We start from the raw sequence: 107,517 nt of genomic DNA on the forward strand, positions 1-107,517 counted from the left end.
TTCCCATGGGTTTAATACTTGAATTTTGGTCATGTGTTCCAACAAAAAAAAGGTAGTTGGAGGGGCTACATCTTTTTTAAAAGTTCACCTAAATGTGAAAAAAAGATTTTCTGATAATAATGCCATAATCTTATGTAAATTTTACTTCTGCTATTTTACTGTAATAACTGCAGGGTGAAACAATTCAAAGAACTCCAGAAAACTTTTCATTTTGGGCTTTGGCTATTTTGAGATCTGCCTTATCTTTTGAAGTGAAAATAACATCACTTCAGAATAGCTGTAAGTGGCATCTTTTCCTTTGGGTTTTATAGCCTTATCTATTCCTTGTAGATTCAGAACTACCAGGATTTTGCTTTGAAACTTAAAATTAGAAAGGTGTATTTTTTGATCCTTTCTAGTGCCCCTTTTTTGAGTCCTCCGTCAACGTTAACTCCCAACATAGGGGCAGCCACAATAGGAGATAACCGTGAAATATCAGAAACAACTCTTGTTACTTCTCTAGTATTTATTTTGAGTGCTAAAGTTTAAAAATTCACCTTAACTTTGTTTCCTCCAGCATCTATCAAGTAGATTCAAATCACTAATTTGTTTCTTCTGATTTGTCAGAACAATCAGAGCTCTGTTAACAGCCCCTAATGAGAAAGTTAAAGGAACCTTATGGATTTTTTTTAATATAGTATTTTTAAAAAACCCTTTTTGTACTGTGAATAATTGCATTATCTTAGATTTTGTATGCTGGAGATTTAGTTAGATTCTAATCCAAAACTTTCCTATGCTAGAAATGATTTCCTGTGGTTGTTAAACAACATAAAAACTTTTCTAATTCAGTAAAAATTAGAAAACTTGGGGGCTTATAATAAAACTTTCTATGAAATCCCATTCATTTGAATTTCACTTGATGGGGACTTGTGGCAACGGAGGTGACACAGCTTAGGCCTCATTGAAGAAAAGTTTTGATAAACCTTTGAAAAATCTGAGGAAGATTGGAAAGGGAAAGATTTAATCTAAAAACACTAATGATATTCAAATATGATGACATTACTTTTAAGATATTACCTAATATTGCACTTCTCTAGCATTAGATCATCCTATATATTACCCTAGTTACTGAATGTTTGAAGACGACTCCCCAAAAATCTTATTTCTTTAAAAACTTCTATAATTCAGACCTTCCATCTTTAATCCTTAATAGGATTTTATAAAATCAAAAAAATCCCTCTCTCAAAGTGGGAAGGAGGAGGCTGCAATACACTCCTTAGCAGAAACTCCTTTTGTAAACATTCCTAAAATGTACTCTGTTTTCTTCTTGAAGACTCCCAGTAATTGGGGAACTGTTTCTGAGACATGCTATATATATATATATATATATATATATATTTTTTTTTTAAATAACAGCTTTTAATTTTTTCAAAATACATGGAAAAATAGTTTTCACCATTCACCCTTGCAAAACCTTGCATTCCAAATTTTTCTCCTACCCTCCCTCTGCCCCCCCTCCCCTAGACAGCAAGTAATCCAATATAGGTTAAACTTGTATGGTTCTAAAGTATTTCCACATTTATCATCATACTGTATTTTTTGGAGAGCTCTAAGTGTCAGAACATTTTCTTATGCCAAATATGCATTTCTACCTCTTTATGCCTAGTTTTACCCTCTGGGACTAATCAGAGGAAATCCAATCTCTCTTTGATCAAAGCAGTTCTTAAGGGACAGAAGGCCTGTCTTCTCTGTGCTGTAGTAGAAAGAGTACTAGTTTTCTAGCCAGCGGACCTGGATTCATATCATGGCTCTGCTCCTCCATGGGATGTCACGGACTAGCTACCCATGACCTCAATTTCCTCTTCTCTAAAACATAGATGGTCTTACAGCCCTAACTAAATCTGAGCCTTCTCTTCTTCAGGCTAAGTTCACATGGTTTCCGGTCTCCTGATCTTCCTTGGTAACCTTGCTCTCTTTAGCTTGTCAGTGCCCGTAGTATTTGTAGGGGATCTCACCACTATAAAGTGAAGTAAACCACTGCCCATCTCCCCACTGCTTAACACTGTTCTTGAATACAGTTAATACAGTCTAAAACTGCATTGGGTTATTTGGCTGCCATATTGAGATCCTTGGTCTTCAAAGGCTTTTTTTCAAAGGAATTATGTCTTGCATTTAAGCAAATTATTTTTTTAACCCAAGTTTGGTCATAACATTTATCTTTGTCATTCTTAGTAAACCTCACCTGTTTTCTAGCTTGCCAAGAACTTTGTGAATCCTTATGCACATATAATCTATAGCTATAATCAGGTCATTGATTAAAATCTTAAACTCTGTGCACTTCTCAATCAGTCTGATGTGATGTTTCCTAATTGGCCCTGAATTTCCTTCTCATGGAGAACTATCCACCCCTATAAGGATATGCCAACAGGATGGTGTATAAAAGCTTATATTGTAGCTGCTTGTTCAGTACTTATGGCCAGCAACTTTTATGAGCTTTAAAATTCACCTCAACTTTTAATGTGAAAAGAAAAATAATTCTTAATTCATTGACTTCACTCTGAGATGTAGAGCTTAGAACTTGGAATATAAAGGAGTCCACCTGGGATTATCACTAATAATTTTTTTTAAAGCCCTGCTTATGCTTTTGCAGTCTACAATAATTCATTTATAGGAAGGACATACTGTGTATGGATTTTTTAATTATTTTTTTTTTAAACAATTGGGTCTGTCACATTAAAATGCAAATGGGTACAAATAAAGAGTTTCAAGTCCAAAATGAAAATTATTCTACTTCTAAAAAGAAGTGTGAATGGGCTTCAAAATATTGAAACTTAAGTATTATAAATTAGGAATCTCATCAATTAAATCTGAGGAAACATGTAATAAGTACTGCAAGTATTTGGAACAATTGTATTAATATGTTTTTTTAAAGGAATTCAATAAAGTTTGTAAAGTGTTTCTTTGGGTTCTGGATTCTTTAAAAAGCAATCTCATATTCTTTTTGCACATTAAGAATTAGTATACTACATGTACAAAAAATATTTGTGAAGACCTCTTTAGCACCCTGGATACTTTAGAATCAGCCAGAGTCAGGATCAGCAAAAGTCCTTGATCTTTATTCTTTGTGGAGGGAGAGGAGAGTATAGACACAGGAATCTCCTCTTTTTTCTCCCCACCGAGTCACCTTTCTTTATTCTACTCCACCCTTTAATCCCTCCTCCAAATCTGCCAATAAATGGAGCTTCTACAGAGTAGTGGGCAGGGCCATTCTTTCTCCAAACTTATGCTAATAGAGTATTGTCCAATTGGTAATTAGCCTTAAGTGCTCGGACCTCGGTGCATCAACTCAGGTTGAGCCCATTACAATATTCATAGCAGCTTTCTGAGCAAAAATATTAGAAATTGAGAGAATGTCCATCAATTGGAAAATGGCTCAAAAACTGTGGTGTGTGTTTGTGATAGGATATTATTCTATGGGAAATGATGAGCAGAATTCTCTCAGTGAAAAACAAAACAAAAAAAACTGGAAAGTCCTCCAGGAACTCCAGCAAAATGAAACGAACTATGTACAAAGCAATAGCAGTGTTCTGGGATGGCCAATTGTGAATAACTTTGCTATTCCCAGTGTAATGCCGGAGAAACTGAGGCAAGATAGAGATTAGAGTAGAGAATATTTAATGTATTTAAAAAGGAGAGATTTACTGGGACCAAATGGATCCATGGTTTGGTCCCAGGGCTGAATGAGACTGTTGTCTCCAAGAATCCAGCAAACAAGGTGCGTTGTCAATGGACATATATACATGTGGCTTAAATGCAGGGGGGAGATTGAGGTAGGGGCACAGTCTGGGTGCTGAGAGTGGGATAGGACTCTGATAGGGTGGGGCGAGCCACCAGAGAGGGGGATGACATAATGGGGGGAGGCACCCCGGAGATGGGGACTGGCATCTTGATTAAACAGTATCTGATATCTTGGGAGGGGAAAGGCATTCTGATGTTCTAAAACAAGATCTTTTATCTTTGTCAAATATTCGGATAAAGAGGGAGGGGAGGTTTTGCAGGACAATTATAAACTGAGGCAGAACACTTAGAGAAACTGGGTCAGGACAATAAAAGAACTGTGGCATAACACCAGCAGTACAATGATCCATAATTGCTCTGAAAGACTTTTGATGAAAAATCCTGTCCATACCCAGAGAAGGAACTGGTTGGGTTTGAATACAGTTTGAAGCATTCTTTCTGTCTTTCTTTTAACTTAATTTTTCTTGAGCATTCTTATTTTCATTAGGATGAGAGATGTTTTCTTTCACAGCTTGTCTTTTATGGAAATGTTTTGCATAACTTCACATGTGGTTTCTTAGTTGTGGGAGGAATTAAGAGAGAACCTAGAACTCAAAAATCTTAAAAAACATGTTAAATTTTTTGTTTTGAAAGTAACTGGAGAAAAATATTACGTAAAAAAATTCCCAGAACTATTAAAAAAAAATAACTGGTGTATCCCTGAATTATTTCATCATATTACACTTTAATCAACTGTTTGACCTTCACAAGAACTAGATTTGATTTGATTATCATATGGGAAGACACAAGGCTTGAATTTTTAAAAATAAATTTTATTTTACTTTTCTTCAGTTTGGCATTAATTTTCTTTCCTCCCCCAACCAAAAAAAACCCAAAAAACCCTCTTGTAATACATATGCATAGTCAAACAAAACAAATTCTCACTTTTTCCATGTCTAAAATTTTTTTTATGCTTCACCTCCATCAAGAAATGGACCTCTGAAATTGTAGCTTATCACTCCATTGATCAACTAAACCTTAAATTTTGTTCCAATGTTTTGTCAATTTATTTGTCAAGGATGTGTCTTGTTAACATATTTTTGGATTATGCTTTTTAATCCACTTTATGGGTGAATTTATCCTATTCAGTTATGATCATTAATTGTGTCTTTCCCTATTTCCCTTCCTCCTTGTTATCTTGTAGTTCTCCTTTTCTTTATTTCCCAATCTCTCTTTTACTTTGTCAGCTTTGTTTGCAAGCAATCTGCTTCTGTTTCCCTGCTGCTCTTCAATCAGATTCTTTTAAATCCCTCATTGAGATTCCCCTTTCTTAAGAGTTTGTTTTGCTGAAGACTAATCTCTCCTTTGATCTCCCTTCCTTTTTTTTTTCTGTTTCTCATTCAAGTGAAATGTATTTTCGTACCCAACTATGTATTCTTCTCTCCTTTGACTTATTCAGATGAGAGGTTTCAGACATTCTTTTAATAAATTTTCCTACTCTTCCTTGTTTATAGTCTTCTACTAGCACACTCCAATATGAAAAATGATTTTGCCCACCCAATATATTCCTTTCCTCTTCCATTTCCATTCCTTTTAAGATAGCAAATCACTCCTAACCCTTTAACTTATTAAGACTTCCTCTGGAACTAGCCCAGAAGGGAGATATGTATCATTTCCCCATATGTAAGATATAAACTTTATTATTCTTTAATCCTCCATAATTAGTTACTCGTGACTTTTTTATGTTTATCTTGACTTTGGTTTGTATTTAAAAGTTTCAGTGCAGTTCTGGTGTTTTCATTAGGAATGCTTGAAAGTTCTCTTTCATTAAAGTCCCATTTCCCCTTTGGAAAATTATACTTTATTTTGCTAGGTAAGTTATTTTTGGTTGTATATATTTCAAGACAGTGGTAACTGCTAATATGTATGTGATGCTATGATTCTTCATAACTGAATTCTTTTGGATTGCTTGCAGTATTTTGTCTTAAATCCATAAGCCCTGGGTTTTGGCTGTAATTTTTTTTTTTAAGGCTTCTTTCAGGAGTGACCAATGTATTTTATTAAATAATTTATTTTATTTTTAAAAACAATAAGAAAAAAAGAAAAAGAGAAAAAGAATATAAAACAAAAGAGAACATTGTCATGTAACCAGAAGAACATCAGAGAGGATTCAAAATATATAACAACAAATTACCAGATCAAGAAAGTATATATTAGTAGAAGAAATTATATTCTTTACTTCCTTAAAATTGTTCTTTAGTTCTCTGCTGCACACCTTATTTGCTTTATTATTTTTTTCCTTCTTTCATCATCCCCACTCTCAAACAGATGATAAAAAAAAGATACACACACACACCCCTTTCCTATCCTTGCTTACTTTGCTTTAATTCTGCTCCATAACTTGCTTTACTATTACTTAACTTCCCCCCACCAATGAATCCTTCTCTTGATTTCCCATCTGTTCAACCCTCTTCGGAGGGTGCCATACCCTTCATGGTAGATATGTAGTGTTGCCTATTGAACCCATTCCTGTTGTCAGGAGATTTCCAGAACCAGGAGCCCTCCTCCCCTTGTAATGGCTCTGTGTCTGTGGCTTCCTCGACAGCTTATTTATATAACATGATTACTACTTTTATGTTAACTCTGCTCCAGTCTTTCTTTTGAGCTGCCATTTTGTGGATATCAATCTTAAATCTATGGTATACATTTCCCATGTTAAAAAAAAAAATATATATATATATATATATATATATATATCCAAGTTGAGTTCCTTGAAATTAATCTTTGATATTGGCTCTTATATTTTAAATTTTCTATTAATTTTTATCATATATATTTTATTATTATATATTATATTATATATTTGTTGTAATATAATATTATATTAATAAATTTTCTATTTGGGTTTGGTTGATAGAAAGTCCTGAAAATCTGTAAATTCATTGACTATCCATTTTTTTTCTCATTCAGTATTATAGGTTATTTTGCTAAATATGATATTTTTGACTATAGGCTTAGTTCTTAGTAGATATGACTCCAGGACCAGCAATCTTTTATTGCGTCTGCTGATAAGTCCTGTACAATTCTAATTGTAGCTCCAATGTATTTGAGTTGTTTTTTTCATGTTTTTTACAAAATTTTCTTTTTGACCTGGGGGTTTCAGAATTTGGAAATAATATTCCTATATGTTTCTTGGACAGTTTTCTTGGATTATTTCTTGAATTATTGTGTCAAGGTTCTCTTTTTTTTTTTTGGTAACTTTCAGGCAGTCCAGTTATTTTTATATTTTCTTGATCTATTCTCCCAATCTGTCATTTTTCTTATGTTTCATATTCTGTTCTATTTCTTCATTCTTTAGAATCTGTTTTCTTAGTTCTTGGTCTCTCATAGCTTCACTGGTTTCCCCCCATTGTCCAATTCTAATTTTCAGAGTTATTTTCATCTTTGAGATTCTGTATCTCCTTTTCTAGTTGATTAACTTTTTTCATAATCTTGTTTTTCTTGGATGGTTTTTTTTTTTGTTTGTTTTGTTTTGTTTTTCCTCAGTGTATCTCATTTGATTTGTGAACTTTTTTTTGAGTTATTTTATAAATTTCTTCTGGGCAGGGAGCCATTTCACGTTACTCTTGGGAATAGAAGCTTTTTTTTACTTTAGTGTCCTCTGAAAATAAACCCTGATCTTCCTTATTTCCATGGTAAGTTTCTATGGTGAGTTTGGTTTTTTAAATAACAGGTATTATTATACGGTGCCTCTAGCTTCACTTGAGCTCTTCTCTCTGATGTGATACCCTACACTAAAAGCTCCCCCCTCCTATAAGTACTCACAGCCAGCAGTGTCTCTGCCCCTCTGCCCTTGAATTTACTCTGGCTGGCTCCTTCTTGCTCAGTGCTGAGTCCTAATCAGCAGAGGGTTCCTCCAGCTTCCAGGACTCAGACTGGATTCCGCACATTGTCGGGAGGAGAAAGTCTCCCTGGTTCCTGCTGAAGTTCCCTCCATACCCAGCTCACCTTAGGGTTCCTAGCTTTGTTTCTGTGGAGCTAGCTTGGAGGTATTTGCACTTTGCAAAGGTTAATCCTCAGCATGGAGTCTTTCTATAGATCTTCTCAGGTTGTTCTACCTCAAGGCTTCATGATTTTTCACCATTCTAGATTAACCCTGAGGCACAAATTTGTTTTATTTGTGGGGAAATCTGGAGAGCTTGAAAATTACGAACCTATTCTGCCGTGTTCCCAGAATCCTCTGAGAAGTATATTCTTTCAGTTGCCTAGGCTCTTTTTCTTTTTCTTTTTCTTTCTTTTTTTTTTTTTTTTTTTTTTTTTTTTTTTTTTTTTTTTTTTTTTTTTTTTTTTTTTTTTTTTCTTTTTTTTTTTTTTTTTTTTTTTTTTTTTTTTTTTTTTTTTTTTTTTTTTTTTTGCAGTGGCTTTCACATGCAATGAAATCTTTTCCTAATGATTTTTAAATTTTCCTCAATCTGATTTCCAGATGAGTTGTTTTGGCTACAAGATACCTTATATTTTCTTCTGTTCCTCCCCCTCTCCCCAGTTCTTTGGGTTTTTATATTGTCATTTTTCAAGTCTTTTTTCTTTCTTCCACAGCTTCCATATATTTGCCCATTTCCCCCTATTATTTTCATTTCATTTTTTTATCTGAAATTTGAATTTTTATTTTCCCCAGTTACATATAAAAACAACTTTTTTTGGTAATATATAAACATTCATTTTTAACATATTTCTTTATGAATCATGTTGGAAAAGAAAAATCAGAATAAAAGGAAAAAACCATGAGGGAAAAAAAAACAGAAGAAAAGGGGGAAAAAAGTGAACATAGCATATATTTGTATGTAAATTATTTATTTACATTAAATCTTCAGAGTTCTCTCTGGATGCAGATGGTGTTTCCCATCCCAAGTTTATCAGGAATTGCCTTGGATCTCTGAACTGCTGAGAACTAAGTCTGTCATAGTTCATCATTGCTCAGTCTTGCTGTTTTCCTGTTGCATTGTTTTCCTGGTTCTGCTTGTTTCACTCAGCATCAATTCATGTAAATCTTTTCAGATCTTTCTAAAATCAGCCTGTTCTTCATTGTTTTTTCCCCTGAGATAATTGGGGTTAAGTGACTTGCCCAGGGTCACACAGCTAGGAAGTATTAAGTGTCTGAGATCAGATTTGAACTCAGGTCCTTCTGACTTTAGAGTTGGTGCCCTCGTTATTTTTTTTTCATAGAACAATAATATTCCATTTACTTTCATACACTGAACTAATTCAGCCATTCCCCAATTGATGGCTATCTACCCAGTTTCCAATTCTTTGCCATCACAGAAAAAAATGCTGCTACAAACATTTTTGTACATGGGTCCTTTTCCCTCTTTTATAATTTTTTTGGGTATAATCCCTGTAGAGACACTGCTGCATCAAAGGGTATGCACAGTTTAATAAGCTCTTTGAGCATAGTTACAGATTGCTCTCCAGAATGGTTGGATCATTTCACAACTGCACCGAAAATGTATTAGTGTCCCTATTAACCCTCCAACATTATCTTTTCCTGTCATCTTAGCCAATCTGAGAAGTGTATAGTGGAACCTCAGAGTTGTTTTAATTTGCATTTTTCTAATCAATAGTGATTTAGAGCATTTTTTATGATCATAGATGGCTTTTATTTCTTCATTTGAAGATTGTCTTTTCCTTTCTTTTGACTATTTATCAACAGAGTGACTTTATTCTTATGAATTTAACTCAGTTCTTTATATATTTTTAAAATGAGGCCTTTATCAGAACCACTGGCTGTAAAAAAAAAAAAAAAAAGTTTTTTCTCAGATTTCTACTTTCTTTCCAATTTAGGCTGCTTTGGTTTCATTTGTGCAAAAGCTTTTTAATTTAATGTAACCAAAGTTTTCCATTTTGGATTGCATAATGTTCTCTAGTTCTTCTTTGGCCATAAATTCCTTCCTTCTCCAAAGATCTGATAGGAAAGTAAACTTTGCTTTTCTAATTTGCTTATAGCATTACCCTTTACACCTAAATCATGTACCCATTTGGACCTTATTTTGTTATGGGGTGTGAGATGTAGATTTATGCCAAGTTTCTGACATTATTTTCCAGTTTTCCCAGAAATTTTTGTGAAATAGTGAGTTTTCATCCCAAAAGCCAGAGTTTTGATGTTTATAAAATACTAATTACTATAGTCATTGATTATTATGTCATGTATATGTATCTAACTTATTCCATTGATCCACCACTGTTTCTTAGCCAGTACCATATGGTATTGATGACTGCGGCTTTATAATTGTTTTAGGTCTGGTACTTCAAGGTCACCATCCTTTTTATTTTTTTTCATTAGTCTTGACCTTTTGATTCTTCTGGATGAATTTTGCTATTATGCTAACTCTATAAATTAATTTTTTGACAATTTGTTTGGTGTGGCACAGAACAAATAGAATAAAATTTTTATTGTATTACCTCAGCCTACCCCTGAGCAATTGTTATTTTTCCAGTTGTTTAGAGCTGACTTTATTTGTGTGAAAGGTGTTTTATAATTGTGTCCTTATAGTTCCTAGGTTTGTCTTGTCAGGGAGACATCCAAATATATTATTTTGTCTACAGTTATTTTAAATGGAATTTCTCTATCTCTTACTTCTGAACTTTGTGAGTAACATATAGAGATGCTGATGATTTGTGTGGGTTTTGGATGATTTTGTAGGATTCCCTAAATATATTATCATATCATCTGCAAAGTGATAGTTTTAACTCCTCATTGTCTATTCCAATTCCTTTCAATTCTTTTTTCTTTACTTATTGATAAAGCCAGTATTTTTAGTACAATATCGAATAATAGTGATGATAATGGGCATCCTTATTTCAGTCCTGATCTTAATAGGAATGCATTCTCCCCATTACAAATAATGTTTGCTGATAGATGCTGCTTATCAACTCCTTATTCCTATGAATAAATTCCTAAAAATAAAGGAAAATTCCATTTATTCCCATGTTCTCTAGTGTTTTTAATAGGAATGGTGCTGTATTTTGTCAATAGCTTTTTACACATCTATTATCATATGATTTCTGTTAGTTTTATTGTTAATGGGATTAAGTAATTTATTTTCTTTTCTGAGCAGTTTGTATTTTTGTAAATATTCACCCATTTCGCTTACATTGTCAGATTTCTTGGTATACAGTTGAGCAAAATAGCTCCTGATTATAACTTTGATTTCTTCTTTTATTGATTGCAAGTTCACCTTTTTCATTTTTGATGCTGGTAATTTGGGTTTTCTTTCCTTTTTCTAATCAAATTAACCAAAGGCTTATCTATTTTCCTTGGTTTGTTTGTTTGCTAATAAAATGAACTCTAAATTTTATTAATTAGTTCACTAATTTTCTTTCAATTTTATCTCTCCTTTGATTTTCAGAATTTCTAATTTGGTATTTAATTGGGAGTTTTTAATTTGTTCTTTTATTCACAGTTATGATTACCAACTCTGTATTTCCCTCCATCCTATTTTTCTCCCCTGTATATACTTTTGTTCTCTTTTCACCCTGTCCCTCCTAGGTAGGGTTTTGTTTCTGACCCACCCCACTCTTTATCTGTTCTACCTACTATTACCCCTCCCCAGAAACCCCAGAAACAGAGGGTTTCTGCCCTCCGGTGTATCCAGCCCCTCCTTGTTCTTTCCCCTCTCTCCTGTTTTTTTACAGGATGATAAATTTCTATTCCCAACTGAGGCATTAAGTTATTTTTACTTTGAGCCAAACCTGATGAAATTAAGCTTCAGACAGTACTCATCCCCTTCCCCCATTTCTTTCCCTCTGTTGTAATCAGTTTCTTGTGTCTCTTCATGTGATCTAATAGATATCCCATTTTATCTCCCTTTTCCTCTTCTCCCAGTACACTACTTGTTTCCATTCCTTAATGCCTTTTCCTTTGATATCACATCAGAGTTGGACACCCTCTGTCTTTGTATGCTCTCCCTTCCCCTTTCTAAATTGCCCTAATAAAAGACAGTTCTCAAGAGTTACAAGTATCATTTTTCCATCTAGGGATGTAAACAGTTTAACCTTTAAATTAGTTTTTTTTTTCTTTCCTATTTATCTTTCTATGCTTCGAGTCCTGTATTTGAAGAGCAGATTTTCTGTACAATTCCAATCATTTTTAGAATTGAAATCTCTTACTTCACTAAAAATCCATCTCCTCCCCTAAAAGATGATGCTCACTTACTCTGGGTAGTTGATTCTTGGTTGTAACCCCAGGTTCTTTGTCTTCTGGAGTACAGTGTTCAGGCCCTCTGATCTTTTATTGTAGATGCCGCTAGGTCCTGGTATTTAGTATTTAATCCTCAATATTTAAATAAATTTTTCCCCTGGCAATTTGCAGTATTTTTTCCTTGAGGGATTATTTCCTTGAGAGTTTTGTTGTTGTGACCTTCAGATAGAGCAATAATCTTTAAATTTTTTTTCCTGGTTGACTGTTTTCCCAGTGAGGTATTACATTTTCTTATTCTTTTCATTCTTTTTAGTTTGATTGATTCTTGATATCTCATAGAGGCATTAGCTTCTATTTATCTAATTCTAGTTTTAATGTATGATTTTCTTCAGTTAACTTTTGTATCTTTTTTTTCCCATTTGATTAAGTCTATTTTTCAAGGTATTGTTTTCCTCAGTGGATTTTTTTTTTGGAATTTGGCCAGTTTTTTTTTTTAAGGAATTGTTTTCTTCAGTCAATATTTTTCCTTCCTTTTCCAAGCTGTTGACTTTCTCTTGCATTTTTCTCATTTTCCCGATTTTTCTTCTACCTCTCTTACTTGCCTTTTAAAATCCTTTATGAGCACTTCCAAGAATTCTCTTTGAGCTTGAGACCAATTTTTATCACTCTTGGAGATTTCCCCCCTGTGGGCATTTTGTTTCTTCTGAGCTGGTGTTTTGAGCTTCCCTGTCACCATAGCTGCTTTCCACCGTTAGGGTTTTCTCTTGCTCATTGTTTTTCTTTTCCCCCTTTTTGCAAATTTTAAGGTCAAACTCTGCTCTCCATGTGCCCCAAAGGGCACTGTTCCAAGCTTCCTGTGCAGATCTGAGCCTTGGCCTTGAGCATAGGGTTCCCTTGTGTTGGGTGTCTTGCTCACAGCAGGGGTAGCCCTACCTGCTCTCTGCAGGTCCCAGCCTGGTTTCCCAGGCCATCACTTTACCTTCTGCTCTGGGTATGGAAGCTGCCCTTCTTTCCCCCCTCTCCCCCTTCACCCCCTCTTCCTCTTTCCCCTACCCCCTTTCCCCTCTCCCTTCCCCCCTGCTCTGCTGCTGAGCCAGGAACCAAGATCTCAGCTGCTGGTCCCTCTTACTGCCTTTCCTCGGACCCCATCTCAGCTGGGCTGATCACCCTTTCTCTCCAGTGAATGACCATTCTTGATGTCCTTCCAATCTGTCTTGAGCTGGAGAGTGATTGCATTCTGTGAGCCTGTTCAGAAGCTTAGTTTCATGGGATTTTCAAGAGAAAACTCGAATATTTTCTTGGCTTCCTCTACCAACTTGGCTCCAATTCCAAAATTTAGATTTAACATAAGACCACAATTAAGACATTTAAATTTGAAACTATATCTACTTTCAAAGCTCACCACTAACAATAATTTTTCATAATCCAAGAGCTTTAAAATTTGACCCACACTCAACTTTATCTTTAGGAAGGTCTGATAGCAAGAGATATAAAGAGAAATTCCATTTAAAATACCTGTAGATAATGTTAAATATTTGGGAGTCTACCTGCCAAAGCCAAGTCAGGAACTATATGAACACAATTACAAAACACTTTTTAAACAAAGTCATATCTAAAGAACTGGAAGAATATCAATTGCTCATGGGTAGGCTGAGCTATTATAAAAATAACAGTTCTACCCAAATTAATCTACTTATTCAGTGCCATACCAATCTGCCAAGAAATTACAGAGCTAGAAAAAATAATAACAAAGTTCATCTGGAAGAACAAAAGGTCAAGAATTTCAGTGGAATTATTGATAAAAAATGCAAACGAAGGTAACCTAACTGTACCAGACCTAAAACTGTATTATAAAGCAGCGGTCATCAGAACCATTTGGCACTGGCTAAGAAATAGACTAGTTGGTCAGTGGAATAGGTTAGGTTCACAGGACAAGTCGATGGCTATAGTAGTCTAGTGTTTGACAAATCCAAAGACTCAGTTTCGGGGATAAGAACTCACCATTTGACAAAAACTGCTGGGAAAATTGGAAACTAGTATGGCAGAAACTAGGCATTAACCAACACATAACACCCTATACCAAGATAAAAGTCAAAGTGGGTTCATGATTTACACATAAAGGTGATCTATAAGCAAATTAGAAGAACATAGGATAGCCTATTTCTCAGATCTATGGAAGAAGGAAGGAATTTATAGCCAAAGAAGAACTAGAGATCATTATGGAATGCAAAAGTTAATTTTGATTATATTAATTACAGTTTTTGTACAAGCAAAATCTATGCAGACAAGATTAGAAGGGATGTAGAAAACTGGGAAAAATTCTTTAAATCCAAGGGTTAATAAATGTGTCATTTCTAAAATAGCTAGAAAATTGACACAAATTTATAAGAATATAAGCCATTATCTGATTGATAAATGGTCAAAGGATATGAACATACAATTTTCAAACATGAAATTAAAATTATTTCTGGTCTATGAAAAAATGCTTTAAATCACTAGAGAAATGCAAATTAAGATAACTCTGAGATACCACTAAATATCTCTCAAATTGGCTAAGGAAAAGATAATGATAAATGTTGGAGGGGATGTGGGACAATAATACATTGTTGAAGTTGTGAACAGATCCAACCATTCTGGAGAGCAACTTAAAACTATGCTCAAAAAAAGGTCCATTCCCTTTGATCCAGCAGTGTTACTACTGGGCTTATATCCCAAAGAGATACTAAAGAAGGGAAAGGGACCTGTAGGTACAAAAATGTTTGTGGCAGCCTTGTTTGTAGTGGCCAGAAGCTGGAAAATGAGTGGATGCCCATCAATTGGAGAATGACTGAATAAGTTATGTATATTAATGTTATGGAATATTATTGTTCTGTAAGAAATAACCAGCAGGATGATTTCAGAAAGTCATAGAGAGACAGAACTGATGCTAAGTGAGCAGAACCAGGAGATTATACATGGGAACAAGACTATATAATGATCAATTCTGATGGACGTAGTTCTTTTCAACAATTATGTGATTGATGCCAGTTCCAATGATCTTGTGATGATGAGAACCATCTACACCCAGAGAGAGGACTGTGGGAACTGAATGGTTTACAACATAGCATTTTCACCTTTTTTCGTGTTTGCTTTCATTTGTTTTATTTTTTTTCCCCTTTTTGAGCTGATTTTTCTTGTCCAGCATAATTGTGGAAATATGTATAGAAGAAATGTACATATCTAACATATATTGGATTATTTGCTGTCATGGGGAGTGGATGGTGGAAGGGAGAAAAATTTGAAAAGTTTTTTCAAGCCTGAATGTTGAAAACTATCTTTGATATATTTTGGAAATAAAAAGCTATTTAAAAAAAAAAAAAAAAAAAAAAAAGAAAGGTCTGACTACTCAAATCACTTCTTATAGTGCCCCAGTAACTGCTGAGATCCTGAGATCCCAAAATATTTTGGATAAAATGGCTAAAACTAGAATCTTGGAGGTGGAAAGGATTTTCCAACCCTTGCTGTTGAGCCATCTGCCTGACTCAAGTTGCTCCCCATTCTAATCCAATGTCCTCAGCCACCAAACTGAGTACAGACAGGTCCAAGCCAGTCTCTCACATACCCCCCACTCTTTCCCTCTCTCTTCCTCCTACCTTTTCAATCTTCTTACATCTTACTTCCTGATATATACTCTGATCCAGACTCTCCCTCTCTCAACTCTGGACATTCTCTGGCTATCCTCTGCCTGGAATGCTGTTCTTTCTCATTTCCACTTGCAGGCTTTTATGAATTCCTTTAAGGCCCAATTAATTAAAATACTATTTTCCATAGGAAATCTTTCCCTTTCAATTATTTCCTATTTTCCCAAGATATTGCTTATTTTTAGATATTTACTTGTTTCCCCTGTTAGATTGTGAGCTCGTTAAGAGCAGGGACTGCATCTTTTCGTATCCCCAGTTGTCATCCAGCCTCTATCTATCTGAATTCTTCTAGTAACAAAGAACTAATTAAATTATGATTCCATTTTCCAGTTAAATTCAACAAAATAAGTATGACATTCAGAGGCATAGTTCTAACCATACCAGGGACACAAGGGTGAAAAATACCATAAATTCATTGGGAGTAGGGACCATTCAAGAGCAGAACACATACACAACTATGGTAAAGAGCCAAGGAAAGAGCCAGAAAAAGTACTGAAAGAACATTTGAAAAGTTAAAGGTCATTTTCAAGTAAGGCATTCCAAGAACAATGGCAGCTGATCCATCAGGCCGTAAATGAAAATGTTTTTGATTAATAGTCAAAAAGACTGTGCTAAATTTCTGTGTAGACAGCCCTAACAGTAAAATGAAATGATTACTAGTTCATTTATTAAGTCAGAGAATTTGCTTTAACAAATTTTATTCACACTAAAATTACACAAAAAGCATATCAATTCATTTTAATCAAAATAACTTCATCATGTTACATCTGTTATAAAATAACTGTACAATCCATAGAAAATGCATTTCCATTTTATGAAATTCAGTCATCTTCCTCTTCTTCATCACTGATCACATACTTCTTGTGTTTTTTATTAGCTTTGTCATCATCCTCTGCTTTCCTTTTTCCAGAAGTCTCACCCTCCTAAAAGAACACAAGTAAAATAAATTTAAAGCTCAATTATGGACTGAGTTATTTCTAGTGAATACCCTTTACTGTTTTGGCCTGGACCTAAGATTTCATTAGTTTGAGGAATTCCCCTATGTGAAGCCACCCTCCATCAATGCAGCTTGACAGCTCATCCATGGATTATAACTTTCATAGTTTTCTGGCACATGGAGAGATTAAGTGACTTGATTTTCTGGGAGTAAGGTGAGGTTGCTATTCACTACAGTGGGGGCAGCTTAAAAACTTTTTCCACTTGCAATCCCCCCCCTTTTTTTTTTTATACATGACCAAACCGTTATTTTGCTGTACAAAAAGAATCAGACTCTGAAATATTGTACAATTAGCTTGTGAAGGAAATCCAAAACGCAGGTGGGCATAAATACAGGGATTGGGAATTCAATGTAATGGTTTTTAGTCATCTCCCAGAGTTCTTTCTCTGGGCGTAGCTGGTTCAGTTCATTACTGCTCCACTGGAAATGATTTGGTTGATCTCATTTGCAATCCCTTTTTACCCATCCCAACTTATATAAGTATATAAATCAAAACATTTAATGACAACAAATCATAAAATATATTATTTTAAAACAATTCTTTGGCATACATATAATTTTATCATTTATTAAAGATGCATACTTACATACATAAAACCATACATTGTTTTAATATATATATATATATATATATATATTTTTTTTTTTTTTTTACAAATACATACTCTATGAATTTTAATGACTAAGTATGGCTCCAAAGAATAGATAAAGGTGGAGGTTGTGGAACTCTGCAAGCTTTACACCCTTTCTTTATTAGTTCTGGCAAACAATGTTTTCTCCTTCTTTAAAAAAAATATAAGAGATGGCCAATTTCTGGAAATGTAAGTACCATGAGAACAATATTATATCGATTAAAATTTTTTAAAGAACTTATCAGTCACTAAAAAATGAAAAAGGTTAGTATCAATTTGGAAAATCTTCAAGTATAAAATAAGCAAAAGTATTTTGGGATTTAATTTTGAATTAAAAGGTCCCAAATGCAAATAGAGAACTACCAGATTAAAAATCTGTTGTCTATGCTTAACATTTTTTTAGAATAAAGAGATTTCAAAGCCTTTATAGTATTTAGTTTCAGAATATATATATATAGTTGTTGTTGTTGTTGAGGCATTTGGGGTTAAGTGACTTGCCCAGAGTCACACAGCTAGGAAGTGTTAAGTGTCAGAGACCACATTTGAACTCGGGTCCTTCTGCTTCAGGGCTGGTGCTCTATGCACCACGCCACCTCGCTGCCCCAGTTTTCTGAATATTTTAAAGGATTTCTGAATATACTGATAAATAGTTTCTTTGCATGGGTTTTTCCAATTATAAACTGCAGCATGTTTGAGGAAATGCTATGTGCTATCTTATTAATTGCTACATATATGTAAAAACAAGTTTATTCTTACATATCCATACCCATTATTTTAATATTTTACAAGGAACTCAGAGAATTTCCATTGACTAATGAATATTTTCCAACTACAGGTAGGAACCTATTGTAACACAGAAACAGAAAGGAAAAACTACATGAGGGACAAATCCATGTCAAGTAATGTTTAAATTAGAGTCAAACCTAAAACAGGAGTGTACAGTCCTAGGTACAACTTAGTGCCAATGCGGCTCCAATTCTAAGCTCAATTTTCTAATTCAATAGACTTCCTATCACCCGTGTATAAAAGCATTATGCTAAGCCCTGGAATGACCAATATGAAATCATTCATTCATTTAAATAATGTGAAAAGTCTTAAAAACAAACTGTTCTTGTGCCCATCCCTACAGAAGATGGGGCCCACATTATCTGGCCTGACAACAGGAAGACAACAAGATGTTCCACACCTTGGGTGGGTGGAGGGGAGTTACCTCATCTTGGCAACAATCACTGTTTAAAAGTAAGAATTTTTGTTGTACAGAATTCAACCTTATAAATCTACATAAAGGATTCTACATTATCCTTGAATCCCATGAATCCTCACTCTGTTGTTTGCTCAGCAGAAGCAGGAATTCTTCAAAGAACCTCAGGTATAGCAGCTACAGGGTCTCTGGGGGCACACTTAGGCTTCTGCCAGGGGAATGATCAAGCTAGATGGCATAGCAAATAGAGTAATGGATCTGGATTCAGGAGTTTCCATCATACCTGCAAATATTTATTAGCTGTGTGGTATTAGGCTAGTCACTTAACATCTGCTAAGTTTCTTCATTTGTTAAGTGGGAATAATAGCATCTATTTCCTAAGGTTATTAGGAGTATCGAGCTATTTATAAAGAGCTTTGAAAACCACACACACAGTTGGGACAATAACACATCTTGTATCAGTATTGATACTTGAGTTTTCCTAATTGGATCCTCCTCCTAGTATATAAAATGAAGTGAAAGTTTAAAAATAAGCTGTTCATTCATATAGTCCATCAACAGTTCTAAATACCTAAGGCAAGAACTCACCTGAGTCCCAGTGAGTCGTGCTAAGTTCTTTCCACCTCCCCAATTAAGAATACAAGTGCTTAAGGCATTTTAGGCAAGAAGGAGGTAGGCTGGAATTGTGTCACTAGAATTGTGAGGCAAACTCAGATCAATTGTTAACTTTTTCCACCTTAGACGACTTTCCTTTTCTGAGCATCTCCAGAGGTAAATTTCTTTCAACATTTCCTCATCCCTTTCCTATCTCTTACTCTTGAGATACCACAACCTAAATTACTCTCTCAAAGCTGCAAGCTTATTTAACATATTCCTCACCATAATAACTATCACCCAGATTAAAAGTAACCAGTTGTCAAAATATTTGGAGATTTCCCAGAGCTAAGGCCCAGCAAGCAGGCTGTGTCCTGAGCTTAAGAGTAACAACAATCCTTTACACTCTGGTTGATCTCACTGCCTGGCAAAGTGCATTGCTCTGATCAGCACCAGGTGTTCACTGAGGGATTCATGCTCCCTATTTCCCAGGAACCTGCAAGCCAATGTGCTGCAGCCTAAAGCCATCTATCACCTCTCTTGAAATGCTCACAATCCTTGTTCCCTGTAATTGCCAAATGAACCAAACCAGGTACTGCACTTCTATTTGTGCTGGCTCTGTACTGCGCTGTGAGACATTCAACTTGAAGACCGTTTCCACAGGACCCAGGAATGCTATGCCATGGGAACAGCAACTCAAGACTCAAAAATGATCATGTCATGGTCCAGCTCACTTGTGATTTTTATTTTTATGAACTCTGCCTTTCCCCCAGCAAATAAGCCTACCCTCTTGGGGGGGGGAGAATGGACTTCTGCTTACTTTCCCCATTTTGTGATGAATTAAACTTGTGTTTCTGTCCTGACTCTCCTGTCTCTATCCTGCTGTTTGGCTCCAGTCATTCCTAGATCAGAGGCTGATTCCAGTCCAATTGAGTCAGAAAAAGAATAGAGAACTTCTGTGGACAGAAGTTATGTTTAACTCTGGTGAACCAGGTTTCAGGTATTGCTGAAGAACAGTTTAAGTTTCAACCTGCAGACAAAGTGTGAGTCTATGGGACTGAAGAAAATAGCTCTGCCTCTACTATTACAGAATAGAAAGTAAAGATGAGATATTAGAGTGATACATATCAAGAGAGATCTATAAGTCAGCTATTATATAGACAGCTTGTTCCCCAAGACACTCAGTGTAATCAAATACTTCCATTTTTATGGCTGATTATTTGTACAGTAGATACTGCAAGGAAAGGAAACATCAAGGGAAGATAAAGATGAAAAATCATGAGTCTTGGGGTCCAATCACTAAAAAAAGAAATCTTCCCTAACCTTCCAGATGGTGGCAGTGGAAAGCTACTGAAGAGAATCCTGCCAGGTGGCCTTCTGTTTCTGTACTGGCTTGGATGATGCAGGTTGGGGGAAAGGAGAGGAGTTTGCTGGCACTGAATGTAGCTATGTGACTCATTTCCCACCTGCCGTTGTTTCCTCCTGACCTGGGACAAGTACCATCTTTAAACTGTTAAAACATTTGTTTAAAAATTTTTTTGTTTAATTTTGGATGAAATTTAAATATTTTCCAAAACCCTGTATTCTTTAAATACTCTAATTTAAATTCAAAAGCTTTGAAATGTTAAAATGCAGATATCCCTTACAATACTAAAATTCCCTTAAAACTCTAAATGGCACATGCAACCTTAAATGAAGAGACTTGGCAAGTTATTTTGAAAGAATGCCAGTCTCTGGACTAAGTACAACCTGTTCTGTAAACATCATAGGTAGAAGGGCAGAATCTAGGAGGTATTCAAGTTTACATGGATGTTGTTTGTACAGAAGTTAACCCTGGGAAGCCCAACAATAACCAATCCTGAAACTTCTGTTCTGAGCAAGACTGGGCTCTACTGGTTTATCTCAATTAGGACTGATTCTACACTGCTCACAGCTCCCTAAACCTGACTGCAAGAAGAGCCATATGAAGCTAAACTGCCCAATTACAAACCCTTCTTACCAATGGGGTTCCATTAAGCTTTCTCTTCTGGTGACTCCAAGTTGTTCTCAAAGGGAATTCTTTCAAAAGACCTTTCCCTTTTACCTTATAGAATTTGGGTTATCTCTTCTACATATTATTGGATACTTAAACATGCTAATTAAATTCACTTTAGTAACACTTTATTAAAGCATTAAAGTAACACTGAAAGTAAAGTTGGTGAGATAAACATGAGCTTATTAAAGAAAATATGGCTATAAAATATACATACCTACAAAATATAGACACATGTATGAATAAAAAAAGATTGACTTAATGCTTAAGCTGTTTCCCCTAAATTCTTATTTTGTATTACAAAAAAACTATAGCAAAATGACCAAGGTGATTTCCAATGCCCTACAAATAAGGCAATTTGGCTGTAAACTACCTTTCAGTTTTAATTCACAGTCTTTGCCTGCCATCAACCAAAGAGCATCTCTCTAGATGATGAGTGCCCTGTTTGCCAACTGTTCAGCATACTGTAAATATGCCATTAGGATATTTCCTCATCCTGATGAAAAACAAATCTGTTCCAAGCCAATCCATCAATTTCTGCCAACATGTCACTTCTCAGTTTTTTGGAAACATTAAATTCTACAATTCATAACCTAAAAATAGGCAGACTGTGGAAATTCTACACCACATGGGAAATCTCTCAAAACACATTTAACTAAGGGCTAAGCTTTTTATAATGAACATTTTATAATGAACACAAACCAGGTAAACTAAATAGGCACATTTCATATATGTGAAGTAGAACAGTATCCAAATATGTACTGTAGGAAAAAAAAAAAGATACATTAACCATTGAGTCTTTATAGTTTTAAAAGTATTTTCACATACATTATCTCATTTGATTCTTATGATAATCTCCCGTGGCAGGAATACCAAGTTGCTATTATCCCCACTTTACAGATGAGTATATGATTCAAATGATTAAGTGATTTGTGCCTTGAAAGGAAGACCTTGAACTCCTAGTTCAGTGCTCTTTCCATCCTACTATATCACCTGCTTCTACACTTGTCTTAGCTCAAATGAGATAAGATTGCTATAAAAAAAGGGAGGGGGGGGGGCGGGTTTAGCATAGTGGCCTGATTCATAGTAGGTATAATATACAAATGCTTATTTCCTTTCTTTCCTTTCCTGTATCAACTATTGGCCCGTGTGTATGAAGACATTCAACTAGAATTGTAGCATTATGTGGGTATGGATAAACAAACATTAATACTGACAGAGAAAACATGTTTGGAAATTATTTAAAATTCATGAGAAAATAACCTCAAGACATTCAGAAGGGCCCAAAATATAGCATAAGAAATTTAGAAAATAAAAAAATACCAAGATATGAAATATTTCATTAATAGTCACATTATAATAACATGTTATGCTTTTTTAATGACTGATAGATGCAGTATCTGAAGCTATCCGCTGTGCATATTACATCTCATGGTAGCTTTGGTCTATTAGCCTTAATTTTAAAAAAATTATCACATTTTGAAAGAGGCCTATGGGTAGTAAGAGGGAGAACTGACTAAGTATATAGAACCAATTCTGTGCCAGACAGTGAGAAAAACTTAACAGATACTTTCATTTGAACCTTTAATAACCCTGATAGGTCATTATCCCCTTCTTACAGTTGCCAGCAGAGATCTCTGTGACTTGCCTGGGATCACAGAGGCAGGTTTAAACCCCAGGCCCAGCGCTCCCTCTACTGGGCCACCTCTCTGCCTCGTCACCATAGCATTCTGCCTCTCTTTTCTAACATTCATCCAGAATAAATCCTCAGCTGGCACTGCCTGCAAATGAACAAGGTGACCTCGCGTCTTACCTCATCGCTGGTCAGTTTCTTGGCTTTAAGTAATCGTTGTGCTCTGTCATCATCTGACCCCTCATCACTATCAGAAGAATAGATCCTCGCTCGTTCCTCTGAAAACAAAAATGAAGTCATTTAAAACATAACATTTCTCTTCTAAGGGAAAGCTAGAAATGGTCCTCTGAAGAGTAGCAGGAGGTTTCGGTGAAGCCAAGCTCAGTGAGCCCATGTTGTGATACGACAGCTAAGAGAAGCTCAAGAAGGCTGGGCCGCACCCTGAAGCAGAGCTTTGGGAATAAGAAGGAATTTACTGTTAGGTGCACTGCCTTGGCCAGAACCACATCCGTAATGTGGCAAACCAACTTAGGAAAGTCAATCACAAAACTGGAGAGCATGCAGAGGAGGACAGTGACAGCCATGGGGAACGAGCTTCAGCAGGGGACACAGGTATCTATGGAGAGTATACCCCGAAGAAAAGAATTTTCCAATTGAATAAAGCTTTCCAATTGAAGGAAAAGTTACATTGGAAGGAGTATTAAAATTATCCAGTTTGTGGGTGTAAACTGAATGTCAGAATTGCTCTATGTAAGCAAGGGAAAATAAATGGATATAAACAGTAATTCTGTATAAAGAAAGGGGAACCACAAGTAACAAAGGAGTAAAAAGGAAGTAATACAAAAAGTCATTACTTTTTTTTTTAAAAAGAGTCACTACTTTTTCCTTGTGCAACATGACAAATATGGAAATGCGTAGAAGAATTGCACATGTTTAACCCATATTGGATTGCTTGCTGTTTGGAGGGAAAAGGGGAGAAAAGTTTGGAATACAAGGTTTTGAAAAGGTGACTATTGAAAGAGGTCCTTGTATTTGGAAAAATGAAACACTATTTTAAAAAATTATTACTTTTAAAAATCACTTAGAATCTGATTAATTCAGCTACCTTTACTTCTGAAATGAAGGTGGAATAAAAATTAAAAATTATTCCTTTTCAAAATGAAAAAGTAGAAGGGAACATAGTTTGGCTTCCCCGAGTTAATAAGTAAGCATTCATTAAGCTCCTATGTGCCAGGCACTGTATTTAGCACTGGGGAATGGCAAAAAGCAGTCCTTGTCCTCAAGGATCTCACAGTCTAATGGTGGAGGCAACATACAAACAACTTTGTTCAAGCAAGAGACAGACAGGATCAAGTGAAGGTTACCTAATGAAAGCCTTCTTACATGGTGTGTGATTTTAGTGGCTATTAAGTAATCCAGGTAAAGGTAAAGGAAACCATTCCAGGAATGGACAGCCTGTTAGGATGCCTTTGCTTAAGGCCTAACAAGAATGCTAGAGTCACTGGATCACAAAATAAATTCTAATAATACTAGAGATGTAGAAAGGGCTTTATTACATTACATTACAAAGGGCTTTAAAAGCAGCATCTTATACATGATACTGGAGGTAATGTGGGACCACTAAGAGTTTACTAAATAGGAGTGTGACATAGACCAGTGCTTTAGGAAGATCACTCTGACAGCTGAATGAAAGGTGAACTGGAGGGTTGGAAAGGCTTGAGATGGGAGACCCATCAGAAGATGGAGGCAGCATTAGTCTGGGTATCGCCCTCATCACCAACTCTCATAAGGACAATGTTAGAAGAACAGAGGGGTTTATGTTATGAAAAAATAAACAAGACTTAGCAACTGACTAAATAAGGGAATGAGAGAAAGGAGTTGAGGACAACATCTAAGTTGGAAGCCTAGATCGCTGGGAGGATGATGGTTTTGACAAGGAAGAGTAGAATGTGGAAAGGTTTGGGATGGAAAATGAGTTCACAATACTATATGATGACCAGTTCTGATGGACCTGGCCATCCTCAGCAATGAGATCAACCAAATAATTTCCAATGGAGCAGTAATGAACTGAACCAGCTACGCCCAACGAAAGAACTCTGGGAGATGACTAAAAACCATTACATTGAACTCCCAATCCCTATATTTATGCCCACCTGCATTTTTTATTTCCTTCACAAGCCAATTGTACAATATTTCAGAGTCTGATTCTTTTTATACAGCAAAATAATGTTTTGGTCATGTATACTTATTGTGTATCTAATTTATATTTTAATATATTTAACATCTACTGGTCATCCTGCCATCTTGGGGAGGGGGTGGGGGGTAAGAGGTAAAAAATTGGAACAAGAGGTTTGGCAATTGTTAATGCTGTAAAGTTACCCATGCATATAACCTGTAAATAAAAGGCAATTAAAAAAAAAAAAAAAAAAAAAAAAGGAAAATGAGTTCACAGTTTTGTACATGTCAAGTTTAAAATGTGGATAGGACATTTGGTTCAAGATGTCCATAGGCAATAAAGAATACAACACTGGAGGTCAGGAGAGACATTAGGGCAAACAGATATGAGAATCATCCTCAAACTACAACTGAATCCCTAGCTAGTGAGAATCTCTCCTGCTCCTCACAAAAATACTCTGCATTTACTTAACAGTGGATATGTCACTTTCTCCAAAAGAATGAAAAACTTTTTAAGGGCAGGGACTCTTCATTTAGTATTTGCATTCCCAGGTCTAGCATATTGCCTGGCATCTGGCCAGCTTAATAGATACTTGTTGAGTTAAGTAGTGAGAGAAGGTGCTGCCATTGAAAACAAAAACAAACAAAATAAACCAACTCAATTACATTACAGATTGAAGTCTGACTGTGGTTTGTTCTCTACAGAACTTTTTGGGTCTCAAGATAAACTGTTTATTAATTCTTAATATTAATTAATATTAACAATCTTAATATTAACTAATCCTTAAAAAGATATGGTTAGATACAGCTTAGTGACACAGGATAGTGTACTGGTCCTGGAGTCTGAAAAACTTGAGTTCAAATCCAGCCTCAGATACTTGACACTTAGTAGCTGTGTGACCCCAGGCGAGGGAGGGAGAGGAAGGGAAGAGGGAGAGAAGGAGGAAGAGAGAAGGAAGAGTCTATAATGTGCAAGTTAAAAATGTCAAAATTTAATTTCAATTAAAAAATTAAAATTTAAGTCCATTTAGTTTCATCTAAAAATAAAAACTTATCCAATGATCTTGTGATATTGAGAGCCATCTGCTCCCAGATAGAGCATTGTGGGAACTGAGTGTGGATCACAACATAGCATTTTCAGTTCTTTTGTTGTTGTTTGCTTCAATTTTACTTTCTGTCTCCTTTCTTTTTCCTTTACTCATTCTTTTTGTGCAGCAAAATAATCCAGTATGCCTATACTGGATTTACATATATTTTTATCATGTTTAACATATATTGGATTACTTGCCATCTAGAAGGAGTGGAGGGAAAGGGGAGAAGGTGGAATACAAGGTTTTGCAAGGGTCAATGGTGAAAAATTATCCTTGTATATATTTTGAAAATAGAAAACTTCAAGAAAAAAATAAGAAAACAAAAATTTAAAAATAAAAACAAAAACTTACCTCTTATGCCACCTTTATATCTATTTTTAATAGCTGCCAGGCTAATTGATTCTTCTCCCTCATCCTCTTCATCATAACGATCTGGTTCTAAATAGTTTGCACTAAGTCCTCGCTGATGTTGTTTCTCTCTCATTCTTCGCTGCTGAGACTCTCTACGAATGGAAGCTCTTAACCGTTCCTCCTCTTTCTGTCAAGGAAATCAGACATTATTAGCTGACTCAACACATTACAAATAATTAGCTTCATTTAATCTGAGCTCTTAAAAGTTCTTTTTTGATTACAAAGCCATTTTTCTGTTCATTAAGCTAAATACTAAGATTATTGTTTTTTAGTTATAGAAGGGAAAAGGAAAGAGGTAAGATGAAATATATCTACTGTCAAGACCTGAAAGAACCTACATAGTATTCCATTTTGGAATTCTTTAGCAGGTACAAATTCCATTGGAGTTTTTAATTGTATCCCAAGGTGTGACTATAAATCCTGAACATACACACACAAAAGATCTCCTGTGCTTTCTCCTTGAAGCAGGAAAGGCCATTTTTGGACACTCTGGAGTATCTAATATTTTCATATTTATCTGTCTAGAAACTACAAATTGATCACAAGTCTCAGGAAAATTATATCTACATCTTTTAAGTCATAGACCTTATTAGAGCTAAGGCCCACTGGCAAGAGGAAACATAGGTAGGTATTAAACCACAATATGGAGCCTTAATTTCACTTCATTAATAGTTGCAGTAGTTGAATTCCTGAGAAGTAAGAGACAGTCAACTGTATTGGTTTCTCCTTGGCATTTCCTTACCTTTTTTACCTCAGTGTTAGCCATTTTACATAAATACAACTTCATAACATTAAAGTATTTTCTTTTTTTTTAAATTTAGTATAATTTAGTTGTACTTAAAACTATTTTTTAAAAAGGATTATATTCCAACTTCAAGAGCCAGGAACAGACTAGCCAAGGCCAGTTAAATGATAAAAATCTCCACTCAAACTACTCTGAAAAATAAAGGAAAGAAACTCCTAAAATAATGTACTATTCACTTTTAAGGAGATCCGTACTGGACTTTCCCATCATTCTTGCATGTTCTCTGCCCTCCTTTTAGGAAATACAAAGAACCTGGATTTTATAATTAATTCCAGATAAGGAAAACCATAAATTCATGTGTTGCTTCTAGTGATACTATAAAAATGCCTAGCTTTGCTGAATCTGCTCCTAAGGACAAGAAAGCAAAATTTCAGAAGATAATATGACTTGCTTGGCTGAAACAGATTCAACCAGCAAACTAAGCTGACAATGAGATCGAAGGCAGAATGCCATAGCATCTAGCTGACAGGATCCTCCCTCTTCTTCCTCCTGCAACACCCTTTCCCAAAAAGGGGAAAGAAGTTATATAGGAAACATGGCTCAGAAATGAATGATATGTATTCGTCAACCTGCCATCTGGGGGAGGGAATGGGGGAAAGGAGGGGAAAAATTGGAACAAAAGGTTTGGCAATTGTCAATGCTGTAAAATTACCCATGCATATAACTTGTAAATAAAAAGTTATTTAAAAAAAATGAATGATAAACATACTTACTTGTCAGAGGCAAAGAATAAGAAAAAAGACTGAAAACAAGAATGTCTGTAACACTGTATTCTGTTTATCAGGAAAGATAAGCTAGCAGCACAATACCACCTGACTCTCTTGGAAGTCACTTCCAGACAACCTATGCCCTCCTTTATGAATTCCATAAACTTGAAATTCTGAGAAGTATACCACCATAAATTAACACATTCCAACTACCAACATGTAAGTACAATTTCTACTTGTAGTTTCAATTCTATCTCATCCTATACTAATGTGATTCTCTACCAAGTTTTAAAGTTTTAATTTATTAGTAATCTTTTGATTTATATCATCATTTCCAAATACATGCTATCTTTCTCTCTCTCTACACACACACACACACACTATACCTAATCACAAAGAATAAAAATGTATTTGTAAAAAGCAGTTCAGCAAAACCAATCAACAGCAACAAGGTGACAATATATGACATTCCACACCCAGAATAATTTCACACCTAAAGTCTTCCTTCTGCAAAGAAAAGAGCATTTTCTGAATTCTTCTCCAAAAATACCTATCATTTCAATCCAACTTTACAATATAAATGGTAACACAACTTAAAACAAGCAAGTGAATTACTGCTGAAATATCTAGGCAAAAACCTGAATCAAATTTTTAAAATATACCTTGAGTTCTCTTTTATTACCATGTGCTGTCACTATTACTACCCTTTCGTCTCATTCCATGTTCAGAGATTTCTGCTCATATGAATAGGCAATAATCATAACATCAGCCAACTAAAGAGCAGGTAAATAAAAATATTACTATTAGTGAATAAAATCACAGGAAAAACCTGAGTCAAAAAAATTACCTTAATCATTTCTGTGCGCTGGCATTCTGGATCACGGCCAGCCATGGGTAAGATTCTAATTTTCTGTGTCTTTGAACATCTATCAGCAAGTGACAGGGTCATCTTCCTGTGTGTGGCACTGTCTGTAGAGTGTGGTCTGTCAAGAAATGAGCCAAAAAAAAAAAAAAAAAAAAAAAAAAAAAGTGAAACTGTATTACTGCTTAATAAATACCTTTGAAATAAATAAATAATGAATGCCTTTGAAAACTGATCATATAGTGACTCAGGCCATTTCCAATGATCTTGTGATAGTCAGAGAGGACTGTGGGGACCGATTGTGGATCATAACATAGCATTCTCACTTTTTTATTGTTATTGTTTTCTTTCTAAATTTTTTCCCTTTTTGACCTAATTTTTCTTGTGCAGCATGATAATTATAGAATATATATAAAGAATTGCACATGTACAGTAAGACTTGGAAGTCATCTTCATAGAGGTGAGAATTGAAACCATGATAACAGATAAGACCAGCAAAGGAGAGGACAGAAGTAAACCCAGAAAAGCACTTTCAAAAATAGAAAACACTAATCTAGTGAAATGAGATAAAAGAAAAACCAGTAAAAAATGAGTACATAAAAGATGATATAAAGAAATTAGGGAAGCATAGAATAGTATATTATCAGATCTACGGATGAGAGAAGAATTTATTACTACGGAATGTAAAATGGATAATTTTAATCACATTAAATAAAAGGGGCTTTGCACAAACAAATCCAATGCAGCTAAAATTAAAAGGAAAACAGAAAACTGGGGGAAAGGGGAAGAATTTTACACCAAATTTCCCCAATAAAAGTCTAACTTCTCAAATATATAGAGAACCAAATCAAATTTATCAGAATACAAAAGTTATTCTCCAATTAATAAATGGCCAAAGGCGACAAACAGGCAGTTTTCAGGTGAAGTAATCAAAGCCATTTTTAAAAATATTCATATAAAAAAAATGCTCCAAATCATTATTGATTAGAGAAATATGAATTAAAACAGCTTTGGGGGAGAAAGAACTCTGGGTGATGACTAAAAACCATTACATTGAATTCCCAATCCCTATATTTATGCCCACCTGCATTTTTGACTTCCTTCACAAGCTAATTGTACAATATTTCAGAGTCTGATTCTTTTTGTACAGCAAAATAACGGTTTGGTCATGTATACTTATTGTGTATCTAATTTATATTTTAATATATTTAACATCTACTGGTCATCCTGCCATCTGGGGGAGGAGGTGGGGGGTAAGAGGTGAAAAACTGGAACAAGAGGTTTGGCAATTGTTAATGTTGTAAAGTTACCCATACATATAACCTGTAAATAAAAGGCTATTAAATTAAAAAAACAAACAAACAAACAAACAAACAAAAAAAAAAAACAGCTGAGGAAGAACTACCTTATACCTATCGGATTGGCTAATTGAAAGAAAAAGAAAATGACAAATGTTAGAAGCAATATGGGAAAACCGAGTTACTAATATACTGTTAGTAGAGTTATGAACTGACTGAAATATTCTGGAGAATAATTTAGATCTGTGACCAAAGGTTTATAAAACCATGCTTACCCTCTGACCCATTATTTGGTCTGTATCTCAAAGAGATGAAAAACAAAAAGAGAAACGACCCATTTATACAAAAATATTTGTGGTGACAAAGATTTGGAAATAGAGGGAATGCCCATCATTTGGGGAATGGTTGAACAAGTTGTGGTATTTGATTATGATGGAACATTACTGCACTATAAGAAATGATGAACAAAATGCTCTCAGAAAAACCTTGATTTACACGAACTGATGCAAAGTGAAATAAGCAGAACCAGGAGAATATTATATACAAAAAGAACAATAATGATCAAATATAAATGACTTAACTGTTCTTAGCAATACAAAGATCCAAGACAGTTCTAAAGAACTTTTCATGAAAAATGCTATCCATCTCTAGAGAGAGAAAATTGATGGAGTATGAATGTAGATTGAAGCATATTTTTTTTAATTCTATTTTTATTGGTGTGTGTGTGTGTGTGTGTGTGTGTGTGTGTGTGTTTTCTTTCACATCATAATATGGAATTATGTTTTGCATTACTGCACTTGTATTACCAATATCAAACTGCCTTCTGGAGGGCAGATAATAAGAAAGGAGAGAGAGAGAGAGAATTTGGAACTTAAAATTTTAAATCTAGTATTTAAAATTGTTTGTACATGTAATTACGAAAAACAAAATATTTTAACAAAAAAAAAGCTTTACATGTAATTAGAAAAAATGGACCAAAAAAGGAAAAAAATGAGCATACAAGAGCCGTATCAAATGATATAGCTGAAATGTTCAATAGTGTCATCAAAAGTTATAGAAATGTCAAAGAAGATGAGGATTGAGACAGGATCCTTGCATTTGACAAATAGGTCATAGGGACCTTGAACAGAATTCGTTCAGTAATGAGATTTAAAGCCGGAAAAGAAGCAATTTAAGACAAAGAGAATAAGATAGCATAAAACAGAGATATCAAATTTAAATTGGAAAATGTTTAACAAAAATACAAAAAAAAACAAAACAAAACAAAAAAAAACACACAACTCAGAAAATGTTGATTTGACATTTTCTAAGTCAATATGGGCCAGCAGGGATCCATTTCTATTTGAATTTGACACCACAGACATAGATTACTTCTAGAAGTTTAGAAATAAAGGAGAAGAAAGATATAAAACAATACTTTGAATGGATGAAAGAAGAAATAGTTCAAAGTATTAAAAAAATCTGAGAGTATGTTTATAAGTGGATAGAAAGATCAAAAGGTTAAGCTCCCATAGAAGAAAGAATAGAAAACGGGAAAGCTGTACTATGTCACATCTATCAGGTTTGACATTCTATCATCTATCATACTATTTTATGATCTAGGCAAACTTGTTTGCCAATATACACAAGTATGGTCTTCATATCATATGTGAGTAATATGATGGATAGGAAATATTATCCCAAGTATTACATTCTCCTTTTATGTGCATCAAACAAGAATTTACATGCCTTAAAGTGCTATATAATAAATGTTAATTATTAATGCCACAATAAACTCTCTTTCTCAATATATTTTACCATTTCACAATCCTGTCAGGCAACTGATATCACAACTAATATAAATGAACATTAAGAATAAGGGATAAATCTTTTGACCTAACAATACCACCTGGCATGTGTCTTAAAGAGAGATGGGGGGGGAGAAGGTTTACTGACCTAAAAAAAATAACAAAAAATTTCATCTGGAAGAACAAAAGGTCAAGAATTTCAAGGAAACTAAGCAAAAAAAATTCAAATGAAGGTAGCCTAGTTGTACCAGCTCTAAAACTATATTATAAAGCAGCGGTCATCAAAACTATTTGGTACTGGCTAAGAAATAGACTAGTTGATCAGTAGAATAGGTTAGGTTCACAGGACAAAATAGTCAATAACTATAGCAATCTAGTGTTTGACAAACCCAAAGACCCCAGCTTTTGGGATAAGAATTCACTATTTGACAAAAACTGCTGGGAAAATTGGAAACTAGTATGGTAGAAACTAGGTATTGACCCACACTTAACATCGTATACCAAGATAAAGTCAAAATGGATTCATGATCTAGACATAAAAAATAAGATTAGAAGAACATGGGATAGTTTACCTCTTAGACCTGTGAAGAAAGAAGAAATTTGTGACCAAAGAACAACTAGAGATCATTATTGATCACAAAATAGATAATTTTGATTATATTAAGTTAAAAAGTTTTTGTACAAAAAAAACTAATGCAGACAAGAGTAGAAGGGAAGCAATAAACTAGGAAAACAGTTTTATATGCAAAGGTTCTGATAAAGGCCTCATTTCTAAAATATATAGAGAAGTAACTCAAATTTATAAGAAATCAAACCATTCTCCCATTGATAAATGGTCAAAGGATGAATATGAACAGACAATTTTCAGATGAAGAAATTGAAACTATTTCTAGTCATATGAAAAGGTACTCCAAATCATTATTGATCAGAGAAATGCAAATTAAGACAACTCTGAGATACCTTTACACACTTGTCAGATTGGCTAGGATGACAGGAAAAATAATGCTGAATGTTGGAGGGGATGTGAGAAAAATGGGACACTAATACATTGTTGGTGGAATTGTGAACGAATCCAACCATTCTGGAGAGCAGTTGGGAACTAGGCTCATAAAGTTATCAAACTGTGCACACCCTTTGATCCAGCAGTGCTACTACTGGGCTTATATCCCAAAAAAAGATCTTAAAGGAGGGAAAAAGACCAAAATGTGCCCTTTTTGTAGTAGCAAAAAACTAGAAATTGAATGGATGCCCATCAATTGGAGAATGGCTGAATAAATTATGATATATGAATGTTATAGAATATTATTGTTCTGTAAGAATGATCAGCAGGATGATTTCAGAGAGGCCTGGAGAGACTAACATGAATTGATGCCAAGTGAAATGAGCAGAACCAGGAGATCCATTATACACAGCAACAACAAAATTATACGATGATCACTTCTGATTAACATGGCTCTCTTTAACAATGAGATGATTCAAACCCATTTCAATTGTTCAGTAATGATGAGAGTCATCTAAACCCAGAGAGAGGACTATGGGAAATGAGTGTGGGCCACAACAGAGCAGTTCCACTCTTTCTGTTATTGTCTGCTTGCATTTTTGTTTTCTTTCTCAGGTTTTTTCTTTCTTTCTAGATCTGATTTTTCTTGTGCAGCAAGATAACTGTATAAATATGTATACATATATTAGATTTAACATATATTTTTAACATATTTAACATGTATTGGTGGGGTGGGGTGAAGGAGGGGAAAAGTTGGAATAGAAGGTTTTGCAAGAGTCAATGCTGAAAAATTACCCATGAATATGTTTTGTAAACAAAACGCTGTAATAATAAAAAAATTTTTTAAAAAAGGAAAAGGACCTATAAGTAAAAAAAAAAAAAAAAAAAAAAAAACATTTATAGCAGTTCTTTTCTGAGAGCAAAGAATTGGAAATTGAGGAGATGCCCATCAACTGGGGAAATGGCTAAATAAACTATGGTATATGATGATGATATAATGCTATTGTGCTTTCAGAAATGATGAGCAGCTATTGGGTCTGTATCTCAAATAGATCACAAAAAAAAGGGAAAACAACCCACACGTGCAAAAATGTTTGCAGTACCACTTTTTGTAGTGACAAGGAACTGGAAACTGAGTGTATGCCCATCAGTTGGACCATGACTGAATAAGGTATGGTATACGAAAACAATGGAGTATTATTTTTCTATAAGAAACTATTAGCAAGATTTTCGAAAAGCCTGGAAAGACTTACAGTGAAATGATGCTGAGTGAAGTGAGCAGAACCAAAAGAACATTATATTCAGCAATAACAAGATAATATGAAGATCAACTGTGATGGACTTGGCTCTTTTTAATGAATGAAGTGGTTCAGGCCAATTCCAATAAGGCTTGTGATGAGGAGAGACAACTATATCTAGAGAGAAAACTATGGGGGACCAAGTGTGGATCATAAGAAAATATTTTCACTTTTTGTTTTTGCTTGCTTGTTTTTTTCCTTCCCCCCCCCCCCCTTTGATCTGATTTTTTTGTGTGTAGAACGATAAATATGGAAATATGTTTAGAAGAATTTCACATATTTAACCTACAATGGATTACTTACTGTCCAGGGCCAGGGGAAGTAGGAAGGAAGGGAGAAAAATATGGAACACAAGATTTTGCAAGGTTGAATATTGAAAACTATATTTGCAGCAAGTAATTGAAAAATAAAAAGCTATTATTTTTTAAAAAATGAACAGAATGCTCTCAGAAAAACCTGGAAAGACTTTCATGAACTCAAGTAAAATGAAATGTCCTGTGTACAAATAAACAGATGTAAGATGAATGAATGACTTTGCTATTCTCAGAAATACAATGATCCAGGACAACTTTGAAGAACTTATTATGAAAAATGCTATCCATGTCTAGAAAAAGAACTGATTGTGTCTGAATTCAGATTGAAGCATACTTTTTAAAACTTTATTTTTGGGTTGTTTTTTTTTTGGGGGGGGGGGAATATTCTTTCTTTCACAACATGACTTTTATGGAAATATTTTGCATAATTTCACATGTACTTTCCCAATAAGGGAGGTGGAAGTGGGAAGAGGAAGGGAGGGAATTTGAAACTCAGGTGTTTTAAAAACAAATATTAAAATTTTTTTACACATTAACTGGGGGAAAATAAAATAATGAATAAGAATTAGGGATGGATTTAAAACTTCAATTGAATTTGGCATCACTGGCTTAGAGCACTGAGAGATTAAGGATCCCATCCAATCATGTATCAGAAGTAGGCCTTGAACCAGGACCTTCTCAATTTGGTGGATGACACTCTCTATCCAGAAAGAGACTACACTGTTTCTCAAATGAACAGGATGATCTTTAGGATTCAATATTCAATAATTTCTTATTTGCAGGAGCAGGGAACAAGAACCTATCATTCTTTATTGAACCCCCCAAAGAAATATCATGGCTAATGAAAACTACTACCACATTCAAAAAACTTTAGGTATAAAAATCTTTCTTCTACAATCTGCAATACTGCTGTACATGTTTGTCTTTTTTTTTTTCTTTCTCCCATGTTCTTTCTCCCAACAATATTCCTTCTATCCTAATGCTTAAGACATGGTAGAGAATAAACATTTATACAGTGATCACTACTAGCCACAATCTGACCTAAGTGTTTTTGTAAATGTGTCATTTGATTCTCATTACAAGCCCATGAGGATGGTAGAGGAATTATATCTGTCAGGTAACAGGCTCAAAAAATGTTGTCTGGTTATCATTCAAATATACGTATAGATAAAAATCTCATTATAATAAAGGCCAAAATTTTTCTAAATTATTTTGCTATAATAGAATATTGTTAAAGATCAATGCACCACAAGGGTCACTAGATGGTACAGTGTATAGAACACCAGCCCTGAGTTTAAATCTATTCCCAGATATGTACTAGCTGTGTGACCCAGGGCAAGTCACTTAACCAATTACCTCCCTGCACTCCTACCCCCCAAAATCAATGCACTGCTAGAAGTCACATTCCTAGACCAGAAAATTAAATAGGCAATTCTCTGCATCTAAAGAACAAAAAGATGATTTTTTTGAAGCCAAAGTTGAAGAAGCATACTTTTATTATACTACATATCCTCTCTTCCCTCTTTTCTTTTCTCTCATTAAGGATTTCTACATATGGTTTGAATTGAAGCATGAAGCATATTTTGTTCAGGTGAGAAAAATGCAGCAGGGTGATTGGAGATAAAGGAAAAAAATTGTAACAAGTTCAGCTTTAGCATAGCTCTCTCTTCACTGATTAAAATGTAAATAAAAATCAAATTATTTCAGTAAATATCAAAAGCTACATGGACAGAAACCAAAGAAAGCATTTAAGAACAGAATTATTGATTACATAACAATGTAACTGGGACAGCAGTATGCTTACCATGGGCCATCTGCCACAATAAGGACTATGCTTCAGAAAGGATGCTTATTTATTCAGTGGTACATTTTGTAAAAGCTCACTGAATACACTGCTACAGATAGACATATGCTAATTTGAATGGCTCATTTTTTGGTGGTACCATACACACACACATATGCCTGCTAGCTAAGCAAGTGTCATTTTACAGGCATTCTTGGGTATTATATACAAGTATATGTCATATATACAAGTATATGTCAAGGAAGAAGGCAGGGAGTGGATTCTATTGCTGCAAAGCTCTAGCAGCCTTTGAGAAAGCTTTCTCCCTTGCTGCTCTTCTGTCCCCAAGAAAGCAATGGCTGGCCCCATCAGGCGTCTGCAGCAGGGAGCAAGGGCTGCCACGCTGTCAGGGACACTCACAGCCGACGCATGGACACTGCTACCTTGGGAAATGCTCCAACACTATCAACTTCATTCTAAACATGACACAGACACAAACGTTTCCCATGGATGGATATACGACTTCAGAGTACAGACAGCTACACACTCCTGGGGAAAGGGACCCTTCCATGCATGACGAGGCCAAGGGGGCGAAACTGGCAGCAGGCACCCGATTTGAGGCCAGGTGGGGACTGGGGATGGAGAAGCAAGGGCAATGGGAGGGACCGAGGCCGGGGCCAGCCATTTGGTGTGTGTGTGTGTGGGGGGGGGGGGGCAGGCTCTGAGGGGCTGCAGACAGATAAAGACAAAACCAGAGGCGTGCAGAGGCTAAGAGGATGGACAGAAGGCAGATACACCAGAGCTGGACATGCAGGAGAGTGACAGGACAGCGTGAGGTCTCTTCAGTCTGCCGAAGATCTAGTCAAGCCCCAATGCTCTCTTTACTGGAACATTTTTTTTTTTTGGTTGAGGGAGATCAAGGACCATAAAGCAGGGAGAAAGGAGCAGGGTCAGGTAGCTCAGGACAGCAAAGAAAAGTTAACTTTTTGGGGGAAAGTGTTTTTTCCCCAGAATTCTTTCTATAAATTCGAAATTGCATAATGAAAATTTACATAAAGCAAAAACTATATGTATGTATGTATAAACAATGTCTAAGTCTGTATCAGTTTGGTACAGTTACTGGTTCCCATTTGGAGAAACAGAACTGAAAACAGTAGATCATAAAAAGCTAATTGTATTCCAAAAATATTTCAGGTTTACGAAATTGTATTGAAAGAAAACATTTGGCTGATTCACAAATCATCATGAACTCTTGTTTTAGTCAGTCAATGGATACAATTTACACACAATGCACATATTTTTGGAAAATGTACTACTTCTATCTGATCAGGAACAGACAAATGACAAGAAATATGTAGAAAAAGATCTGCAATCCAAAGAGAGGATATATGTGCATGGCAACGCTAATTCCCTGAATATGTATTCATGAACCAAGTCTACTCGAGAATATACAACATGATCTTGTGCCCTGTGGTCCAAATTCTTTGGGTTTCATGAGCAGAAACCACAAATAGGTGGTCTTAAAATGCACAGTAATTGAAGAGAAGAAGCCAAGTATACTGGGGCAGGAAAAGATATACATATTCAAAAGTATGATTTAATATTCTTGTTTCTATGACCAAATACCAGCCAGCTACTATTCCCATTATGTTAAAAACCAAATGTTTTACCAAATGTCCCTTCTGCTCCTAAGCACTGCTGGAAATGAAACCATGCAGCGTCTACTATATATTCAGACTTTCTAAAATAACTGGTTCCTAGATAATCAATAATAAATCTAGATAATCATTTTATTCATCTATAGTTGACTATGTATTCACTGACTGGCTATTCAAAACTTTTCTCGAGAACATATCAAAAAAGCAATGTCCCTTTCTCAGAATATGGTGTTGCTTTCTATTTTAAGGATCCAGGCCATCTATAGTGAGTTTCCTCACTTTTCATCTTCTACATCTCAATATTTCCCCATCCTCACTTACTTTATGAGTTTTTGTTCTGATTTTAGAGGCTTACCCCCTATTAAATGTTCTTGAACTTATTCTTTCCATTACTTCAGAAGAAAGCTCAAAAAGGTTTTTTCCTCCCTTATCTTCAATTTATCATTAGATCTGGTTCCTGGATGAGATTTTTCTTTATTCTATAAAAACAGTTCTAACAATCCCAGTTGTTGTCCTATATCCCAATTATTGTCCTATAATCTCTTGCAAGAGTAATCTATACTACCTACTTCACCATTGAATTATCAGCTTCTTCTAATATGGTTTCAAATCACACTCAATTGAAACTGCTCTGTCTGAACCAGGAGATCATTATATACCTCAACAACGATACTGTATGAGGATGTATTCTGATGGAAGTGGATTTCTTTGACAAAGAGAAGATCTAACTCAGTTTCAATTGATCAAGGATGGATAGAAGCAGCAACACCCAAAGAAAGAACACAGGGAAATGAATGTAAACTGCTTGCATTTTTGTTTTTCCTCCCAGGTTATTTCTACCTTCTAAATCCAATTCTCCCTGAGTAACAAGAGAACTGGTCAGTTCTGCACACATATATTGTATCTAAGATATACTATAACCTCTTTAACATGTATAGGACTGCTTGCCATCTAGGGGAGGGGGTGGAGAGAGGGAGGGGAAAAATCGGAACAGAAGTGAGGGCAAGGGATAATGTTGTAAATAATTACCCTGGCATGGGTTCTGGCAATAAAAAGTTATTAATAAATAAATAAATAAAAGTTGCACTAAAAAAAAAAAAAAGAAGAAGAAACTGCTCTGTCCAAGATAATTGATAACATTTTTAAAAATGTATTTTTATTTAAGTATTTTTCAATTACATTAAAAAAATTTAGTAATCATTTTTTTGAAATTTTGAGTTCCAAATTCTCCCTTTTCCTCCTGCTCCTTCTTCCTTCCTTGAGAAGGTAAACAATTTGATATACTTATATTTTAATTGCCAAAGCCAAAGATCTTTTCTTATTCCTTATATTCCTTAGCATCTTGGTAATTTTTGAACACTCTTAATTATCCCTTTGATATCCTTTTTCTTTTGATTTCTGTGCCACTTAGCTCCCTTCATTCTCCTTTTTTAATGGCAGTTTCTTCTTAAGAAACTTTCACTAGGTTACTTTCCTCTTCTTGCCACGTGGTTTATGTTCTATAATCTTGTCTTCAGGCCCCTCCACATTCTCTCCCTAGATTCTCTCCTACATTTATCCTATGTACCCTCAAATTTTCTTAAAACATTTACCTGGAGCTCTCCTTTGCCCTCATGATATTTTACATCATCTTGCTTTATACTTATACAACAGACATATTCCCAAATTAAAATGTTGATTCTTTGAGTGCAAAGCCATTTATGTCCAAGCATCTAAACAGTGTTTTATACTGAATAGGCACATATTAAAGCTTTCTTGATTTGAGTTGTTGAAGTAAAAAGAGAAAAGCCACTACTTATCCTCCATATTTCTCTAGGAACAATGCTAGGTATTGAGAAAACCCTCAAGAAGATTATATTCTATCAAGAGAGACAACATGTACATATATGCAAATTGCATAAAAGATAAATAACCTCGGAATGATCACAGTCTTTTTTACAAAGTGACACTTGAATTGAGTTCTGAAGGAAGCTAACAAATCTAAAAACTAGAAGTAAGAAAGATGTGTACTCTAGGCATGAAGAATAAATTGTGCAAAAGCACAGAGATGGAAATGTGTATTGGGTAGGAGGAATAATAAGAGGTTGGCTAGATTTGAAAGTACCTCAAAAGTAGGCTGGGACAAATTCTGAAGTCTTTTATTTCAGAGAATCTATTTTTGATCCTATTAAGCAGGAGAGTGACAAGGTCAGACCCATGCTTTAAGAACATCACTGTTGCAGCTTTATGAAAAACAGATTGGAATGAGCAATTAAAAGTAGGGAAGAATCCAGACCACAGGAGATTATTTTGAAGGAAAAAGACAAAGAAAACTTTTGAGTTACAAACCCAGCTGACTGCAAGAATGGTGGTACACAGAGCAAAATATGGGAAAGGGGCGAGAATGGTTTTGGAGACATTTTGTTTGAGATGACTACAGGACAACATCCAATAATATGGTGATTGGTGATATACTAGAACTCGGGTGGAGACACTACAGCTGAATATCTAGATCTGTGAGTCATTTTCAGAGAGATGATAATTCAAGTTATGAGAGTCAATACAGTCAACAAGGGAGAGAAAATACAGAAAGAAAAAAGCTCAGGATAGAGCCTTGTGGCACACCCAAAGTAAAGAAGCTAAATGTCTATGACGATCTGGCAAAGGGAAAAAAAAGAAGTAGTCAAATAGATAGGGGGAGAATCAAGAAAAGAGAATCATGAAATCTCAGAAAGGAAACACCCAACAGAAGAGGATGATCAATAGTGTCAAATGTTGCAGAAAGGTAAGGAGGATATAAAGATTAAGAAATGGCACTAGATCACTGATATGTAAAAAAACCTAGATGCTTTGGACTGACTGCCAACTCAACTTCAGGGGTATAAGTATACAAAATAAGAGAAGTAATATTCTATTATGTTCCATACTTTCTATAACGTAACTAGAGGATTCTGTTCTTAGCTGAGGGGGAGGTATAGAAAATGTCAAACTGAAGACAACTGAAGAAAATGATGATGTTTAGTTTGAAAAAAGAGAAGATGTAAAGAGGAATACAACACTGACTTAAAAAACCTGTGGGATTATATCAAGGAGTATGTATTATTACAGAATGCCCCAAGGGTAGAGCCAAGATGGTAGCTAAGAGACAGCAATCCAGCTGAACTCAACATTCCCCTCCAAACAAGTTTAAAAGTAATTCCTCAAATCAAATTTTGGAAAGGCAAAGTCAACAGGGTAAGACACTGTTTTCAGGCCTGAGAAAAATGAGGAGTTCTGCAGAAGAAAAATCTTCTAGAGCACTAATTGGTGATTACAGCTGAATATCTAGATTTGTGAGTCATCTTCATAGAGATAATAATTCAAGCTATGAGAGCTAATAAGGTCAACAAGGGAGAGAAAACACAGAAAGAGAAAAAAGCTCATAACAGAGCCTTGTGGCACACCCAAAGTAAAAAAGCTAAATATATGATGGTCAATTAGTGGAATTAGTGAATTCCTGCATAAACTGTGGCATACAATTGTGATGGAACATTATTGTACTATAAGAAATTATGAGTAGCATGCTTTTTCAGAAACCTGGGAAGTGAACTGATGCCAAGTAAAATGAGCAGGAACAGAATACTGTACATTGTAATAGTAATATTATATGATGATCAGTTATAAATCACTTAGCTATTCTCAGCAACACATGATTCATCTAAGACAATTTGCAAGGACTTAATGATGAAAAATGCCATCCATCTACAGAAAAAGAACTAATGGAATCTGAATACAAATTGAAACATTTCTTAAATGTTTTATTATTCTTGGTTTTTTTTGGTCTGTGTTCTTTCACCACATAGCTAATATGAAAATGTTTTTGCATGACTGCACAAGTACAATCTATATCAAATTGTTTACCTTCTCAAGAAGTGAGGAGAAAAGGCAAGAAGGGAAAGAATATGAAACTCAAATTTTTTTTTTAAAAAATAATGTTAATGTATTGGTCATCCTGCCATTTAGGGGAGGGGGTGGAGGGAAGGAGGGGAAAAATTGGAACAAAAAGTTGGCAACTGTCAGTGCTGTAAAATTACCCATGCATATAACTTGTAAATAAAAAGCTATTAAAAATTTTTTTAAAAAAAGAATGTTAAAAAAATTATATATAATTGAGGAAAAAAAATGGATGAACAATGGATGAAAGGGAGGCAAAGTTTGGTTAAATATAATCAAATCAATCAATATGTCTAAGTGCCTGCTATATTCTAGATACCATGCTAGGTACTGGAGATTATAATAAGTAAAATTATCTCTTTGTTTAAATGGGGAATATGGGAAGTGAGGAAGCATACATACATAAGTATATACAGACAAAACATATAAGTATATATAGACAAAAAAAATATAGACATACTACATAGGCCTAAGTATATACACACATGAATACATAAATATATACAGAATAAATCTGAAGAGAACTTAGTATAACATAATTAAATAAAAGTTAGTTGGAAAGGAAAAACAGTAGCAGTTGGAGGACTACTATATAGAAAACAGTCCTTGAACTGCCTTTTGAAGGAAAAGAAGAGTTCTAAAAAGCAGAGATATGGAGGGAGTACATTCTTGGTCTGGGGGATGGCCAGTACAAAGTACACAGTAAAAGAGTCAGGATGGTGTGTTCACACATTGTGGAAGGGAGAGTAAAATCCAATAAGATTGGAAAGATATTTTAGGGCCAAGTTTTGAAGGGATTTAAAACTAATCAGAGGCATTGATATTTGTTGCTGGAGGCAATATGGAGCCATTGTAATTAACTGAATAGAAGGGGTCACATAGTCACATGGAAGCAAAATCACTTTGGCAGCCATACACAATGGTTGGGATGGGAAGAACTTTGAGGCAGGAGACCAATTAGGAATGTACAGAGATAATCAAGGCAAAATGTTACTGAGCTAAGGTGGTATCTATGTGAACAGGGAGGAATGAGGTAACAGAGATAGATGTTAGAGAGACAGAAATTGACTTGGGATAGGGAGAGTGAGGGGGAATGAAAAGTGAAGGAAACTCCCAACGTTACACAGGTTAGTCTATTAGTAATCTGGATATTCAATGAGTCAGGCAACATTCTTCCTTCCCAGAGGAAGATGGCTTCATCAAAAATAGGGAAGCCTGGAAGAAAAGCGTGTTGAGGGGGAGAGGTTAATGAGCTCAGTTTGAATTTTAGATATCTCTGGGACATTCAAGTCTGAAATGTTCAACAGACAATTAATGATGAAGTACTGAAACGCAGAAGAGAGAACAGGACTAGACATAAGCATCTGTGAATCATCTACATAAAAAGAGAGTTAATCTCCTGGGAGCTGAAAAGTTACCAAGAATATAGAAATAAAAAGAGCCTGGGAAAACACTGGGAAACACACACAGTTGCGGGGAGTAATTTGGATAATAAGCTAGAGAGAGAGAGACTGGTCAAGCAGGTAGGAGAAAATAGTGTTATGACATCTCAGAAGGGAAAGAGCAACTAGGAAAAAGTGATCAACAATGTCATATGCAGCAGCTATATTGGTCAAGAAGTAAGACTGAAAAAAGATCACCTAATCTGACACCTCAGAGATCACTGGTAATTAATTAATATTTACCTGAAGGTTAGTTTGGTCTTGAAAACAGCTTGTCCCTGAAGACCCGTGCCTTGTCTTATAAACAGATGATTATGATCCCCTTGTAATGGTGCTTTGTAGACATCAAAAACTTCATTGCCTAGATGAAGTGACATACTTTAAGAAGAAAAAGAAAAGATAGCACCTTAGTAATGTGAATATTTAATGGCTTAAAGCTTTCTTCCCTGCCTCATTGTTCATTTAAAACATAAAAGTAACTGATGCTAGAGAAAATTAAACTTTCTTCACTTTACAGGTAGGAAATTACTAAGTACATGGAGCACTCAATATTCTGTCAGGTGATGTACTTGCTTGGTTTTACTGAACTGCTTTCTGGAGATATATTCAAAAGTGAATATGATGTAAAAGACAACAGGCAGTCATAAGAATCTTTTAAAGAAATAATGCTACCACGAGATCAACCAAATCATTTCTAATGGAGCAGTAATGAACTGAACTAGCTATACCCAGAAAAAGAACTCTGGGAGATGACTAAAAACCATTACATTGAATTCCCAATCCCTATATTTATGCACACCTGCATTTTTGATTTCCTTCACAAGCTAATTGTACAATAATTCAGAGTCTGATTCTTTTTGTACAGCAAAATAATGTTTTGGTCATGTATACTTATTGTGTATCTAAGTTATATTTTAATATATTTAACATCTACTGGTCATCCTGCCATTTAGGGGAGGGGGTGGGGGGGTAAGAGGTGAAAAATTGGAACAAGAGGTTTGGCAATTGTTAATGCTGTAAAGTTACCCATGTATATATCCTGTAAATAAAAGGCTATTAAATAAAAAAAAAAGAAATAATGCTACCACTATCAACAACTAAGTCAAAAGAGAACAAAAACAGAAATGGAAATAAGATGGTATAAAAAATAGACAGTAAAATGTACAAAGCTTTTAAAATAAAATCTATACTTTCAATTACAATTGATCTGAAATTTTTCTAAGACTGTTAATAAATCAATACCAATAGTTTCCAAAAATAAAAAGCTTCAATTAGTGTTATATCACAGTAGGTGATTAACTTTCTTCATTCTCTATTCTTATCTGCTGTAGCCAATAAGAAAAATGACATTTTATTGCCATCTTTATTAGAAATGTATCATAAATTTATCCTCCTCTCCATTTATTTTTACAATGTCCTGTGAAAAACTGCAACCCAAGTGATGAGCAATTTCTTGGTTACATTTAGTTAGAGACCCCATTCAAAGGTTCTAATCCATTTACTATTTCAGTTCTCTCAATCCCATCCTGCATATTTCAAACTTTTTCTTTCATTTTATAATTACAATACTAACCTTCCATCTGACCACTTGACAATTCGAGCATTACTTTCACGAATATCATTTCCTTCTTCATCCCTCCTCATTCGCCATCGTATAGTATTCTCAACCTGTTAATATATATATATGTATATATAAAATTATTAGAAAGTAAAATTGTTTAAAATTATTTTATTTCTTTGCCTTGTCCCACCACCTACCAAAGAAAAGCATAATCACAAAGCAAGATTGGAAGACTATGTGGTCAAATGTGAAGACCATATAGGTCTTTGTTTCAGGAGACACACTTCTGCCACATACTAATTATAGCTAAGTAATCTGAGTAAGGCATTTAGTTCCTCTTTGCCTTACATGCCCCCCCCAAAAGATAATACTAAGCAAGATTTTTACTGCAGAGATTTACTGTGAAGGAAAGCTTTCTGTAAACCTTAAATAAATATATAAATGTGTTACTTAATAGATATATAAATCATACTAACAGAAAATAGCAAATTCTCATTGAATTTGTTAACTAGCAGGTAGCAAATAACTTCTCCATCTGCAGTCTGGCAGAGGAGGCAAACCCAGTTTCTCTAATGCTGTGATCAATTTAAAAATGATCACTAATAAACAATAACCTAAAAGTTTCCAATATCCAGTATAAAGATTGCTATGTGTGAAACAGGTGTGCCTACCACCATGCAGATATAACACAGCAGCCTCTCTGGAACTCTTATATTTAACTTGTTTTAACAATTCACATCCTACCAGCTTTTCTCATAGATACTCTCCTCCCTTCTTTTCTCCTCCCCTCAAAAATCACTGCAGCCAGACAATCAAAAACATTTTTTTCAAAATACTGGTCATTAATCTTGTCTTGCTTCCCCATACAAAAAACTTGGAATATATACATAAGATAGTTCAAATAAAAAAAAAATTGATATATTACTTAGTGCCCACTATGTGCAAAACACTCTACTCTGGAATTACAAAATGAATTAGTTGCTGCCTTACACATTCAAAAAATATGCAACTCAATCACTAGTAGCAAAATGTGCTGAATTCTTTCTTCATTAAGGGTACCAGATCTGCATGTGCTTTCACTTGAAGACAAAGATTTCCCCTTTTAAATATGTATGCATACATGCCACCAAGTATAAAATTACTGCGGAAGCTGTTCCTATTAAATGTTCAATTCAAGACATGTACACATTGTTCCTTATTCATTCACCAGGAAACTATTACCACAGATAGTATCTGAGTTCTTATGTAAACTTAAATTTGACTGATCTATTTTTTAATATCACAGAAAAAAATAGCAAAGTATCTTCTTTTTCATGACATAATGATATTCTAAAGTTCTAAAAATTCTGAGTTACACAAAGATGCTCAAGATTAAAGAAGGTACTAAGGTTTGGGATGAAAAAAATGGAGGGAAAATTTCTTCAAATTTAAAAATAAATGTTTCTAAGGTTCTATGTCAAAAAAGCTAAAACCAAAGAACTAAGAAATATGAAAAGTAGAAAAAGGAAATAGTAAAAGTGATGAGACAAGGCAAACTTACTATAAACCTATTAGAGCAGATTGAAGACAATTTAAAAAAAGGGGGAGTGGCTATGAAAAATGTGAAGAATTGGTGAAAAAAGGAGAGAAGAATAAAGAGAATCAACACATGAACAAAATCATTAATATTATATAAATCAGAAAATTAACATTCTAGCCAGATATAAAAACATTCAGGGCTAACAGGAACATATATATTCTCAAGGAAAAAACAAAACACTAGGTGTCAAAAGTTAAGAAAGAATTTAAACAACGTCAGCTCATAATTGTTAAGTCTTGGGTAAAAATCACTTATTCCTTTTCGATTTCCATTTTTTTTTAATCTGAAAAATAAGTTACTATATGATCTTATAAATCATAATAATAACAATAATAATAATTCACAGAGAACTCATTATTATGTTATCCTTGAGCTTTGAGGCCCTTTCTAACAAAATCCTTATAATTTTTGAGTATTAAATCCACTTAAAAAAGATTCAGTGCATCAGCTAAGCTTTATTGACTTTTAATCACATGGCTTCACCCAGCCTTTCTGAGTTTAATACACGTTTCCCTTTCACATACTCTACAATACAGTCAAACTGGACTACAAATTATTCCCTGGAACACAACTATGTATTTTTGCAATCTGTCCCCAAAGCAAACTAAATGGAATTGCCAATTTACCCTTCAAATAGTTGCCAAAATGATTTTCCTAAAATATGTCAGTCTTCTGCTCAATAAACTCCAGCAGTTTCCTATTATTACCTCTGAGGTAAAATACTAATTCCTTTATTTGGTTTTTAAAGTGTTCCCAGCCTGGCCCCCTCTTTCCAGCCTTAATATACGTGAATTCCCTTTCCATACACTATAATCATTATTCAAACTAGTCTTCTTGCTGTTTCACACATATAGTGCTTTCTGAGCCTCCCATGTCAGAATGTCCAGTCTCCACAGTTCTACCTTAGACACTCCCTCACTTCCTTCAAGACTCAGGTCAAGTGTGAAACTTTTCCTAATCCTCCCCAAGGAGGAGTCAGTGTTTTCCCTTCCTAAACTACCTTGCAGTTATTTTCTATTTGTACAATGTGTCTACATATTTAGGTCCATGTTGTCTTCCTTGATAGAATGGAATGTCTTGATAGCAGGGATTACTTCTCTTATGTCATTCTCTACCTCTCACAACCTTTCTCTAACTTCCAGGCTCAGCTCAGCAGCTACCTCTCCTCTGTGAAGAGCCCTGATCTCACTTGTTAATGCTTCCTCACTGTAGAGGGCCGGAACTCTGGAGTTCCGGCTTGAAAGAAGAGTACTTACAATAAGATGTTAACTCAGTGGAATTGATGGGATAATGCTTTTCTACTTCACATATATCTAGTTTGATATAATGATATAATCACTCTAGTTGGCACATACTCAGTATGCTGTAATGATGTAATTGTAATAGGGTGTTTAAGGGCTGAGAGAACTGGGGACAGTCAGTCAGTCAGTCAGTCAGAGTGAACACACTGTGAAGGAAAATAATAAAGACTTTAGACTCTATTCCTGACCATACTCATGGTGACTATTCTGCTGAGACCAAGGCTCATGCGGATGATCTCCAGAAAGCTAGCCCAGATATTACACCTCACTTCTTATTTTTATTTACTTATATTTATTCATTATTTATTATATTTATATCATATATATATTTACATATATATTTGCTCTATTGTTACATTATAATCCCAAGACCCTGCACATAGTAGAAAAAGGAACCTTAAAGACAATTTAGTATAACTCCTTTATTTTACAATTAAGGAAACTGAGGTCCAAGAGAGATGAAATAATTTATTTAACATCTCAACTAGTAAATAACAAAGCTAGGATTCAAACTCAGGTCCTCTTGACTATATTCAGTCCTCTTTCCACTGATTGCACTTCAGACTTTAAACTGAAAGTCAAGTGTAAAACTGTTATAGGTTCATATTCCAAATCAGCTGAAGGTAATTTCCAAAAATGCTGAGTGAGTGTATATATAGGAAACATTAAAGATTCAGTGGTACAGTTTCAAATATCTGAGGTCTAAACTGCTAACCTATCATTAGCTTACATGTCTCCTGCTACTTAATGCCATACCAGCAACACTTAAAGATTACACAACCTATACAGGATGTCTCAAGTCTTAGTACGGTTTTAAGCTCTATAGTTTAAACTTAATCTTAAGCTTATGGAGCTCTATACTTAAAAAGACTAGGGGATACCCTATATGATATATAAACATGGTAACTACCAAAGTACTGTGTACTGAAAGCAAATATATCTTTTTAGCATAACTATGTATTATCCAAAGAATCAAATTCAATCTAGTTGCAAACACTGAGTATCTATAATGTGTAAAAGTGTACTAGATGCTGTACGACAACCCAAAATTTACCTATTTTAGGTAGAGAGCTAGCATACATTTCCTTGGAATAGGTACTGAAGGGAAAGGTCTATCAATTAATCTACAAGAGAAGTAAAGAAATTATTACAGCAAAAAAATGATACTTTTCTATCAAAAGAAACATTTTGAAAAAGACAAACAATTATTGATTCTATTCTTATTTGACTATTCGTAGAAGATGAAACAGAAGCTCAATTTAAAAAGAAAACCTCCACTTATTCATGTCCTATTTAATGAAAGGGATTAAAAAACTATAAAAGGGGATTATATGGTGATACCTTAAGTTTTAACCTGGTTCTGCCTTCTTCATCAAGCATCTCTTCATCTTCAAATTCATCCTCATAATACTGAGGATCAAAAGGCCTGCAAATGCACAAAAATACAATTCAATTCAATTTTAGTCATTTGGTATGTGATCAGTATTACAGAAGAATTCTTTAGTAAAATGATAGGCTTTCTATACTTTTTCATCTCTTCAGATTCTGGTATACAATAATCTAAATCTTCCTCTTGTTTGTTCTTAATATTAATGGACTATCCAAGTTATCCAACCACAGGATCTTATTAAACTAAGTACACTTTTTCTGCTTACACATTTCTGTGTATGCCAGTTCTTATATATGGATTGCTAAAATTTGGACATGTCCACCAAACTTCTTTCCATCTAACTTTTGAGTTATTTACAAGTTTAATTCTTCTGGAATTAAGTTATTCTAAATTTGTAACTAAACAGCATCATCAAAGGTAGAGGAGTATTAAAGAAATTATTACTCATGTAGCTTTTGTGGTAAAATGAAGTCTGAGATCACTGAAAGCACTATGTAATTTTTAAAAAGTAATCCAGCTCCTCCTCCTCCAATCCTGGTTCCTTATTCAAGATACACATATGGAAGAACTAATCAGTCTACATTCTAGCTACAAGTCAAAAGTCTGAGTAAGATGCAATTTTCCTTTATTTTGTTCTGATAAAATGGAATATTAGTATAATACATCTTTTTCTTAGTTCTATGGATTGCATTGAGGAGACTGACATATTATAGAATAAAGTCATGAACAGCTGGAACATTTGGTATTTTCAAACTAAAAGAAACTTTTCAAGACAAAAACAGGGATACCTTGATACTCCCATGAACTAGAGCCTCCAATATAAAAAGCTGAGAAATACTTTAGTTTTAGAACTATAATTTAATCACCATTTAACCATATTAAAAGATAAAATTAAATGAATTCTGAGCTACTGCTAAAGAAGTCTTCTCAACAGTCACTTCTTATTTATCTGACAAAAGAAATGGACAACTCAAAACAACTTTTATGTAATCATCACTGATAAGATACTTCCCCCAACTATATAGCCCCACTCTTGTTTCTCTTAGCTCTTAGCTAAAAGAGAAAGGAAACTTCAATGGAACATGGCAAAGGATATATACTAGTCCATCAGTCAGCATTCCTGACAATAAGAAGAGATTACAAAACTCATTTGGGGATTTGAGGGAAACTACCTGGAATAGCTCAAATAACATGTGAAAAATCATACTTGCAACAAAAGAAATTGCAAATATACAAACTAGTAAATAGTAAATGTAACTCTACTTCATTCTTATCTAATAAATGATATAGTTTCATAATAAAATTTTCTAAATAAAGTTTTAGAAGAACGTCATATTCTAATTATAACAATATGGTAAGGTCTTTTTATGTATTTAATTATATATAATACATAAACATACGGCTCCTACTCTAAAAGGTTTGTTCTGAAAGTAAAACTTTAAAAGGGAACTCACACATATACTCTTATCTCACTTCCTACCTTGTTTTGAATGAGATCACTTTCATTCAAGTTTAAATGGAAAAATGAACTCATTTGCTCTTCCTTTTACAATTTCATCATTCAGTCTAAACTATTTCAGGATGATTCCTGAAATAATTTTCCTTTGAGTTACATTCTTTACTAAGAGGAAAGATTGAAATTAAAACTGAAAACCCAATTTAAAGTACTACTCCTTGTCAAAAAGATAACCTTGCCACAGTTTCTCTGAAAAACTTTGAAAAAGATTTCCTTTTTGTCTTTGTCCCATCCTGCTACTCACCCCTTTCCCAATCCCCTTCTGCCCAGCTGATTGGTTCAGATGGTTACAACAGGGTTAAAGTAGGCTGGTCAAAAGGGGAAGCATGAAGAGGTTGTGAATAAATTGCTAAAAACAACTGGGGAAAAATTCTAAAAAAGAACTCAGTAATTAAATCATATCATATATCTTCAAATACAAAGGATAATGAGCTTTTAAAAGTCAGTAAACAAACATTTAACGAGGAGCTACTATGTGCCAGGCACTGTGGGGCTAATGAGGCGACAACATGCAAACACAAGCAAGCTCTGTAAAGGACAAACTAGAAATTATCAACAGAGGGAAGACATCAGAATTAAGAGGGACTGAAAAAGGCTTCTTGTAGAAGGTAGGACTTGAAAGAAGTGAGGAAAACCAGGAAGTAGAAGTGGGAAAGGAGCATGGGGGGAAAACAGCAAAAAATGTGGTCAGAAGATGGAGTACTTCAAATAAACAACAAGATAAGAGTCACTGGATAAATGACTGTGGTAAAAATGCTCTAAATCATTATTGATCAGAGAAATGCAAATTAAGACAACTATGAGATATCAATACACACCTTTCAGATTGGCTAAGATGACAGGAAAAGACATCAACAAATGTTGTAGGGGATGTGGAAAAACTGGGACACTGATACATTGTTGGTAAAATTGTGAATGGATCCAACCATTAGGAAAAGCAATTCGGAACTATGCTCAAAGAGTTATCAAACCGTGTATACCCTTTGATCCAGCAGTGATATTACTGCGATTATATCCCAAAGAGATATTAAAGAAAGGAAAGAGACCCACATGTACAAAAGTGTTTGTTACAGCCCTTTTTGTAGTGGCTAGAAATTGGAAACTGAGGGGATGTCCGTTAGTTGGAGAATGGCTGAATAAGTTGTGGTATATGAATGCTATGGAATATTGTTGTTCTGTAAGAAACGACCAACAGGATGATTTCAAAGAGTCCTAGAGAGACTTACATGAACTGATGCTGAGTGAAATGAGCAGAACCAGGAGATCATTGTACATGGCAACAACAAGACTATACAATGATCAATTCTGATGGACGTGACTCTCTTCAACAATGAGATGATTGATGTCAGTTCCAATGATCTTGTGATGGAAAGAGTCATCTGTACCCAGAGAGAAGACTGTAGGGACTGAGGTTGGATCACCATAGTATTTTTACTTTTTTGTTGGTGGTATTCGTTGCTTGCATTTTGTTTTCTTTTTTGATCTGATATTTCTTGTGCAGCATTATAATTGTGGAAATATGTATAGAAGAATTGCATACATTTGACATATATTGGATTACTTGCTAAGGAAGGATGGGGGGAAGGTAAGAAGAAAAAAATTTGGAACACAATGTTTTGCATGAGGGAATGTGAAAATTATCTATGCAGGTGTTTTGAGAATAAAAAGATATATATAAAAGAAGAATTGTACATGTTTAACTCATATTGGATTACCTGCTATCTAAGTGAGAGAGGAGGTGGGGAGGGAGGGAGAAAAATTTGGAATGCAAAGATTTTGTATGGGTGAATATTGAAAACTATCTTTACATGAATTTTGAAAAAGAAAAAGCTATTATCATAAAAACAAATAAAATACTGAATCACACACAAAAAAATTATGTCGTAGAATGTAAGACAGGAAACATGGGAAGTTTGAGGAGAGGAATGAGGGGAAAAGAGGCAAGTTAGAAAAAGCTCTGAATTTATTGAGTTTATTGAGTAGAATGGATGCATGGGGGGAAGGCAGCAAAAAATATCAGAAGATGGAGTACTTTATTTAAACAAACAACAAGATAAGAGTCACTGGATAAATGATTGTGGTAAAAATGCTCTAAATCATTACTGATCAGAGAAATGCAAATTAAGACAACTGTGAGGAATCAATACACACCTTTCAGATTGGCTAAGAAGACAGGAAAAGACATGGATGAATGTTGTAGGGGATGTGGAAAAACTGGGACACTATGCTTTAGGAAGACCAATCTGAAAACTAGGTGGAGGGTAGAATGGAGTGAGGGAAGACTTGCGGCAGGCTATAGTAATGGTTCAGGTATGAGGTAACAAGAATATGCCCCATAGTTGTAGCAATATTAGAGTAGAGAAGGGTATATATGAGAGAGATATTACAAAGTCAGAATTGACAGGATATGGGGGGTCAGAGTTAGGAAATGAAGATGACATCTAGAATATGAGCCTAGGTTACTGGAATTCCTAAAATCTCTTACAAATAGTCAAGACTTCAAAATTATAAATTACTTTTACAAATGTAGTAAAGCAATTTAATCACTGGCTTCTATATAATAGAAATTCCCCTGCAAAATATAAAATGAGAATAAAAAAACCCCCAGCATTTCAAAAGTACAGCTCCATTATTAGAAAATCTATAAGTGGGGACATTACCTGGGTTCCACACTGAGAAAGTTGGGCAATTTGACAAAATACAAGTCATTTCCTAAATCAGTGTTTACTTTGGGTATTTCCACTTCTATTCTGGTCTCCGGAATTGGTTCTTCTTCCTGCTGCTCCTGAGGCAACCCATTTTCATCCTAGTAAATAAATTACAGAACTGAAGAACTAAAAGGGATATGAAAGATCATCTAGTCCAACATTACTTTTCTTAAGTATACATTAGGAAAACATAAAAATACCCTTTAGGGATGATGCAATACAAAGTATCCACAGATAGTACTAATTTTTTGATGCCTCATTTGTCAGACACTTAAAAACATTAGATTTTTTTAAAATTTTACTTATGAAATACTCAAACTTGAAAAAACAAAAAATAATTAGTTTAACAAACCTTAATTAAAATTACATACAAACTGAGAGTCCACATTTGAACTAAAGAAATGATAGCAAACATTCAGGTGAGGACTTTTAAATTCTCAATAAATTTGATAACCATTATCTCATTTGATCTTCAAAATAATCATGGAAGGTAAGCATGGTATTATCCACATTTTACTGAGAGGAAACCAAGTCTCAGAGAAGTGATGTGACTTATCAAAACCACAAGGTTTGCAAACAAGTATATGAGGTCAGTCTGACTCCAAGTTCTTCAGAGCTACAAAGCAGCCTATTAAATTTACCATATCTACATACAGCAATACAGCGCTAACAAATAGCTCTAAAATGCTAGAAGAGCTTCATTCTGGAAATGTGATACTCTTTCTCCTCTCTGAATGTTTCTTTTCATGTAAACAAAATGTCCTTGTTTTTAACATACATCTCACTTGCATTCTTATTTTTTTTTTAAAGATATCAAGTTAATACTACTGAAATGAAGGATACCTTAAATACAAGAATGAAAAGTGTCTATAAGCAAAATATAGCATGAGGATAAATTTCACAATGCCCCAATTCAATTTGTTAAAATCAAACAACCAACCAACCAAAAAACCAACCAGAGAATATTCTTGATCAAACTACCAGTGAAATAAAAGAATTGTTCACTAGGCTTTTGTGTATATAGATAACCAGCAAGTTTTTCCTATACAAAGGAAGTTAATAATAATGATAATAACAACAATAATCATAATAGCTGGCATTTACATTTATACAGTATTGTAAGATTTGCAAAATGTTTTATAAAAGATCTTATTTGATCCTGAAAACAAAAGTGGGAAATAAATGTTAGTATCTCCCCACTTCACATGAGGAAAATGAGGCAGGCAGAAATTAAATGACTTGCCCATTGCTATACAGCTACTAAGTGCTTGAGGTGAAAGTTAAACTCAGATTTTCCTGAATCCAGATCCAGGATGCTTTCTTTTCACTGTGCAATCTAGCTGCATCATTCCCCTGACAGAAGCCTAAGTGTGTCCAGAGATCCAGGGGATCAAATTCCAATCTCTCCTCTAGCCAGTTTTCTACTGTTACTGTGAGTATGTGAGGAATCTTTGTTTCTACCAGAATAGAAATGGTGAGAGAAGACAAACAAAAGAATCAGGATTCACAACAAACTTAGGAAGTCATGGTAGAATTCCTAACATGGAATCCTTTTTTAAGAGTTCTATATTCTTTATAGAGTTAAATTCCAAATTTCAAAAACTATTTCCCACTTTTAAACAATAATTAATGAGAAACACAAGTTTCTCCCTACTTGAGGTAGGAAGCATCCTAATCTCTAAATCAGGATCCACACATGATTTTACAACTGATGTAATGTGATCTTGTGGTCCTCTGACCTTGGGAGGGCTTCTGTTCTAATGGGTCAGTGGTCCTGGTTCTTCTGGCTTTGGAGTCTGCCTCAGGAAACTGTCTGATTCTGACCACTCCTTAGTCAGATAGCTTCTGGCCTCAGGACACTCCCACAGATCAAACTCCTGAGACAATAGTGAATAAGACCACTCCTCAGTTAATTGCTGACTGATAATCTGGTCAGTATTCAAATTTTGTAATTCAAATTTTGAAGACCACCCTTAATTCATCAGGAAATTACTCCCTACCCCTACCCTGGACTATGGAATTAATAAGGCAATGATAGACCCTCTAGCCCTTGAGCCATAGAAGCAGCATATCTATGGTAGAAGCTGGAAAAAAACAAGTCTCCTTGGTTGTTTCTTTACTGCCCTTAGAATTCAGTCTGCCTAGTAATGGCGTACAATACTTTTAATAAAATTTTGTCCCTCAACTAGGAGATGGGTTCAAGCCTGTAAATTCTTTTGAGACATTTCAAGACACCAGTATGGGACTTCTGGGATTCCCCTCTCCCCAACTTCAACAGTACCATTTGCCACACACTTGGTAGGAAGGCCAGAACCACCTAACATCCGAGAATATTCAACAAATTCCTGAAGGCCAGGCATTGGTTCCATATAATAGTAAGACAGAAAGAGAAGAATCTGGGCCTTAACCATAGACCTTTTCTTTTAAAAACAGTTCCAGTTCAGGATAGGTATTTACTCACAATGGGTTGTCCTGGAGTAGGTGGTTTGTCTTCCCCATCACTCCCTGAAGAAATGTCATCTGCACCTCCAAATAAATCCATGGCTTCACTATTATCTTCAATGAGTGAGAAAAAAAAACCAAAACCATCACTTTCCTGTAACTAAAGTTATATGGAACACAGTTCATATGAACATATATGTGTATGTCATAAAACACCCCCAGATATGCACAAACCACGTGAAGGATCCCCTAAATATTTACAAAAGTTGTCATGGAGTCAACTCACTAATGCTGTTTTGTTCAGTCAAGTCAAATATCCATTAAATACCTACTCTATGCCACGCACTGTGATAATATGTGGGGGTACAAAGAAAAGATATGATGCCCACTTTCAAGGAGTTCACATTCTAATGGGGGAGAGGTAAGAGGCAAACAATTACGTACAACCAAGATTTATCCAATACTCTAGGGCACTGTCCCAATACTAGGGTGTTATCTAGGGACCTGACAAGAGTGAAAAGATAATTATATTTAGCTTCACTAAAGAGAAGAAAGGCCAGGCAGGTGGGAAACAAAAAATGCAAAGTAATAATATAACAACCAATATTGTAGAGGACTTTGAAGTTAACCAAACAATTCACAATAATCCTACAAAGTAGATAGTATTAGTATTAGTTCCACAGTTTACAGATGAAAAACTGAGGCTCAGTGAAGTTATGATTTACCTATACTCACCTATATGACCACATTTATCATCTCATGTAGTCTTTACAACAACTCTTTGAGTTGGATATGGCAGATATCATTCCTATTTTTCAAAAGAAGTAACAAGACTAGTAAGTGGGGGAACCAATACTGTTGACAAAGTCTTGGGATCCTTTGTCCCAAATTCTTTCCATTTATAGTGTGCTATATGCTGCCAGATCCACTCCTAATTAAGGGCTATAAATTCATAGTAGCACTGTATACTAACAGATATGCCTCATACATGCTAACAGATATGCCTCATACTCCTTCAACTGGCAATGTCAAAGAGCAGTTGAACTTTCAGTTAATAAATCAATAAGGATTTAAGGGTCTACTATGTGTCAAGCACTAGCCTAAGCAGCAGGGACACAAAAACACAAGTGAAATAATCCCTTCCCCTAAGAGGCCTATAGTCTAAGGAAGAAGACATTACCATACTTTGCACACATAAAGAATCTACAAAATTAATACAAAGTATTTTTGGGAGAACATCCCGATCCTTAATCTACTTTTTCAAATTATGTCAACTAATATATAATCAAAATTCTTTGGTATTAATTTGACATCCTGAGTAAATTACTTTTTAAAATGATTACCTTTTTGTCGTTCTTCATTATCACTATCCGCTTCTGAATCTGAGGCTATTGCTTTCTTTCGCTTCATCCGTAAAACTTCATCCTCACTATCACTGCCTCTTGCAGATTCTACAGAAAGTACAATTACAAATTCATCATAAAAATAACCTCTCAGTTTTAAGATAAGTAATTTAAAAAACAACTTATATTAGCATTTTAATCAGGATAAGATTCAAAGAAAGCAAAATAATGACTATTCCTATTTAGAAGTAAATTGATAAAAGAGGTTAATTTCATTCTAATCAAACTTTCCCAGAGCTATTATTTATCCAGAGTACTTTTATACTTCAAACAATATATAATTTAATGTATATATTTCAACCAATGAAGATAATAACCTTTTGCAAGCTATAGAGGGGAAAATTTCAGATGAAGAGTTCCCCTAATCATAGCAAGACTAAAAGATGACTTTATCAGCACAAACAAAGCTTTGTTTTTGTTGGCTCTGTCAGATCTTATGCTTTGGTGACAAAACCTTTTGAGAAATCAGCCTCATCTCCACCCCAAAATATCAACCCCAATCTCATAAGAGTAAGACATTAGAAAGATCATTTCATTTATTTTGTCATCTCTGATAGCAAAAGTGTGCTAGCAAATGTTTGCCATAAGTAAGTCAATTTTAGTGCCAGAAAAGATCAGAATTGAAGAATATCTTAAAGGACCATACTGCGTTAGTGTGCTTAGTGTTAGTATTCATAAAGTAAATAAAACCAAAATATTTTGGTTTTATTTACTTTATGAATAAAATCCAAAATAGTAGAATTTTTTTTTTTAATTTCAAAATAAAATTTATACTATATGTGTCAACTGACACATCTGGTCTTTCTAGCTCTAAAATGTTTTATTTGCATAGAATTTGTGATGAAAAAGCTTAGCACAAATAGCTTAATAAAACACGCCTTTTTAGTTACTTTATAATAAACATGAATTGTCTGCTCAACCCGCCCAAGGAAACGAATGAGAAAAATACCTTCAAATAAATCCAAGTATTTATAGCAGCACTTTCATAGTGGCAAAGAAATGGAAACAAAGTACAAAACCATCAATTAGGAAAATGATTAAACAAAATTGTAGCATAGGAATGTGATGGAACTGTTATGGGCTGAGGCTTGAGTTGATGCACTGAGGTCCCAAGTGAGGCTAACTAGTAATTGGGCTATACTCTATTAATATACATGATTGGATAAAGAATGGTCCCTGCCCACTCTCCATGCAAGTCCTGATGTGTTGTATAGGAAATGACGATTTTGGTGGGTGGAGGCAGAGAGAGAGACAGGAAGAGAAGCTGGGAGAGATTGGGCCTGGATTCGAGACTGAAGCTGTTGGTTGTGTGGCTGCTGGTCAAGCTTCTTGACTCAGCGGCACACATTGCTATCGCCGATTCTCTTCCACCTCCGATCTTTCTTCACTGAGAATAAAGACTGGACGATTTTCCCTAACCTGAATTCCTGTCTCAGGTGATTTTAAAATACACGATCTTCACATTTCGCCCAACGTGGGAACCAAGGACTGAAGAAGTCTCCGTGACCAGGAACTTGGGTGAGTATTGTTAATTAGACAAATAAGGAACTTATTTTCTTAAAAACTAAACCAGTAATCTTTTTTTGGCCAAAATGGGACAAATGCTAGCTAAAGACTCTCCATCCTCACCTCTAACCCCACCCAAGAGTGTGCTATAGAAAGCATGATTAAGCTGACAGAAATACATGGGTTACTTATAACTTGGGGAACAGATAGCTAGATTTGTGGGTATATTAAACTGCATCTCCCTTGATCAGAGGAGGAGCAGATCTCTCGAGATAACTGGTCCCGGTTGGACAAGAGATGTCCATACATTTCAGAGAATATGGTCCTCATTCAATTCTATCTAGGCATTTTATTTCTACAATGTATTTCAGTTAGACTAAGAATCCTTGAAGAAAGAAAACCCTTGGTTCTTCCATTCCTCCTCAAATTAGCCATGATATTAAGGAGGAAGACAATGAAGGATTAATGACCATATCCCCACAGGGCATGGAGACTTAATGAGCAAGGGGTGTGGTGACCTTCCCTCAGGAGGCGGCTTCAGCCCCACCCCAGGAGCAAGTGATTGACTCTCCTCCACCAACTTCACCCTCTGGGGTGGGGGGGGGGGGGAGGAGGGCAGTGACAGGACCAATCTTGAGTAGGCTTCAAGAGGGCTTGATGAAGGCCAAAGAAAAGGGTGTGGACATCCGGGAGCTTCAGCCACTTATCTGTCCTGTAATTTCCCAGTCTAATGCCTCAGGTCAACAAAGCTCTAAGATACGCCTTTTAACGTAGAAATCATTAAAGATCTTAAAAGGCTTGCACTAATTATGGGGCTACATCATTTATGTTAAAATGCTGTTACAGAATTTGGCTTTGAAATCTTGACTCCTGATGACTGAAATCTATAGTAAGGGTATGCCTAGAACCTGACAAAATTACATGTGGCTTTCTGAATATAGTGAGTTCTGTAGGATACAAGCCCAACAAAATAGTCAAATGCTGTTCATGCTACATCACCTATGACCTACTATAAGGTATAGGTCCATATGCAGACGCACAGCATAGGTTAATTATCCAGTAGCAGCATATGAGCAAATTGTTACACGCTTATCAAAGCCTGGGCTTCGATTCACAATAAAATGACAAATGTGAGGCCTTCATTAAAATAATGCAAGGGCCAGATGAGCCCTTTGCTGACTTTGTGGGACGCTTTGCAGACTGCTATCACAAGAACTAATGGGGAAAATCCAACAACAAATTTTTAATAAGGCAACTTGCTAAGGAAAATGCTAATGAGGTGTGCAGAAGGATTATACTTAGGACTGCCCAAGGATGCTCTTTAGAGGAGTTCATAAGACGCTGCCACAGTGGGCACAAATGCCTTTTATAGCCAGACTATGATGCAGACTTCCCAAGATCCCAACATGGTAGACAGGGTCCCTTCCGGCAAGGGACTTCTAGAGAGACACGCCAATGCTTCAGTGTGGTAAAGTAGGGCATCTGAAAGCTCAATGTTGGTATAGAGGCAGAGTGAGAAAACAGGGTGGGAGAACAAGACCCAGTATCCCATGTCCAAAATGCAACAGAGGCTTCCATTGGCCTCAGAATGTAGACAGGTTCAGGGAAATCGGGATGAGGGGTCCAGCCCCAGGGCCCCAGGTCAAAAACACTTGGGGCATGATGGCAGCCAATGGTGCACTCCAGAGAGTGCCTAGACGGCCAATACCCCAATATGACCAATCAGCCAGGAAGCCATATGATGGCAGAAAGGGATTACACAATCAATCAGCCAGGAAGCAACCTGATGGAAGAAAGGGATTACAATTAGGGAGAATAGAGTTGTATGCAGCTGAGACAACTGAGATACCCCCTGGAGAGGTGAAATCTGTTCCTCTCCAGCCTATGGATCCCTTGCCTCCAGGCACAGTAGGCTTGACCATTTTGCCTCCTGAGAGTACGTACAAAACTGTGTCCATCCACATACTGATGTGGGAAACTGGGGAATGTGTAGATAATATCCCAGTCCCCAATACAGGCAGACAATGTGTGACTTATCACCCAGGAGAAATAGTAGCATCAGGTTTACTCATACAGAATCCTAATAAGCAGCCTGGTGATAGTCACCCAGATTCTGATTCCAGATCACAAAATCTAGCAATTTACTGGACAGCAGCTGTAACAACTGACTGACCTATGCTCACAATCTATATAAACAGCCTTCCATTGGAAGGATTGGTAGACACTGGTGCAGATCATACAGTCATTAGAGGTGTCAGCTGGCCCAGTCACTGGCCAAAGATTAAAGCAGACACCTACATGTCTGGTGTAGGAGGATCAATAGAGCTGAAGTTAGTACTGCCCCTATGAGATGGACTTTGAAGCTAAACAGGAGTTTTTACTCCTTTTATAGTTGAAAAATCCCATCAATCTGTGGGGAAGAGACGCTTACAGCAATTAGGGTTAAAATGAGTACTTCGTTTTTAAGCAGGGCTGCTGTTGAAGGCCTGCCAACACTTTCACCTGTTCCTATCCAATGGAAAACTGATACACCAGTGTGGATAGAGCAGTGGCCCTTAAGTAAAGATAAAATTCAGGCCTTATTAGATATAGTACAGGAACAGCTTGACAAGGACACTTAAAACCTTCTCTAAGTCCTTGGAATTTCTAGGGTTTGCTGTGAAAAAGAAATCTGGAAAATGGAGGATGTTAACGGATTTAAGAAAAGTGAATGAACAGATGGAAACTATGGGAACCTCTTCAGCCTGGACTTCCATCTCCTACTCAGTTGCCTAGAGAATGGCCTCCTTTGGGTCATAGATATTAAGGATTGTTTCTATTCTATCCCTCTGATAAGGAGGATATGAAAAGATTTGCCTTTCAATGCCCAGCGTTAACTTAGCTGAGCCTTATAAAGATATGAATGGACAGTTTTGCCACAGGGAGTGAAAACAGTCCTACTATGTGTCAAAATGTATGTTGCTGCTGCTCTTGCTCCAGTAAGAAAAAGCATTCCAAAAGTTATGCTATTACATTTACATGGATGACATTTTGGATGCAATTACCTGAGGAACAAATGTTAGAGGCATGTCTACAAAAGACCATAGAAACACTAAGGAATTACAAATTATACATAGTACCAGAAAAAATTCAAAGACATGCTCCTTTTCAATATTTAGGATATGAAGTATACCCTAAGGTGCTTACAGTTCAAAAACTCTCCTTAAGAACAGAAAAGCTAAACACATTGAATGATTTTCAGAAATTGATAGGAGATATCCAATGGATGCGACTCAGTGTTAGGTTTGACTACCTATCAGTTACAAACTCGCTATATGACATTTTAAGGGGAGACAGTGCTTTAAATTCACCACGCCTAGCTTACAAAAGAAGCTCAAGAGGCTTTTGAGAGAAGTTGAACTGGCTTTTATCCAATGTGGTTGAAAGAGTCATTCAAAAACCCTTGAGATATCAGTTTTTGCCACACAAGAGGCACCCATAGCAGTCCATCAAGGACACAGTGTGATAGAGTGGGTGAACCTCCCGGCACAACCGGAACAAAGCCTTACACCCTACCCAGTGCTTGTGGCTAGAATTTTATTAAAGGCCACTCTAAGCGAGCAGTACAATTATCTGGGACAAGACCTGACAAGATATACACCTTTTATACCAATACACAAATTAATGTGTGTTGTGAGACCATCCCAGAATGGCAAATTTATTAGCCATGGCTCCAAATGTTTTACATGGGTCTCCATTAAAGATAACTAGACTATTACATAATTGGTGATGGACTCTTGAAGAAAAAGTTTCTAAAGTTCCTCTTAAAGTACCAACTATCTTCACGGATGCATCCAAACATAATATTTGTGCTGTGTACTCTCATGATCTAACTATAAAGAGAGTAGCAATCATTCTAGCTCTTACTTATTATCCAGGAGACATAAATATAATATCTGATTCGGCCTATTCAGTAGGTGTGGTACAAAGAATTGCCACAGCCCAAATAAAATTTGCAGCCTCTAATATATATCAGCTCTTTAAGAAACTTCAAGAGCAAGTGAGAAAGCATCCAGGTAAGATCTATATATTACATGTCCATTCTCATAGTGGACTTCCAGGTCCCTATATTTGATGGCAACTCAAAGGCAGATAGCCTTCTAACCATGTTGGTCAATACCCTTTTGTTCCAAGAAGCTCAGGCATCTCATTCTAAATATCATCAGGCTGCTCGAGCTTTAGCTTACTAATTTGAATAACAAGAGAGAAGTTAGGAGCATAGTAAAGCCTGTACGGCTTGCCTTCCTTTCCTATGCTCCTACACTGCCTCCAGGAAGAACCCTAGTGGTTTGAGACCCAATGAAATCTGGCAAATGGATGTGACCCATTATAAATCTTTTGGTCGCCTTGTCTTTCATCCATGTTGTGGTAGGCACCTTTTCAGGATTCACTTTGCAATGCCAGCAGCAAAAGAGACAGCCCGAGTGGTACACTGAATTCCTCATAAAGCATTTGCCATTATGGTGTGCCACAAGCAATAAAAAGAAAATGGTCCTGCTTTATACTTAAAACATTTTGCACACTTTTGTGCACAGTATAAGATTTTACACACCACGGACATACCTTTTAATCCTCAAGGACAAGCAACAGTGGAGAGGAGAAACAGAGATATTAAGACACTCCTCCAAAAACAAAAGAAAGGGGGAGCCACAGGTAACTAGAGAACTTCTAAATCTAGCTCTTTATACTATTAACTTCTTGATTTTTGACAAAGATGCACTGGCTCCGCAGACAGGTTTTTATAACCCACCGGACGGTCAGTGTCCAGGCAGAGCAGCTCCACTCATCTTTAGATAATCGCCAGGTGATGGGAGAGACCCAGAAAGTGGTGAGTGGAAAGGACCAGATAGGCTAACTGCTTTGGGGAGAGGGTTTGCTTGTATCTCTACAGGTGGAGAAGGAATCAGATGGGTGCCAACGAGCCATATTCACTTTTGTCCATCGTAGAGAGATGGAGCAGACCTTGAAACAAAGGAGAAGACCCTAAGAAATATCGGGTGGTGCTGTGCTTGATTGTGCTCACCATTGAAAGAGCGTGGCAGTTATGGCATGCCTGACTCCTGGACATCAAAGATTGTTGGACTTCAAAACCCTCAGGAATCATTGGATTCTCTGAGCCATAACGACTGAAAACCCTCAGGAATCATTGGATTCTCTGAAACATAGGACTTTCAAAACCCTCAGGAATCATTGGATTCTCTGAGACATAGGATTCTCGAAAACTCTCAGGAATCATTGATTCTCTGGAGAAATGATAAGACTGTTACAACACTTCAAAATCTGCTGGAATCATTGATTCCTAACACATAAAAAGACTTTTTCAGGACTTCAAAACTCAGGGGATCATTGGATTCTGACATGTGAAACAATGGACAATAGATTGGTTTTGACTATCTCTTGGCTGCTGAAGGTGTATGTGTGACTGTTGTTTACATACCCACCTTCTAGGACTCTGGTGATCTTTTTCCAACACCATGTTGATTTATATTGTTTGTATTCGCTACTTATGTGTACAATCTATGTTTGTTACACCACATCGAGCCTGCACTGACTGAGGGGAAGGTCATCCCTAATAGCCTCTATGCTATTGCTATGTGCTTGTGTAATACCTCCTCATGCTGATGGGTTTGTGCATAAGACCCTTCAGCCCAGAAACCTGCTTAGCAACCCCCATTTCCTTTGGTGCTTTTATCATCTCCCTTCCTGAGATGTCAGGTAGGGCGTGATCATCTCCTTTAGTGCTTTTCACCCCTTTTCTGAGAAGTCAGGAGGTTGATCACCTCCTTTTCGGTGCTTCACCTCCTTCTCTGAGAAGTTAGGAAGGCTGTGATCACCTCCTTGGGGCTCTGACCTCCCTGAGGAGTCAGGGATGGTATGACCACCTGTGTTCTAAAATAAAAGAAAGCGGAGATGTTATGGGCTGAGGCTTGAGTTGATGCAATTGAGGTCCCAAGTACGTGAGGCTAACTAGTAATTGGGCTATACTTATTAATATCATGATTGGATAAAGAATGGTCTCTGCCTACTCTCCATGCAAGTCCTGATGTGTTGTATAGGAAATGACGATTTTGGTGGTGGAGGCAGAGAGACAGGAAGAGAAGCTGGGAGAGATTGGGGCCTGATTCAGATCTCGAAGGTTGGTTGTGTGGCTGCTTGGTTCGAGCTAGCTTCTTGACTAGCTTGCACACATTGCTATCGCCGATTCTCTTCCACCTCCGATCTTTCTTCACTGAGAATAAAGACTGACGATTTTCCCCTAACCTGAATTCCTGTCTCGTGCTGATTTTAAAATACACGATCTTCACATGGAACATCACTGCATCATTATAATTTTTTTAATTTTTTTTTTTTTTTTTTTTTTGCTGAGGCAATTGGGATTAAGTGACTTGCCCAGGATCACACAGCTAGGAAGTGTTAAGTGTCTGAGATCACATTTGAACTTAGGTCGTCCTGATTTCAGGGTTGGTGTTCTATCCACTGCGCCATTAGCTGTCCCCATCACTGCACTATTAAAAATATACATATGATAAATGAAGTAGAACTGGAAAAGATGCATGAACTGATATAAAGTAAAGTAAACAAAACCATGAAAATAGTATACATAAGGACTACATACTGTAAATAAAAGGAAGAACAACAAAACAATCAAAATTGAATGCTCTAAAATTATCATGACTAAGCTTGGCCCCAAGAAAGGTTCATTTACCCGTGAGAATGAACCTACACCTCTAGTACTCCTAGGCAGGAAATTATAAATGCAGATCTCATATATAATGTTGGACTCAGTTTTGCTGAATTTTTTCTTTAAAATTTTTTAAATTTTTTTTAGGGCTCTAGGGAAGGAAGAGAAAGACAACTAGAGAAATATAAAAACAAAACATCAAAATAAAAATTTTCAAAGATATATTTATTCCTTTCTTTTCAGATCTGTTCATCTTTATATAAAACTATTAAGTGTTTGCACTAGATCAAAACCACTGTTATAGTAAAATGATGCTTATAGCAAAATGAATTTATTATTATAAATCGAATTATTAATCTGTAGGATTTAGATCTAAAACAGAGGCTTCAAAGCTTAGCACATATGAAGAAGCATCTTGGACATAAAAATAAAAGTCAATAGGTATTAGAGAATATATTACACTCTTCTCCTTCTCTTCAACTTCTGAATCTTTTCACAGTGGAAATTTTACTTTGGTGGATAATTCCGAGTTTCCTAGTGGCAAATTTGAAGTATTTAAGAGTAACTGCTGCCCGTCAGACAAAGAATTGTAAATAAGTCAATTAAGTATTGTCTTCTTATTTTAAATGCAAATAGCACAAAATCAGATATCCTTATTTAAAAAAAAAACAAAAACCACTATTCTTTGAACAAGAAAAAGAAAGTCCTTTTCATAAAGGTTTATTCACTATAGTTACAAGACATTCGTCAACAGCACTGAAATATAGCTGGGTAACAATGGATACAACAAGGGACCTGTAATCATGAAAATCTGAGTTCAAATCCAGACTCGCCTGCTTACTAGATGTATGACCTGAGCAAGTTACATAACCTGTTTGCCTCAGCTTTCTCACTGCTAAAAGGGTAAAAATAATGGTACCTAAATTCTCAGGGAATTGGTGAAGATAAAATGACATATTAGTTGTAAAGCATTGAGTACAGTGCCTGGCACATAATAAATACTTAATTCCTTCCTTGATATCATATAACAGTGTTTAAAATGGGCTATAGCTACAAAGTGTATTATATCCACAATCAACAAATATTAAAGAAAATATCATATTAACTTCAAGTATTTTCCTTCAATTATTTTCACTTTCAGATCAAGAAGGTAGCACCACATTTTAGTGATGTTAATCATGACATTAATCAACTTTCCCTGGCACACATTTAGTTAATATTTACTAAGCAAGCATTTTCTTCAATGGACACTACTAGCCAACTTAGATTTATGATCTTCTCTTTAAACTCCATCTTATTACAATCTTATATACTAAACTACTGAAATGAACAAAAGCCTCTTTACAACTTTCCTATTAAAAAATCTCTTTTCAACATCTATTTATTTTAAAGACTTCTTTCTACTATATAGAATCATTCACTAACAAATGGGGAAAAAAAACAATGAAGTATTAAAAGGTACAAAAAATAGGCTAGATAAGAGAGAAGGCAAAGGTAAAGAATTTTGAGAAGAAAATTCAGGGATGGAAAGGTAGGCCACAATGTACATTATTACACTTCTAATTAACATTTCACACATAAATAAAGTACACACCTGACTTATGGTCTTGTTCCTCTTCATCATCTGACCGTCTATGCTCTTCATCAGAGACCTGTGGCCTTTCATCATCAGAATTTTGCATTTTTTCCTCATCAGAGACCTGTGGTCGGTCTTCATCATCAGAATTCTGCAGCTTCTCATCATCATTGTCAGAGGCTGCTGCTCGTTCATCATCAGAATTGGCCATCTTTTCTTCTTCAGAGAGCTGTAATCTCTCATCATCTGAAATCTGAGGCCTCTCATCATCATCTGTGTTCTGCATTTTCTCATCATCATCAGAATTCTGCAGTTTATCTTCATCAGAAATTTGTGGCCTCTCATCATCAGAGTTTTGTATTTTCTCATCATCTGACTGATCACTTTTATCTTCTCTATCCCACTTTTCATCATCTGAATGTCCTTTTTCAGAACCTTCAGCCTCTGATTGATGGCTCCCTCCATCTGACCTATGGTCTCCATCTTCATCCTCATGAGGCGTTTCTGATCCACTGTGTTGATCAATATCTGACTGGTCATTTTCTTCATGATCAGAATGCCCAGAAATCTCCGATCGATTGTCTGATCTTTCAGAGTGGTTATCACTCACATTGTGATGAGAAAGTCCCTCATCTTCACTGTCATCCCCAAACAGTTCCTTGTTACTCGGCTTCACTGAATCTTCTCTGTCATCCCCCTCACTGTCACTTCCAGAGGGATTACTACCAGAGGCAGCATTCTCATGATCAGAATCAGATACAGATTCAGAATCAGAATCTAACAAATAAAGAAATTACATACACATTATTATGCCAGAAAACTTAAGCAAATCTAAATATCAATATTCATTCAAATACCTTTTCCTCTTTTAATGAGCAACAAAACATATATGTTTTTCACCAGAGCCACGATGAAATAGGAGAAAAAAAGGCATAGTAAGCTCCATTTCATCTCCAAATAAAATTTCTCCAAACAGATCTAGAAAATATACTAAAAGGAAAAGTTCTGAGAAGATGGTGGAATGGGTCAGAAAATTCTAAGCTCTCCAGGTTTTCCCCACAAACAAGACAAAATTGCATCTCAGAGAGCATAAAACAGCTAAAAGCAAATAAGAGTTGAGGCAGAAGAGTGGTCCTTTCATGTACAATGAAAAATATCCTAAGAAAGATACCAGGAAGAAGGTTTGGCCCCTGAGAAGTTTAAACACCTCCAAGCTACTTCCTCTGAAACAACAAGCCCAATTTTAGAGTTACTATGTGAATAGGGAAGACCAGAATTCATCTTCAGAGGAAGATACTGAAGTTAAAAAATTTAAGTCTTTCCTATTCCCAAAGAGTAATGTTAAATGATTACCTTCCCAGGAAGAATTCATAGAACTCAAAAAAGTTTACAAAAAAAAATTTTAAATAATGAAATGAGAACACTAGAAGGAAAAATGGAAAAGAAATGAGCTATGAAATAAAGAATTAGAAATAGGATTAGCAGAGTTCAGCAGGAGAGGTACAAAACCTTGCCCAAGAAACTTGCTCCCTGAAAATTAGAAGAAACAAACATAAGCTAATGACTCTATGAGATAATGAAAATTATAGAAAAAGTCCAAAAAACTGAAAAAAAAAAATAAAGAAAGAAAAGAAAATGTAAGATACAATTAATCCTCAGAATTTCCATGGTTAATTTTTGATCAGGCATCTGGCATGACTTGATTAGCAATCTCATTTTCACTTTCGTGTTGGCTCCAAAAATAAGAGGCTCAATGAACAAAGTCTGTGGAGCAAGTTGCTCACCTTACCATTGTAAAGAGCTTCCCATGCATATTTTCATTGTTTGCTGATCTCAAACCATCTTTGTTAAACTTCCATATTCCAAGACCCTTAAGAAACTCAAATGGCTCAAAAAGCAGATGCAACAATGAATCTTTTTAAGCTAGTACATCTTCCACAATCTCTAACACCAGCCAGGAAGGACAATGAGGTGATGTCAAAGGCACCTTCCAAGTCCGCTAAAATCCCAGCAAATTCTCCCTTTGCTTTGGGAGGAAAACCAAGGTAGAAAGATAGTAATATAACACAGAGTAAAATGACCTCACACTGCCATCTGACACAGGTACCTTATCTGAAGTTAAGATTCAGGTTATAAAATGGTTTAGTTTTAAGAATGTTATGTGCTATACAATATTTATGGCACTATAAATTTCAGGTGGAAATTCGAAAAATATTAAGTGAATATCCTCTGAAATCTTTTTTAAAATTTTTGATGTTACCCCACACACACACACACACAAAATCACAGAATTCAAGGAAATTACTAACAAGAAAAATGTTTTGCACCAATTTTATTTTGTGTACTGCATTTTATGGGTTATTTCAGGCTACTATGTAAGGAAGAGTGTTTTATCAGAATTAATGTTTTACTATTAAGAATTGCATGCAATACCCTTTAATCTAGCAGTGTCACTACTGGGTCTGCTTCCTCAGAAAGATAAAAGAAGGAAAAGGACCCACATGTGCAAAAACATTTATAACAGCCTATGTTGTAGTGGCAAAGAATTAGAAATTGAGTGGATGCCCATCAGTTGGGGAATGACTAAATAACTTATGATATATTGTGAAAAATGCTGGAAAGTTGAGTTTCTTGCATCTATTGAGATGATCATATAGTTTTTATTAATTTGGTTATTGACATAGTCAATTATGCTAATAGTTTTCCTAATATTGAACCAGCCCTACATTCCTGGTATAAATCCTACTTGGTCATAGTGTATTATCCTGGGGATGATTTTCTGTAATCTTTTTGTTAATATTTTATTTAGGATTTTAGCATCAATATTCATTAGGGAGACTGGTCTATAATTTTCTTTCTCTGTTTTCACCCTATCTGGTTTAGGTATTAGTACCATGTCTCTGTAATAAAAGGAATTTAGTAGGACTTTTTCAGTCCCTATTTTTTCAAATAGTTTATATAGCATTGGAGTTAATTGTTACTTAAATGTTTGGTAGAATTCACATGTAAATCCATCTGGTCCTGGGGATTTTTTCTTAGGGAGTTGATTAATAGCTTGTTCTATTTCTTTTTCTAAGATGGGACTATTTAACCGATTTACTTCTTCCTCTGTTAATCTGGGCAAGCTATATTTTTGAAGGTATTCTTCTATTTCATTTAAGTTACTGAATTTATCCAACATCCGTTCCTAATAAAAACATTTGTGAGTATAGGAATAAATGGACTTTTCCTTAAAATAATCAGGAGCATATATTTAAAACTGTCAGTAAGCTTTATATGTACTGGGGATAAACTGGAATCTTTCCCAATAAGATCAGGAGTGAAACAAGGTTGCACTATCACCGTTATTATTCAATATTGTATTAGAAACACTACTCTCAGCAATAAGAGTCGAGAAAGAGATTAAAGGAATTAGAGTAGGTAATGAGGAAACCAAATTATCACTCTTTGCAGATGATATGATGGTATACTTAGAGAACCCCAGAGATTCTACTAAAAAGCTTTCAGAAATAATTCACAACTTTAGCAAAGTTGCAGGATACAAAATAAATCTACATAAATCCTCAGCATTATTATACATCACCAACAAAATCTAACAGCAAGAGATACAAAGAGAAATTCCATTCAAAATAACTGTGGATAGCATAAAATATTTGGGAATCTATCTACCAAAGGAAAGTCCGGAATTATATGAGCAAAATTACAAAACACTTTCCACACAATTAAAGTCAGATTTAAATAATTGGAAAAATATTAAGTGCTCTTGGCTAGGCCGAGCAAATATAATAAAGATGACAGGAAAAAATAATAATGAATGTTGGAGGGGATGCAGGAAACCTGGGACACTGATGCATTGTTGGTGGAGTTGTGAACAAATCCAACCATTCTGGAGAGCAATCTGGAATTATACCCCAAAAGTTATCAAACTCTGCATACCCTTTGATCCAGCAATGCTACTACTGGGCTTATATCCCAAAGAGATACTAGATTAGGGAAAGGGACCTGTATGTGCCAAAATGTTTGTGGCAGCCCTGTTTGTAGTAGCTAAAAACTGGAAAATGAATGGATGTCCATCAACTGGAGAACGGCTGAATAAATTATGGTATATGAATGTTAGGGAATATTATTGTTTTGTTAAGAAATGATCAGCAGGGGATAACTGGAAATTAGTATGGCAGAAATTAGGCATGGACCCACACTTAACACCATATACCAAGATAAGATCAAAATGGGTCCATGATTTAGGTATAAAGAATGAGATTATAAATAAATTAGAGGAACATAGGATAGGTTATCACTCAGACCTGTAGAGGAGGAAGAAATTTGTGACCAAAGATGAACTAGAGACCATTACTGATCACAAAATAGAAAATTTTGATTACATCAAATTAAAAAGCCTTTCTACAAAAAACTAATGCAAACAAGATTAGAAGGGAAGCAACAAACTGGGAAAACATCTTCACAGTTAAAGGTTCTGATAAAGGCCTCATTTCCAAAATATATAGAGAATAGACTCTAATTTATAAGAAATCAAGCCATTCTCCAATTGATAAATGGTCAAAGGATATGAACAGACAATTTTCAGATGATGAAATTGAAACTATTACCATTCATATGAAAGAGTGTTCCAAATCATTATTAATCAGAGAAATGCAAATTAAGACAACTCTAAGATACCACTACATACCTATCAGATTGGCAAAGATGACAGGAAAAAATAATGATGAATGTTGGAGGGGATGCAGGTAAACTGGGACACTGATGCACTGTTGGTGGAGTTGTGAACGAATCCAACCATTCTGGAGAGCAATTTGGAATTGTGCCCAAAAAGTTATCAAACTGTGCATACCCTTTGACCCAGCAATGCTACTACTGGGCTTATACCCCAAAGAGATACTAAAGAAGAGAAAGGAACCTGTATGTGCCAAAATGTTTGTGTTAGCCCTGTTTGTAGTAGCTAGAAACTGGAAAATGAGTGGATGCCCTTAATTGGAGAATGGTTGGGTAAATTGTGATATATGAATGTTTTAGAATATTATTGTTTTGTAAGAAATGAATACAGAGAGGCTTGGAGAGACTTACATGAGCTGATGCTAAGCAAAATGAGCAGAACCAGGAGATCATTATATACTTCAGCAACGATACTGTATGAAGATGTATTCTGATGGAAGTGGATTTTTTTTGACAAAGAGACCTAATTCAGTTTCAATTGATCAATGACGGACAGAAACAGCTACACCCAAAGAAAGAACACTGGGAAACGAATGTAAACTATTTGCATTTTTGTTTTTCTTCCCAGGTTATTTTTACCTTCTGAATCCAATTCACCCTGTGCAACAAAAGAACTGTTTGGTTCTGCACACATATATTATATCTAGGATGTACTGCATATATAGGACTGCTTGCCATCTAGTGGAGGAAGTGGAGAGAGAAAGTGGAAAAATCGGAACAGAAGTGAGTGCAAGGGTTGTTAGCTTTTGTTGTAAAAAGCTGTAAAAAATTGTTGTAAAAATGTTGTAAAAAATTATCCTGGCATGGGTTCTGTCAATAAAAAGTTATTATAATAAATTTAAAAAAAAAAAAAAAAGAAAGAAAGAAAGAAATGGCCAGCAGGATGAACACAGAGAGGCTGGAGAGACTTACATGAACTGATGCTAAGTGAAATGAGCAGAACCAGGAGATCATTATACACTTCAACAACAATACTGTATGAGGATGTATTCTGATGGAAATGGATATCTTCAACAAAGAGAAGATCTAATTCAGTTCCAATTGATTAATGATGGACAGAATCGGCTACAGCCAGAGAAGGAACACTGGGAAATGAATGTGAACAGTTTACATTTTTGTTTTTCTTCTCAGGTTATTTTTACCTTCTGAATCCAATTCTTCCTGTGCAACACAAGATCTGTTCAGTTCTGCACACATATATTATATCTAGGATATACTATAACATATTTAACATGTATAAGACTGCTTGTCATCTGGGGGAGGGGGTGGAGGGAGGGAAGGGAAAAGTCAGAAAAGAAGTGAGTGCAGGAGACAATGTTGTAAAAAAATTACCCAGGCATATGTTCTGTCAATAAAAAGTTATAATTTTTTAAAAAGTTGAGTTTCCACAGATGTTGCAAGCTTTCAAGCAATATAGGACAGTGGATACCACTGACTGACCAAGAGGTTTTCAGAATGTGAGAGGTTAAGGAAAGTTAGGATTCACAGAACAATCATGTGATCAAAAGAAGCCTTAAGCAAACAAGGAATTGGGGAGCTAGGAAAGTACAGGTAGATTCAGCCAATCAGAACATCTTATGGTTTTGATAAAACCACAAATCTACGATAACCAACCCAGCCCAAACTAGTTGGAGTCAATAACCTGACTTGACCAAATTACAAATGTTCCTGTTTAATAGGCTATTTGAATATTAAAAACACATACTAAATAACATAATGAGGTAGGGGGAACATGTTTTTATATATTTAGGGGGAAACATGTAGTGGTCTTATTAGAACGATTATAACTAGGAAAGAATGGACCAATCTGTTGTCTGAAAGGGCTGCATCAATTAACAAGTATAAAGTTTTTCCCAATTTCTGTGCTCAGTGTTCCCTCTTAGAGGACTGGAGTCCGCTTCTGGCTGGAAACATTAAAATGATTCCTTAAGATTTTTCTTTAATAAATTTTCCTTGATATCTGATTTTCAGTGTCAAGAGTGTATTTCTAATAATATGAATGTAATGGAATATTATTGTTCTATAAGAAATAAGAACCAGCCAAAAAGTTATCAAATGGTGCATACCCTTTGATCCAGCAGTGTTTCTACTGGGCTTATATCCCAAAGAAATCTTAAAGAAGGGAAAGGGACCTGTATGTGCACGAATGTTTGTGGCAGTCTTCTTTGTAGTGGCCAGAAACTGGAAACTGAGTGGATGCCCATCAATTGGAGAATGGCTGAATAAATTGTGGTATATGAATATTATGGAATATTATTGTTTGGTAAGAAATGACCAGCAGGATGATTTCAGAAAGGCCTGGAATGACTTACATAAACTGATGCTGAGTAAAATGAGCAGGACCAGGAGATCATTATATATTTCAACAACAATACTATATGATGATCAATTCTGATGGACGTGGCCATCTCCAGCAATGAGATGAACCAAATCAGTTCCAATAGAGCAGTAATGAATTGAATCAGCTACACCCAGTGAAAGAACTCTGGAAGATGACTATGAACCATTACATAGAATTCCCAATCCCTATATTTTTGTCTGCCTGCATTTTTGATTTCCTTCACAGGCTAATAGTACACTATTTCAAAGTCCAATTCTTTTTGTACAGCAAAATAACATGTATACTTATATTGTATTTAATTTATACTTTAACATAGTCAACATGTATTGGTCAACCTACCATCGAGGGGAGGGGATGGGGAAGGAGGGGAAAAATTGGAACAAAAGGTCTGGCAATTGTCAACGCTGTAAAATTACCCATGCATGTAACTTGTAAATAAAAAGCTATTAAAAAAAAAAGAAAGAAAGAAAGAAGGAGCAGCTTGACTTAGAAAGGGAGGGAGAGAGGGAGGGAGGGAAGGAGAGAAGGAGAGAGGGAGAGAGGGAGGGAGGGAAGGAGGGAGATAGAAAGGAAAAAAGAAAAAAGGTCCAAAAGGCAGTAGGTAATATAATACTGAAGCTCAAGGATGAGGCTGGGGCTTCTATAGAGATCTATGGCTATTTGCATAGAGAAAATAAAACTCATATGAGCTAATAAGGTCATCAAGTTAGAGAATATAGAGATGAGAACCTTGGGAAACACCCAAAGTTAAGGAGCATGATATGGATGATAAACCAGCAAGAGCTGTCAAGACAGGTAGGGAAAGAACCAAGCAAAAGAACCAGCCTCATGAAAACTGAGTGAGGAGAGCATCCAGAAGATAATTATCAGTCTCAAATACATCAGAGAAGTCCTCTAGAGGGGTGAAGACTAATAAAAGACAATCAAACATGAAAACTTCAGTTGAATGATGGGATCCAAAGCTACACTGCAAAGGGTTGAGGAGTGAATAAGAGGAGAGAAATTGGAGGAAATAAATGTTGACAGCCTATTCTAGAAATTATTTCTAGTTAGTCAGAATAAATGACTGAATGAATGACGTATTTAAGCACTTCACTAAGTTAGAAGAACTGTGCTAAGGGCTAGGGATATCAAACTGAAAAGACAGACCAGGCTCTCAGAGGTCACATCTATTGGGGGAACAACATGCATGGAAAGTTTTGGCTGCTAGTCAGCTGGAAAGGCCCTGTGGTCCTTAAGGGTCAGTAGCAAAGCAGATAGTAATTAATATCTCGGCTTTAATATCATTTCAGTTGATCAAAGTTTCCATTTCTGATGTCGGACCATACAGTGCTAAAGGCTTTGGTGATAAGACTTTATTTGAGGGATAAATAGATCTGGGTGCAGCATCTGCAGGAGTAGTTACCAGGCTGTTTTCTCAACAGAATAACAATTAAACATACTGACTTAGAAGCATTGCTATCTCAAAGGCTCTTGAGTTCAGTCTTATGAGTCTTCTCAGAGTCTGAGGATAGAAATGCTGATCAAGGTGGTGATGATGTTGGTGGTTTGTCTGGATGAGAAAGAAAGGAGATAAAAGACAGTAGCTTGAGGAATGAGACAATCTAATGAAATTTTTTCTTAAGAATGAGAAAGAGTTGGGCATATTTAAAGGCACTATGAAAGGAACCAGTATGTAGGGAGAGGTTAAAAATGAAAAAGAGGGGATCATTAAGGTGTCAAGTTGCAAGAGAAAAAGGGAAGTAATAGGACTAATGTTTCACAAAGAATGTTGCCCTTGGTGAGGAAAGGGGCCAACTCATTAAGCAAAAATTCATATCAAGAGAATTTGAGAGAAGAAAGCATTCATCGTAAAAAGTCTAAATTTTCAAAGTTGGGAAGAAACTCAGCAAAGAGGGTGGGCATAAGGAAAGGTATGAGAGGATTAAGAAGAAAAGATTTAAAATAAGCTTTATGAAGATTAAAATAAAGAGAAAGAAAAAGACCTCCTTGAGGCAATAAGGGCCCAGTTAAAGTTATTCACATAATATAATTGCATAATTTGTTATGTACTCAAAAAACTTGATTGTGTGACTTCCTTTGGCTTCATTCATGTGCCCATAATTAGGAATGGAGGAGGAAAATGATGGGAGAAATCTTAGGCTAGGGTGTAACAAGACAAGGGATGAGCAGCAATAGGACAAGGAATTATAGAGAATAGAGCAGTGTAACGCTGCTCTATTGGTTAATGAGAGGGTTGACACTGGGAAGAAAGGGAAAGAAGTGAAGGCACTTGGTATACATAAATACTGGTTACTTCAATTTGAAAGTATACAGAGGAATAAACAGCAAAAATCACAATAGAAAATGTGGTTTAAGTTTATTAAGCTTAAATGATTATCAAACTTATAGATTACTCAAAAACCTAATATTTTTTATTACATTAATATTTTCCTCAAGAAGAGAGCTGGAGGATGGGATGTTAAAGAGGTAAATAGAATACTAGAAAAACTAGATATGATAGATCTTTGGAGAAAATTGAATGGAGATAGAAAGGAGTACACTTTCTTCTAGGCAGTTCATGGAACCTAAACAAAAACTGACTATATTTTAGGACATAAAGACCTCAAAATCAAAAGCAAAAAGGCAGAAATAATAAATGCATTTTTTTTTCAGCTCACGATGCAATAAAATTACTTTCAATAAAAGGCCAGGGAAAAACAGACTAAAAAATAATTGGAAACTAAATAATCTCATCCTAAAGAATGAATGAGTGAAACAGTAAATCAATAATTTCATTCAAGAGAATGACAATGAGACAACATAACAAAATTTGTAGGATGTAGCCAAAGCAATAATAAGGGTAAATTTTATATCTCTAGATGCTTACTTGCATAAAATAGAGAAAGAGAAGATCAATGAATTGGACTTCCAACTAAAAATACTAGAAAAAGAATTAAAAACCCCCAATCAAATACCAAACTTGAAATTCTAAAAATAAAAGGAGAGATTAGAATATAAGCTCCTTGAGATCAGGAACCATTTCACTTTTCTCTTTTTATCTTCAGGTATGTGTCACAGTGCCAAGCACAAGGTGAGCGCTTAATAAATATTCATTAATTGACTGACTACCCTGAACATTTGCTAAGCCGCACAAGGGCAAAATGGCATTAAAATAGCACCTCACTCACAAAACATTACTCAGAAAAATGACAGAAAGCCCAAATAAATACCTCACAGAAAAATAAAAATTAGTCAACAGGGTAAAGACTCTAAAGAAAAACTTGCATGAAACTAAAGACTATCACAAGATCATTTATAGATGAACGTGGAAGGACAAACAGATTCAAAATGGAAAAGTTTTACCAAACTTTTTATAGCAATCCATTCTTATCTTCAACAACCTTATAATCTAATAGCTCAATTCCTATGTGCAATGAGGAAGTAGAAATGGCAACTCAAGGAAAATGAAAGAAACAGACTGACCTAACTGCACTCAGAAGAAATTTGTGCCAAACAAATGTTTAAAAGGTACTCAAGGATATATTTTCAAGATCTAAAAGAGGGAAACATTTCAAAAGAATGAAAAAGGTAATGGATGGAACTACAACCAATCAATAAACATTTATTGAGTGCCTACTATGAACTGGAGAGTATAATTACAAATGTGGGAAAGCTTCTGTCATCAGGGAGCGCTTTTCTACTAGGAGAAGTTATGAGGACAAAATACATTCATCATGGAGTATACTGAAAATATATACAACATATATTGTATTTAACATATACTTAACATATTTAACATGTATTGGACTACCTGCCATCTAGGGGAAGAGGTGGGGGAAAAGGAGGGGAAAAGTTGGAATGGAAGGTTTTGCAAGGGTCAATGTTGAAAAATTACCCATGTATATGTTTTGTCAATAAAAAGCTATAATTAAAAAAGAAAAGAAAATATATACAAAGTAATTTCATGGGCACTAACAACCAAGGATCAGAAAAAGTCTTCTGAAGGAGGTGACAATGCAGCTCAGCCCTGAAGAGAACCAGGAGTACCAAAAGGCAAAGGTAAGGAAAGAAAGCATTGCAAGCATGAGAAACAGCCAGCCGGTCCAAAGCTAGCAAATGAAAGGCTCTAGGCAAACAATAACAAGCAGGCTGGTTTAGCTGGAGCACTGAACATGTGAGGAATCTTATGTAAAGAGTATAAAAAAACAGATTAATCAGACTATGAAAGGCTTTAAATTCCAAACAAAGAAATTTGTATATTATCCTACAGGCAACTGGGAGTCACTGAAATTTCCTGAACAAAGAGTGACACAATCATATCTTGCTTTAAGAATATCAATTTAGCAGTTGTATGGAAATGGACTGAAAACAGAAGAAAATAGATGCAAGGACATAAATTAGGAAATAATTGCATTCATCCAGGCAAAAGATGATAAGGACTCTTAAGTGGGGGTAGCTGGTATGTACTGGAAGCTCAATTATCAAGTAATAATGCCTAGTCTAGGATAGTTGTAGAATGAGTAGGAAAAGGTGGATGAGTGCAAGAGATACTGAAGAGATAGAATCAATTTTTAAAGTGACTGAGAAAATAATATATACTGGGTCTATTTTCTCATCTACATAAAATGAGAATATTAATCATGAGTTATTATTATGTGGGGAAAAAAAGGTTGAAGAAAATACTAACTATTGACCAGTTGAGTTTAAAGTATAGATAAGCCATCTAAGTAAGAACGGCATCAGGTAGCTGGGAAAAAGTTTAAAAAAAAAAGGGGGGGGGGGAACAAATTATTGATCCTTGGGGGAAAAGAAGAACTATCTAAAGAGTTTCAAATAAACTTAGATTTTTAAAAGAAATGTATAGGAAATGAAAATAAGAACAGATTGCAAAGGATAAATACAAAGAATAGTAGCAGAAATGTTAATGCTCCAAGAGCTGAGATTTCTAGGGAATGCTAAGGATAACAAAAAAGGATTGTTTTTTTTTTTTTTTTTAAAAAAAACCACACTGAAGTATATAAAATGAAGTCACCAAAGTTAAAAAAACAATATATACAATGACTACAACAACGTAAATGGAAAGCCATATAACAAAATAATCAAAAGTAGATGTAGCAAAACTATAAGACCAAGCATTATCTTCAAAGAAATGGGAAGACCACAGGTGTTGCACATTGAGCCTTTTCTGAATTTTCCAATGCAGCGATTGATATTACTGATTTTATTCCTCTTTTTCTTTTGTATTTAAAAATACTATCTGTTATAGGGGATGGTTGTCTGGGAGAGGCAGAGGAAGAAATACTGGAGGGAAATGATGACCAAAAAAAAAGACATTACTAAAAAGTTATTTTTTTAAAAAGTTGCATTAAGAAAAAAGGCAATTCTGGAGAAACAAGAACTGATGTAAGGAGATCAATGTACACAGCAACAAAAAGATGATATGATGATCTATTCTGATGGACATGGCTCTTCTCAACAATGAGATTATTCAGGCCAATTCTAATAATCTTGTGATGAAGAGAGCCATCTCCACCCTGAGAGAGGACTGTGGGGACTGAGTGTGGATTACAACATAGTATTTTCAGTTCTTTTGTTGTTGTTTGCTCAAAGTTTATTTTCTTTCCCATTTTTTATCTTATTTTTCTTGTGCAGCAAGATCATTGTATAAATATGTATGCCTATATTGGATTTACATATATTTTTACCATGTTTAACATATATTGGATTACTTGCCATCTAGGGAGGGAGTGGGGAGAAGGGAGGAAAAATTGGAACACAAAAATTGGAATTGCAAGGAAAAAACTGAGTTGAAAAATTATCCCTGCATATGTTTTAAAAATAAAAAGCTTCAATTAAAAAAAAAAAAAGAAAAAAGGCAATTTTAAGAGCTGGAACCACATTGTTCACAGAGGATGGAATGATAAAAAAATAATAACAGAGAAGGTAGAGCTACTTGGCTCTGACTTACTTTGCTTTTTATTTTCTCTACCAAGGAGAATGACCTTTGGACTAAAAAAAAAAAAAAAAAAAAAGGAACAAAAATAGCCAATAAGTAGTCAATATCCAAGACGAGAAGATACTAAAAGATTATCCAGCTCCCCTTGATAAGTTTATGTCAGATGAACTATAGCCAATACTAAAAAGGGATTGTTGAAAATCCTGCAGAATGATCGTGAAAGACTGGAAAAAAGAAGTGTTAAAAGACTAGAAAAGATAAATTGTCCCAAAGTCAAAAAAGTAAAAATGGAATTTAAAACTATTGGCTAGTAAGCTTGATTTTGACTCTGGACAAAATCCTAAAACGTTGATAAAAAAAACATGGTTATCAAAAACTAGAAAGTGAAGTGGTGAACAAAAAAAGCCAATATGGTTTCAACGAAAACAGATTCTACAAAACCGTGTTCAATTGGTCTTCTCATTTAAAAAGCAGATATAACCTTGCAGACAAAGATTCATATAGTCAAAATTACTGTTTTTCCAGTAGCAATGTATAGTTGTGACAATTGGATTATAAGGAAAATTCAGTGCCACAACAGAAACAATACTTTTGAATTGTGACTCTGCAGAAAACTTTTTTAAAATAGCTTTTTATTTTTCAAAATACAAGGAAAATACTTTTCAACATACAAAAACCCTATGTGCCACATTTTTCTCCCTTCCTCCCCGAGATAACAAGTAATCCAATATAGGTTACAGATGTGCAATTCTTCTAAACATATTCTGGAGAAAATTTCTGAGAGTATCTTGGACAGCAAAAAGATCAAATCAGTCAATACTTAAAGAAATTAATCCAGGTTATTCACTAGAAAGTCAAACGCTGAAGCTAAAGCTTAAATATTCTGGCCACATAATGAAAAGATGGGAAACATAGGAAAAAAACTCTGATGTTGGGAAAGACTAAACCCAAAAGCAAAAAGGGATGGAAGAGGACATGATGAATAGATAATGTCACGAAACAATAAGCATGAAGCTGAACAGATTTCAAGATATAGTGAATGATAGAAGGTCCTGGTGTGCTATGGTCTATGGGGTCACAAAGAGTCAGACATGACTGAACAACAACAAAAAGGGATAATTCCCTGCTCAGGGGAGTAGGGAGGTGCTAAGACAAAAGGTAAAAAAAAAATTAAAAAAAAAAAATTATTCCTAAAAAATGAGATCATGTCATGTTAATTTCCTTACCTTTTTGGACAAGATTAGAGTAGCAGAACACCTTTTTTGACGAGATTAATTACAGTAATAGAACAAGGGAATACTAAAAGATAAGCTTTGCCAAAATTTTGACATGTTATTCTTGTGGCTAAGTTAATATAATTAAGCAGTTCCAGAAGCGTTTGAATGGTCTAACCCAAAACATTCACTAAATAGTTCAATGTCAACTTGGAAGGAGGTCTAGTACATTGACTATGAGAATTTATGCTTGGCCCTGTGTTATTTAATATTTTTACCAATAACTTGGATAAAACTACTAATGACATGTTTGTCAAATTCGCCGAAGTCCAAAAGCTGTTACAGCTTACACAATGGAAGACAATAAAAATCCAAAAGAATGCTAGTAATATTAAGAGGCTAGAACACTGAATAGAAAAGAATAGGACAAAATTTCATAGAAATAAATGTATCAGCTTTACATGTATAAGATATGAAAGGTATGGCTATTTAGCAGCACTTTCTAGAAAATATCTAGAAGCTTTATTGAATTGCAAGCTTAAAATTAGCAAAGTAATAATGTCCAGGGAATAGGAAAATAATAATCCCACTGTGCCCCTGCCTATGTTTGTGTTCACTTCTAGGCCCCATATTTTAGAAGAGACATTAACCAGATAGAAGACATTCAAAGGAAGATATTCAAGAGAGCCAATTATAATGTCATGAAGATGAATTGATCAAAGAACTAAAGATGATTAGCCTCAAAAAAAAAAAAAAACTTTGAGGGGAAAGGGCTTTCTCTTGGAATAAAAATTAGAATTGATTTGCTTCACCCCAAAAGAAAAAATCAGAAGAATTTGCTAAGAGACAGGTGTAAGGACAAGCTTTCTAATCATTGGAGCTATCCCTAGATGGCCTCAGGAAGTAGCATCACTCTCACTATAGATCCTCAAGCAGAGATCTAGATAACCTTGATAATCTAGATAGAGCTGAATATGCTATAAAGGGAGAGTTGGCACATGATTTTTTTTATTTGCATTTGATTCTGTACTCTAAGGCATCCACTGAAGCTGAGATACAACAAAGTGCAGATCAATGTTCTATTGCTTTTGCTAACTCAGGCCTAAAACTAACATGAGGTTCTCTACCAGAAAACAGGTTCTCCACAGCCAGCATCACATCAACCACAGGTAAAGTCATCAATTACAGCAAAGTTCATTTACCTTGGCATATACTTTCCAAGGACATAAAGATGATGAGGTTGATATAAACATTACCAAAGACACCAAAGTGTCTGAGGGGGTCAGAAGGAAAGGGCAGGAGAAAAGCGGTATTAGGCTGAATGTCTACAGAACCATTGTGCTGACCCCACTGCTATATGCCTGTGAAACCTGGATGGTATATCCGTACCATGACAGGAAACTGAATTGTTTTAGGAATATTCTGAAGATGATCTGGTGAGATACGGTACCAGATACCGAGGACCTCAGTATCTTGGCCAAGCATTCAAAATCTACTACAGAGAGCACAACACCAATAGGCTAGACGTATTGTTCAAATGCCAAATGTTCATGTATCTAAAAAACATGGAGAACCCAGACAAGGCAAGTGCTCATATAGAAGCCAGAAGAGTCAGTATAAGGACATTCTCAAGATTTCTGAAGAACTTCAGAATCAATTATGTAACATAGGAGACACTGGCAAAAGACAGCCCATTGTGGATTGCCTGCATCAAAAGAAGGCATTGGGCTCTAGAGCAAAGCAGAATTATAGTAGCTAAAAAAACAGTGAGATGTACTAATTTAGAGATATTTCCATTCTAGGTGTTCATGAGGACTATATGTGCTTGAAATGTGGTAGAGTATTCCAAGTTCACATTGATCCAACTCAGTTGGAGACCCTATACCTTGACTCCAACATAGTGATGTCATTTTGGTCTTCTGAGAACAAAGGGCAACAATCAATGATGTGACAAAGGATTCTTGTTCAGATATGTGTTAGATTAGACAGCTTCTGGGATATTATGATTCTGTGCTAAAGATTTGGAAGTCATTTGAATAAAGAGTATAAGTGAAGTCAAAAGAGTTTAATTAAGATCACCAAAGTAGTAGAGAAAAAAAAAATCAGAAGAGCATGGAAGTCAGTATTGGAAGGTACCTGAGTGACATGAATAAGCAAATGAACCAGCAAGAGATAAGAAAAGGAAAAGTCAAACAAGTAAGAACCAAGAATCAAGTCATAAAAGCCAAAGGGGACAGAAAGGAAGAAATCTTTAGAAGGAAAGAATAGTCAAGAGTGTCAAATGTCAAAGAAAGAACAAGGAGAATAAGGAACAAGAACAGATAACCTCACAAGAGTAGTTCCACCCCTATCTACTTTTATCCATGCTGAAATTTCAACATATTTTCAATATACCCCTTATTCTATCAACTACTTATTCTCCTTCCATCTAAGCAGAGCTCTTTCAAATGAAAGCTTCCTAATATAGACTCCATTGACACAATCACCATTTATTAAGCACTTTTGTATCAGGAAACATGCTACAGACCACAAAAACAGTATCTCTGATTTCAAAGCACCTATATATTTATTTAATCAGGTAACAACATTCACACATCTAAATAAATGCAAAATAAGTGAACTGTAATAGAGACTGGGTAGACATTAGCAACTCCTATTATGAAATATATATATCCTGAAAATTCAACTTGAGCTGAGCTTTGAAGGAAGATGGGGATTTTATGAAGCTTAAATAAAGAGGGAGTAAATTCCAGGTTTGGGAAATAGGAAGCAAAGAAATGGAAAGTGGAACATCTTATTTGAAGAACAAGATCGTCAGGTGAACTAGACCAGGGAGCTCATGAAAGGGAGAAACTAGAAAGGTTCAGTTGAAACTGAAATTCCAGGGACACCTCTATATAATGAATAGTCAGAAAAAGACTCCTGCCACAATTTTACATCTCCAATTCTCTATCCCAGTAAAATTTAAGTTTCAGTAAAAAGAAAGTCTCAGTCCTTTCCCTGAAAGTTGAGACTATTAAAAGCTCAAGTATTTGCCTTCCCAAATGTTTAGTTGCTACTTAATATATGCTCACTGAATAAAAGAAAAAGCTAGGATGGGACCAAACTGTTTAGGGCTTTAAATGTCAAAATAAATTAATAATATTTTATTCCACAGTAGGCAATCAGGAGGTCCTGGAGCTTTTTAAGCAGAGGTTTCTGTTGTTTGTCCTTCATTCTAGAACAGGACTATGAAATCAGATGCCATGAATTGGATTTAAGTGAGAGAAGGCTGCGCAAGGTCACCTGCCTCATTTCCCCTCCAGAGCCATCTGGGTACCGTGGCCAGACACAGGTCAGAGGGACTGGAGACAGCTCTGGATATAGTGGGAGACTTTGGTCTTTTGAGCTAAGATCTTTAACATGTCAGACTGACAGAAACCACACCTGTTATCCCTCCATTTATCCATTTATTTAAATTATTTAGTTTTTTTTTAACTAGATGAAAGAGACGATTCTTTAAGCCTTGGCCAAATCCATGCTTTAGGAACGCGAACAAGGAAGCTATTTGGAGGACTGAGTGGAGAAGGAAGAGAGAAGACACAAGAGGACCAACTAGGAAGCTCCTTCAGTAGTCCCAGTGAGAAGTACTGAGGTCCTGGACTGAAGAACAAACAGGACATTGTAATACTTTCCTACGCATGCCCTTAAAGCTCAAATATTCTCTACATGTGTCCCTTCTCTCTCTCCCACCAATCTCCCGGCTCTTCTCCCACAATCACAAATCTGCCGTCTCCATCCGTCCCCTGTCTTTCTCCCAATCTCGAAGTCTTCTATCCATCTTCCCCACATTTAAATAGTGCACCTAACTTCTAACAGCGTCCGTCCCGACTGCTTCCTTCTCTGGCCCTGGCGAGAGCGCCCTCACCCATCTCCGCTATGTAGCCCCCCCCGTCCGTCCCGACTGCTTCCTTCTCTGGCCCTGGCGAGAGCGCCCTCCCCCCCCCCCCCCCAGCATCCTCCCCTCTCCCCACCGTGAGGAGATGATCAGGGCCGCCAGGGGGTGGGGGAGGGCCCGGCCGGATCAAGCAGCTTTCCCCTCGGGCCTCCTCGGCTCGGGCCGCGCGCCCGCCGCCGGCGATCGCGGAGGGCTCTGGCCGCAGGCTCCGGAGGAGGCGTATTAGAGGAAGAACAGGCCCCGACAGCCGAGGGGCTCCCCCCTTTCCCACACCGTGCCGGCGCGCAAGCCCTCCCGGCCTATCCCCACCTTCCTCAGATATCTAAGCAGCAGTCCCAGCCCGACCTTTGCGGTCGATGTCGCTTTCCACGTCGCTCCCGAACAGATCCTCCATGTCGGCCATCCTGAAGCCCCAGCAGCCGGTGCCTAGCTTTCTTTACGGCAAGAAACCGGCGCGCCTCACGACACCGTCGCAAAAAAACATAGCTAAGCAAATAAAGAGAGCGTGTCTTCTCCCTCCCCCTGGATCCGCCTTCCGCGCCAGCCCCGCCCCAAGTCTCCAAGAATGGGAGAGTCATAAGTGGGAGGGACTGGCGTGGGTGGGAGGGGCTTCTGGGTGGGAGGGGCTACGCTGAATGGACTGCCCTAGTTGGCTAGAGTTGGGGGAATAAACGAGGTCACTGTGATGCAGTGCCAAGTTGAAAATCCTTTGTTTCTACTTTTATTGAGTTTTGTTTCCGTCTTAGAAAAAACCTGGTATTGCTGCGATGTGCTAATACGTTTCTGACTTAGGACATTAATGACGAATGACTCTTTTTATAAAAATTAATTTAAAAGCCATTATTTAAAACTTTTAGCGCATTTGTTCAGGGAGCAATTAAGGTCAAGGATGGGCGAGGTCTCCTGCCAGCCAGGCTTGCCAGATTTCAGATGTGGGGCAAATTACAGAGTGGGAAAGGAGGAGTCTTGGACTGACTGTTCAAATAAATACAAAATGACTCTTTTTCCTAACGGTTCTTGCTCAAGTGAGTTGATGAAACTGTCCAACAAGTTCTGTCCTGTCCCGTGGCCATCGACACTCATCCCTAACGAAAACCAGATGGCTTCCTGTGCTTATAAGGATTTGGTTAAGAGAAGTTAAAATTGATTATCCCAGGCCTGAGAGAAAATGCATATTTTATGGTGTTCCAGAAAGATTTTCGTATGTAACATGAGCATTTCATGGGTTCAGACATTGGAGCCATTGTTTTCCAACTCTGTCTACAGAGAGGGAAATTTAGCCCCCAAGAGATTAAATGACTAGCCCTAAATCCCACTACACACCCACAAATCAGCCGGTTATCAAGCATTTATTAAAATAGTACCTACTCTGAACTAGACACGGCCAAACACAGGTAAACAAAGACAGGCAACAAACATAACAAGAGCCAGGTCCTCTGGATCCAAAAATCCAGATTCTGACAAAATCACTTGCCCTCTCCGGGATTCAGTCCCTTATAAAGAAACATTTCTAAAAAAACAGGATATCTAACATCCTGTCTGTTCCAAGAATCTTGAGGGTCTATGATCTGTTCAGCAGCAAAAGGAAAAATCTTAGACTGAGGAAACAAAAGAAATTTAAAATGAAGATATTAAGATCCACTGCTAATTGTAGACTAGTCAGAGATATGGATAAACTATTTCTAAACTATAATACAATCAATGGGAAAACTATTAGCTTTTGATTTTATGCACTTTACAAAGCAAGCAGGAGACATGCAGGTTTGTACAGATGTATACAAGTGAAATGGACCTTATGGTTCAGTGAAAAGATGGCTGGATTTTGGATTGGAATCCTGAGCCTCTGAATCCAAATGAAGAGGCATAGAGAAAGCTCCTATCTTTTTTTTTTTAAGCTCATATCTTAAAGGAAGGTCTTAATAAATCATTTTATAATGTGAAATATAATACTCTAAATGTGTACATTATAATATGTAATTTGTCACAGCATCTTTTGGGGAAATTTCCAAAAAAGCAAATAAGTATATATATATATACTTCAACACCCAATATTATTGTGCTAATAAGTTTCAACTGAAAATTCCCAATGAGTAAGTTCATCCTTCCCTATATTCTGACTAGAAAGCATAATGGTTGACCCTCTATTACAATTTTTAATTTTCACTTTTTTCTGTATCTTTTTGGATATTATTGGATAGATGATATGCTAGTAAAATGTAAATGTATTTATTTTCAACTCCTCCTTCACTCTTACTTCTTATCCAATCCCTTAATCCACCAAGTCACCTTATTGCTATATTCTCAATACATCTGCTATATCCTCAACACCCAATATTATTGTGCTAATAAATTTCAACTGAAAATTGGCCAATGAGTAAGTTCATCCTTCCCTATATTCTGACTAGAAAGCATAATGGTTGACCCTCTATTACAATTTTTAATTTTCACTTTTTTCTGTATCTTTTTGGATACTATTGGATAGATGATATGCTAGTAAAATGTAAATGTATTTATTTTCAACTCCTCCTTCACTCTTACTTCTTATCCAATCCCTTAATCCACCAAGTCACCTTACTGCTATATTCTCAATACATCTGCTATATCCTCAACACCCAATATTATTGTGCTAATAAATTTCAACTGAAAATTGGCCAATGAGTAAGTTCATCCTTCCCTATATTCTGACTAGAAAGCATAATGGTTGACCCTCTATCACAATTTTTAAATTTCACTTTTTTCTGTATCTTTTTGGATATTATTGGATAGATAATATGCCAGTAAAATGTAAATGTATTTATTTTCAATTCCTCTTTCACTCTCACTCTTTATCCAATCCCTTAATCCACCAAGTCACCTTATTGCTATATTCTCAATACATCTCGTATATCCTCTGTTCTCTCTATTCAAAACAGCCACTACCTTAGTAACTCTCATACTCTCACCCTTAGACTATGTATCAAATTAGATTTCTAATTTGTATACTGCCTCATTTGAGCTTCTTGAGATCAAGAACAACAGTTTTACCTTTCTTTGTAACCCTAGTATTTAGCACAACTTATATCATTTATTACTTGATTTATCCTTGTTGAATGTCTAAAATAAAAATTTACCATTTAAAACTCCTATGGAATTTTTTTTCATCCACTAAATAAGACTTTGGAGACAAGACTAGAAGCAAACACATAAACCCTGTGCTTTTAGGATTCCTGTATGTATGAAGTGTTAAGAAATGTGTAAGAAATGAAGAATTATTTAGATTTTTAAAAAACTTATTAGTAGGTAAATTATAATTTTTAAAATATTTTAAAATTTTAATATTATTTAAAATTATAATATTAAAAGATGCAGCATTATAAAAATACCTTGAAAATGTCTATTTACCTATGTAACTGTGGCCATGTCATTTAATATTTCTGATCTTCTTTTTCAAGGGGATTTTATATTTAGAGCTAAAATTAGACCCTTTTTAAAACAGAGCTTTTTTTTTAATCTAATACAATTCCATCATCAATAGGCTCCTTTCAACCTCAGTTTGGCATCTGCAAAATTTTATAGGATATACGAGGCACTTTACTAACATCTCATTTAATCCTTACACTACTCAGAGAAATAGATGCTATTTCTCTGAAATAGTGCCTATAGATGAGAAAATAGAGGGTGAAAGGTCAAATAACTTGTTTATGAGGCAAGATTGAACTGAAGTTTCCTGACTCCAGGTCCAGAACTCTATCCACTGTAACTAGCTTCCTGAAATTGGAGATAATGTTTTACATGGTTCATATATATAATTGACATCATATTACTTATCTTCTCAAATGGTGGGGGAAAGGTTAAAGGGAGGGGAAGAATTTGAAATTCAAAACATTTTACAATGAACATTCCAAACAAAATGTGAAAACAACTTTTTAGGAAATGGAGATAAAAGTACTTATCTCACAGAGTTGTTGTGAGGATCAAGTGAGAGTAAATATATGTATATAAATATATAAATATTCTATTTATATATAATTATAAATATAAAAGTTATTTATACATATAATATCTATAATAACATATACACATATACATAACTGGGCATTGTATAGGTATGTAAAATAATGGCCATGACTTTTTATATGTGTAAACAAATACATGTGTATATTTGGTTGAATGCATGATAGTGAACAGGAATGGTCTTATATGTGAATGCATTTGGGCATGTGGTTTTTATTTGTTTTGTATGTTTATGTGTCTAAATATAACCATATGTAATTGGGCATGTGTATAAATAACTATGGAATATGTTTATATACATATATTTATATGTATATATACATGTGCTTGGGCTTAATATATAAACAAGTATAAATTTACTTTACATGTTATATATGTATAAACATACATATATTTTTGGGACATATTGTATAGTTACATATGTATATGGAATAATAAACATAAATTTTGATTTATATGCACATGTTTGTATAAAAATACATACATCTGTACTTGGGCATATACTGTGTTGACTAAACGCAGTAGCCAAACCCAAGGAAGAGACAGCTTGTACCCAAGCCACACACCTGACGCAGACTCACAGCAGCTTGACTCATCTGGCCAAAGGGTTGGGCCGGGCGGTACAGGTCAGTTGGCAGCTGCTCTAGTCGGCTGAGCAGTGGGCGTGCCAGTCACGGAGCCCGGACTCTCCTCAAGAGTCGGTGTCTCTGCTGGCCCTCTGACCGCCCCGACTTGCTCCTGGATGCACAGCCTCGGACCTTGCCTGTTCTTCAGTCAGCTGGAATCCCCCTGTGTTCTTTCTGCTAGGACGATGACCCTTACCCCTGGATTGGCAGGAGGCTCTCCTCTTTAACTCCGTCAGAACTTCAGAGGTTTGTCCCCTCCAAGAAGGAAAGTGGGGAGAAGGTCCATTCCAGTTCTGAAGCCCACAGTGAGAGGTCCCAATTCCTGGACATCTTGTGCAGATGGGCAGCTGGAAGGAAAAGGAGATAATGCAGCCTATCGCCTAAAGGTAAGTCACTGTCCTTGCTTGCCCCTTCATACGCAATTGAGCTATTAAAAGTCTGTGAAATGTTTATTTGGAGTCCAAAGGACTTACCTTTATAGGCCATTATCTTTTTTTGCCCCTTTGGACTTTTCTCTTTGCTAAAAGTCAATAGGGCAGACTATTACACAGATTTTTAAAAACTGTAATATAACAAGCTTATTTTAAGGAATAGCAAAAATTTGATTAAATAACATTCAAAATAAGTAACACAATATGAATACAAATAAGCAATAGTGAGGGGTTTTGCAATTTTTTCATAACTTAAGGGTCATCTTAAGGAAAAATAATAATTTTGCTAACTATATAACTAAAATGTCACTCAATTTATATTAAAACTATTCCTGAAACAAGGCCTGGTATAACTTTCCCCTCAAAGTTCTCCTATTTCTTGGGTGTCAATGACTAAAGCAACTGCCAGGGACTGACAACCTATCTGCTCTTCCTAGTGATAGCTCCTCAGCTTTGGGCTCCCTGACTGAGGTCATTTATCCTTCTTCCTCCCACTAGTTAAAAGGAAACAGACCAAAATTCCTCCAGGAGTTGAAGAAGAGACTGCAGGAAATTCTCCAGCAATGATGTCCTTGACTATGCCTGCAGGGAGCATGATCAAGATTTTGACAATAGGGAGACACTTAGGTGGAACAGTGGATATGTATTCAAATGTATACTGGTCCTGGAGTCAAAAGGACCTGAGTTCAAAATCAGTTTCCAATACTTGATGAATAGTAGTTGTGTGACCCTGAACAAGTCACTTAACCCTGATTACCTCAAAACAAACCAAAAAAAATCTCCCCAAAGATCTCAAGAATTCCAGTATTGAATTCTATTTGTTTCACTGACCAGATGAATGAATACTTTTATTTACAATTACAAAGATTTTCAATGATATGGCAAGAATAAACATACATTTTCCTAAAATACCTTTGAGTCATATTCTTTCTGATAAAGTAGACTCAATATTTATCTCAGTTTTTTCAAAACTTTGGTCCACTAATAGAACCAACTAAATAATAGGACCACTGAATGAGTTGTTGTCCTGAACAATTGAGTTATGGTCTGGAAGGTCATTCCCCAAAGTCTAAGCATTAATGTTATTGTTATTGTTGTTTTGTTGTTGTTTAGTTCTGCCGTCACATCTGGCTCTTCTTCACTCCGGTTGAGGTTTTCTCAGCAAAGATACTAAAATGGTTCCTTTTCAAGCTCATATTACAGAGAAGGAGGCAGACAAGGTTAAGTGACTTGCCCAGGGTCACACAGTTTAGGAAGTGTCTGAGGCCAGATTTGAATTCAGGAAGATGAGTCTTCTAGATTACAATCTAGTATAACAATTCCCAAAACTTGGAACATTTCCAGGAACATTTCTCTTCTGTTAGTAATAAAGTAAAAAAAAAGAACATCAATATGAAGCATCGGGAAGTCATTCCCTAACATCCTCACCTGGAGACACTATCTGAGGCATTCTGGGTCTGCATAAGGCCCTCATTATGAAAGTACTAAAGTAAAAAAGAACATCAATATGAAGCTAGGTGATTTAGTAAAGGTTTCTTGGAAAAGATGACTCTAACTGCATAAATTAAGTAATTCAGGAACATATGGATGGAAACATTCCATAAATGAATAGAAGAATATAGATTCTATTCTTGGGAGGAGTAGGACAAAAGTTACCAGTTTTACCAGTTGCACGTGATTCTTCAGACTAGGCATGTAGAAATTGCATGGATGGCACTTTGCATGATAAAAATATATAGGAATTTCCTTGCTGCGATTCTTCAGAGATCTTTTGTGGTTTTGCAAAGTTGAACTACTGGGATGATTTGCAAGAACCCAGGCCAGTGGTGCTGTGTATATTAGGAGTTAGAAGGAACTTCCAGACAAGAATTCAAACTAGACTTATGTAGAAGTAGAAAAAATGCTGATCTTTGAGTTAGAAAGACCCGGCTTCAGATCTCATTGCTTATACTTTCTAGTTTCGTGGCTGTAAGTCACTTCAAACCCTCATGCCTCAGACAACCAGAATTTAATGGAATAAGTCAAAGATGATCTGCAATCTGCATTGGCAAAAGATTTCAATTCAACAAACATTGACTAAATCCCTACTTTGTGCCAGGAACTGTTAAGTGCTGGGGATACAAATAAGAAAAAGAAAATGCCTGCCCTTAAGGACTTTACCTTTCTAATGGAGAAGACAATACATAAAAGGAAACTGGAAAGGGCTAGGGGACACGTGGACAGGTTGGAGGGACCATCTTGTTCCACGGAGTTGAAATCAGAGTTGTGGATGAAAAGTGAGTGAACTGAACATTCAGTTTCTACCCTCGATGAAGGAAGTTCTCTAATCAGAACAGAAATGTGTTCTCCCAGTGCCAACAAAGGCACAGATCCTTCAAACGTTCAATTAAAAAAATAAGAGTTGGAACTGGGAGACAGCAGAGAGGTTCAGTTCATCCCTAAGGGATCCTTGAGCTGGCTGATTAGAATAGTATGTAGGGCAATGACTTTAGAGCAGTGACAAGATTTCAGCTCTACCCAGAGCTGGATCAATCCTTTTTCCATTCTGTTCAGAGAAACAGATCATTTCAGTAGCCCCATCCTGATGGTATCAGAGATAGTCACTAGATTTGAAGAGATAACTGGAAGGAAAGGAAATGTGCATTCCCAGAAGAAGATCTCTGAAGTGAAGCTCCCTCCTGGGTACTACAGGAAGAGTGGAATTAGGAAGTTCAGTATCTCAGTCAAGTGAAGATAAAGAGCTCTGGGACATCCCTCCTGGCTGTGGCTGTGGGGTCTGAGGGAGACCAGTAGGCTAAGAGCAGTGGAAGGGAAACATCACTGTCTTCCTGGTAAATCATAGGCAGAACCCTGCCCCACAGAACTGCAGACTCAGTGTAATGAGCAGCAGGGATAAGGAGCAATAAGGGTGCCTGACAACTGCAGAGAAGTACTGCCAAGTACAAGAAAGGCGATCCCCTACCAAAGGCAAATCCAGGGGGGAGTCTACACAAGAATGAAGGGGGGGGGTGGAGAAGGGAAGAGTTGCCCATAATCAATCAATCAATTATCTTTATTTTCCACTAGATCTGCAGAAGAACTATTTGTTTCCTTTGACTTATAAATAAACCTATTCATTCATCAGGCTTTATGAAAATTCTGAAGAAGAATTAGTGAATAGAGCTTTCTTAGCCATAGGACCTTCAGGCACATCCAAGGAGATCAGAGATATTGGAGAATGATATTTGGGGGCATTATTTGGGCAGAAACTTCCCAGTATTTTCTTCTTTGATCCCCTGAGGAATTTTGGCTCTTTACCTTAGAATTTCTGGAAGCTAAAAGTAGAAGGGACAGGAGCCAGGGAGCCAGAGAGCCAGAAAAGGCAGTCATCCTGAAGAGCAGGCAGGTTCCCAATGGGCACAGGGATTCCTGAGCTGGTGTGACGTGGACATTTAAGAACCCTGGTAAGGAAAAATCCTACATCAGGAAACTCTACTGAATCCTGAGATCAGTAACTTTTCATTCTCCTCACCTCTTTCCCTTTTTCTCCCAGTAGGGACCTCATGCTTTCCCATAGGATCAGAGAGGCATTTACCTTTGTTTTATCACTCCAACAAAAGTGAGAAAGTTACTGATCCAAGGAATGGCTTGTCTCTCTGTGATTGCTTCAGTATGGCATTGAGGGAAATAATTTGGAACAACCTATCAGGGGAGAAAGATTTAAAACTGCCATATCTGCCAGTGCAAGATTTCTGGCTGGGGATCTGTACTCACAAAAGAGAGAATATCATTTTAATAGGTTTACTTTAATGACTTTCTAGAGTAGAAAAAAAAATACATTCACCACAGTTTCTCAGAGGACTAAAATGAGTGAGTCTGTAGGGACCTAACTGGCTGCCATTGAGTCAGGCATTCACCATTACCTATGGCCTAATTGAGAAGAAAACCATTCACCCAAAGGAGCGAAGAGGATGGAAATTTTTAAAAAGTCAAGTCTCAATGAAGGAATAGCCTACCCCCAATAAAGTTGGTATTCTGTCACTAAATTGATTTTCCTAAAATGAAAATCTGATCATAGCACCTTCCCCTACTCAATAAATTCCACTGGTTTCCTATTGCCTCTAAGAGAAAATACAAATAGCTGTTTGCCTTTCAAAGTTCCTGATAGCCTTATAACCCCCTATCTTTCCAGTCTTCTTATATGTACTTTTCCATTCCGTGACACTGACCTGAGTTACTCAATTAACAAGATACTTCATCTCTTCTTTCTGGCAGCCTGTCATGGCTAGAACTCTCTTTTTTCTCCACTCCGAATATTGACCTTTTTGGCTTCCTTTAAATCTCAATAAAATCCCATCTCCTAAATAAAACTTTTCCCAATCCTTCATTAATTCCTGTGCCTTCTCAATGTCAATTATTTCCCTATTTGCTTTGTATTTATTTCTTGGTATGTTATTTCTCCCATTAGATTATAAGCTCCTTGAGCACAGGAACTGTCTTTTTACTTCTTTTGTATCTACCCTAGCCCTTAGCACAGTGCCATTTAGTATGCATTTAATAAATGTTTATTGAATTTAATTTAATGAGGAGGGGGAGAACAGGACTAAAGGGAAAAAAAGATAGTACATTGATTAATATTGGCTGTCCACTTACCAACCTAGCAACAAGAATATATAACAGGGATAAAATTCTGAAAGAACCACTTAATGACGTTCCCATATTTTCTTGAGAAAAGGTAGTAAGTGAGCCAGAGAAGTGAAAAATCTTCCAAAATGAATGCCAGACCTTCATGCTGTTGAGGTTGGGAAGGGACCCCAGTAGGATGGGGGGTCACAAGCCAGTGTTGCCAGGTGTCTCAAAAGAATTTGCAGGCTTATTCTGGAAAGCGATTTGGAACTATGCTCAAAAAGTTATCAAACTGTGCATACTCTTTGATCCAGCAGTGTTTCTACTGGGCTTGTATCCCAAAGAGATCTTAAAGAAGGGAAAGGGACCCACATGTACAAAAATGTTTGTGGCAGCCCTGTTTGTAGTGGCTAGAAGCTGAAAACTGAGTGGATGCCCATCAGTTGGAAAATGGCTGAATAAGTTATGGTATATGAATGTTATGGAATATTATTGTTCTGTAAGGAATGACAAGCAGGCTGCTTTCAGGAAAGCCTAGAAAGAATTTCATGAACTGATGCTAAGGGATGCTAAGTAGAACCAAAAGAACATTAGCAAAAACAAGATTGTGATAATCAACTGTGACGGACAATGGCATGATTCAAAGCATTTCCAATAGACTTGTGATGGAAAGAGCCATCCACATCCAGAGAGAGAACTATGGAGATTGATGTGGATCAAAGCATAATATTTTCACCTTTTTTTTGGTGTTATTTGTTTGCTTGTTTTTTTCCCCCTTTTAATCTGATTTTTCTTACAACAGCCTAATGAATACAGAAATATGTTTAGAAAAATTGCATATATTTAACCTATGGTGGATTACTTGCTTTCTAGGGGAGGGGAAAGGGAGAAAAAATTGGAGCACAAGATTTTGGAAAGGTGAATGTTGAAAACTATCTTTGTATGTATTTGAAAAATAAAAAGCTATTATAAAAATTTTAAAAGAAAAAGAAAAAAATTCCACCTACAATGTATTAGTATCCCAGTTTTCCCACATCCCCTCCAACATTTATCATTATCTTTTCTTGTCATCTTAGCCAGTCTGAGAGGTATGAAATAGTATCTCAGAGTTGTCTTAATTTGTATTTCTCTAATCAATAGTGATTTAAAGTCTTTTCTCATTTAACTAGAAACGACTTGAATTTCTTCATCTGATAATTGTGTTTATATCATTTGACCATTTATTAATCAGGGAATTGTTTGTATTCTTATAAAATTGAGTCAATTCTCTATTTTAGAAATGAGGTTTTTTATCAGAAACATTTGATGTAAACATCTTTTCCCAGTTCTCTGCTTCTCTTCTAATCTTGTCTGCATTAATTTTGTTAGTACAAACCCTTGTTAATTTAATATAATTAAAATCATCCATTTTACATTTCATAGTGTTCTCCTGTTATTTTTTGGCTATAAATTCTTCTCTTCTCCGCAGATCCAAGAGGTAAACAATGCTTTGTTTTCCTATTTGCTCATAATAATACAAAAATTGACAAAAATTGCTGGGAAAGCTGGAAAATAGTATAGCAGAAATTAGGCATTGATCAACACCTAACATCCTATACCAAGATAAGGTCAAAATGGATTAATGATTTAGATATACTCAATTTGATCAGTATTTATTCAGTTCATTATGTTTTACCAAGTATCAATAATTGCTTTAGTTAGGTAGGATAGAATTGAATTTGAATTAGTTAACACTTAGAATAGGAGTTATGTATGTTAGAATTAATCCACTATGTATTGATAATTATATTATTTCTATAGGATTTACAAGGTAGGTTTATATTTTCTTAGTTATAGACTTTGACTTTAGTTAAGCCTATATTGACTGTGTTAGAGATAGAGATTTATTGTATTAACATTACCCTCTCACTTCTGTGAATGTGTTATGAGAGATGTGCTCCCAAAAACCTCAGTTTCATTGCTTGTGAAAAATCCCATAGTCCTGTGGATGAAAATCTTTTTTTTTTTTTGCTTGCACATGCGTGTTTATTAAATGTTAAACTGAATTAAGAAAGTGCTTGTTGTATTAGGAAATTTTTACTCCATGTATTCTCTCTCTTTTTTGCACACTTATGCATGATATTAGCCTATATAAAGGACATGAATATTTTTCTTTTTTTTAAAATAAAGCTTTTTATTTTCAAAACATATGCACAGATAATTTGACAAAATTTGACCTTTGCATAACCTTGTGTTTCAGATTTTCCCCTCCTTCCCCCCACCCCCTTCCCTAGATGGCAGGAAATTCAATATATGTTAAACATGTTAAAATATAATATGTTAAATGCAATATGTATAAACATGTCTATATAATTCTCTCCTTGCACAAGAGACATCAGATCAAAAAAAGAAAGTAACTGAGTAAGAAAACAAAATGCAAGCAAACAATAACAAAAAGAATTGGATGTTCAATTGTGATCCCAGATTAAAATCTTCACTAAACACTGCTGTTGGACATCTCTTTTAGCCAATTATAAGATTCCCCTCCCTCCTTCCTGGAACTGACCAATCATGAATTGTATTGCCTCATTCTATTTTAAGCAATCTCTCAATATCAATAAAAAAAGGGCTGGAGTCAAAATGGGGGGTTCTGGATTGCAGAGGGGACTCTTGGATCCATCTCCCTAATAAATTGAACAGTGCTAGGAGCTCCACCACAGTTGCCTTTGTTGCATGTTGGCTTTTGTGGGGATCCCAGTAGTAATAGGAAATGTATGTGCATTGCCCCTAAGCATATGGATCTTGCATCCTTATGGAGGGTAAGGCATAATTGCAGAGGGCCATAATAATTTCCTGAGAGCAAAACTAGAAGTAACATTTAAATGTTTCAAAGAAATTCATCCAAATATAAGGGGAAATGCCCCCATAATTGGAGCTACTTAAAAGTAGAATGGGCTACCTTGGAAGGTAGTGGGTTTCTACCAAAGACTGGAGACAACTCTTACCAAAAAACCAATTGTTAAATTTTCAGTGTGGGCATTTTGCCTAGCTTAAGAATGATGCAGATTAAACTTAAAATGTGTTGTGTGTATATTTCCCCCCAGGGGAGGGGGCTGTTAAATATTTATCAGCAAGTCCCAGTTTCCCACTTATTAGACAGGAATGGTATGACCACTTAGGGTATGTTGGGTTTTTAAAATTATTATTATAGCTTTTTATTTACAAGATATATGCATGGGTAATTTTTCAGCATTGACCTTTTGTTCCAACTTTTCCCCTCCTTCCCCCTCCCCACCTCCCCCAGATAGCAGGTAGACCAATACCTGTTAAATATGTTAAAGTACATGTTAAATACAATATATGCATACATGTCCATACAGTTATTTTGCTGCACAAGAAGAATCGGACTTTGAAATAGTGTACAATTAACCTGTGAAGGAAATCAAAAATGCAGGCGGACAAAAACAGAGGGATTGGAAATGCTAAGTAGTGGTTCACACTCATTCCTACTGGGTATATTGTTAAAGGGATCTCATTTCAATGCAAATTGAACTAGATGTCCTCTGAGATCACTCATCACTTATGGCTCTGAGATCCTGTGATTCTGTATCACATAATATCATGTAGTAAGTACAAAGGAGAATTACAAAATAAAATGCCCGGTGAAGTCTGAGGAGCAAAGTTGTGATAATAGGATGGAGGAAGACCACAAAAAAGAGATGGCATTTAAGTTGCAGATAAAAGCTTGGATAGAACAATATGACATACAGATAGAACAGGTGAAGGAAAGAGAAAGGTCCAGAGAACGGGAACAACATGAGAAAAGGCAGGAAGGCAAGACAAGGGCTGTATCTGGAGCAATTCCAGTTGGAAGGAGTGTAGGGTACATAGTGGGGTTGGGAGACGGTGTTTAGGAGTAAAAACAGCCTGGGAGCAAAGTAAGAGCAGGGCCGTCATTAATATGGAAGTCTGTATAGACCAGGCTGAGGAGTTGGAAGGTTACCCAAGAGATAATAGTGGAACAAAACAATTTTTGATGAGAATAACATGAACAGATCTATAGCTACATGACAGATAGATTGAGGAGAGATTGAAGCAGGGAGATCAATAAGAAACAATTTAATAGTATAGGAGAGAGATGATGAGGGTCTGAACTTCGATACTGGCTACCTGATGGAGAAAAAGGATAAGATACAAAAAGTAGGGTGGAGTTAGAATCACAAAACTTAGCCACTAATTGGCTGGGTGGGGAGAAAGAAAGAGAAAAGTGGAACTTGGGTGACTGAGAGGATGATGAGCAGGCAGGAGAAAGCAGAGTTTAACTTCATTTGAGTCGAGTCGTGGAGTCTTAGGCAGGGAGAGGAATGAGAGGGTCTGCACTTGAAATGTAATAGAGAGTTAGAACTTCTGGATCATCCAGGAAGATGGACATTTTCTCTGAACCTCACATCCTTACAAACCTCTCCAAAATAGAAATTTGAGCTGCTTCCACGATCTTAGAGACCAAGAATTTTGATGAGGTGAAAAATCCAGTGAACTAATAATAAAGAAGGCTAATCCCCAATTCCTAACATGTTCATTCATCCTCAGTCCCCAAGAGTAGGCTCTTAAAAGATCACTGAACCACAGTTGGATCTTTCTGAATGATTCAAAAGAGAAACAAAAATTGTAAAAGCGGAATTTATGACCTGCAGAGCATAAATAATTGGCAGAATAGAAAAACTTTTATTCTCTGTGACAAGTCTCACCAAAGGAACAAAAGAGAATTGGGAATATAAATAAACAGAAGAAAAAAGAAATAACAATGAAAGAGAATATGATCTCTCATACAAGCAAAATATACTGATCTTCAAGATAGGATGTATAGAGACAATTTAAGGATTATAGGTTCTCCAGAAGAACACAAGTAAAAGAAAAATGAACACTATAAAGACAATTTAAGGATTATAGGTTCTCCAGAAGAATACAAGTAAAAGAAAAATGAACATTATAATTCAAGAAATAATAATAATAATAAACCCAGAACTTTTGAACACCAAAAACAAAGTACCCATCAAAAGAATATACATATCACCTCCAAAAAAGAAAAAAACAAAATAAAACACCTCATACTGGAAACTCCAGGATTGATATTAATTACATTAAACGATTCCAATGACAACAAATTCTGTAAACAACCAGGAGAAAAACTCAAATATAAGGAAATTTGAATAACAAAACTTGTGCCATCACTAGAGATATTGCAAGATGAAATGGAATAATGTGTTCTGAAGATCAAAGGAGCTCTAAATAGAGTCCAAGGGGACCTATATATGCCAACTTGAGCCCAACCATGAATTTAAAAAGCTGAATGTTCAACAAAAAAGAGGCATTTATTTGAAGCATTCCCAGAAACAAAATTATATTTGAAAAAATTATTTGCTTTTCAAAAAAATCAACAGAGATACAGGTAAGGCAAGCAAATAGAATAACCAAGAAAAACAACAAAAATTTAAAAGATTTCTTTCTAAAAAGTACACAGAAACAAAAATGAAAACTGAAGAAATAATGATGATGAAGTGACAAAGAAATATTCCTGAAGAATCATAACATCTTACCTACAGGCATCAATGTACTAAATAAATGGACTAAACTTCATAAAACCCTATCTACAGATTAATCAATGTTTTTGTGGGAATAAATTAAAGAATAGAAGGGCATATAAAAGGAGAGTGGGGAGTAAGAAGAAAGATAACATGTGTTGTATCCTAGTCAAATCAAACATTAACAATGAAGAGAAAGTAACTCCTGAAGTGTCTTAGGAAGAAGAGAGTCTACAAGTAGAGAGTGGGCCAGGAGGCAAAGGGATAAAAAGAAAAAAAAAGGTTATGTCTTATTTCAATGTTGAAAGGGAGTGCCACTGATGAATGCTCTCATGGGGGAAGAGAAATATTCCATAAAGGGAGTTAGAGACCTTACAGTGGGTATCATCCCAATATATCAAATTAATTACACTAGTATTTTTTGCAAAAAACTGGAAACAAAGTAGATACTCATTGATTGGAGAATGGCTAATCAAATCGGAGCACATGAATATAGCAAAATATTACTGTATTATAAGAAATTATGAATGTAATGAATGCAGAGAAGCTTGGAAAGATCTATATGAACTGATGCAGAGTAAGTAAGCCGAGCCAAGAAAACAATTTACACAGTGATAACAACATTGTAAATGGAAAGAATCTTATGCAAAAATAAAAAAATATATGTTGTCAAATTATTAAAAAAAAATTTCAAAAGTAGAGATGTGAGAGGATACTCAATCCTTTTACAGATGTGAGAGGTCCACAAGTCCATTTGTACATTGCACAAATTTCAAGTCTTTTTTTTCCATGTTTTGATCACTTATGCTGATTTTTCCTCCTTTCTCATGGCAGAAGTGTGTCTTATACTGTTTGCTCCATGGGTTGACTCTCTGAAAGGGGGAAGGAAAGGAATGTTGAGGGAAATTATGGTGATGTAAAAGAGTGGTGATTATGGTGATATTATTTGGTGACATTATGTTGATGTAAAAAGAGACATCGATAAAACTTATTTAAAAAAAAAAAAAGAAAGAAAAAGCTAGATTAGGATTTTGTATTCAAATCCCTGCTCTTCTACTTATTTCTTAAACAAATCCGTTAATCTTTCTGAACCTTAGTTTCTTCATCTATAAAATGAAGGGATTCGACTAAATGGTTCCTAGAGCCCTTCAAGTTCTCTATTTATAATCCTATGATCAATCTGAGCAGCTTGATCAGAGATCCTAAACCTTACGGTACAAAACATTATAAACACAAACTTCTGAGCAATTCATTGGGGACTGAGAACTTCTTCCATGAGTAAGGTATGCTCTAGATGTGCCTCATGTCCTGACATGTAAGAAGGCTATGGATTTAGCATCCACATGTTCAGTCCAACCTCAGGGTCCCAGGTGCCATAGTTTATCATCTGCTATCTCAAGCATTTCAGAATCATAAGAGATAAGAGAAGTGATTGGACAAATCATTTCACTTCTCTCGGTCTTATTTTTATCATCTAGAAGATAAATAGGTTGTAATAAATGGCATCTCCCATCCTATTTAGTTGTAAAAGTATGGTCTTTGGAATCCAGAAGGAATTAGAGAGGAAGTTGAACTCTTCCCCCCCAAAAAAGCAAGAAAGAGCCTAAGTTTCAGACCAAGGCCTGATCCAGGAGCAGTCCATGAGAAACCCTAGTTAGCCCAGAAGGCCCAAGAGTAGCTGCATCCTGAAAAAGGTCCTCAATTGGAAGCAGATTGTCATTCCTGAGATCAAGACTCTTCAAGGCACTCATTTGAGACTTATATGAGATTGGGAGGTTACATTAAATCATTTTGGGGCTTTTTTCTTTGTCTTTTCCATGTTGTTATCCTTCTGATATGTTTGTGGTTAGCATGTTTGCAAGGGTGGAGTTGAGTTATTCATATTATACAGATTTTTCCAGGATTCTGGGTAGGTTCAGGGCAGAGAACTATCCAAGTAATCCAAGCAACGAAAAAGTTCAAAGAAACAAATGGGGATTCAAGATCCTATTTCAGCACACTTCATCTAAGTGTTTGTAGTTATACATAACAAAAAGACAGAGGAAAGCAAGCAAATTAAAAACCACTTTTTGGGAAAAACTATCTTTGAGATTTTATACATCTATATATTCATATTATATATATATATGTATTCATATACATCTATGAATTAATTTCCCAGAATTAATGCTTCTCAGTTAGCTTCTTGAAGTTTGGGAGTTATTTGTAATCTCTCCCCTTCAGGAAGCTTCAGTAGGCTTGGCTAAGCTACTAATTCTATTTAAAGGAGGCAAAGACAAACAACTCCTGAGAAAATTGGAAGAACCAAAGAAAGCTGTGTTTGCGGGTGTGGCTGTGGCTATTAGGAAAGAGTTGGCTGACTGTATAAAGCATCACTTCACTCCTAGTTTAGAATGGAAAATGAAGAGGTTAGACCAGAAGCCTTCTAAAATCACATTCAGCTCTTAAGAATTGATGATTCTATGAACTACAGATAAGAGGGAAAGACAAAGAAATCAAGCAGAGAGTAAGGAAGAAAAAGGGGAGAAGAAAGCAAAGGCAATCAAACAAAAGAGGTAAATAAGAAAAGAAAGTACTGGAGAAAGAGCTTAACCAATGCTGGTCAATTATAGAAAAAAATATAAAAACAAAGACAAAAAAGGCCAATGACAATCAAAAATTATGTAGGGAAAAGTTGCAAAACAAAATAAAAAAATACTTTGTCATTATATGAATGGGACAGAGTGGGAGAGTGGAAGTTTGAACCAAGAAATATTCAGATTTTCTCATCCACTAAAATAGGAAGAGTGGCCTATTCAATAGATTTTAAAAAGAATGATTCCACTTTCTGGCTCTGAGTTTCCTTTGATGTAGAACATGTGGCTGGCAGCTCTCTCCTTTTTTGGAATTTCCCTGAAGAGCATATTCCCCATAGCTCAAAGTCCTAACTTCCCATTCTGTTTTTGGAACATGTGTGGGGATGAGTCTGTAGGAGCCATTCTGTGGTATGGACCCAGTTCTATTCCAGAGGAAAAACTAATTTCTGCTATGTTTTAATCATGTGTGTGCGTGTGTGTGTGTGTGTGTGTGTGTGTGTATGTATGGCATATATATGGTGTGTGTGTGTGTGTATATATATATATATATATATATATATATGTGTATATATATATATATATATATAAGATCTATTATGTATGAAAGTCATTTAAAAATGTTAAGTACCACTGTTCAGTTATAATTACTATGTTTATATATATATATATATGTACACACACATACACACACATATATAATTTATCAATATATACTTAAGGATCATGATTTAAGCAATGTGGGGTTTGGAAGGAACCCCACTGTGCTAACGAGTTCTCCACACGGCAGCAGACATGGAGTTATTGGGACCAAAGAATTCTATCACTTCATAGTTAATCTGCTGGTGCTATATCTTTCCAAACTCCTTCATTGACAGTCCCATGACCTATCTCCAGTTCTGTATTAAAGCTTTTTTTTTTTTTTTTGGCTTGGTTAAGACATGTAAAAGCTTGCTTTGGGAACCCACATCTTTTTTTTTTTTTTTTAAACCACAGTGAATTATTAATGTAAGACTGTAGTGTATCTATGGACATACCCCCATATATAAAAATAAATACTTCCCTATGGCCCAAGAAGCTGTAGCATGTGCAGCAGCCATCCCCCAGTAAAACCATCTCAGGGGATGGGCTAAACCAAGTTGAGGATAAGTGACAGGCCTCAAAGCCCTCAGTGAGTTAAGGGATGATCTCCCCTGGGCGAATGTGAAGCCTTCCCTGGGGGATGGGCAGATGAGAACAATTGGCAATAGCCATGAGGGCAGCAGAAGATGCTGTGGAGCCCTTAGAGTTTGGTCTGCATCCAGGGCCATCCTCATTGGACTTTTGTCCTGTCACTGGAAGGGTATGTCACATAATGACCTCTTTGATTCCAAAAGCATGCAATTTCAGAGAGAGCAGACAAAATGTCACATGCAAATTTCATAAATATATTCTAATTTTTATTCATAATTATTACTGAGATATTATACATGAATAGAATTGTTTTTAAAAAAGAAAAAATATTTCTTTAAGTTGCACAATTTAAAATAAATTGATGAACACACGAAAACTCCAATAGATACAGGGTTCTCTAGAGGTTTGATCACAAAGAGAAAGGGGGAAAAAACAAAACTTGAACCCCAAAAGACAACAATTATAGCCTTATGGGAATAGAATTTTAGGGTCATGAAAACAGCAAGAACATTTGTTAATAGTCCCCGGAAAGAAGATGGTGGTTAAGGAAATCAAGTAATCTAGAGGAATTAATTAGTTGAAGGTATTTATTGAACATCTATTGGGTACAAAATACTGGGCTAGGGCTGAGGGAAGGAATAATATGACTTATTATAAAATACTAGAATAACATGAATAATAGAATAATATGACTTATTCCTGACTGAAGGACTTTACAGTCAAGTGAGCCCTCAGTTTCACTAGAGAGAAAAGTTGAGAAGCATGACAAAATGGCCTAGATTTTTGATAATGCTCTACTTTGGAAAAAAAAATAATGAGAACTAGACACTAAAAACCAATAATAAATGAAATCATTTCCACCTCTACTATTCAAATTTCTGTGCAAAAGAAAAGAAAAAAATTAGGACATAACTGTATGAAGGGTAGGTGGCAATAAAATAATCTTATGGAGAATACCACAGAAATGACAACATGGAAAGTGAGGTAGGTGTTCTACAGGATAACATATTTACTATATCATATATATGTATATATGGGATATATCTTATATGAGGATAAATAACCTTCATTGCTTTGCAAGGATTATCTTTTTTTTTTTTTTAATAAAATAGCATTCTATTACATTCATATACCACAATTTGTTCAGCCATTGCTGAATTGTCTAAAAAGAAACTGAAGGTGATAAGGTTTAGATTTAGGGAACCAAAATGAGATTAGGGTTTCTGGTGGTCAGGGAGTTAAATGATAAGGTCTAGTGTCAGGTTCAGGGTTCAGGGAACCAAATGGAGAGGTTTGGCTCCCCTGCAATCCCTTGGGATTCAACGCAAGGATAGAGAGTTTTGGGGACTCCCTTCAGGTGGCACAGAGGTTCTCTGTAAAAGAATTTACAGACCTGAAAACCTAGATTGATAAAAGAAGTTTATTATGGCGATTGGAAGTAAGGTTAGAAATCCTGACAGAGAGGCATAAAGTCTGGTTAGGAAATAGGTGAGGATAAAGAGAGGATACCACTTATCTGATTCCCTGGGGCAGTCTCTCACTGAGGAAGGGTTGTAGGAGATTTTCTCCTTCAAGAATTTTTAGAGTTTTGGAGTCCCCTCTTCAAAGGTACATTCTTTTTTAATTCTCCCCTTTAGTATCAAGAAATTCATTTTGCTTGCAGCTATTCCTTCTCTAGCATCATCTTCCCTCTTGGCATCCTTCATAGTCTGCTTTTTTCCCAATTGCATATGTGTTAAACTCTCCTTTGTCCACTTCACTTTAAGTAGGGTTCATCTGAGACCTACTTCCTCCACTCCTTCTTCTATGTTTGTATATTATTCTTCTTGTATACTCCATTCATGAGAACTAGCAAGTTCTTTTTTTTTCTACAATAGTATATTCATTCTACAAATCCTAAGAACAGAATCCACCTATGACAATGACTGCTTCCTTATTCACTTCCTTCAATAATTTTTGAAAACATTAAAGCTTTGAAAAGACATTTGTTTCTTCATCTTCCAATACATTAACACTGTAGCATCATAAGAGTTCTGTCCAACTGCTCACATAAATTTACCTTTCCTTTGCTGGATTGTTTATATTTCAAAGTTCCTACTCAGCTCTGGACTTTATTATAAATGTTTTGAAGTCCTCTGCTTCATTAAGGATCCATTCCCCACTCAGCTTTCCCCAAACTGATCTATACTTAACTTTTCAGGGTACATTATTCTTGAATCTTTTGTTTTTTGGAATATTACATTCTATAATTTCTCATTTATAAGACAAGATGCCAAGTCTCATGATCCTGACTGCTTCCTTGGTTCCTGAACTTTTTATATGTTTCTAGAATTTTTTCTTTATAAAGGAGCTCTGGTTTTGGTTATGAAATTTCTGGGACTTTACCTTTTGGAGTACCTATCAGGAAGTAATATAGACTCTTTATATATTTACTTTTTTCTCTGGTTCTAATAAATCTAGCTAATTTTCATTTGATCTTTTGAAATGTACTGTCTAAACTTTATTTTTTAATCACAGTTTTCAGGAAGTTTAATTATTTTTATATTATTAATCTTTGATCTATTTTCCAGGTCAGTTTTTTTAAAATGTCATTTTCATTTTTTTCCTTTTAAAAATCTTCTAATTTTAATATTTCTTGTTGTCTCAAAATCTTTAATGCCTGTATGATCTATACTAGTTTTCAGGGAGTGTTTGCTTTGGTAAATTTCTCCCTCATTAGTTTTTATTTCATGTTTTAGCTCTTGCTTTGTTTCTTCATAGTATTCTTAGGTTAGTTTGTTTAAAAAAATTCATTTTTTAAAGTTTCTGCTTAGGTTGTATATGTCTCACATTTAACCACCCCCATATATATATTTATATATATATATATATATATATATATATATATATATATATACACACACACATATATGTATGTAAACAGAGACTCAGAAGTCCCTGTTGTACTGTTTTGAGAAGGTAGTAAAAGATCCTGAAAATTCAACATTCTGAACTAGATCCAGTGGGGCCTAGCTCTGAGAGGTGTTTATCAGCTCAGAAATCAGAATCACCCAGAACAAAACCAAGTTCAATGACCCTAAGCAAGGCTAAACCCTAACTAAAATTAGTAGGGGGCTGAGCCTAAGCCTGACGGCAAAGCTTCAATGTGAGTAAATTAAAAAAAAAGAAATAAAAAAAAACAAGTTTGAAAAATTATTCCAAATCTAAAGATACTTCAAAAGAAGAGTTACTCTTCTTATTACTCTTATGCTTCTTGCTCACCACTTGCCCAGTTTGGGATGAAGTTATGTACTATAGTTTCTCATGGGTTTTCTTGGTATTTATTGGTACTGTGGGAACTTCAGGGTTTTGCTGGAGTAGGTATGTGGGAACTGGGTGATTTACTTAGGCAGTTATCTTGGCTGAAATACATGTTGTGTCCCTGAAAGA

The 107,517-nt window shown here is 35.7% G+C and overlaps 1 protein-coding gene across 1 annotated transcript; it reads right to left on the bottom strand.

The window, feature by feature from the left end:
• Positions 1-16,286: 16,286 nt before the first annotated feature.
• On the bottom strand, positions 16,287-85,764 carry LEO1 (LEO1 homolog, Paf1/RNA polymerase II complex component). Its single transcript, XM_003755938.4, has 12 exons — positions 85,472-85,764; positions 66,984-67,742; positions 57,103-57,210; positions 55,779-55,873; positions 53,270-53,415; positions 49,045-49,129; positions 44,836-44,930; positions 43,506-43,640; positions 28,756-28,891; positions 26,337-26,523; positions 22,900-22,997; positions 16,287-16,553 (listed from the first exon to the last, which is right to left on the bottom strand). Exons 1-12 carry the CDS (start codon positions 85,527-85,529, stop codon positions 16,452-16,454), a joined length of 2,004 nt encoding a protein of 667 aa, XP_003755986.1. The 5' UTR covers positions 85,530-85,764; the 3' UTR covers positions 16,287-16,451.
• Positions 85,765-107,517: the final 21,753 nt, after the last annotated feature.

The sequence above is a fragment of the Sarcophilus harrisii genome, chromosome 2, assembly GCF_902635505.1.
Source record: "Sarcophilus harrisii chromosome 2, mSarHar1.11, whole genome shotgun sequence".
Lineage (NCBI taxonomy): Eukaryota > Metazoa > Chordata > Mammalia > Dasyuromorphia > Dasyuridae > Sarcophilus > Sarcophilus harrisii.

Bases quoted from the DNA above. Each gene is read 5' to 3' on its own strand.
- LEO1 (XM_003755938.4), bottom strand. From the start codon at position 85,529: ATGGCCGACATGGAGGATCTGTTCGGGAGCGACGTGGAAAGCGACATC. The intron at 55,874-57,102 runs GTAATCATTTTA...CACTCATTGAAG, and splicing joins TAATGAAGAACGACAAAAAG to ATAATAGTGAAGCCATGGAT. The intron at 26,524-28,755 runs GTAATTTTTTTG...TTTCCTTGACAG, and splicing joins AGCGCACAGAAATGATTAAG to AAAGAGGAGGAACGGTTAAG.